Genomic DNA, 144,179 nt, shown 5'->3' with positions numbered 1-144,179 from the left:
TCAAATAGGTCTTCTACCCGTGAAACAAGAAACCTATTCTTGATAGTGATCCTATTTAGTGCTCTATAGTTGACACACATACGATATGTGCAGTCTTTCTTTTGCACTAATAGCACAGGTTTCTCTTTTCTTGCTCAAGAAGGGAGGTCCTTAAGCTAGCTATAAATGGTTGGTATTATTAATTGCCTGTGAGAAAGTAGAATAGGGATTTTTTAGCCTTGCATTGCGCCTGCCTTCGTGCAGTTAACGGGGCATCACCGTCGAGAGCTATGGTCTTAATAGTGGAGTCCTACAAGGCTTGCCTACGGCTTAACCACTATTGAGCTATTAGAAGCTTGACAGGAGCTGGTGCTGTTTTGGTGTTGAACGACCCTCTCTTCTATTCCTTGCAATTAATGGTATTCGAGCCACGGGTACAGTAGCTTGAGTGCTTTTTCTAAAAGGGTAAAGAGGAGTAGCAACTAGGGCTTGAAGTGCCAAAGTACAACTAAAAATTTTACACCTAAAAGTTGTTAGAATGGCTAACAATAGTAAAGAGAGTGAAATTAATGTTGATAACTTGGATTTTGCTAATGAGCAAGCTACTAATGATGCTCCGATGCTTGTTAACTATCTTGTTTCTAGGCTTCAACAAGCCATGGGCAATCCATCTCTCCAAAGTGAGGTGCAACGGCAGCTCCGTGCTCATGGGATTCTCCAAGCTCACCACCATGAGGAGAGAACACCTAGGAAGCCTCCTTGTGAGACTTCCAAAAGAGGTCTCTCTCCGATTCGGGAAGAAGAAGAGAATCCATACGAAGGGCTCAAGAATTTACTTCTTGATGATGCATCTCCTTCCCAAAGGAGAACTCAAGAGCCTCCACCGAAGGAACGAGAAAGAAGTGAGTCTCCCGCCACCTCGCTGGAGATGGCTCCACGAAGACGGCAGGCTAAACGCTCTCCATCACCACCAAAGCGGAGAAGACCATTGCACCCTTCTCCACACCATAATTCAAAGAGGGATGATAAAAGGCAAGAGAAGAAAAAGGCGAGAAAGAGGACACCCTCTTCTCCATCTTCTTCATCCTCTTCCTCTTATGAAAGTGATGGTGAAGACGACGAAGATCAAGACAAGAAAAAGGCGAGAAAGATGTCACCCTCTTGTCCACCTTCTTCAAACTCTTCACCTTCTGAAGAAAGTGATGGTGCAACCTTTGAACCATCAAAAAGAGGAGGCCATAGGAAATCCTATGCCGCATGGAAGAGGTCGTCCAAGCTGAAGAAGTTCAAAGAGGGAGGGAAGAGCATCTCTTTCCTTACCTATGATGTCACCTTTGGTGCTACGGACAAAGTCTTGGCCTTTATCCAACAATTTTATGCAGCATTTGGAGATGAGGGCTTCACGGAGTCCTCTGAGCTACGCCATGTAGCCATGCACTTTCAAAAGTCCGCCAGGCAATGGTGGTCTAGCCTACGAGCCAACGGTGAAGCTCCGCGAACATGGAAAGCTTTAAGAGCTTCCATTATGAAGCAGTTTTTTGCCACCGATGCCAAAGACAAAGTACTCACCGAATGGCGAAGCTTAAAGCTCTCTCCCTATGAATCCATCCACAAATATGTAGACAAGTTTTGGGACCTACAACTCAAAGCCACTGTCTTCAAAAAATTGGATTTTGGAGAGAAAAAGCAACAATTTTGTGCGGGCTTAACTGAAGAAATGGCGGAGTATGTCAACTCCCAAAGGCCACGTACCATATCGGTGGTAATACACCATACTATGGTGGCCTCTCAAATCAATTTCAAAACGGGGGCTAAAAGAAATAGTAAGCCCACGGAAAACAAGGGTTCCAACAAGCCTAAGGGGAAGGACAATGTCCAAAAGTCTCCTAAGGGCAACTCCAACAAAGCTAAAGAGAAGGGAGTTTACAAAGGTAAAAACAAACTCTCTCCTGAATAGCTTGAGCGTTATCGCAAGGATAACCGGTGTTTCAAGTGCGGCGAACAAGGGCATGCGTACCATGCTTGTCCCCAAAAGAACAACCGCCAAGATCCTAGAGCTATCTTGGTTGAAATACAAGAGGAGGAGACTCACCAAATTCACCACAAAGGATCTCCTCTATGCCATGCTTGGGGAAAGGTAAGAGAACATGATGCTTTTATTCTCTTTGACCTTGGTTCTACTCACAATTTTATATCTATAGAGTTGTTGGTGTAGGCCTCCCTTCTCACAAGCTTGAAGTAGGTGATAAGCTTTCCATTAAAGCTTGAGAAGGAGAGAGAGTCTTCTTTTCTTCACACATGAGATTGTGTGAGTGTGTGTGTGTGATAATGCCTTGCAAAAATTAGCCCCCTCTCTCTCTTGGTCGACCCCTCTTGCTATTTTCTCATGCTACCCTCTCATTGGACCTCCCTAGGGCTAGCCAATGACAATTAAGCAGCATAAGTGATAGCCTTCTGACATGTGTCCCCCTTTCCCCTTTTGTGAGAGCTTTAGGTAATTTAATAATTCAACTAAACTCTCATTGGACCCCTTTTCCTCCTGGCCAATAGAAATCAGGCAAGCCATTGGGTTGTTGAATGCTCATTGGACCCCTTGGGAGACTGTCCAATAGTCTTCTAGGACTTAATTCTCATTGGTTCTTTTATTAAGTGTTTTTAAATTAATTAAAGTAGATTTACTCTAGCCTAATTCTCATTGGTCCACCTCCAAGGCCATCCAATAGGAATTGGGTACACCTTGTGGGCATCTGGGCTAGGGAGCTGACATGTGTCCCTCATTCCCTTTGTGTAAAGGGAGCTGTGTGTGTGTGTGTGTGTGTGTGTGTGTGTGTGTGTGTGTGTGTGTGTGTGTGTGTGTGTGTGTGTGTGTGTGTGTGTGTGTGTGTGTGTGACTTTCTCTCTCATCCCCTACAAGCAAGGCTCGCCCACTCCTATGTAGGGATTTGTAAAGACTTTTGGGACACACACAAAGCATCCAATTCCCCCCATGGTTGACCTTTGGACACAACCTTTGAATTTTGGAACCTTAGCATTTTGGAAGTCTTAATGGGCTGAACCTTAGGGTCTTTTTACCCCATTGTTGCACATGGCTCTTTTGCAAATGGCCCTCCCTTTGGATCCCTATTTTCCCTCCTTTGGATCCCTACTGTGGCCGGTCTGCTAGCTTAACCAATATTCTAGCTTTTTCTCCCCTAGCACTTCCCCATATTAAATGATCAGTTTAACATGAGAACATCATTTAGGAGAATTAGATATTGATTATTATGACAGGGTAGGTAGATCTTACATAGAAAACTCCAAGTGAGGACTTCATAGACATATAGATTGAGGGCTTTAAGAAAGTCACTCAACCTTTGGATAAATTGAGCAGCACAAAGAAGAATAAAAAGCGAAAGAATGACGATATAGGTAAAGTAAGTCAAGGTAAGACTCTCAAGGAGATTGAGAATCCCTCACTTGGAGAAAACAGTACAGATGTGCCCCAAGAAGATCTTTCTATTATACCCTTAGAGACTCAACAATTAGAACATGCCAGTGTATCTATAGCCCCCACAATTGAAACGTGGACTCAACCTCCTTAGCTGTGTTGAACTCTATTGTCTAACCAAAAGAGAAAGATCTTGATAAAGAAGTTGCAAAAACTTCTAAGAGTGGGCTGGATGGAGGAAGTCACTCAATCTTTGGGTAAATTTAGCAGCACAAAGAAGAATAAAAAGCGAAAGAATGACGATATAGGTAAAGTAAGTCAAGGTAAGACTCTCAAGGAGAGTGAGAATCCCTCACTTGGAGAAAACAGTACAGATGTGCCCCAAGAAGATCTTTCTATTATACCCTTAGAGACTCAACAATTAGAACATGCCAGTGTATCTATAGCCCCCACAATTGAAACGTGGACTCAACCTCCTTAGCTGTGTTGAACTCTATTGTCCAACCAAAAGAGAAAGATCTTGATAAAGAAGTTGCAAAAACTTCTAAGAGTGGGCTGGATGGATATGTTCGAATTGCACACTATTTTAAATTTGGAGTGTAATTTAATCCCAGTTGACCAATGCAACCTTACACTAGAAGCCTACAAATGCAGACCCTTGTCATATATGTATATAAAATACCTTTTGAAGCAGTTTGTAGGGCACTCTAGACCAGTCTCCACTCCAACAAACCTGATGCCATATAATCCAATTACAAAAATGCCTCTCTAAACAGTTGAAGTGCATGGAGACAAGATAGCTACATACCACTATTGGATTCTCTTTGGCCAACATTACATTATAGCAGCTAGAGATTTTCTACACAACAAGAGCACTAATTATGCTTGAGGCAAGAGTTCTACAAGTTTAGAATTGCAAGGATAGTGGTAGAAGCTCCCAAAGAGGTTGTTGTTTGAATATCCAAAGTGGATAACATGGAGAGAATAATAGCATTGAAGAAGCAACCTTATGTGGATGTCTTAAAGCATGGTCGTAGTCAGTGGATTTCCTAGTATAAACCAACAATATCCAAGGCAGGAGTTCATGTCAGTCATGTGATGCGAGCACCTTGGGATGTAAGTTTCGCTTCTGTATGCTCATTTTCTTTACAGATACGTCATGAGATAAAGTTATTTTCTTTTTTGTTTATTTTGAAGGTCTTTGTAAATGTAGCAAACATCACGTTCAACCATCAATCATTTACCAATAGAGAAGGACACATGGTCATGTATGATGATGAAATCTACGACCAATGGGTAAACATCTTGGAGAAGTGTCAGGCATCAGCTGCTCGTGGGAAACAACCATGCATAACTATTTTCAGATGCCTAAAAGGTTTAGAAGATAGTGATAACAAGTAACTACAACAGGAGCTAATGAAAGAGGAGATATGCTTACTGAGGCAACCACATCAAGCAGACATGTTTGACCTCTCTGCACGTGCAATGAACTTAAAGCAGACCAAGATTTATTTGGCTCAAATGTTAGTGGTGTTTAAAGAGCTAGATCCGTCTGCAGCAGTTACCTCATGGGAAGAATGTAAGTCTCATTATAACATTACAAATGAGATCCACAATTCTCTCTTCACAAGTTGTACTCAATGGCTTAATATTGAGCTACAAAAAGCAAGGATAAATAGCCACTTCCAGAAATCACCAAGGGATATGTGCAATGGATCATTGCACAAAAGAATAGCACTTCTACTTTGCATTTCACTTTACCATGTACAATCAAGTGCATTGGAAGGAATTTGGAAGGCATTGAGTTTCTTCGTGGTGAGAATAGCTCTACAATTCGTGTTGGTGTCTATATCATAGATACCAATTTGCTAAAGTAATTGATAAAGATGTGTTATGGCACATCAACCATCAGAGTTTGTAATCGATGGCTCAAGTATCAGCATGCTGCCTCCCTAGAGAAGGCAATTTCTGAAAAAGCTAGATGGTATGAAATGCATCTTCTACCTTTGAGCTCCTTACTAGCATCAGAGACCGTCCAAACATGTGCTCTTCGTGAAGTACTTTTTGGGGTTTGGACATTCTTTAGCACCAAGTATCCTAGTGTTAAAGATTCATTGTTGGAGCCAAAGTGTTCTCTCTGCATCAAGGACGACGAGTATGATGTTGTGACCACAGCCAAAGCCTTTTTTGTGCGTCGTGCAATCAAATGCATCTGTGTCAAAATCAAATGCATCTGTGTCAAAGAAGATGATCAAGTAATAGAGATCTTCTCATTAGGCTATAAGACTAAAAAGGCACTACAACAACAGAGAAAGGTAATATTAGTTGCCTATACCGATGATCAAATGACGCGATTGGAAGCTCTTTGTCATTCCACAGTGGATGAAGACCCTGATCTACGAAGGTGGGCAAGTGTAGATACCACAGAGATGGTCAATTCTTAGGAGTCAGAGGAAGAAGAAATTGAAGAACCATTGGATGCAAGTGCTGATGCCGTTCTAGAAAGTCTATAAAAAACATGTTGAGCTAGCCACCCATGATATTACATCATTGATTCTTAGATTATTACATTTATCATTTTATCTTATTTTTTCCATTTCAAATCCACCCAACATTGATATTTAGTTTGTTCTTTTTTTTAATTTATTTGAAAAATGTCAACTTGTGAGTTTGAGTTTTTCCACAATAAATGTATTGAGGCAAATAGCACCCTACATATATATGGTCATAAGATATGTTATGTAATACTTTAAAGCTAAGTGAACATAAGATGTTTATTATAATCCATTTATAGTTTGTCGAATAAAGCTATGGGTTTGGTTAAAGCACCCTATGATTTGAGGATCCTAGAGTTCTTTGTAGACATGTCCCCTTATGGACTTAGGGCCATAGGATCCCCCAAAAGCATTTGAACTACCCTACAACCTTAAGGCCATAGGGTGATGACATAGAATCTCTAGAAGGGCACATGACCATTTGGGATATCCTACGACCTTAGGGCCATAGGGTGCAAATCACTTGGCTCTCTATGGAGACGTCTTATAACATATCACATGAAAAGGCCATAGGGTGGTTATTCTAGCTCACCTAAAAACTATTTCAGAGTCTCAAAAAATTATCATTTGGCCTAACTATCTTGTTAAAGATCTTAGGGTCATAGTCTGCATATTCTAAACCAAACTTATGGAAGAAGATATGTCAACTTATTGCCTTGGAATCATAGGGGTCATATACAATAGGGACATAGATTCCCTAGTTTGTGATCAAGGTTTTAATATTCTTGTGAGAATAAAATAAGCTAAAAAAGCCATAAAGATTTTTTGGCTGCAAAATTACAGAATGAGAGTGTGAATAGCTAATTTATAATAATTTTAAATCATATTTTAGGGTGAGTGTAAATTTTTTTATTGTGAATTCATGGTGTACGCATTACAAATAATTATCTTTGTATCACAAATAGCTAGATTAAATGTATATTCAACATTTGTTAGATATGTCAAATACTTACGTAGATAATGAACATCAAGTATCAAAGCGCACATGGTTTATAAACATTTGTTTGTTGGTTTATGTGAAGATCTAATTCTTCAATTGCAATAGGGTTTTATTCAAAGAAAGAAAGTGTGATTATCTTGGTCAGAACTATGGTTTTGTTTTTCTTCTGGATAATGTATAGAATTAAAATGGATATCTTGAATTTATTTTAATAGAGGAAAGCTAGGACTAGTATAGTTTTTTTTGCTTGTCTTACAAAGTTAGAACATTGTATCAAGGTGTATTACAAAGCAATGGTTGTATAATCTATGGGAATTGTTTAAGTTTGTAAACTGGATTGTATATTTAGTGATTAAATCCAAGACAAGCAAATGCATTGAAGTGCAAAGCTTAAACCTATCAATGAACTTTGTGGATGTGTTTGCAATTTTAAAAAGGCTCCTTTTTAATTTTGTGACCTTGATTAGTTTCTTGAAGATGCTTTTCTAACATATTAAAAATGTGTCATCCTTTCAATTCTTTTAAAACTTCTAGCATCCAATACTTTTGAGGATTTTGTGAGACAACCAAATTTACATAAGTGTTTATTGAGAACATTGAGAAAATTAAATGTGTTATCAAATTTAATAATATACAAAAGATTTTTTCGTGATCATGTGACTTTAAAGTCAAGAAAAACATGAAGATGAAGACTTGGCAATCTATCTATTGTTTAAAACAAGCACTTGCAATGCTATTGTTGATTCTCTTTTCAATGCTCCCCTTTGCACTTCAAAAACTATTGTTAGTATTATTTGTATTACATAGGTTATTGTTCAATTTCAAATTCCTTTATAGTATACACTTGCAAAGGACTGGTTTTCAAGCCATAAGGGAAGCATAGTTTAGCTCTTTTTGTAGTCTTCAAGATGTGTATTAATAGCATCACATGTTTTAGCTTCTTTGATGGTCCAAGTGACACTTAAGAAGCAAAGATAAATAGGATCTATGTAATGCTACAGGCTACTATGTTCAAAGACTACCATGTTATGGTCATAAACCATACAATGGGTACCCTATTGCCCTTAGCCACAGAGTCCCAATATAGATCATCTAAAAATATAGTTTGGTCACCAATGGCCTTGGGATTATTGAGTATTCTTCGCTTGTAGTACACTAGGATGTTAAAGGGCACCTTTGCCACCCTATGGCCATAAGTCCATAGGGTTGTCTAACTATGATCTATGTTATTATGAACCCTTATGGCCCTTGGTCCTTAGGGTTCTAGTATACCAATACATCAAAATAAAGCTACAATATGTTAGGCTCAAAACAAAGCATGTTATGGTCATAAAAATCATGTAGAGGGTACCCTCTATGGTTTCACAACCAAAGGGTGTCAACAAGGATTCTCTAGAAGGACACTTAGTCCACCATTATCCTTGACGCCATTGGATACTTTCATATGTATTATGTTATTCTCTTAATGGGCACCTTGGCCACCCTATGGTCTTAGGGCAATAAGGCTCCAACAAACATAGAAGGCACCCTTTTTCATTAGGATCTACATAATGCTAAGTAAATAGGCAAAGGAGTTGTTTCACTAAACTATATCATATGGTCCAAAGGCTATAGATTAGTTCTTTTCATGTATAAAAGTAATCCATAAATGCTATGTGGCCTTAGTGCCATACATCGGTACATACAAAAACCACCCTATGGCCCTAAGGTCATAGGGGGTGCTACATGCAAAAAGTACCCTACAATGTTGAGTTTATAGAGTTCTCTCTTTTTCATGCCTGCAAAAGTTATTCTACAATCCTAAGGTTTTACAGTACTCCATATATGTCCTATGGACTTAGGACCATAGGGTGACACATTTAAAAATTACCCTACTACAATCCCAAGGTTATAGAGTTCTCTCTATATTATATATTCAAAAAATCCTATCCCTATGGCCCTAAAGACAAAGATAGTTATTGTTGGAATTAGGGTTGCAGGAAAACACACACAGTTTGGAGAAGACGAAGGAAGCTCAAGGCACACAATTGAGAGTGTATTACTTAGTGTGCAATGGGAAGATAGATAGCCCTAGAGTGATAGGGCATATACAATGCACGGGGGGAAAAAACTTCTAAAGAGGGAAAAAATGCCCCGGCGGTCCTAGTGTGTTCACACACATCACTACCACATGTATATGGTAACAAATCCCCCCTGGAGTGATGCGGTGAACGAGAGCTGGCACATGAGTAAAGGGAAGTGCCATGCCCTGAGGACAGGATCAGTCCACAAAGGGGAGTAAGCCCAAAGCTTTGCGGAAAGCTTCAAGCTTCTCACGAGACAATGCCTTTGTGAAAAGATATGCAAGGTTGTCCTGTGTTGGCACATAAGCCAAGCTGATCTCTCCTGCTGAGAGCCTCTCCCTAACATAGTGATAATGCACCTCAATGTGCTTTGTGCGAGCATGAAAAACTGGGTTCCTTGCAACTGCCAATGCGCTCTGACTGTCATTGTTGACAGTGTCCTGTCCAATTCCCAAATCAACCATAAGGCATCCGAGCCATACACACTCAATCGTAGCTGTGAAGACTGCCATGTACTCAGCCTCACAACTAGAAGTGGGCACAGTAAGTTGCTTCCTGCTCAACCATGATATACAAGAACTGCCAAGCATGAAACAAAAACCACTTGTGGACACTCACGTGTCAAAACAACGAGCCCAACTTGAGTCGGAAAAAACATGTAAGTCTAGCGGCAATGATCCCCCCTTGGGATAAAACAAGCCAAGATGTAAAGTGCCACTATGGTAGCGTAAAATCCTCTTGACAGACTACCAATGCTTAGACCCCGGGCTATGCATAAATTTGCTAACCTGTGAGACTGCAAACTGAATATCTGGCCTAGTGTTGCATACATAAATGAGGCAGCCAACAGCAGTTTGGTAAAGAGTGACATCAGTAGGATCACCAACATCACGAAGACTCAATTTCAAACCTGTTTCCATGGGAGTGGCAATAGGTTTGCAATCCTCAAGCCCAAATTTACATAGCAATGTCTCTATGTAACTTTTCTCATACAAGGCAACACCACCATCACACTGCTTAAACGGTATGCCCAAGCAATGATGCAACATCCTTAAATCTTTCATCTTGAAAGTAGCATTCAAATCAGCCTTAGATTCAGCAATATGACTCTCATTTGGTCTAATGATCAACAAATCATCGTCAAGAACCACAATGAGAAGTACATCACCCTCACGCTTTACATACAATGTGCTTTCTGCTGGATTGTTATGAAAGCTTCGTTTGACCAAATGAGTGTCAACTTTCTCATACCAAGCATGAAGAGATTGCTTCAAACCATACAAAGACTTCTTACTTCTGCACACTTTATCTTCTTGTCCTTTCTTCACAAAACCACGAGGCTACATTATATAAACTTCCTCAAATATGTCACCATTCAAGAAAGTAGTAACGATGTCTGATTGATGTACATCCCAACCGAAATGAGCTGCCAATGCACATAGAAAATGCACAGTAGTCATATGACAAGTGGGAGCAAAAGTCTCTTCATAATCTATGCCTTTTTTATATGTATAACCCTTTGCAGCAAGTCGAGCCTTATGGCGATCGATTTCACCATCCGGCTTGTGTTTCAACTTGTAAACCCACTTTGTACCAATGGCCTTTTTGCCAGGAGGCAAATCACATAAATTCCGTGTGTCATTTTCTATGAGTGCATCATATTTTGATTGCATGGTAGCCATCCAATTTTCTAAATTATGTGCTTCATCAAAAGATAGAGGTTCCTCAACATCATGTAAGCTAGACACAGCCAAAGCATAACAATCTGATGCATAAGATGCATGGCCAAAGCCAGAACGAGTACGACTAGACAAAGGTGCATCCAATTTACTGTCACGCAATGTATGCACCAGCCATTTTGGCATACCTCTAGCCTGATCATTTTCAGCCCTTTCCTCATCAAGTACATCATGTACATTTGCATCAGTAATAGGCTGATCTATAACATTTTTGAAAACCCCCATAGACTGTACATTTGCCTCATTGGAATTTTCATTCAAACTTCCACGACTGAAAAGAGGCAACAAAGTGTCATAAATGTCCTGTGAGCTTATATTACTGTTTCTAGTACATGACAGCAAGGGCTGAACAAATTCTTCCACAAACACTACATCCCATGAAACCAAAATACGTTTTGTGTGCGAATGATACAACCTGTAACCTTTGCTTTCAGCACTATAACCAACAAAAATACATTTGACAGCCTTATCATCTAATTTTTTGCAATGTGTTTGGGGCACCAAAGCATATGCCAAATAGCCAAAAACAGACATGTGCTCAATAGAAGGCTTTCTATTATGCCATGCTTCATATGGAGTAATAGATTGCAAAGCTTTTGGAGGACACCTGTTAAGTACATAAGCGGCACACATGATGGCCTCAAGACAATAAGAATGCGGCAAAGCTTAGTCTTTTGACCATACATTGTGCCATTTTCGTAAGTGACCTTTTTTTCCTCTCAGCAACACCATTTTGTTGAGGCGTATAAGGCATTGTAGATTAATGTTTTATCACGTGACTAGCCAGAAATGCATTAAATTCATGAGACATAAACTCCCCCCCTCGATCGGAACGGAGGGTGCCCATAGTACATTTCGAGACATTTTTAGCCATAGCCAGAAATTGTTTGAAGCACATTAAAACTTCGGACTTTGCTTTAAGCGAAAATACCCATGCATGCCTTGAGTAATCATCAATGAAAGTCACAAAGCAAAGGTGATTGCCCAAGGACGGAGTTTGCATGGACCCACAAACATCACTATGCACAAGCTGCAACCTGTATGTGGCCCTAACTGAACCATCCTTCACAAACATGTTTGACAGGTGCTTCAAGAGGCAGCAAAGAAGCAACCATATCAGATTTCTGCAAACGCAGCAAATTGGCAAAATTCAGATGCCCAAAATGTTTTGCATCTGAAATAGCCCTTGAATCTGCAACTGCATTTGTAAAATTTTGTTCACACTTATCATACAAAGTGAGCTTATACAGCCCACGGCACAAAAGGCCAGATGCAACAATTTCATCACCAAAACTGAGATCATGAGCTTTACATCTGTCATCCATAAATTTGACTACAAGTCCAAGTCTAGCAAGTGCAGATACAGACAAAAGATCCCAGGTACATAAAGTGCATCAACAAGTGCGAAAGAACTGCCCTTTGCAATAGTAAGCACAAACTTTCCAACTCCTTGAATCGGATAAGAGGCATTGTTGGCACAAGTGACTAAATTCCCATAAGGGACAGTCTCGAGAGAGGTGAATAATTCACGATGTGAGGTAATGTGCTTTGTAGCACCACAGTTGAAATACCACACATGTGAATCTGTAGCAACTGAAAATCATGCATCATGGATAGCAAGATTGTAAGTGCACTCTGCACTAAAAGCTCATTCTACATCAATATCAACATCACACTCTCCTTTCATAGAAGACTCAACAATGGCTGCTTTTGGAAAGTGACTCTTGCAACAGTAATGTGAATAATGCATCAAACTTGACAACTTCAGGATTTCCTTGGGTCATAAGTCTCCAAGTACTAGCAAAAGTCTGGTAAGAATCTGGTAAGGCACCAAGAACAGTCTGCACAAGCGAACTGTTTGAAATGACTTCATCTGCAAAAATAAGTTGCTCATTGATAACCTTGACACCAGCAAGGAAAGTGTCCATATATCATCTTCCTCATGCATAATCTTCGATTCTAGCTCTTTATGCAGCAAAGCAATTTTAGCCTCATTGCGGCTTGCATAAAGACTTGCTAGAATATCCCAAGCCTGTTTTGCAAATTTCGTTGAGCGAATGTGAGGAGTAATGGTGTGCTTCACAGACAACACAATCAATGCATGAGCCTGTGCATCCTTTACATCCCAACGAGCTTGTTCAGTCGTAGGCAAAACAACTCTAATAGCAGCAATCCTTGCAGCAAGACCTACCACATCCTCAACATCATTTACATCCTCAGAACCAGGATGTACATCAACGCGTGAGCTTGCACATCCTAACGATCTTGTTCTGTCATAGGCAAAAAAACTCTAATAACAGCAATCCTTGCAGCAAACCTACCACATCCTTTACATCCCAACGAGCTTGTTTTGTCATAGGCAAAACAACTCTAATAACAGCAATCCTTGCAGCAAACCTACCACATCCTCAACATCATTTACATCCTCAGAACCAGGATGTACATCAACGCCCTGCACAATATTCCACGCCGTTTGACAAAAGAACATGTTGCATCATCTAAAGCCCACATAGGGTAATTGTGCCCATCCAATCTGTCATTAGCAGGCAAACATCTTAAACACGTCTGTGTTGTTGTCAACCATGGAAAATGCCTACACCTTATGTGAAAACTGTCCGAAATGAGGAGAAACTGAGTGAGACCTATTATGCAGTATTTGGTACTGACAAAAATTCTGCACAAAATGACAAAATTGCATGTGCAGACCTGGTTGTAGTGGAAATGGAGGCCGAAATGAGCCCAAATCAAAAATCTGAGGAGACTTCGCTCTTCCAGCTCGGTTGAAATTTGTGTCGACCTGCAAACACTCGCCAAAGCTCAAAAAAATTGGAGAAAGTGAGCAGGCGTGTGCTGGAGCTGCTGGTGACTAAGCCCAGGAGGACGCAACTTGCTCTAATACCAACTATTGGAATTAGGGTTGCAAGAAAACACACGCAGCTTGGAGAAGATGAAGGAAGCTCAAGGCACGCAACTGAGAGTGTATTACTTAGTGTGCAATGGAAAGATGGATAGCCCTAGAGTGATGGGCATATATACAATGCAGGGGGGGGGGGGGGGGGGGGGGGGGGGGGGAATTCCTAAAGAGGGAAAAAATGCCCCGTCGGTCCTAGTGTGTTCACACACATCACTACCACATGTATATGGTTACGTACATATTTTAGGCTCTTATAGATTCTTAAAGATACCAACACAAAGCCATAGGATGAAATATGGTTTTCTTAAAGAAACTTATTATCAACACTCTCTGCTCTAGAAATCTTATGGCCCTTGGGCCACATGGTGCAAATATAGAGGTGCATCCTACATGCCTAAGGCTATAAAGTTTTCTCCATTTTATACCTATAAAAAATCTTATCCATATAGCCCTAAGACCATGAAAATGTGTAGTCTCTAAGCTCTTGTAAAGTCTTCAAGACACATAAAGAGAGTACCTATGTAGTTTTCTTTTAGAAACATATGGTCAATGTCATGTGTCCCAAAAAAACATAGAGTGTCAATGTAAAATCTCTCCTAGAGTATTTAGGCCATTCAAGGGTACTTATATCGGCACCATGGTAGCCCTATGGTTCTAGGGCCATAAGAACTCTCAACCTATGGTGCTTGAGCTTATAGATTCATACAATTTGGCCCTAGGACCATACTCAGATCTCTCTTTTGATCAGAGGGCAACCTAAGGCTCTTGAGTCCTATGGCTCTTGGTCCATAGGATCTCTCATTACAATGGACCGAAATCAATGGTCCTTGGGCTTATGCATTAACACCCTATGGCCCTAGGGCCATATGATCTCTAATTAGAAAAGAGGAAAACGTACAGCCCTAGGACCAAAGAGAGGCCTAGGTGTCAATATAAAAGCTCTCAAAAAGAATTTAGGTCGTTCTAGGGCACCTACATGATCATCATAGTAGCCCTATGGACCTAGGGCCACATGATCTCTCATTAGATTAGAGGGAAACTTATGGCCCTTGAGCTTGTACATTGGCACCCTAAGGCCCTAGCGCCATATGATCTCTCATTAGAATAGAGAACAACCTACGGCCCTAGGGCCATAGAATCTCCCATTACAATAGAGGGTAAGCTATAGCCCTTGATATTATACATTGGCATCATGTGGCCCTACGGACATATGATCTCTCATTACAATAGAGGTCAACCTATGGCCTTAGGGCCAGAGAGTGACCTAGGTGAGAATGTAAAAGGTATAAAAGAGCATCTAGACCATTCAAGGGTACCTACACGGGCACCATGGCATCCCTATGGCACTAGATCCATAGGATGTCTTATTATAATAAAGGTAAACCCATGGCCCTTGAGATTATACATTCACACTCTATGGCCCTAGGGTTAGAGGTTGGCCTAATTGTCAATATAAAAGCTCTCAAATAGCATTTAGCCTGTTCAAGGGCACCTACATGGAAACCATGGTAGAGGTATGGCCCTCATTGGAAGAGAGGGCAACCTCTGGCCCTTAGGTTACACATTCACATTTTATGTCTCTAACTCCATAAGATCTCTCATTAGAATAGAGAGAAACCTATGGCTCTAGGGCCATAGGGTGGCCTAGGTATCAATGTAAAAGCTCTCAAAGAGCATTTAGGCCATTCAAGGGCATCTACATGAGTATCATGGTAGACCTATGGCCCTAATACCATATGATCCTTCATTACAATAGAGCACAACCTATGGCCCTTGAATTTCTACATTGGCACCCTATGGCCCTAGGGCCATTGGATCTCTCTCATAAGAATAGAAGGAAACCTAAGGCCCTAGGACCTGAGGGTGGCCTAGGTGTCAATGTATATAATCTCAAAAAGCATTTGAACATTCAAGGGCACCTAAATATGCATCATGGTAGTCCTATGGCCCTAGGGCCATAAGACCTATAATTGTAATAGAGGACAACCTTGGCTCTTGAGCTTATGGAGTGTCACCCTATGGCCCTAGGGCCATAAGACCTCTCATCAAAATAGAGGACAACCTATGGCCCTAGGACAATGTGGCCTATGTGTCAATGTAAAATCTCTCAAGAAGCATTTAGACCATTCAAGGGAACCTACATGGGCACCATGGTAGCCCTAGGGCCATAGGATCTCTTATTACAATATGGGACAACCTATGGCAATGGACCTTATACATTGGCACCCTATGAAATAGGCCCATATGATTGCTCATTATAATAGAGGGAAACATATGGCTCTAGGGCTAGAGGGTGACCCAGGTTCAATGTAAAATCTCTAAATGAGAATTTAGGCCGTTTAAAGGCACCTATATGGGCACCTTGCGAGCCCTATGGCCCTAGGACCATAGGATCTCTCATTGGAATAGAGGACAATATATGGCCCTTGAGCTTGTACATTGGTACCCTAGGATCTCTCATTAGAATATAGGAAAACTTATAACCTACCTATGATCAACATCACATGTGCTAGAAAACATAGTGAGAGCCCCTATGTCCGTAGGGACATAGAGTACCAATATAGAGGTGCAAAAACACAGTTCAAAACAAAGCACATTATGGTCATAGGATCGTATAGAAAACACCCTATAATTCTAAGTCTAAATTTTTCCAATGTAGAGGGTCTAATGGGTATAAAGTACCCTATGGTCCCAAGACTATAGATTTTTTCTATTTTTAATTACCTACAAAGAAAACGCCTTATGGACCTAAGACCATAGAAGACATATTTTAAGCTCCGAAGCAGTCTTCAAGATACTTACAAATTTCACTCTATGACCCTTATGCCATAGAGTAAAATGTGTTTTCCTTCAAGAAACCTATTATCAACACCTTGTAGTCAAAGTTGACCATGCAACCATAAGGCCCTTTAGGGTGGTCCTAAGTTTTCCACTAGCTATATTGCAATGACATCCTTGGTCTTATTAAATGTATTCTCAAATATCTATTAAGTTTATTTTGAGATGGAAAACTTGTCATTTGGATACTCTAATTTTCTTTCAAGAGAGTGACAAAGCTAACAATAGGTGTCTTTTAAAACTTGCAATCCTTCAACACAATATTGTGATTGACGAAGTTTCACATGATATTGTTGGTACAAAGGATTTTCAAGCTACTCAACCTTTTGAGATTGAGGTGGACAAAGTTTCACCTGAGATTGTTGGAACCAATGATTATCAAGAAATCAACACTTCTGAGAAAGAATCTATGGATTTCCATAGTAACCAGAGAGTTCTTGAAGAAGCAAGTTCCTAAAGGTCAACCATTGCAGCCATTGGAGAAGAATTTGAAGAGTGATGCTATGGAAGTAGAAGATTCTATGGATCTCTAAAGCAGCCACAGAGTTCTTGAAGAAGTTGACAAAAATCTACAGGTTCATGAAGGTCAACCATTGCAACCATTGGAGAAGAATTTGAAGAGTGATGCTATGGGAGTAGAAGGTGATGCAAATTTCAAAAATATACAAGGTCAGAAGAAGAATCCATCTATAACATTTTAGTAGCTCAAGATTTGGGAACTAGGGGGCATGGTGATTTGGACCTTTCATCAATGACATATGAATGCTACCTATAATAGTGAGCTTGGGTGGATTGCTTTGAGACGATGCTAGCACAAGTCCAAAAAAATGAAGAGCTTAAATTTTCAACATGAGTATATTGTTTTACGACCAGGATGCATTGAGTTTTTAAAGACTCTACTGAGTAATTTCAATGTTGGGATATGGTTAGCTGCTAAGGGTCAAGATTCTAGAGGAGGTTGGAGAAAAGTTTCCATTGTTTATGATTTGGGGACAAAGCCAATGTCAATCATGTGAATAATCAAGAATCACTCACCCAAATAATCCAAGAGTAGAAGCACTTTTCAAACCGTTGGCTATTGCATCAACAAAATTTGGGATTGATACAAAAAGAATGCTTCTAGTGCACCATTAAAGGGATGTGTTAATCCTACATTGAATTATATTTTTCCGCCATCATTCAATGTTGATGAGGAGGATAATATCCTCCTTAGGGATTGGCTGCCATATATTCATACTCGACATTCACACAATTACAAGATCTTATTTATATGGACAAGCACCCATAGTACAAGGACATGAACTTTATAATCATGTTCACAAGGTTGTTGCAGAGTGGCAAGAGAAAAAATTGGTTTGTCTAGGGAAAACCAACTCCACACGCAGACTATCATAAGATTTTTGTTCTCTCGACGATGAAAAAGGTGCAACATCTAGCAATAGTGGAATGTCCACTCGAAGTCATGACAAGAAAACCCTAATAATTGATCGAGAAAAAGTGAGGCATTTAAAGAGTATGAAACCTTTATCAGACTTAAAAGGTATTGAAGCAATTATGCTTGCTCAATAATTGGGATATAAGGAGCCTGCTATCAAAGTACATGAGGCCAAGAATTATATAAAACAGTTAAAGATTCATTATAATCTCAAATAGATCTCCATTGAGGAGATGATCGAGTAGATTTTTGTAATATCATGGAATCAAAAAGCTCTTCATGTATCTTTTAGAGTGCTTATGCAAATTTGTCTTTCAATGTTATAAGTAACTTTTGGCTTTGATGTTTTAAAGCATACAAGGATTTGTGTGCTCTATTTTAAGTAGAAAACGTGCCAATAAATCAGTGGAAAAAGCTAATGACCTCAAGAAAGCTTTAAAGACATGTTCTTTTGGAGCATGCACTCAAATAAAGGATATTTTGCATGGGGTTATCATGTTCAAGCAGAAGAATCATATGGATGGATACATCTCGAATTCCCATTTTAATGAGCTAGTGCTACAAAGTTTAGAGTCATGTTGTTCTTTCTCGATGGTACTTTACTATATGGGTCGATGTATGATAAGCCAAGGCTTATGGAAGTAGGCATATATGGCCCTTAATAGTATAAATGTTATAAGCTAGTTCATGGCGATGGGCAAAGGTTTTTATGTGGTAGAGTGTGCTTTCGAGCAAGTTGTTCACGATCTTGTTATCAGAGGAGGTGTTTGGGGGGCTTCCCATTTTGCATAGACCATGCCATGGATGCCAGTGATCTGCCCAAATGAAGTGCTATAGATGGGAGTGGAGAGGGCCTGCAAAATACACAAATAGCATGCTATAGACGATAAAATCAACAGATCTAGATATCTAATGAATTGTACTTGCACATAATCAAAGCTATACACGATCATATATATGTATAGAGAGAGAGAGAGAGAGAAGAAGAAGAAGATAATTTTAACGTCGTAGGAATTTATCCCAAGAGCCTTAGAGAGAGAGAGAGAGAGAGAGAGAGAGAGAGAGAGAGAGAGAGAGAGAGAGAGAGAGAGAGAGAGAGAGAACGTGAAAGTGCACCTCCTAGGGCGGAACCCTACACAGGCACAGAGAGAGGAGAGGTGAGAGAAGAGAAGGTGAACACAAGGCACTTGGTGCAACCTCCCCCAGTGTAAAAGTATGCATTTTTCTCTTGCACGTAATTACTTTATTGATTTCTTGAATGCTCAAAATGATTACAAACTGTGTGCTCAGACATAAAGTGATTGCAGCTCATAAAGAGCTTTTTAGTGATACAATATCAATAAACGTGCTATCCTTTTTCATTTTCCATTGATTGCTTATGCTTTTGACACCTATCAGCTCTAATAAATAAATATTTTTCCATTTTCATTGCATACCTGTAATGGAAATGGCCTATGTGAACGTTGAGAGTATTGGAATTAGGAAATTAGATGAAGCACTTTTGTGAGATTAATTTGTGATCAAAGCAACTGAACTTAATTGATGGTAGCAACATAACCATGGTACTTAGTGAACATGGCATGAACAATACTTTTGCAATAGAGGAGTTTAAGGAGCATGACAACAATTGAGGAGTGGATTCATACGGAGCCAGTCCCCCTCCAATAGGCATTTGTATTATAGTTTCTCCCATCAAGAGAGACTTGGTACAATAGAATCTTTGTGTTCCTTGTGACCTTGGTGATGTAATGAAGATGGAAAGCTTCATGCATCACAAGCATAACATAAACTTTGTAGAAAGCATTAACTATCCCAAGCCTCAGTCCCAAGGCCTCAAACACCTTCGAAGGTGGAGAGAGCTAGCGGGGAATGAGGATAGGGAAGAGGAAGAAGAAACATTCCATATGAGAAAGAAATAGTTCCTCACTTATCATCACTCTTCTTGCTAGCATACATAATAGCATAGTAATGAAGATGGAGAAGTTGTCAAGCTTAAGTGTTGAAGCATGGCTCTTGGTTAGATTTTCATTCTATAGCCAAGAGTGTTGGTGTAGGCTCTCACTTCTCACAAGTTTGGAGAAGGAGGTGGAGTTCCTCAACTTTCACCGAGTGAGAATGATCCACAAAATGAGTGTGTGTGTGTGGTGTATACCCCCCCAGCACCCCCCTTGATTGCTTGAGGCGAGTTCTAGCCTTTCCACATGCTTCAAGCTCATTGGACCCCTCTCCCCCTAGCCAATCACATGGAGCATGCCTTCAAGTACATGTGTAGGCTTTGGACAAGTGTCCTCCTTAACCCTTAGAGAGAGAGAGCTTGAAAATATCTAGATATTTGTTGGATGGAACTAGAAGCTCATTGGACCCCTCTTTAGCCCAACCAATAGCATTCAAGCACACCATGTGGCTGAGCATAGGGAGAATCTGACATGTGTCCCATGTGCCCCTTGAAAAAAGGGTGCCCTTTGCGTGAGTGGGAGGTTAAGTCAACGATTCCCTTAACTTTGGGACTGTCCCCCTCCTTTGTAGGGTCTCTTTTTGACTCAAGCACCTTACCCCCATGCATGGGAAGCTTCTCAAGCACCTTCCTCATTAAGTTTGTAGGTCTCTTTTTTACTCAAGCACCTTACCCCCCATGCATGGGAAGCTTCTCAAGCACCTTCCTCATTAAGTATGACAAGCCCCTCGATTACCTTAGTCATCAAGCATGACAAGCACCTCAAGCACCTTAGTCATCAAGCACGACAAGCACCTCAAGCTTAGGTCGGGTTTCCACCTCAAGCTCAACCCTAGCTTGCCTAAGGTCAAAGGATTTTTAACACTAACCATTGGAGTTCTTTAATGAAGCTAACCCTAAGGTCATTTAAGCTCCATTAGTTAACCTTGCACTTTGACAGACCATCTCTCATTTGGACCCCTTTACCATTGGCCCCGTGTTGAGATAGATCCGTAAGCACATGTCTATATTCTAACCCTTGTTCTCATTTATTATCCCACATTAAATGATTAGTTTAATATGAGAAAATTGTTTTGGGTTGGTTAGATATTAGATTTCAATGACATTACCTCTCGCTTGAAATCATAGTCGTCCTCGACTATGAGGTAAAAGAGATAAAGACATAGTCATTAGTCAATTTGTCTTAGCGGATAGAGGATCCCTTTTTACCCTACGACATCATTCCAAGATGGATGACTAATCCATCTTGGGAGACATAGCTGCTCCAAGCATGTCTGCTCTTTAGTCCATTTCATCTTCCCAAGTAGAGTGACAAATTCACATGGTGTTTGAGAGACTTCGTCATCACAAACATGATTCTTAGTATGCATACTACTTAAATTTGTGCACAATAAAGAGAGAATTAGTCTTATAAGAAAAAAACATTGATCATTTAAAAGAAACATGTACATTTGCTTACTCTAATGTAGCATAATAAGCATTGACAAGGTTCATACTGTTGTTAAGTTGGATTGCTTGCATCCATCTAGCATCTTCAAAAGGATAATTTTTGAAAATAAGATACCATCGGATAATCTTACCATGTCGTAGTACCTTGTCTTCATGCCAAAGGATAGCTTTGGGTTGTAGCACCTCTTCTTGGTCTTCGATTTCGGGAGGGTCTTCAATAATTGGTTCATTTGGAGGCTCTCCTTTGTAGGGCTTAAGTAGGCTCACATGAAAAGCATTGTGTATGAGCCAATGGTTAGGCAACTGGAGTTGATAAGCCACCTCATTGATTGGCTTCAAAATTTGAAAAGGACCATAGTACCTTTTTGTTAGTTTAGCATAATACTTTTGATGGCCCGTAGGATTTTTTGCCCGTCGTTTGCCTCAATCGAGCCTTAGGAAACTTAAGTAAGACCCAATCATTGTCTTTAAACGTTAAGGCCCTTCTGTGCTTGTCAGGAAAACAGCTATTTGCCTTAGTTGGGAGATAGATATAGCCTCCTTAATCTTTTGAAAAGATGCTTGCAGGTCATGGCTATACTCATCACTAGTGAAGATCTTCCCATGTACTTTAAGTAGCAAGGGACTTTTAGGTCTTCCCTCTATGATTGAAACGGTGCTTTTCCAATATAAGTATGGATAGTATTATTATACGCATACTCTACAAGAGGTAAGTACTTTTTCCATTGTGAGCGTTGATCTACGTCTGTAACATTGGTCTTTAGTAGATCAAGAATCGTAAGATCAAATATCTCACTTTGGCCATCCGTTTGTGGGTGATAGGTCAAAGAGAAATTCGATCTTGTACCTAGGATTTTGAAGAGACCTTTCCAGAAATTACTGGTCATTCTAGGATCTCTATCTGACACGATGGATGTTGGCAATCCAGGGTGTTTGAAAATATGGGATATGAAGAGCGCTGCCATTTGGTGTGCCTTAATAGTCTTCTTGATAGGGATAAAGTGGGCTTGCTTGCTAAACCTGTCGACTATTGTCCATATTCCCGTATTCCCATGGATAGACTTGGGTAATCCAAAGATAAATCCATGGATATACTCTCCCATGGTGAATTAGGGATTGGCAATGGCTGGAGTGATCCAGGTTGCTTCCATCTATCATACTTAGTCTTTTGGCATACCACACATTTTGAAACATACTCTTGTATGTCCACTTTCATGGTAGGCCAATAAAAGTACGTCTCTACTCCTCAAAGAGTAGGTTGAATGCCTCTATGCCCCGCATAGGGAGGAGCATGGGATTCATACATTACTTTCTCACGAAGGGAGTGGGTAACACATAGCCTATTGCCATGGAGAAGATAACCATCTTGCAAGGTGAATGGTTCCTCTTTCTTCCCCAAAGCAAGGGCTGACATTATGTCTTTAAATTCAAGGTCAGTAGCATACTCATCTATCATAGAAGATAGATCATTGTGAGTTGCTATTGACACAACATTAACTTTTGGTTGTCGTGAAAGTGCATCAGCCACTTGATTGTGCTTACCGGCAATGTGGAAATTAAATTGCGAAAAAAATTTGCCCACCTCATTTGTTTGTCGGAAAGCTTTGTTTGCGTCATGAAGTACTTGAGATTTTCATGATCTGTTCATAAATGAATGGAGTCCCCAATAGATAGTGCTTCCATATGTCTAGGGCATGTAGAATAGCTAACAGCTCTTTCTCATAAATGCCTAAGACCCGTCCATCCGTATTGAGCCTTTGGCTCTCATATGCTATGGCATGCCCTTCTTGAAGCAAGACTACTCCAAGGCAATCAACACAAGCATCACATTGGACCTCAAATGGCTTTGAGAGATCCGAAAGCATAAGAACTGGTTGGGACGTAAGCTTCTCTTTGAGCTTGTCAAAAGCACTTTGCTCCTTAGCAGTCCATGAATACTTAACTTTTTTCTTTGTTAAGTCATGTAATGGTCCTGCTATTTGAGAGAATTTTGCTATGAAGCGTCTATAGTATGCACACATACCAATAAATATTCTTAGCTCATGTAGATTCCTTGGATTAGGCCATGCTTTTATTACCTCCAACTTTGATGGATCCATACGGATACCATCTTGAGAGATAATATGACCTAAGTAGTGAATCTCTTGAAGAAAAAAATTGATTTTCTTTTGATTGAGAAAAAGCTTATTTTCCCTTAATGCTTGAAAAATCACTTGGAGATTTTGCTTGTGATCCTCCAAGGAATTGGAGTAGATGATGATATCATCAAAGAACATGCATACTTCAGTGAATTTGCGATAGGGTCTAAAAATTTTCTCCATTAATCAATTGAATGTAGCTGGTGCATTAGTCAAGCCAAAAGGCATGACTAGATATTCATATAGGCCAAACATTGTACAAAACGCGGTCTATAGGATATCTTCATTCACTATCCTTATTTGATGGTAGCCACTTTTAAGGTCAATCCTACTGAAATAGGTAGAGGCCTTGTAGCTTATCAAATAGATCTTCTACCCGAGGTACGGGAAATCTGTTTTTGGTAGTGATATGCTTTAGTGTGCGATAGTCCACACACAAGCGGTATGTACCATCTTTATTTTGCACTAAAAGGACTGGAGAACAAAAGGGAGAGGAGAAAGGCCTCATCATCCCTTTGTCTACCAATTCTTGTACTTGCCTCGTGATCTCCTCTTCTTGAGCTTGGGAAACTTGATTAAGGAGGTTTGTTAGGCGGTGAGCTTCCTGATAGGAGCTCAATTCGATGGTCATCATCCCCTCATTTTGCAGGTAAGTCCATAGGGATATCATCAATGAACACATCTTGGAATCCTTTTAGAAAGTAAGACAAGTCTAACTCTTCTTGATTCCAACCATTTACCTTTGATGAAACATTAGGACCTTTTAGGGACTCTTTGACAAAAATCATGTACGTAGAAACTGAGCTCTTCGTTGATTTATCAAGGGCAAGAGGATTTACAAGTGGTATAGTACGACCAGAATCATTAGCATCTATATACATATTCTTTCCCTTGTAGGTGAAGTAGATTCTCCTTTTAGGGAACTTCATGTTGGCAGCCATGCGGTTGAACCATGGTGCCCCTAAGATAGCATCCTCATGTTGGAGAGGAGAGATTAAAAAATCTTCCTTGTCGACATAGCTTTGGACATGAAGCATCAACTTCCCAATCAAGGGAGTAACGGAGGCTTGTTTCCCTTGAAAGCAGCATCGGCAGTTACAGCATCTTCCATCTCAAAAGCTTGAATGCCCAACTTGGTGGCCAACTCCATTGATATGGAGTTGTGAGTAGAACCAGGGTCAAACAAGATGAAGGCATCATGCTCCCTTACCTTTCCCCAAGCATAGGAGAGAGGTGATCCTTTGCAATGATCATCCTCTTTTGGAGCTTTGAAAGTGGAAGCTCTAGGAGTCTCATAGCGAGCATTTCTTTTGGGGCAAGAACGATAACCATGTCCTTGCTCCCCACACTTAAATCATTTGTGATCCTTGCGAAAAGTTTCAAGCTCTTCAGGAGAGAGTTTATTTTTACCTTTGTAAACTGCTTTCTCCTTGGACCTATTGTTGTTGTTGTTGTTGGAATGGCCTTGGGAAGAATTTTGGGCATTAATTTTTCCCTTTGCATCACTTTTGTTTCTATTTTCCATGGACTTGACATTCCGTCTAGTCCCTTGTTGGAAATTGATGCGTGAAGCAACCATGGTATGGTGAATTACTTTGCTGATAGAACGAGGCCGTTGAGAGTTGACATACTAGGCCATCTCTTCAAGTAATCCCACACAAAATTGTTGCTTTTGCTTAGCAAAGTCTATCTTCTAAAAGACAGTAGCCTTGAGATGTAAATCCCAAAACTTGTCCACATATTTGTGGATAGACTCATGAGAGAGAAGCCTCAAACTCCGCCATTCGGTGAGCACTTTGTCCTTTGCATTGCTTGCAAGGAATTGCTTTCATGATGGAAACTCGTAGAGTTTTCCATGTCTTTGGGGCTTCGCCATTGCCACGAAGGCTAGCCCACCATTGACGAGCCGATTTTGGAAGTGCATAGATACATGGCGTAGCTTGGAGCACTCTGTGAAGCCCTCATCTCCAAAGTCCGCATCAAATTATTGGATGAAGGCCATTACTTTGTCGGTAGCACCAATTGTGCCATCATAGGTGAGAAAAGAGATACTCTTTCCTCCCTCTTTGAACTTCTTTAGCTTTTGTGACCTTCACCATGCAGGGTAAGATTTGTGATGTCCTCCCCTCTAGTATTCTCCAGGAGAATAGCCATAGATTTCATCGGTAGAGGAGGAAGGTGAAGAAGAAGGAGAAGAGGGTGACCTCTTTCTTGTTCTTTTCTTCCTTTGTTTCCTCTCTTCCCTTTTGAGGTGACAAGGAGAAGGACTTTGGGTTAACCGTTTCCTCTTGGGAGGAGTTGGCGATCATTTAGTCCGCCTTCTTCGTGGATCCATATCTTCGGAGGAGTTTAGGGATTCATTTCTTTCTTGATCTTTGGATTCCTCCTCTCGTATGGGAGAGAGACTTCTTTTGGGGGTCTCATCAAGAGGCCTCCTAAGCTCTCTCTCCTCTTGGAGAGGAAAGGAAATCCCATAAGCACAAAGTTGTTGGGTAACTTCGGCTTGCAAAGCGGGGTTGCCCATAGCTTGCTGCAACCTAGTGACAAGATAATTAACAAACATGGGGGCATCATCATTAGCACCTTCATGTGCAAAATCAAAGTTATCAATTTTCATTCTACTCTCTTGGTTATTGTCAGCCATGTTAATTAAACTTATGTGCTTACTTAGTGTATGCTTTAGCAATTCAAAACCTTAGTTGCTACTCCTCTTAGCCTTTGAAAATAGGCATTTAAGTATCTACACTCACAGCTCGAATTGGTTAATTGTAGAGTAGTGGAGTAAGTCTAACATAGCGAAGTTGTCGAGGGATAGCTCCTTTCGGACTTCTTATGGCGCAATAATGATAAAGTCGTAGGCAAGTCTAAAAAGACTCCATTATTAAAACCAAAGCTCACGAGGTGTGCACCATATCCCACATAGTGGCCTCAACAAAACTGATAATAGATCACAATCCCACTTACCCTAATATAATTAACAAAATCAACCATTAATAGGCTACTTTAGGACCTCTCTTCTTAAGCAAGAAAAAAGAAACCAAATGCTCTGATACCAATGTAATGGAAATGGCCTATGAACGTTGAGAGTATCGGAATTAGGAAATTAAATGAAGCACTTTTGTGAGATTACATTGTGAGCATAGCGGGTGAACTTAATTGATGGTAACAACATAAACATGGTACTTAGTTAACTTGGCATGAACAATACTTTTGCAAGAGAGAGAGTTTAAGGAACATGACAACAGTTGAGGAGCGGATCCATACGGAGCCGGTCCCCCCTCCAATACGCATTTGTATTATAGTTTCTCCCATCAAGAGAGACTTGGTACAATAGAATCTTTGTGTTCCTTGTGACCTTGGTGATGTAATGAAGATGGAAAGCTTCATGCATCACAAGCATAACATAAACTTTGTAGAAAGCATTAACTATCCCAAGCCTCAGTCCCAAGGCCTCAAACACCTTCGAAGGTGGAGAGAGCTAGCGGGGAATGAGGATAGGGAAGAGGAAGAAGAAACATTCCATATGAGAAAGAAATAGTTCCTCACTTATCATCACTCTTCTTGCTAGCATACATAATAGCATAGTAATGAAGATGGAGAAGTTGTCAAGCTTAAGTGTTGAAGCATGGCTTTTGGTTAGATTTTCATGCTATAGCCAAGAGTGTTGGTGTAGGCTCTCACTTCTCACAAGTTTGGAGAAGGAGGTGGAGTTCCTCAACTTTCACCGAGTGAGAATGATCCACAAAATGAGTGTGTGTGTGGTGTATACCCCCCCAGCACCCCCCTTGATTGCTTGAGGCGAGTTCTAGCCTTTCCACATGCTTCAAGCTCATTGGACCCCTCTCCCCCTAGCCAATCACATGGAGCATGCCTTCAAGTACATGTGTAGGCTTTGGACAAGTGTCCTCCTTACCCCTTAGAGAGAGAGAGCTTGAAAATATCTAGATATTTGTTGGATGGAACTAGAAGCTCATTAGACCCCTCTTTAGCCCAACCAATAGCATTCAAGCACACCAAGTGTCTGAGCATAGGGAGAGTCTAACAATTGTCCCATGTGCCCCTTGAGAAAAGGGGTGGGAATCTTCTGAAGCACCTTCCTCATTAAGTTTGTAGGGTCTCTTTTTGACTCAAGCACCTTACCTCCCATGCATGGGAAGCTTCTGAAGCACCTTCCTCATTAAGTATGACAAGCCCCTTAAGTACCTTAGTCATCAAGCATGACAAGCACCTCAAGCACCTTAGTCATCAAGCACGACAAGCACGTTAAGCTTAGGTCGGGTTCCCACCTCAAGCTCAGCCCTAGCGTGCCTAAGGTCAAAGGACTTTTAACACTAACCATCGGAGGTCTTTAATGAAGCTAACCCTAAGGTCTTTTAAGCTCCATTAGTTAACCTTGCACTTTGACAAACCATCTCTCATTTGGACACCTTTACCATTTGCCGCGTGTTGAGATAGATCCATAAGCACATGTCTGTATTCTAACCCTTGTTCGCGTTTATTATCCCACATTAAATGATCAGTATAATATGAGAAAATCGTTTGGGTTGCTTAGATAGTAGATATTTAATGACAGGAGAAGATGGAGAAGAGGGTGACCTCTTTCTCGCCTTTTTCTTGCCTTGATCTTCGTTGTCTTGACCATCACTTTCATAAGAGGAAGAGGATGAAGAAGATGGAGAAGAGGGTGTCCTCTTTTTCACCTTTTTCTTCTCTTTCTTTTTGTCATCCCTCTTTGAAGTATGGTGTGGAGAAGTATGCGATGGTCTTCTCCGTTTTGGAGGTGATGGAGAGCATTTAGTCCGCCGTCTTCGTGGAGCCATTTCCGCCGAGGTGGCGGGAGACTCACTTCTTTCTCGTTCCTTCGGTGGAGGCTCTTGAATTCTCCTTTGAGAAGGAGATGCCTCATCAAGGAGAAAATGTTTTAGCCCTTCGTAGGGATCCGCTTCTTCTTCCCGAATCGGAGAGAGACCTCTTTTGGAAGTCTCACAAGGAGGCTTCCTAGGTGTTCTCTCATCATGGTGGGGAGCTTGGAGAATCCCATGAGCACAAAGCTGCCGTTGCACTTCACTTTGGAGGGATGGATTTCCCATGGCTTGTTGAAGCCTAGAAACAAGATAGTTAACAAGCATCGGAGCATCATTAGTAGCTTGCTCATTAGCAAAATCAAAGTTATCAACATTAATTTCACTCTCTTTACTATTGTCAGCCATTCTAACAACTTTTAGGTGTAAACTTTTTTAGGTGTATTGTGGCACTTCAAGCCCTAGTTGCTACTCCTCTTTACCCCTTTATAAAAAGCACTCAAGCTACTGTACCCATGGCTCGAATACCATTAATTGCAAGGAATAGAAGAGAGGGTCGTTCAACACCAAAATAGCACTGGCTCCTGTCAAGCTTCTAATAGCTCAATAGTGGTTAAGCTGTAGGCAAGCCCCGTAGGACTCCACTATTAAGACCATAGCTCTCGATGGTGATGCCCTGTTAACTGCACAAAGACAGGCGCACTGCAAGGCTGAAAAATCCCTATTCTACTTACTACATGCAATTAATAGTACCAACCATTTATAGCTAGCTTGAGGACCTCACTTCTTGAGCAAGAAAAGAGAACCCTTGTGCTCTGATACCAATGTAACATTTAATGGCCTAGTAACTTGTGTGTAGCGGAAAATAGCATGAACATAGTGAGCATTTCATTAGAATAGATTTCTAATTAGATTAACAAGAGTGCTTGGGTGGAGAAAGCAACAAAAAGCATAACACCTAGTTAGACAACATGAACAATACTTCAAAAGAGAGAGAAATTAAGCAATTGACAACAGTTGAGGACCGGATTTGCATGGAGCCGGTCCCCCCTCCAAAAGGCTTTGTATTATGGTTTCTCCCATCAAGAGAGACATTTTACAATACAAATTCTTGTGTTCCTTCAATACTAGCTAGTGCAATGAAGATGGAAACTTCATGCACTATGCAAAACACTTATCAAACACAACATCATTTCCCTCACGGTCTCAGACCCAAGACCTCACACACCTTCGAAGATGGTGAGAGCTAGCGGGGTTTGAGAGTAGATTGAGAGGAAGAAGGAGTATTCTTACAAGAAAGATTTACATCTCCTCACATAATCACTCATATTAGCATAGCTTAGCTTAGTAATTAGCATGGTAGAGGAGATGAGCATGCATTGAAGCTTGGCTCTTGGTTGGATTTGCATCACAAAGCCAAGAGTTGTTGGTGTAGGCCTCCCTTCTCACAAGCTTGGAGTAGGTGATAAGCTTTCCATTAAAGCTTGAGAAGGAGAGAGAGTCTTCTTTTCTTCACACATGAGATTGTGTGAGTGTGTAGGTGATAATGCCTTTGAAAAATCAGCCCCCTCTCTCTCTTGGTCGACCCCTCTTGCTAATTGCTCTTGCTAGCATCCTGTTGGACCTCCCTAGGCTTAGCCAATGGTAATTAAGCAGCATAAGTGATAGCCTTCTGACATGTGTCCCCCTTTTCCCCTTTTGTGAGGCTTTAGGTAACTATTTAATTCAACTAAACTCTCATTGGACCCCTTTGCCTGCTGGCCAATAGGAATCAGGCAAGCCATTGGCTGTTGAATGCTCATTGCCCCCCTTGGGAGACTGCCCAATAGTTTTCTAGAGAGCTTAATTCTTATTGGTAATTAAACTAGATTTACTCTAGCCTAATTCTCATTGGTCCACCTCTAAGGCCATCCAGTATGAATTGGGTACACCTTGTGGGCATCTGGGCTAGGGAGCTGACATGTGTCCCTCATTCCCTTTGTGTAAAGGGAGCTTGTGTGTGTGTGTGTGTGTGTGTGTGTGTGTGAGAGAGAGAGAGAGTTTCTCTCTCATCCCCTACTTGCAAGGCTCGCCCCCTCCTATGTAGGGATTGCCAAAGACTTTTGGGACACACACAAAGCATCCAATTCCCCCAATGTTTGACCTTTGGACACAACCTTTGAATTTTCGAACCTTAGCATTTTGGAAGTCTTAATGAGCTGAACCTTAGGGTCTTCTAAGCTCATTGTTGCACATGGCTCTTTTACAGATGCCCCCCCCTTTGGATCCCTATTTTCCCTCCTTTCAATCCCTACTATGGCCGGTCTGCTAGCTTAACCAATATTCTAGCTTTTTCTCCCCTGGCACTTCCCCATATTAAATGATCAGTTTAACATGAGAAAATCATTTAGGAGAATTAAATATTGATTATTATGACATACTAGTTGTGGGTGGACCTTCCTCACCCCTTGTCACTTTTTGGCATGGTCCTCTTCAAAGGGGATCAATGGCGACAAAATGTTGCAAGCCTGATCTTTTATCCAAGGTCATCAGAGTACCAACGACAATTTGTAAATTCAAAAAATTCATAAATTCAAGAAAATTGGTAATTTCAAGTGGTAACGACACTCATTAATGCATACAAAATAAATTTGGCAATGGGAATTAGAGTAGAGCAAGGATATGTAAAAGTAGCTCCAAAAGACAAGAAAAGAATATATCAATATTTATGACTACTTAAAGTGTTAAAGCCCTTAGAGACCACATGTCATGTGTCAATTTGTTGAGGGTACGATTTTAGTATATTCGAGCAATTTTGTAAATTCAAGGATATTGGTATATTTGAGTAGGGGATTTATGGTCATTTCTCAGGTTTTTCCTACCATTTTTTTAATACTTGATTGTCTTCTCACTATCTCTCTCCCCTTCTTAATACTTGATTGTCTTGCAACACCATGGAATGGTACGTTGAAAGTGAGGAAAACAATTACTATGAAGGAGAAGAGAGCTCCTCTAATATAGTGTTGGGAAGATTACATGAAGCCAAGAGTGATATCATAGCTTTGAAAACGCTCTAGATAGTGTGTAGAAACACAGAAGAGTATTTATTGTAGGAAACTCAAATAAATTTTGGCATGAAGAATCTCAAGAAGATTGCTTTTGGAAGGCTCTCTCTTTGCTAAAGATGCAAGAACAACAAGCTTCCTTATCTTAATAGTTTCAATCACAACTACGAGGAGCAACCTATTTTGAAGAAAAACGATGTAAGCAATTGAAGAAAAGAAACAAAGACAATTCATGCATCACTTACACTCTCAAGGAACATCAGAAAGTGTTGAAAACTCAATCTTAAAGTGTCTACAATCATCAAGAAAATAAGAAGACGCTGTCTCAACTGTTTCCATCCACCGTTTTGGATTGTTCAAAGGCTTTGCATATTCATAGAAGGTCTTCTTGAAATTTTTCTGGCTCGTTCAATATACATAGATATCATCTTATTCATTTTCTTATGATCTTTTTCTCTTTTATATTTTAACTCTTGTATATATTTTGGATTTACACCTACATCTTAGCTTTTCTTTTGCTTGAGTTAACCAATTATGACCACCAAAGATTCTCTTGTTATGGATCAAAAGATTGATGTTCTTTTTTGAAGAGCTTGAAAAGGAACGCGTTGCACATACTCTCCTTCAAGAAAAGATTGAGAAGTTACAAAAGCAGAGTTCCCACAAGCGCAATCACGAAGATGAAAACAAAGACAATTGCTTATCAACGTGATTAAGCATACTTTGGATGCTCAAACCAAGACAAAACAAAACAAGGTCTCTAAAAATGTATTTACTTTTGTAAAGTGTGATGGAAGAAAGGATGCTCTTGTGCTTCTCTCTTGGTTATCATCCTTGCATGACTACTTTCAAGGAGAAAAATTCAATGAGCGAGACAACATCAAGTGTGCAACAAACCAAATGACGAAAGATGCTTCTCTTTCGTGGAATGTGATTCACAATCGACACAAATGACCACAAAATTTGAAGAAATTTCAAAGAACGATAATGAAGTACTTTCTTCCTTCTCAATGCAAAGAGAAAGCTAGACATACATGGGACACTCTTCAATCTAGGACATGGAAAACTGTTACACAATACAAAGACAAATTTTGGCAGTGCAGAGGTCAATAAATTTCATCCTCATATATTGGAAAGAGCTATTTTGTAGCTTGTGATGCTGAAGCTGCAAAAGGTAAAGATAAAAAAGGGCATCCAATCAAAAGGAGTTATTCTAGGTTCTTTCACCACCACAACATACAAATCCCACTACACCTCAATCAAGGACCAACGGTACCAATGTACAATGATGGATGCAACATTACAATCAATATCGACTATAATCAAGCAATTCCAATCAAAATGGTTTTGGACAAAGGAAGGTAAATAACAATGGTTCAAGTAATGGTTTTAAACCTTCATTTTTTTTTCTTTCTTGAAGTCATAGAAAAAGAATCCACATAGTCACGACAACAACAATAAAGGCAACACAAATAATGGAAAAGTTGATATAAAGATTGTTGTTTGCTACACTTGCCACAAGATGGGACATACAACTAACAAGTGTCCTAAAATCAAGTCGGTACCTTCTCACATGTTATTGAGGGTGTTGCAAAAGATAGTGACCATCAAGTGCACAAGATGGAGATGGATGCCAACATTGCCAACACTTTTGAAGATAAAATTAAGAACCTCAAGGTAATTCAGACTATCAAGATCACACATGTACTCTTACTTCTAAACTACATAGTCTTTTACGTATGCAAGTTAATATTAGTGATGATGATTTTAAGTTATTACATGATGATGGGAGTACACATGATTTTATTTCTACACGTGTTGCACAAAAGTTAAATTTTCATATAACTCCCACAAATTATAAACTAAAATCAACTTTCCAAGGAACCAAAAATGGTGAAAGATTTGCAATACTAATTACAAAACTTCGTTGAACCACAAGATTTCTAAGTAGCACGATCGCAAAACAGACATTTAATTTTGGGTATGCCTTGGAGACATCATTTTAATCCAAAGATTGACTATGATAAGCATACACTCATTGTCATACATAATGAAAAATATTTCACATTACAAGCTAAATAAAAGTTAGAACTAGAACCCCTTCTTAGTCACACTCATGCTAAACAACTAGCTCAAAAAGATAACAAACAATTTTTGGTTCTAATTAATGAAATTGAAACACACAAAGACCAACTTCTCCTTTACAAAAGAACTTTTTGATGAAATATAAAGAATTTTTTGCTAAAGATCTACCTTCAGGACTACCTCCTTCTAGAGTGGAAAACCACACAATACAACTGATTCCACAGAGTGCACCACCTTGTCGAGCACCATATCGTCAAAATCAAATTGAAAAAAAAAATCAACATCAAATAAACAAATTATTAAATCGTGGTTTAATTAAGCCAAGTAGTTCACCTGTTGGTGTACTATTTCTCTTAGTAAAACATTATCGATTGTGCATTCACTATAGAGCACTTAATAAAATCATGACAAAGAATCATTTTTCCATTCCTCGTATTGATTACTTACTTGATAAATGGTGCATTTTCTTTTAGTAAGATAGATCTTAAATTTAGATATCATCAAGTGTGTACGATGGAAAGTGATGTTCATAAAATTGCATTTCGAACAAAATTTGGTCATTATGAAATCCTTGTAATACATTTTGGTTTGACAAATGCATCCGCTATATTTTCACGCATGATGAATCGCATCTTTTTGAAGCATTAAGATTGTATTGTGGTTTTCTTTGATGACATTTTGATTTTATTAAGAATGAAAAAGACCATTATGCACATTTGGATTTGGTTTTTAAATTGTTGCATGAAAGTCTACTTTATTTGAATCGTGAGAAAAGCTTATTCTTTAAAACTGAAATTGAATATTTAGGTCACATTGTCTCTTATGAAGGAATTCGTGTGGATCCTAAGAAGACTCAATGCATAAAGGAATGGGTAGACCTCAACTATTCACATGGGATTCGTTCTCTTCTTGCTTTGTGTAGTTATTATAGAAAAATCATTCGAAAATTTTCATACATGGCTTTACCACTCACAATTGAAAAAGAACGCATCTTTCACTTGGAATGACCAACATAAAAATCTTTTGCAACACTCAAATATGCACTCACACATGCCCTTGCCTTACAAAATTTTGAAAAGACGCTTATTTTTTTAACGACTAATGCTAGTGGACGTGGTACTAGTGCTGTATTAATGCAAGATAATCATTCCATTGCATACGAAAGTTGAAACCCAATGAGCTTAATTATAGTACTTATGACCAAGAATTGCTAGATGTTGTGCATGCTTTAAAATTATGGAAACATTACTAGATATGATTGGAATTCTTAATTAAAATTGATCAACAAAGCATTCGTCAATAAGGTTGCAGATGCATGAGAGATGCACTAAGTCACATGCCATTGATTAATAACATTTCTGTTGTGTTTGTTGCACTTTTTAAAAAATGATCAATATTTATTCTCATGACTGTGACTTTGCTGACATTTTTGCCTACTTTTCTAACCATACATACGTTTTTCATGCATAATACTCTTTTCATGATGGGTATTTTTTCTTCTTCAAAACGATTGTGTGTAACCCTTGCATTTTGTCAACTTGTCCTTAATGAGTGTCATGAACCACCTTATATAGGCCACCGTGGGATTGCCACAACTATTCACATAGTAGAATCTCAATTTTATTGGCTCTCTCTTCAAAAATATGTTGTTACATATGTTGCACAATGTTTTGTTTGTCAACAAATCAAGCGTCATCATGGTAAGCAATATGTGGTTTGTTGATGCCTTTACCTATTCCTGACTCTCCTTGGCAACACATTTCTATGGATTTTATTACTGGATTGTCACTCACTCGTGCACAAAACGATATGATTTGAACCATCATAGATAGATTTAGCAAGCAGGCTTATTTTCTACCTTGTAAGAATACTCTCTCATCTAACTTCAATGACTCTCTTGTTTCTTAAGCGAATATTTTTTATTGCATGGAATGCCTAAATCTATCATATGTGATCGAGATAGACTCTTTTGCAATGATTTTGGGGTGACACTTTTAAAAAATTGAGGCACTCAAATAGACTTCACTTTTGCATTTTTTTTGGAATCTAATGGACAAACAGAAGTGACCAATAGCACCATTATAGATCTTTTACGAACATATACTCATAAGAGGCCAATAACTTGGGACACATACATTCACTTGTTTCAATTTTCATACAACAACACTCCTCATTCATCCACACGACAATGACTATTTCAAATTGTATATGGGTACTCATTGTCTACTCCTTTGTCTTGCATTTCTCATAAAGTACCACATGCTAATGAAATTGCTCGACAACACACCCAAATCTAAGAGCAAGCAAAACAAGAAATTCACAAAGCACAAGATACATACCTTGTTGTTAAGCTAAAACCACAATATTATGGTCCTTTTAAAATCACTAATTGTATTAATGCTAATTCTTTTTTATTGGCTCTCCCTGAATCTCGAAAAATTCACAACACATTTCACATAAGTCTTGTTCGTCCTTTCAAAGGTTCTCTATTGTCACTTCCTATCATTGATGGTCCACCTTTTTTAGAAGAAGATTCATAAATCCTTGTACTTGAGACCACCATAGACCATCACGACACTTGGACACGTAGTGGTATGTTGCATCGCAAGTATTTGCTTAAGTATAATACTTATGGCCTTGAAAGCACCAAGTGGATGCAGGAGAGGTTTTTTCGCTCTCATCCTAGTATGTTGGAAGTATATAATCCTAGTATCTTGGAAGTATATCAAACTTCTAGAAGCTGAAAGTTTTTATTCTTTACCTGAGATTTGCCCTTTGACAGTTCATGCAGTGGTAATTTGATGTTGAGGTTCGCCCTTTGAGCATTAGTCTGTGGTATTTGATACATGAGGTTCATCCTTTGATAGATATTCAATGCATCATTTAGAGCGATACTTGACCGAGGTTTTCCCCTTTGAACAATGTAAAAGGTGATTCCATTTTACTGTTGTCATGCTCTTTTTCTCTTTGTTAGAGGGCCTGCTAGCAAAGATCTCTTTCAATTTTATAGATATTTGTATATGTGGATTGCACTTACCTTTTTTGGTTTCCTCTTTTCAAGATATTATAATGAGCAGTGGGAAGTTCCCTCTAAGTACTTTACTTGTTTCATCGTTTGGAAATGTGACTTGTCTCCACACAAATTTTGAAAATTCTTACTTTTTTCTATTTTTCACAATTGAGGGTAGTTTCTTCCCTATTAGAGAGAACTGTTATCACTATTACTACTTTTAGACATTTTATCAATTTTGCTCATGTTTTATTATCAAAAACCATTCAAAGGAAGCAATGTGATTAGAACTCTCCTTTACCTACTATTCTTAGAGTTCAAGTGAAAAGCAACCACTTCTATTTTTGGGTGCATGCATGAAGAGAGAAAGGGAATCTTGAAATTGCGTCTTCGTTTGCACCGCACCTTTTTAGCAGGAATCAACTTTTTGGCTCTTCATGAGAAAGACGAGCGCTCCGAGAGCATCTTGACTAGGTAGCCTGGTGGTCTACCCCCTCTTCAAAGCCAATGGAGCAACCAGAATCTCAATCAGAGCAAAGCTACAGAAGATGCACTTTCTCTTTTATGCTAATTTTCTCTGTTAATCATGACATACACTCTCTCAATTGAGTAGTTTTTGCTCTCTTAGCTTTCATATATTTATACTATTGTAATTCATGCTCCATGATATGAATAAAGAGGCGAAAGGAAAATACTTAATCATCTTGATTGAGGGAGATGGTTGGTACTCAGAACGGTGTATTGTGTTTTGATTCTTGTTTATGTTGCTTCTTTATGTGTTGTGATTATTCAATCAATCGTTTTACTGGATTTATTTTGATTTAATCAATCGTAGTTGTGTTAAAAGTGTTGGGGAGATTTCAAGAAGCCAACAATGTGAGCTAAAATGGATTATGGATTATCACGAGTTGTGAATGTGGAACTATGACTATATGATTATACTAAGCAGGGAGATAGATTTGAGGAAGGTTGCACTTTGGAAATCATTAGTGCTTCTAGCAGAGATTTTCCACTTTTGTTTCAAGGAAAAAAAACTTCTTCAACGGGGGGTAATGCTAGGACATAGGTCCTAATGTGGCTAAGAGTCGTTGGGAATAGTGGCTATTATAGGATATGCATGCATGGCAAAGGGCCCTAAATAGTGAGAAGGGCTTGTGTATTCAAGGATTGGTTGGGCCAAAAACATGGACATAAATTTGAGAACTTTGCTTCAAAATCATCAACCTGTGGATGGTAGTGACCCAACTAGGGCATGGAAGCATCACACATGGGTGAGTGTGTCAGAGTAATGAGTAAGCAACGAATGGGAAAACCATGAGAGTCCATTTGGATTAGAGAGGAGAGAACTAATGAAAGGGATTAGTGTTTCACACACGCTAAACCTTATGCTAATCACACATTGCTCTTCATTGCATTCCCTACCAATGCTTGTAAGCACATCCTAATCACGAGCTCACCCAAGCTCATAGGGTTACGATTAGGGCAATGCATGCACGAATTCTAATCCTCTTCTAATCTACACACTAATCTAATCATGCACACAAAACCATAATCAAACACACAATAGGCAATCAAGCAATTAGAGGACAATTAGTTCTTAATACACACAAATCAAGGCCCTAATACACAACTTGAAGAAAAAGAAAAGAGAGAAGCAATAGGACTCAACTTCATGGCATTCCAAGTTAAGTGACATTGTCCATCCTTACTGTGTGACATGTCGTGTTGCTTAGGTGTCCATAAGAAATGTCAAGTGTATAGACAAAAAACTAATAAGAATTAAGACATCAATATAGATTGACAACATTTTTTTGTATAAGAGGCAATGTTTGTTTGGGAACTGTGACATAGGCTAATGCATGTCACCTTAAAGTTAATTTTTGATTGTCAATTTTTTTTCACGAATTTTTTTTCACAACTAGCTCTAGGAAAATACACCAAGAATATCATGAAGGTATCCCTTTGGGGGTTTGGGGAATTGGGATTGGACCCACTCTAGAGGCCAAGAATTGGGAGACTGGTCCCTCTAAGAAGTATTGAGAACTTCAAAGGAAATTTGTTGCATGAAACACCAAAGAAACATGATCAAATCCGGTTTGGGGACTGGAAAATTGGTACTTGATAGGGTTGGGAGATGGTTCCTCCTCCCAACAATTAACCTTTGAAGGAGGCTTTGCATGTCAATACATGCTAAATTGTTGAGGATGCAATAACATGTATGTATTATGCGAGTGCTTCATGAGGAACCACAAATAAGAAACCCTTAAGGATAGAAAGTGGGAATCCCTCCTCACTATTTCACATAGGCATGGGTAGGAGGGGATCAATGGCATGTGTCTATCTCGAGGATCGGGTGTGTTGCACCGTCTGATCCGCTTTCTATAAATTTGGGAAAATAGGTAAGTTCGGGTGCACAAACATGAAAATTCGGGTGCCCCCCTCTCTCCCACCCCTCCCTTGGACTCAAACACGGGACCTCAACTTTGCAAGCTGTCCATCTTAACCGCCTCACCTACATGTGATACTTGAAAGCATTAGGAGACATGTTCCTTTTATCGCGAAACCGTCGAATTGTAAATTTGGGCTAGTTTAGTAAATTTGGGCAAATTGGTAAGCTCTGGTGGCATTGTAATATTGACGGTCCATGATGCCTCTGCTCCGCCAAATAAAGATGGGCCCTTGATCCCCTCCTATCAATGCCCGCGTGAGGTAGTGCTGAGGGTGGGAACCACTCTCCAAGCAAGTTAGGATGTGCGATTCAAACCCACAACTCGTTACTCCACCAGCCGGGCCTCGCTTTTGTGGCCTTGACTTTTGACGACTTGAAAACAGAGGCGAGTACAAGTACACTGAGCAGTGAACTTGGAAGCGAGCTGGGACGGCAGCGTCTTCGGCATTGCCCTCATGCTAACCTCTCCCTGTCTCGCTTGCCTTCTGCTTCTGCTGCTGCTGCGGCTGTCTTTCCCCTCTTCAGCAGAAGTCTTTTTTGAGGAGCGATTTGATGACGGTAGTACTCTGCTATTTGCACGAGAGAGAGAGAGAGAGAGAGAGAGAGAGAGAGAGAGAGAGAGAGAGAGATGCCCAAATGAAATGCAACCATTTTGTACTTTATGATTTCCTGTGAAATGAAATGCAACCATTTTGTACTTTATGATTTCCTGTGAGAGTATGGGGTGCCATTTTGAACTGAAAAGTCTATTGTTTTGTCAGCTGTGCCCGCGGTTCAAGCAGGAGAGTGAGGTTTTTTGCTGTTTTTAAATCGACTTTCAAATTGAATTTGCAGATAATTGGGAGAGTCGGTGGGTCAAATCAGACTACAAGATTGAAGAGGGACTTGCTGGAAATTGGAGACATACAGCTGGCACATGGTTTGGTGATCCAGATGATAGAGGTAGGTAGAAATCCAATGCTGTTGTATTAGAGATCTCATTCACATTTACAAAAGGCTATAGACAACTGTCTTATGAGACAAATTCATCTACAAGTGCGAAAGTCCTCTAAACGTCAGGAAAGTACTAGAAGTAGTGTTCTCGATGGAGTGCATCTGATGGGTACAAGAGGGGAAGTGATGATTAGCAGGGTGGGGGATAGAGCTATCTATCACAATGTGAAAAATTGCAAAACTGCATACCTGGGGAAGTACATTAGCCTTAATATACATATAATACACATAATAAGCTCCACTTTGTTATAATGGGGGGATGAAGTAATGTCCATCTGGGGAGTATCTCATGCATCTAGGTTCTGGAGATACATTTGTCGAAGAGGCCCTCGAGGCTCGACATCCATTACTGTCTGGCAGCCTCTCTTGTGATAGATGCTGGTGCAACATTCGGATCTTCTATAGTGTTTGCATGATGACTAATAAAGATCCATGATTTGGTTGAGCTCTAATGGGTTCTGCTTGCTGCTGAGTCATCCCCTGTAGTATGATCTTTTGTACATACAATTTGTCTACTAGCTGGAAGAAATATTGAAATGTCTTTTTGCTCTGTCTTCTTGTGGCCCTTGTCTTGTGTGCTTGCTCTCCATACTGATTCAGGTCCACTATGAATTGGTGTAATTGTTTGATTGTGAAGTTGTCATCTTTGGCTATAGTGACTTGTGCCCTTCACCAAATACCTGAGGTATCTCATATGTAATATACCGGAGTTGTCAAAGTCGACGATGCGGAAGCGTAGAGCATAGTCACAAGGGATGCATTCCGGGACGGGGAACGGGGGATGGGGCTCAAATGGAGTTTTAGTGTAAAAAAGAGGGCAGGACGGCAAGTGGGGATGGGAAGCCCGAAAAAGGGAGTCCCTTGTGACTAGGGCGTAGAGACCGAGGCTAATCTTCTGGAGCACAGAAATTTGTAAGTTGGGAGAACCCCAACAATGCATCTCCACATAAATAATCGCTCCTTTAGAGGTAGCTTAGCATGCCACATTTTCATAACTTTACTCCGCCACCATGTAGCACTCTTATTCATATTCCATACCTTATTTCAATGTTCTTGGATCGAGGAAGATGACTGCAAATGACAGTACACTTTCTTTGCAGATATCGAAGGGATCGAAGAACCAATGTAGAGCCAATCACAAACTCGATTCTACGCAACAAGCAGCGGAACAAGAGAGATGAGTCAATCAGATCCTTAATGGTGTCCCACATGCGCTTGTAGTGCGTCCCAAGCCCAAAGGTAAGAGTAGCCTGTCTAAATAATGAGAGCACCCGTCCATCAGCGTCTATCACATCTGTTATCCTATCAATACCTTTTTGGGAGAGAAAATAAGCCTGTATAGACACACACACACACACACACACACACACTCACACACACACACACACACACACACACTTTTTTTTGTAAATCTATTTGATTAATTTACCAGTGGGAAACCTCAAAGTGAAGAAAACCCACCAAAAGGGTAATGTACAATGCGAAGAACACAGAACTACTCAACTGTACAGAGTAGCTAGAAACAGTCATAGGAAAGGCGATGTATCTCTGCAGTGATATCACCAACTTCCAAAGCAAATCGTAACGATTGCCTCAGGGAAAGCTTGAAGAGTGGGAACGGGTCTACATGAGTATGACGAAACATGCAAGCATGATGCTAACTCCACAGGTCCAATAAGCCCAGTATTTGACCCACATAAAGAAGAGCACAAACCGCTGTAGTGTCGATGAGAAAATGCCATGGCAACCAATGCAAGAAAGCATCTCGATGTAGTCATTTTGACCACCGGAGAGAAGACTTCATCAAAGTCAATGCCTTGTTCTTGCTTAAAGCCCTTGGCAACAAGCCTTGCTTTGTACTTTGGCTGACTATCATGAGCAGTGATCTTATACCTGTAAACCCATTTACAAGGTAGAGCCTTTTTGCCCCGTGGTAATTTAACTAGCTTCCATTGTTGGGGTATAAAGCCCAATGTGGTCGCCCAGGTAAGTGGGTGGGCCGCCAGGTATGTACACATATTCTTTTGTTTGTTAAAACCTAATAAGAACTCACTATGCTCTACACATTACAGTAGAGTGATTTCACCATATCGTCGTGCCCTTCTTCTCGCACTCTCTCTCACGTCGCACTTCCGCTCGTACTCCTTCAACTGGTATCAGAGCTCAGATCGAGACTCGGGGCAGCACTGCAGGAGGCTAGAGTCACCAACTCAGATTGGAGTGAAATTCGACAGGCGAAGACACGGCCCCAAATCTCGTGGGCAAGCCCGAAGGGCTTGGTGTTGTCAGAATTTCATTCTGAGGTCATCTCGGCCACCGTTCGGCTTCTACAAAGGTCTGCGTAGGCCATTTTCGACTACGTGGTCTCGACGGGTGCAGATCTGACTCTGCAAATTTGGGGTTTTCGGCCTACGACTGCAGGTGCTGAGGATATCAACACTCCCAAAGTGTTGATTTGTGGCTGTCTACACATCGAAGGACGGCTCACAGCTCTTGGAGGCGTGTCACATACGACATGGGCGCATCTACACACAGACTGTAGGCGACATCCACTAGTTCATCAGGTAGCTTGTGTTTGCTGCTTGATATTCCAGATTTCATCCTGACATTGCAGGTACTTCCACATGGGATGTATTGTCAGAGATGATGTATGTTTGTTGAGGGTTTGCTGGCTGTGAGTCACGCAGCAAACAACCGCCGTAGCGGTTACAGCATATAGTGGGAAATTTGTGGATGTATGACTTTGTGGGAAGTTTATGTACTGTCAGATTTACTGCAGCCTTTGTTGAGGGTCGAGTGAGGTTTTATTGAGCTGGGGGATTCTCGAATGTTGAGATCCTTTCGGTGATACAGGTCTTGGAGCGATCCCTCGAGCACCCTTAGATAGGCAGCTAGGATGTATTGACTGTGAGTTAGACAGTTGGGATTGCATCTTTGCTTTATTGCCGTTGAGGCATTGTCACAGTCTATGCTTACAGGACAGTGAGAGACAGTACAAGTGCAGGACAGGTTTACCCGCAGCTTACAATGTCAGAGAGACAGTGTTTTTTGAGCTGTTTTTTGGTCTGTTTTTTGAGTACACCAGAGCCATTTTACAAAGGAGACTGCCGAAATTTATGCAGAATCTGAAGCTTTCTTGGTTCATTTGATAGGTTGATATTGGTTCAGAGGTCAGTTTACAGGGGAAACTCTACCGAATTTTTCCCAGGAAAGTAAACTACTGTGAAGCGTAGCTATGGCTGGATCACAGGACACTGCTCTTTACAATATCAAGAAGCTGGATGGAACCAATTTCCCATTGTGGAAGAAGCAGATTTGGCACGTGTTGGTACAAAAGAAGCAGATAAAACCTATAAAGCTCAAGGGGATAAAACCAGAAGATATGGACGAAGATGAATGGAGCGAAATGGATGAATTGGCACTTTCTACCATTATGCTGACTTTGGCAGAAAGCGTTTACTTCAATGTAGCAGATGAGATGTCGGCTTATCAAGCATGGTTAAAGCTGAGTGATCTTTATGAGAAGCAGAGTGCAGCTTCACAGGTATACTGGCTTAAGAAGCTTGTTGACTTGAAGATGAAAGAAGGGACACCTATGTCCAATCATCTGAATGAATTCAACACAATCTATAGTCAGTTGTCAGCTCAAGGTGTCAAGTTTGATGAACCTGTTAGAGCTATGTTCTTGTTGATCACATTGCCGGAAAGTTGGGACACTTTTCGCACAGCTTTGAGTAATTCTGCACCTCCAGATGGTTTGAACATAGCAGGTGTAGAAGGAAGTCTGCTTATTGAAGAAACCAATAGAAAGACAATGGACAAAGGCAAAGGAACAGCCTTAGTTGTCAGGGGAAGGACCAAAGAAAAGTACAAAGGTGGAAAGAGGAATCAGTCTCGTAGCAAGTCCCGCAGTGCTAAAGGCAAGAGTGACATAGAATGCTACCATTGTGGCAAGAAGGGTCACATGAAAAGAGACTGCAGAGAATGGAAAGCAGAAAAAGGCAAAGAGAAAGCTGAAGACCATGGTGAGAAGAACAAGTGCTCAGTGAAGATTCAAGAAATAAATGTGACAAACACTGTTGCAGAGGATGACAGTCTAGTGTCAGGAGACATCTACTTCTTGAATAATACAATGGACTCAGCTCTTCTTACAACATCTGATGGAAATGCACTGAGTGACTAGATTATAGATTCAGGGACATCACTTCATGTGTCTCCAAACAAGGAGTGGTTTACCTCTTATGTGACCACTAAAGATCATGTTCAGCTAGACAATGGGCAGACATGTGAGATCTTAGGTGTTGGAGATGTTCAATTGAAGTTTCAGAATGGCTCTTCTTTCACGCTGAAGAATGTGAGACATGTTCCCGCAATTACAAAGAGCTTGATCAGCACAGGTTTACTTGATGATGCTGGCTACGTCACCACTTTTGGACAGAACATGTGGAAGATATCCAAGGGTTCTATGACAGTAGCACATGGAGTAAAGTCTGGAGGACTTTACATGATTTATGTATCAAATGTCTCTAAAAATGTAATCAATGTAACCGAGCAGCCGAACGTTTCTTTGTGGCATAGCCGGTTAGGACATATGTCCAAGAAGGGAATGGAAATCTTGTCTCGTTCTGGTTATTTGCCTGGCTTTTCATTTAATAATTTTGAATTCTGTGAACATTGTCTGTATGGTAAGCAAACACAGCAGCCACATAAGCATAGAAGCAATAGAAGAGATACACAGTTGGCACTTGTTCATAGTGATTTGTGTGGACCTATGCCTAACCTATCTCTAGGGGGAGCTTCTTACTTTATGACATTTATAGATGATTACTCGAGGAAAGTATGGGTTTACTTTCTCAAGCACAAGGATGAAGCGTTTAGTGTTTTCAAAACGTTTGTGACACTTGTGGAGAATCAGAGTGGCAAGAAGCTTAAATGCTTACGCACTGACAATGGTGGAGAGTATGTTTCAAAGGCCTTTCAGGACTTTTGTGAGTCAAAAAGTATAAAACGTGTGAACTTACTGCTCCTTACAATCCTCCTCAAAATGGTGTTGCTGAGAGGATGAATAGGACCATACAAGAGAAGGTCAGAAGTATGTTGTCTAATGCACAACTGCCAAATGGGTTTTGGGCTGAAGCTGTATCAACAGCTGTTCATCTTGTAAATAGATCTCCTAGCAAGGTTTTACAGAAGGATTCAGTGCCAGAGATGGTATGGTCAGGCAAAATGCCCTCATACAAGCATCTCAGAGTCTTTGGCTGTGAGGCATATACTCACGTTCCAAAGGAATTTAGGAACAAACTTGAGCCAAAGAGTAGAAAGTGCATCTTTCTAGGCTATGGTAATTCTGGTGAGATGGGGTACAGACTTTGGGATCCCGAATCCAGAAAGGTTGTGCGCAGCAATGATGTTCACTTTAATGAATCCAAATATCATTCTTAACCAGAGAGGGTTGAGGAGATTAGAAGAGTTGTCTTCCAAGAAGATGGACCTGCACGTGCAAGACAAAATGTCAGGGCTCAAGAGGAGCAAGGACAGGATAGAGTGGAACCACAGGTTGTGGCTGAGCGTGAGCCACCTATTGTGCGTAGATCTGGACGTGTCACGCGACCTCCTGATAGGTTTGTTCCATCTATGAACTATTACATGTTGACTGATTGCAATGAGCCTTCATGTTACAAGGAAGCAGTGCAAATGAAGGACTCCGGGAATTGGCAATTGGCCATGCAGTCAGAGATGACAGCTCTGCATAAAAACCAGACATGGAAGCTAGTTAAATTACCACGGGGCAAAAAGGCTCTACCCTGTAAATGGGTTTACAGGTATAAGATCACCGCTCATGATAGTCAGCCAAAGTACAAAGCAAGGCTTGTTGCCAAGGGCTTTAAGCAAGAACAAGGCATTGACTTTGATGAAGTCTTCTCTCCGGTGGTCAAAATGACTACATTGAGATGCTTTCTTGCATTGGTTGCCATATTAGATTTGGTGTTGCACCAAATGGATGTCAAGACAACGTTCTTGCATGGTGATTTAGATGTGGAAATTTACATGCAGCAGCCAGAAGGGTTTGTTGAGAAAGGCAAGGAAGATTGGGTATGCCAGTTGTTAAAGAGTCTTTATGGCTTAAAACAATCACCGAGGGCATGATACCATAAATTCCACAAGTTTATGCTTTCTCAAGGCTACAAACGTAGTGAGTTCGATCACTGTCTATATACAAAGAAGGCTAAGGATGGCAGTTGGCTGATCCTTATTTTGTATGTGGATGACATGTTGATTGCTGGCAAGCACTTGGAAGAAATTTCAGCTTTGAAGTCAAAGATGGCAAAATCGTTTGACATGAAAGACATGGGTGAGGCAAGTCATATACTTGGTATGCGCATTGAGAGAGACAGATCAAAGAAGTTGATTTGGTTATCTCAAACAGAGTATATTGACAAGGTTTTGCAACGTTTCAATATGGAGAAGGGAAAGGCATTGAGTGTTCCATTGCCACCATATGTGAAACTTAGCAAACAAGATTGTCCCGTGTCTGAGGAAGAACAGGCTGAAATGGATAAGATTCCATATGCGTTTGCAGTGGGTAGTTTGATGTATGCAATGATTTCTACTCGCCCAGACATTGCATTTGCAGTGGGAGTAGTAAGTCGATACATGTCAAACCCACGCAAGAAACATTGGGAGGCAGTGAAAGGAATATTGAGATACCTGAAAGCTACAAAGAGTATGCGTATATGCTATGGGAGTTAGGAGCTAAGTGTAAAGGGTTTTACAGACTCAGATTATGCAGGTGACTTAGACAACCGAAGGTCTACGTCAGGGTATGTCTTTACATCGGCTGGTGGAGCAGTATCATGGCGTTCTAGATTACAAGATTGTGTTACTCAGTCTACTACAGAGGCTGAATATGTTGCAGCATCAGAGGCATGCAAAGAATCAATTTGGCTTAATCGACTAGTAACAGATTTGGGAATCAAAGAAGAGATGCCTGTGTTATATTGTGATAGTCAAAGCGCTATACAATTGGCTCGCAATCCAGTTTATCACTCAAAGACAAAGCATGTGGATGTGAAGTATCATTTCATCAGGGAAATGCTCGAGGATAAGCAACTTTAGCTTGTCAAAGTTCACACCACAGAAAATCCTGCTGATCTACTTACAAAAGGACTTTCCTCAGAGAGCTTTGCGCATTTTCGCAAGCAGTTAGGTGTAGGGTAGTACATCACTTCTCTACATCTCTTGTATATTAGCTTGTATAGTAGCTTCTCTCACACTTAAAGTACCACATTGGACTTTAAGTGGGAGGTTGTTGGGGTATAAAGCCCAATGTGGTCGCCCATGTAAGTGGGCGGGCCGCCAGGTATGTACACATATTCTTTTTTTTGTTAAAACCTAATAAGAACTCACTATGCTCTACACATTACAGTAGAGTGAGTTCACCGTATCGTCGTGCTCTTCTTCTCGCACTCTCTCTCGCGTCGCACTTCCGCTCGTACTCCTTCACCAAATACCCAGAACCGTTTGTGAAAAACAACCCCAGGAAAGCAGAGCCGCATACAGGCCGATACACGGCGAAGGAAATCTCTAGTAGTGCAGCAATCCCACAACAAGTGGCAAATATCCTCTTCTGCATTGGAGCAACGGACGCAAGAGGAAGGGCGAATATAATGCGCCCTAAGAAAAATGCCAACAGGAAGCACTCCAAGTAAACAGCGCCAAAGAAACAGTCGCTCTTTCAACGGCAAATGGCTTTTCCACAAGGCAGAGAGAAGCTTCCTCCAACAGAGATCAGATTTATGCATGTGCCAAAGATCATTGCAATGATCAGCAAGCCATGATTGTGCTAGAAAGAAGAGCATAAATGCGACCCGCAGAAATATCTCGAAAAGGCGTTTCACGAAGATCCCAATCAGAGATGCGATCACCATCAAGTAAGGGCGAAACTGGCAAAAAGTCGAGCAACATACATTGAAGTTCTCTCCAAAACTGACGGTAATGCGTACCCAATCCAAAACGGCAAGCGGCGAAGGGAAACTGTCACCAGCGTGTGACTACTATCTATCCTTTTTGTTGATTTCTTTCTTATTCTTTATTTACTTTCACTTTTTGGAAACACCCCTCGGGAAATCTAACTGCCCTGCATTGCATAGCTAGTGTGGAACTGTCCAGAGGGAGTCCAGGCCTGAGGGCAAGATAGCACTAAGGTTGGACAAAGACTATGGTTAGCCAAAGTGGGGTCATTGACTAGCCAAAGTGGAATCCTAGGCTACATTTCAGTTTTGGGTGTGGCTGCAGTGTACAAAGGGGGTCAGATGACCTAGAAAGATACAATGGCAGCATCTCCTAAAATTTAGGGAACTGCTATTTTGGGACCTAAAAATTTATTTGCGTCATTACCTCCGGTATGACTAGGGGAACATTTTATAACTCTGCCGCGAAGTCAACTGGGCAACCGGTCAGGAGATTTTTAGGCGGCAACCCCGAAACGGGAAACGGCTTGTAAATGTGCCAAGTGGCACAATTCTGTGCACTTTCCTCATGCAAGAGAAGGGGGTGCTGATTTTAGAGAGGAGAAGGGCTCATTTGCAGATTTGTCACAAGTTAAGAGCTATGGAGTGCTTGCTTTCCCTCTTATGTACAGTGCGGTGCCAGGAGTGATGCCCTGCACGCTACGCATTGCCCTCTCTCTCCCCTATGGCAGTATGTTATGCCCCCCTAGTGGGCTTTTCATTTGACCAATGTACAGTTGTGTGGGTTCATGCGCGATTGCCGAGGCAAGAGCCTCTTGCACAGGTACTGGATTAGCTAGCGCCTAATCCCCCGCAGGTACAGGTGAATTCGGAGAGGTTTCACGCTAGAAATCTCGTCTGATTCAAAGGGCAAGTAGCCCTACAGGTGCGGGAGCTGGAGGACTTGGTATGGATGCGACCGGCACGCGAAACGGAGCCCGAAACAGTAAATTACAGCCTACTGTGAATTTTTGCAGGTTTAGGGTTTTGGCCCTAAACGGTCCCTAATACACCAGGAGGTTCGGGGACGCGAGGGGACCGCTGTACAGGTGATCTGGCGCATTTTCGGGACTGAAAACAGAGAATTCAGCGTGCTGCAGATTCTCGCCAGGTTTTGCAAAGTGCCCGTATGCGTCGGGAAAGTCAGTCAATGCGTGGGAATACCGACTATGAAGTGTCCTAGTACAGTTATGTTGCCGAAATCGGGCTGGAACAATTGAAATTCAGCCAAGCTTGTGGGGGGCAGCTTGTAGGGAGCCACAACGTTTATTCCCTCTTTTAAACAATAAAGAAATACCGAAAGGGGCGCCTAAGTTAGGGGCCAATTTGGTGTCGGTCTTCTCATACAGGTGCAATCTAGCAGCCTGTATCCCTTTCCCCTTTGTTGTGTCTTGAAAGTAAGGTAAAGTGGGCAACAAATGAAATGGGTGAAAGCAAATAAGGTTTAAGTCTAAAGTCTACCGCCCTTTTTGAAAGTACAGGCCGGTTTCATGGTTCCATCGCCGAGATCAAATCACTTTTTCCCATAGAAGTGAGCCTTGGTCAGGTTGGGTTTGAAGACACAGGGGATCATAGACCAGACACAGGGAATTGCAATTATGGATGACAGCCCAGATGATGTGATTGAAGAGGTTTCCTCTTTGCAGGGTCAACAGACACATGAAGTGGGTGAGTCTTCAAGACCACCTCAGACAGATGATGATATATTCAGGACCCAGTTGGCTACTGTTGTGGCTATGTTGACACAAGTAATGCAGAACCCGAGGTTTTTAGCCTTTCTGCAACCTCCTCTTCCGTCTCAGCAAGTTGGGTCACTGGATCATATTCAAAAGCTTGTTAAGGCTCGAGCACAGGTGATTCATACTGCACAGTCAATGGAAACACCTGTACACTTGACGGAGAACATGCAATCTCCACAACCTGTGCCTAAGATGCAAGAACAGGTGGTTGAGATGCCAGTCTTTCAAGCTGTATCAGTTCAGCCAGCCACTTTTCAGTAGCCTATAGCTGGTTCTAATGGGCAGGGAAGCAACCTACAGGCTATGCAACAAGTCTTCCCACCACCTTCAGTACACCCTGGCTATTTTGGAGGTGGATCGGTATTCCAGAGCATGGCTGGTCATGCACCTGGAAATCAGTTTTTACACACCAGGAACAGTATTTGGGGGTGCTCAAACGATGATGCCTAACCCCATGTATGGTGTCACGGGCATGCTACCAGGGTTTCAAAGCACTCAGGGCCAATTTGGGATGCCACAGGCAAATTTTGGTATAGCTGGAATTACAAATCAGCTGCCAAATATGGTATTTCCAGGTCAACTTAATTGTTGTCAGGGAACCAATGAACCCTAACAGTGTTCCCATGTTTTAGTCACTTCCATATGATAATTTAGCTCTCTCATTCCTCCAGCAGTTTGACAAGGCCTATGCAGCGGGGAACTTTACAGAGGCTTCAAAGGTCCGTAAGGCAGCCACTTTCTTGACAGGGAATGCGGGACAATGGTGGACAACTTTATTGCTGCAAGGGCAAGCTCCGTCCACATGGATTTACTTCAAGCAGATTTTTGCAGCAGCATGGTTATTTGATGACTTTGAAGCAGATGTCATGACAGAATGGCACCAGCTTAATGTTGCCACTTGCAAGAATCTGGATGACTACAATTGGAAGTTTTGGAAAGCTCTACTTCCAGTAACTTTCTATAGGTTTGTGCCATTGACAGAACAGATTGAAAAATACTGTTGTGGCCTACCCAAAGGATTGAGAAAGTACTGCACGAAGACCAAAGTCACTACTTTGACGCAGCTCATCAAGGTAGCAAACACTAGCAATGGTTTGCTCAAGGGAGAAGATTGTGAATTTAATACTGGCGTCAAGGAAGGATCAGCCAAGAAAAATTCAGCGAAGAAGTATGTTCCAAAGGAGGTTCCTAAAGTGACTCAGGAGCCAGCCAACGCAGGGAAAGACAAAGCTACGGCTGAATCAGAAAAGGGACCAGCGAAGAAATGGAAAAGACGTTTTCCTCGCAAGTCGGAAGAGCAAAAGAAGGTCCTAAGGTTAGAGAACAAATGCTTCATCTGTGAGCAGCCTGGCCACGTTGCTTACAATTGTCCTACAAAGAAAAGGCCAGCTGATTCTGAAGACAAGGAGGACAAGAAAGGAAAGAAGCCCATGGCTGGTCTAGTGCCAGATATGGTGGGCGACAAGCCAAATTCAGATGCAAGTGAGCATTGCAGAGCATGGGGAAAGGTCAAGGATCAAACAGTTCTTATCTTCTTTGATCCAAGTGCCAAAGTTGGGAATTAGACCTGAAGAGATGAGGTATATTTCCCCAGAATTGGCTTCAAAGTTGGGAATTAGACCTGTAGAGATGGGGTATACAGCAGAGGCAGGTTTGGCATGTCCTAGCTATACAGAGGCTGTGACACCCATCATCGGAAAGTTGCGCCTACATATCCAGTCCTATGTAGATGTTGAAGAATTTTACATCATGCCACTGGACGGATGTGATGTGTTGTTAGGTATTCCTTGGTTATTTCGTGTACAGGGAATCATTGATACCTACAACAAAAAGATCACTGTACAGAGCAGGGGAAAGACTCACATTCTGGATGTAAAGCTTTAAGTGTATCAACTTCTGCTATTACTTCTGTAATGAAAAAGCATCTTTCTGCGTACTTGGTTTTTGCACGTCAAGTGTCAGATTGTGATGAATCAAATTTATTTGTGCTAGATAAAGAAAGGTCAATGTTTTTACAACAGTATAGTGACAGTTTTTCCGATTCATTACCGTCTCAATTACTGCCAGAGAGACCCGAGGACCATGCGATAGATTTGGTGGCAGGCAGTAGCCCACCAAATAAGCCTCCGTATAGGGTTAGTGCGGCTCAGCAGAAAGAGATAATGGGCCAAGTACAGGAGCTGGTAGAAAAGGGGCTGATTCAGCCCAGTTCATCTCCATTCTGTTCTCCAGTGTTGTTGGTGCAGAAAAAGGATGGCTCATGGCGTATGTGCATCGACTACCGTGCACTGAACAAGAATACCATCAAGAATAGGTTCCCTATACCTAGAATTGATGATATTCTCGACAAATTAGAAGCAGCAGCTATGTTTAGCAGGATAGATCTAAAGAGTGGGTACCATGAGAGCCGCATTAGATCAGAGGATGTGCACAAGACTGCATTTAGAACGACGTTTGGCCTTTACAAATTTTTAGTGATGCCCTTTGGTCTCACAAATGCTCCTGCTACGTTCAATAGGATGATGGACAAAATTTTCCGTCCACACCAGCAGTTTGTTGGTACTTTCTTTGTTGACATGATAGTCTACTCAAAGAATGAAGAGGAGCATAGGCATCACTTGGCCATTGTGTTCGAAGAGCTACGCAGTCATAGATTGCTCATCAATGCAAAGAAAAGTGAAATTTTTCTGGAAGAGATCCACTTTCTGGGACACATTGTCTCAAAGGATGGTGTCAGAATGGATCCTGCAAAAGTTGAAGCGATCAAGTCATGGCCAGATTTGAAGACGGTACACAATGTCCAAAGTTTCTTGGGACTATGCTCCTATTACAGAAGGTTTATCCGAAATTTCGCTGAGATTGCTTCACCTTTACATGCTCTTCAAAAGAAGGCAGTCACCTTTAGATGGACACAGAAAGAGATTTCAGCTTTTAATCTCTTAAAGGAAAAGATGACTTCAGATCCAGTCATTGTGTTACTAGATCTTAGGAAGTCATTTGTGGTCCAGTGTGACGCCTGTGGTAGTAGCATTGGTGCAGTGCTAATGTAAGATGGCAGGGTAGTAGCCTATGAGAGCATAATTTTGCAAGGGACAGAGATGACCATGCAGGCCTATGAGAAAGAGTTACTGGCTGTGATTCATGCGCTCTTAAGTTGGAAACACTACATGCTAGGTGCAGATTTCGTTGTCCAAACGGACCATCAGACCTTGCGATACTTCTTGACACAGCAGACAAAGTTATCTGAGAAGCATATGCGATGGGCAAATATCTTGTCCATGTTCCATTTTCAGATTGTGCATGTGGAAGGCAAGAAGAACGTTGTGGTTGATGCCTTGTCAAGGAAGCCACAAATTTCAGTTGTGTCAATTCCTTATCATCATGAACTTGATGATATGAGAGAACAGTATGCAAATGATGAAGATTTTGCAAGGGCTTCGAGTAGCTAATGGATGGACAACGTCATGAACACTATCTTCTCAAAGATGGGTTCATGATGATGCATGGCAGATCGTGTGTCACAAAGCCATTGCGACGCAAAGTTATGGAAGAGAGTCATGTCCCACCGTATGCAGGGCATCGTGGTATCGATGCTATAGTTAAAGCGGTTGAGACATTCTTCTACTGGCCTACATTGAGAAGAGATATGGATGCCTTTGTGCGAGAATGCCTAATTTGTCAGAAGGTCAAGTTTGACAGGCAAAAGGCACCAGGGTTATTGCAACCACTACCTATTCCAGATAAACCATGGGAAAGTATTGCTATGGATTTTATCTTTGATTTTCCGAGAACGCAGACAGGAAATGATGGTATTTGGACCATTATTTGTAGATTCAGCAAACAGGCTCATATTATTCCTGTCAGGAAGAAGATAAAACCAGATCAGATGGCACGCTTGTTTATGAGCAATATTTTCAAGTATCATGGCATGCCACAGTCGATTGTTAGCGACCGTGATCCACGCATGACAAGTTTGTTCTGGAGAAGGCTTGTTTGAGAATATGGGCACAACGCTCAAATTCTCTTCGTCATTTCATCCTCAAACAGATGGGCAGTCAGAAGAGGCAAATTCTACTGTCCTAGATCTGCTGAAGTGCTATGTGTCAGAGCATAAAGGAAAGTGGGAGCAATATTTGCCATTGGTGGAGTATGCATATAATAATACAATGCATTCATCAACTGGCAAGGCACCTTTTGAGATAGTTGAAGGTGGCAAGAAAGTTCCTCCCATACTGCATACAAAGGACAAGATATTTGAAGCAGATAAGTATGTTCAGGACATGGATGAAATGTACAAGAAGGTCAAAGTGGCTTTAGAAAAGACTCAGGCAAAGCAAAAGAAAGCAGTTGGTCGTCACCGTCGTGAAGTGGTATTTTCACTTGGTGATTGGGTGCTTTTACGCTTTGAAAAGGCAAGGTTAAAGAAGATGAAGGGCAAGGAAAGACTGTTTCCAAAGCTCAACATGCGTTACTATGGGCCTTTTCAAGTGTGCGACATAATCAGTGATGTTGCATATAGGCTGAAATTGCCTGACAGTTGGAAGATTCACAATGCGTTTCATGTGAGTCTTCTCAGACCCTATGTGGGTGATGTGCTAGAAGATATGCCACCTGAAGATCAGCCGGAAGTCAAGGAACTTGACGAGATCTTGGTCCTGGAACAGATTTTGGCACATAAAGAAAGAAAAGTGAAAGGCAAGGTTGCTAGGCGTTACTTGGTAAAGTTCAGAAACTATCCACCAATGAATGCTAAGGGGATGGAAGAAGGTGAACTTGCAGAGTCGCCAACTGTGTTATCACTTTACCTTGAAGCCTTCGATTTGCAACCTACCTTGACCCTTTGAGTTTCAAAGCTACATGGATTGTCATTGTGACAATGGATTTTGAAACAAATGATGTACATGGTATTTAAAGTGAGCTCAAATGAAATACCTATTACATGAATGTTAGAGCTGTACAGATTGTCAGTTTGGCAATTGCTCTTATGGAATGTCCAAAAGTTTGGTTAGTGCTATAGAAGTGAGTATTTCTTGTCAGTTTGTCAAGGATACAGTAATTGCTTCTATTGAAGGGTACATGTGTAACTGCATTCTTAAACTGTCGGTTTGGGTATGCTCGAAAGTGTTACTGGGCCCAACGTGTACTATAAGACAGTGGCAAAATGTGTGGCTACCATTTTGTCATTGGAAAGTTAGTGACTCAAAGCAATGGCAGAGTGCGAAGCTACTACTATGTCATTGGGACAGGGTTCACACGCAGGCAATACATGTGTCGACGAGGTGTTGAATACACCAGGGTTGACAATGAGCATGTATGTGTCGTACATGAGTCGACAGGTGTTGAATACATCAATGTTGACTGTGAGCATGTACGACATAGATGCAAACGAGGACGTTTGAGATTTCAAGAGGGGGGTATGTCACCAGCGTGTGACTACTATCTATCCTTTTTGTTGATTTCTTTCTTATTATTTATTTACTTTCACTTTTTGGAAATACCCCTCGGGAAATCTAACTGCCCTACATTGCATAGCTAGTGTGGAACTGTCCAGAGGGAGTCCAAGCCTGAGGGCAAGAGAGCACTAAGGTTGGACAAAGACTATGGTTAGCCAAAGTGGGGTCATTGACTAGCCAAAGTGGAATCCTTTGCTACAGAGGCTACATTTTAGTTTTGGGTGTGACTGCAGTGTACAAAGGGGGTCAGATGACCTAGAAAGATACAATGGCAGCATCTCCTAAAATTTAGGGAACTGCTATTTTGGGACCTAAAAATGTATTTGCGTCATTACGTCCGGTATGACTAGGGGAACATTTTATAACTCTGCCGCGAAGTCAACTGGGCAACCGGTCAGGAGATTTTTAGGCGGCAACCCCGAAACGGGAAATGGCTTGTAAATGTGCCAAGTGGCACAATTCTGTGCACTTTCCTCATGCAAGAGAAGGGGGCGCTGATTTTAGAGAGGAGAAGGGTTCATTTGTAGATTTGTCACAAGTTAAGAGCTATGGAGTGCTTGCTTTCCCTCCTATGTATAGTGCGGTGCAAGGAGTGATGCCCTGCACGCTACGCATTGCCCTCTCTCTCCCCTATGGCAGTATGTTATGCCCCTCTAGTGGGCTTTTCATTTGACCAATGTACACTTGTGTGGGTTCATGCGCGATTGCCGAGGCAAGAGCCTCTTGCACAGGTACTGGATTAGCTAGCGGCTAATCCCTCGCAGGTACAAGTGAATTCGGAGAGGTTTCACGCCAGAAACTCGTCCGATTCAAAGGGCAAGTAGCCCTACAGGTGCGGAAGCTCGAGGACTTGCTACGGATGCGACCGGCACGCGAAACAGAGCCCGAAACAGTAAATTACAGCCTGCTATGTATTTTTGCAGGTTTAGGGTTTTGGCCCTAAACGGTCCCTAATACCCCCAGGAGGTTCGGGGACGCGAGGGGACCGCTGTACAGGTGATCTGGCGCATTTTCGGGGCTGAAAACAGAGAATTCAGCGTGCTGCAGATTCTCGCCAGGTTTTGCAAAGTGCCCGTATGCGTCGGGAAAGTCAGTCAGTGCGTGGGAATACTGACTGTGAAGTGTCCTAGTACAGTTATGCTGCCGAAATCGGGCCGGAACAGTTGAAATTCAGCCAAGCTTTCGCGGGGTAGCTTGTAGGGAGCCACAACGTTTATTCCCTCTTTTAAACAATAAAGAAATACCGAAAGGGGCGCCTAAGTTCGGTCTTCTCATACAGGTGCAATCTAGTAGCCTGTATCCCTTTCCCCTTTGTTGTGTCTTGAAAGTAAGGTAAAGTGGGCAACAAATTAAATGGGTGAAAGCAAATAAGGTTTAAGTCTAAAGTCTACCGCCCTTTTTGAAAGTACAGGCCGGTTTCAGAAACTCAAAAGTATATCCAGCCTCATCGACTACATCCTAAAGTAAGCCTGGAGAGGGGAGTGATCGACCAAAGTAAGAGAAAATGCGCGGCTCCAATGGAGGCTCTCCAAACGAATTGAATCACCTTCCCGCCGAGGATTCCATGAAAGATGAATTGTAACCTCTTTCCAGGCAGACACTAAAGTGGAAGCAAGAGGACATCCAGGAATGTACCCATCCATCTTGCCGAAAACCACCTCCCAGATAGATGGTTGCCAATGGCCAAAAGAGGATGTACAACATGCTGACCAAGGTGAGCAAACATAAGAGTCCAAGGCTGAATTTGTTGCGCAAGTGTTAGCAACAACATAGCTTTCCGAGCAAGAACATGCCTGCGCAAATCCAAAATGTTAAGGCCACCCATGCATTTAGGAGTGCAAAGCTTCTCCATAGACATCAAACACAAGCCTTTCTTTTGAGCATGAGTCCGCCATAGATGGGACATGATGTCCGACATAAGAGAATCAAGACAATGACGAGGCCAATGCATCAACGGCAAAAAGAACTGAACATAAGCCAACAAAATGCTCTGAACAATTCGCAGACGAATATGTAATGGCCACGTGGATAACTTCTAGTATTGCAGCTTGACATTCAAATGGTGGATAACCCAATCTACTTTCTGAGAATGTGTGACATTCCATCCAATTGGATAACCCAAGTGCCCAGTAATCATATTCGGAGAAACAATCTCATGGCCACAGCAGTCTGTGCCAATCACAAGAACAAAGAGGCATAAGCTTCGATTTACAAAAGTTGACTTTAAGCCCAACCGCAATGCGAAAAAGTCCCAAAGCTTCCATAATCACTTCGACATCAGCCTTCTGATTACAAGGCATAAACAACGAATCATTTGTGTATGCCTGGCCAACAAAGGTACGACCTGAAGGTAACCGCAAACCATGAAGACGCTCAACAGAAGTCAAGTAATCAAGATAAATCAACAACAGGTGAGTGGCTATAGCATACAACAGAGCACTAAGGGGGCAACTCTGCCTGACCGAACAACCAAGAGGCCACGATTCTGTCAATTCGCCTTCCAAGATCCCCGAAGACGTGCTACATGCATACAAGAAATAAACCACATTTGCGAATTTAGGACCAAACCCTAGGCACCTCATCGTGGCAACAATGAAATCCCATTGTATAGTGTCAAAGGCCTTTTCAATGTCAATTTGCATAACCAGCACATCCTGATGAGTGTACTTAGCATACTCCATCCCTATCATAACATTAGCCAAATTGTTCATAATTTGGCGAGACGGAATGAAACCATAGTGAGCCTGATGGAGTCCTGCAAAAAGATGGTCCTTAATGCGGTGTACCAGCATCTTAGCCAATATCTTGTAAATCACCTGCATCAATGTAATCGGACGCCAATGAGAATTTCTCGCAAAGTGCTTGCTTAGGCAACAATTTAAGTAAACCTTCTTTCCAAGATAGTGGCAAATCTCGTTTCTGCCATGCTGCATTTATCATGAAAAGCAACAGGAGTTCAAGAGCTTCCCAAACGGAGAGGAAGAATTCCACAGTAAGCCCATCCCAACCAGGAGACTGCCAACGGCCCAAATCAAGCAAAGCACTATGCAATTCCGAGGTAGTAAATGGGTCCTCAAGGCGACATGCATCCTGTGGGGATATGATCGGATGAACAAAGGAAAGCATCAATTGACGCGCATGGCAAACATTCGAGGATGCTTGAGAATGAGCAGCAAACACTTGTCAATAATGCAAAACCATGGCATCAGCAAGTTCTTGCTTCGAAGAAGTTCTAACACATGGGGAAAGCATAACCCGCTTGATTGCTTGCGAGACCCTCGTATGATGCAAATGCTTAAAAAATTGCTTCGAAGCACAGCCTTTATCCATGAAAGCCTATTGACGGACATGCGTCTGCCATTTAGCAAGCTTACGCTTGTCATTATGCTGAATGCACACACAAGCTTCGCACAACTCTGACATCTCAGAGTTGTGCGAAGCCTTTATCCATGAAAGCCTGTTGACGGGCACACGTCTGCCATTTAGCAAGTTTACGCTTGTCATTATGTTGAATGCACACACAAGCTTCGCACAACTCTGACATCTCAGAGTCAGACAAAGGCCGCAAATCAGCCAACACTTGCAACTGTTGACAAGCTTGCTTTGCATCCTTAACATCCCCCCGAGTGCATTGCATATAATGCGTGCCATAGTCATGAATGACACTTTGCACCCTCATAACAAAGCGATACCAGGCAACATCAAGATCTAAATGCATGTGAGCAAGAAGCGGGGGAATAATATCAGATATCATGTTGCGAAACACATGACTGAGATAGGCATTGTTAATATGTAACAGACGTTTCCTAGAAAGAGGTCGATCACAAAGAGACTGCCCAAAACTCAGATTCAACAAAACAGGGTAATGATCAGATAATTGCAAGGTGTAATCGGTGCTGGCCTCACACACAAAATCCTGATATTGTTGCAGATTGAGCAAATACCATCGATCCAACTGCGCTTGATAAGAAGAGTGAGCAACATGTTGAAAAGTAAATTCAGAGACATCTGGGTGCAAATGCCGCCATAAATCAATCATTGAAGCAGTAGCAAACAGATTATCCCATTCTCGCCTTTCCGCAGACAACATGTGCAAATTACCTGTGGTACTATCATGCATCGCAGGGGTATTATTAAAATCACCACAAAAAAATGCATTTGAAGTCCACAAACGAGAAGAGATATCTCGCCATAAAGTAGCCCGTTGCCCGGATGCTGTATGTGCATAAACACCTCCAAATCCATAAACCTAACCGTTCAACAGACATTGAACCACCATCCAGCGGCCATGCGGATCATTGTACAAGAGAGTTGGCGGAAGCTCATGTCGAACCAGCATCAATAAACCTGAATAATCTTGCAAACCAGCATATGCGATCCAATAACCAGCAAAATAGGAACATTGGCCAACCAAGTCATGCTGGTTGTGTTCCTGCAAAACCACTATGTCTGCCCTACATGTATGTACATAGTGCCAGGTCAATCGCCATTTGTCAAGGTTACATAACCCACGCACATTGTATGTAATGCATTTAATGCGACTGTGCATTAGAAACCATATGTACAACGGCAAAAAAACACATGGATTAAGTCGAGATTCCCATATGGACATCTCCATCCACCACATCTATGCTAGAACCCGTCTGTTGAGTGAAAACAGGAGACTTGTCCATAGGAACTGCCTCTCACTGAAAAGCACATCCTTATAAGAATGCATCGCTTTTTCCCAGGCATCAATGTGCGATTGTCATTGCGAGGAAGCTGTTTAAACGACACATTCTTGTTGGCGTTAACCAGAGAAACATAATTACGGGAGGAAGGTGGAGTACGAATTTTCACTGTCTTTTTAGGCACCGCCCATGAGCCAACATCACCTTACCCAACATTTTTTCCTTTCCCTGCATTTACATTCCCTACATCAGCAGACTGCAGATTTTTGTTTTTCCCTTTGTCTACATTGGGAATCACCTTCACAGTAGAAACACCATTCAATTTAGCTTCACCAATAGATTTGCCTATAGGGACAGGGGTAGAAGCAGGAACATCCGAAAGAGGGGGCTGAGGGTTGGAGAACTGGTTCAGGACATTCAGATTGCATGTGACCAAATCTACCACAATGGAAGCAGGAGTTTGCAAATTTACCCCATTTGAGTTTAAAGGGACGCTTGCCAACCCATGGATCCCCTGAATCCACCATAATTCCATCGGGGGTATGCTTATCCGTATCCCAAAGAATGCAAAACCTATTGGTATTCGCGTCCAATGTCGGAGGGCAAATTACCTTGCCAAGGTGAGCAGCCAGCAACGGAAGGAAATGCCGCCACGTGCGAGGGAAATCAACAATTTCCACCCACACAGGACATTTGTGACGGATGAGGCTTTGATAGTCCTTCGTAAGTGCCCACGAAAGAACATGAATCATCTGCGTGCCAAAAAAGAGCGGAGACATCTCCAACAAAAGGTTTCTAGCTTCAGTGTCTGCCAATAAAACCTCATAGAAACCCCGAGCACCAAAATAAACTCCTTGGACAGCCTGGCGCTTGAGAAGAAAATCAACCCATTGTCCGACATCCTGCGCAATAGGCATTTTGCCCGAGAAAAACAAAATGACCGCATTCATGGCATATTGCGCGACTGGATCCATCAGGTCCTATACAGGAATTTGCACCTCAAGGGCAGGTGCCTGTCTATTCTATGCTTTCCTGGCCTCTTCGAAGTCTTCATACAGGCAGCTTTTGATTTCAGAAGCACTCTCGGAGACATTGTCCATGGCTTTACGACGCTTGAAAACACACTGACTTTCTGACATACAACAAGCTAACCATGAGCGAAGACCAAAACAAAAGAGTTTTTTTGTATTTTGATTTGCAGTATCTATTTACAAAGCCCTCAGAAATATGTACATCTCCCACAGAGGACATACATCTCGCAAAAAACCCTGGAAAACTGAATGCTGATATGAACTTTTAGGATTTAGGATCAAAGCTAAAAAACTATCTGGGAAACAGTGTCCTGTCACTGCCTGGAAAGTTCAAACTGTCACTGGCTGCAAAGTATGTGGCGCCATTGCTGTAGCAGGTTGCACTGGGCTGACAGTTGACGAGCAGGCTAAGAGCAGCAAAGGCAAGGCCCGGAGCTGTCACGCAGGGCAAGTGGGAGACCTCGCGGGCACTGCTGAGTCGCTGACGCTGGCGCAGAACCACAGCAGGAGCAGGGAGGCCTTCGTGACAGTGCAGAGACGCGCGCGCGCGCACACACACACACACACACACTCACACTCTCACGTTTTTTTGTAAATCTGATTTGATTAATTTACCAGTGGGAAACCTCAAAGCGAGGAAAACCCACCAAAAAGATCATATACAAGGGAGAGAACACAGTTGGAGAGAACACAACTGTGTTCTGCGATGTAAAATCGCTAAAAGCAAACATAGAAGAGTTGCAAGATTTCTAGGGATATGTCCCCATTGTCAAAGGCAAAATGTAACGATTGCCTCAATGAAATCTTGAAGGATGGAAAAGGATCCACCTCTCGACGGTGAAACATATGGAGATTGCGATGGGGCCACAGAGACCACAACGACCAAAATTTGACCCATGCGAAAAAGATGGCAAAACGTTGGAGGGAAGTAGGAAGAATGCCAAAAAGCCAGAAACGTTTGTGGAAAACCATCAAGGGAAATCGAAGATTCATACACGCAGAAACGCATCGAAGGAATGTCTTGGTGCAGCGACAATCCCAAAGCAGGTGTGTGACATTCTCATCAGCAAACGGAGCAACTGACACAATGAGAGGAGCTAATGTGACGCGCTGCAAGGAGAGTTCCAACCGGAAGAACTTCCAACAAACAACGCCAAAGAAACAGACGCTCCTTAAGAGGCAAGGGAGACTTCCAAATCACAGTGAGAGCTTGTCTCCACCATCGTTCAGATTTGTGCAAAGCCCAAAGCGTATTACAGTGATCAGCCAGCCAAGAGTCTTGCACAAGAGAAGCATAAATCTGTTGGGCAGAAATCGCATCTATAGGAGTGTCCCACAAAGTCCAATCCTACATACGACAACCACCTGCCAGCGGTGGAATAGGGAGGAAATCAGGCAGCATACGCTGAAGCAGGCTCCAAATCTGACGATAATGCATGTCCAACCCAAAGCGTGCTACTGCCTGAGAAAAAGTAAGCAAATTCCCAGATGAATCCACCACATCATTCACTGTGCATACTCCACGACCAGAGAGGAAGTAGGCCTGATGAGGCGATTGATCAACCAGGGTAATATAGAACACCTTACTCCAATGAATGCTTTCCAATCGCAAGGAATTCGCATCTGCTTGCTGCGTGCCATGCCAGTAGAGATGATCCGTAACATCTTTCCAAGCAGAAAGCAAGGCAGAGGTGAATAAGCAACCAAGAACATAACCATGCATCTTGCCAAACACTATCTCCCAAAGGGAAGTTTGCCAACGACCAAAAGCGGGAGTGGTAGCGTACCGACATAAATCAACAACCATAACTGTCCATGGCTGAGATTGCCGCACAAGAGTTGGTAATAACATTGCCTTCCTAGCCAATGCATGGCGACGAAGGTCCAAAATATTCAATCCCCCAAGACGCTTCGGAGTGCAAAGCTTCTGCATTGCTAACAAACGGAGGCCTTTCTTATGAGAACTAGTGCACCACAAGTGAGATACAATTTTAGACATCAGCAATGAGAGACGAGAGCGAGGCCAGTGCAACAATTGCAAGTAAAATTGAACATACGCCATCATGATACTTTGCACAATACGAAGTCGAACATGTAGCGGCCATGTAGACAGTTTCTAATAGTGCAACTTGACATTCAATCGTTGCATAACCCAATCAATTTGCTGTGTATTGGTTACATGCCAACCGATAGGGTATCCTAAGTGCCTGACCACCACATGCAGATCAAGAATCTCACCAGGCCATAGAAGATGATGCCAATCACAAACCCGCAGAGGCAAGAGTTTGGATTTGTGAAAGTTAACCTTAAGGCCTGCTGCCAGGCCAAATGTATCCATTGCCTGCATAATTTCATGCACATCACCCTGGTTATTACGAGGCATGAACAATGAATCGTCAGCATAGGCCTGCCCTGCAAAGTCTTTGCCATTCGGTAGCTGCAACCCATGAAGACGACCAAGTGAAATCAAATGATCCAAATACAGCAACAAGGGGTGGGTGGCAATGGCATACAACAAAGCGCTAAGCGGGCAACCCTGTCTCACAGAGCATCCAAGAGGCCAAGGTTCTGTCAACTCCCCATCAAGGAGACGTGAAGATGTACTGCGAGCATACAAGAAGTATACCACATTGACCATCTTGGGACCAAATCCAAGGGCTTGCATCGTGGCAGCAATGAAATCCCATTGATCCGTATCGAAAGCCTTTTCAATGTCTACTTACATCACAAGTACATCTTGTTGGGTATACTTTGCATATTCCATTCCAATCAGTACATTAGCCAAATTATCCATAATGTGGCGACGAGGAATAAAGCCATACTGTGCAGAATTGATACCAGCCATAAGAGGTTCCTTGATGCGGTTCACAATGATTTTAGCCAAGATTTTATAAATAACCGGCATAAGGGTTATCGGGCACCAGTGCGAGAACTTCTCACATAGCGCTTGTTTGGGCAGTAACTTCAGCAACCCCTCTTTCCAAGACATCGGCAAGCACCGTTTCGCCCATGCAATGTTCATCATATAAAGCAAAGGTTCTTTCAGAGGCTCCCAAAAGGAGATAAAAAATTCCACAGTGAGCCCATCTCAACCGGGGGAACGCCATCTACCAAGAGCAAGCAATGCCGAGTGCAATTCATTTTCTGTAAAATCTGCCTCCAAGGCCAAAGCATCATGAGGCAAGACAATGGCATGCACGGTAGAAAGCAAAAGATGGCGTGCATTAACAACTTCAGCAGATGCCGTGGGGGGGGCGGCGAAAACATTCCTAAAATGTGACACCATGGCATCCGCAAGCTCACGCTTTGAGGTTGTCCAGGCTCCAGGTCGGAACATGATCCGCTTAATAGTTTGAGAAGCCCTTGAGTGATGCAAGTGCTTAAAAAACTGTTTCGAAGCACATCCCTTGTCCACAAAAGCTCGATGGCAAGCACGACTCTCCCATTTAACCAATTATCGTTTATCATTATGCTGCAGACTCACTCTGGCCTGACAAAGGTCTGTCAATTCATTTTCTGACAACAGAGGTGCGTCAGCTATGAGTTGGAGCTGTTGATACATATGTTTCGCCTCCTCAACATCGCTGCGTAATTGAAACATGTAGTGCTTTCCATAGTCCTGAATTACACTTTGCACTGGTGCAACAAAGCGAACCCAAGCAACATCAGGATCAAGATACATTTGAGCAACCAAGGGGGGAATAACATCATAAATCATTCCGCGGAATGCCTCATGCGAAAGATAAGCATTGTTGATGTGCAACAGGCGTTTCTTGGAAAGAGGCTGATCAGAGTGAAGTTGCCCATAGCGCAACAGCATCACAACAGGAGCATGATCAGATAAAAGCAAAGAATGGTCTATTCGCATTTCGCATACAAACTCATCAAATTGTTGCATGCCGAGGACCTACCACCGGTCTAATCTTGCACGATTTGTAGAAAAGGCATTATGTTGAAATGTGTATCCCGAAACATTAGGATGCAAGAGAGTCCACAAGTCCAACATCTGTGTGCATGCAACAAGATTTTCCCATGCCTGCAATTCTATGCTAAGCATGTGGGAATGTCCTGTGGTATTATCCGAAAAAGCGGGTGCATTGTTAAAGTCACCACAAAGCAAGGCATTGGATAGCCACGGATAAGAAGATATCTCATGCCACAAAGTAGCTCGTTGTCTCGAGGCTGTATACGCATATACTCCACCAAATTCATAAATCTGACCATTGATCGTGCATTGGACCACCATCCAACGACCCTCTGGATCATTATACGCCAGAACTGGCTGTAGCTCATGCTTAACCATAATCAAAACACTAGAAAAATCCGACAAACCAGCATATGCTATCCAGTATCCTGCAAAGTAGGAGCATTGCACAGCATAATCATGCTGATTGTGTTCTTGCAAAATCACAATGTCTGCCTTATATGTATGTACATAGTGCCAGGTTAATCTCCATTTGTCAGGGTTACATAATCCACGCACATTATATGAAATGCATTCGACACAACTATGCATTCAAAACATATGTACAGAGGCAAGTAAAGGAAGGGACTAGGTTGACGTACCCATAAGCACCAACATCAATAGGCCGCTACTCAACCACAATACTCTGCAAGCCAGCCTCAGCAGCAACTTTAACTAAGTCAGACGTTGTAAATAATTAATTTATTTACGAGAAAAGAATTATCTAATTAGTTGTGTGCACATTAGAATAGATTTAGCAGTTATGGGGCCTCAGGTGCGCTCAAGTTTGGGTCAGTGTATCTCAGGGAGACCCTAGCAGAAAATACCCTGAAGCCCTAGCGATTGGGAAATCGGGTCTTCAATGAAGGGGTAGATAGTAGCCTGAGATTTCAAGCTCAGAAAATTACGCGCGCTAGTGCAAGCACAGGAATGAGATGGGGTCCTTAGACTATTAACCCTAAGGCTTGATTATTTTACGGCCTTAGGATAAGTTAGTTAAAAGTATTCTTAAATGATTTACGCTCGACCAAATGGCCGGACAAGTGCGAACAGGTAATGCCAGAGCATTGCTGGCACAGCAATGCGCTAGGGAGCAACTAACGTTTTCATTTGTTGCATCTATGTGTGCAGTTGTGCACTTAATTGCACATTTCATTAACTAGCATAGGATTTTTAAAGTCAAAAGTTGAATGGTTTTTAAATTTTAAAGTAAGTGTGCCACTTGGCACACTTTTCCATGCAATCTCTCTCTCTCTCTCTCTCTCTCTCTCTCTCTCTCTCTCTCTTCATGCTAGCGTCCCCTCTTTTGGGAGGCTATAAGAGAGCAGCCCCTCCCCCTCTTGCCAGGTTGGCAGTGCACTACCCCCCCCAAGTTGACCATCCTCTACGCAGTGAAGCTCTCCATTGAAGCTTGAGAGCAGCACCTTGTGGTGTATGTGGAGCCTCTGAGCACCCATCACCTAGAACAAGGCCTCTCATGGTTGCTTGCAGCTTTGGGAGAAGTTTCATCGCGTAAAGTAGTAGAAAACTCTCTTTCTCCCTTGTCTAGTTGCTGCAAATTCCTTGTTTTCAGCCCCTAATTACTTGTATTAGGGTGAATTTCAGCAAAGTCTTAATAGAATCTCATTCCCCACTACCTACTCTACACATACACCAAGTTTGGAGCATTTCCATCGCGAAAAGGACCTCCAATTTGGCATTGGAACACGCTCAAGTAATAATTTCTGGTTATGTGCAAAAAATTATAGCAAGCGTATGTGTGTGTTTTACATGTTTCTGTGGTTGGTTAATTGCAGGAATGATTACGTCCAAAGTGGCACAGTTAGCGGAAGATAGACCCTCATTCGTGAGAGCTTCCGATGAGTTTTGTGGAAGGTAGACTCTCCCCTACGAGAGCTTCTCAAAATCTCGCAGAAAAGGATAGATCCTCTCAGTAGTCAGAGAGCAGTTCTTCTGCTCTCTCAGTCAGAAGCAGAAAAAGGCCAAGAAAGATTAGAGGACGAGATTTTGCCCCGTTCCCGTGCTTGTAAAGATTCTCCCTTAGTAATAAAGATATTCTCTTTATGGGGGGGGGACCAACCCATCTTCTGGTCCCCAATGAAATGTCAAGCTTTCTCTCTCTCTCTAATTCTCTTGAGTATTTGAAGTGCAATTAAACGTCAGTTTACGCTTCCGTATTTTTGTGACAGCAACAGGGCCTGCAAGTGATTGAGAATTACCATGAACCACAACATCTCTGTAAGAGTGCACCACCTTATTCCATGCATCCGCAAGAGTGCGATTATCATGATAGGGAAGAGGTTTCTGCCCCGCAGATTTCACTTCAGGAGGTACATAATTACGAGAGGAAGGCTGTGAACGCAGCTTAACAGTTTTCTTTGGAGTCACCCAAGGAGATCCATCCGCCGAATCCACCTTTTTTCCCTTGTTTTTGGTTTCAAGAGTAGACACAGACTTTCCTTTACCCTGAGGATTGGAGGGAACAACAGGTTTGACCTTGCCTTTTTCCACATATAAAACATCAAGCAACACAGAAGCCGCAGCAGCGGCAGATCTGGAGTGAGGGACTTCCCTCTGAGTAGAAATCACAAGCCGAGGAACAGTTGAAGGAGGGGGTTGCAAAATAGGCTCAGAACATTCAGATTGCATGTGTCCAAATTTCCCACAACGAAAACATAAATTTGCAAATTTTTCCCATCTGAGCTGAAAAGGACGTTTTCCAATGATTGGGTCTCCCGAATTGACCGTAATACCTTCAGGAGTGGGAACATCCGTATCTCAAAGCACACAAAAGCGATTTGTATTAGCATCAAGCTTAGGAGGACAAATTACTTTCCCCAAACGTGAAGCAAGCATAGGAAGAAAGTGACGCCAAGTGCGTGGGAAATCGAGAATTTCCACCCATACCGGGCACTTGTGACTGATTAAACTTTGATAATCCTTGGTAAGGGCCCATGGCAATACATGCGTCATCTGAGCACCAAAGAACAACGGTGACAACTCAAGCAACGCATTACGTGCATCAGTGTCTGCCAACAAAACTTCATAAAATCCTCTTGCACCGAAATAAACACCTCGAACCGCCTGGCGCTTAAGAAGAAAGTCTACCCACTGACCCACATCTTGTGCGGTAGGCATCTTGCTCGGGAAGAACAAAATAACTGCATTTAAAGCATATTGCGCCACTGGGTCCATCAAAGCTTGAACAAGAATAAGCACTTCAGTAGTGGGTTCCTGCCCCTCCCAAGCGTTCCGAGCACCTTCAAAATCGTCCAAAAAACAAGCTCGGATTTCACCCATTTCCGAAGACTCAAGGTGCCATCTGTTTTCTGCGTTTGTATGAGCTAATAAAGGGCACAACTGAATCGGACATACACTGAGAGCTTAATGTTTGTACTGGTGACTACTGGAAACCAAACACAAAAGGTTTTGTACACTGTAGTATCTGAAACAGTTCTCTGTCTATGTTATGTATAACCTTACATCAAAGCATCAAACCTTGAACGACTGCTGAACAAACACCTAGACTGTACACCTGTGACGTGCGTAACCTTTACTGAGCACCACTGATGTAAAATAAAGCGACTGTACCTCCACACGCACCACACAGACTGCGCAGGCAGAGGACGCAGAGGTCCCAACAGTCTTGACGTGCACTCGCACTGTAGATTCCGCGAGCAGGAGTGTTCCACGCGTTGCAAAGATACGACGCGAGTAGGCTATTTTTCCCACAACCCACACACACACACACGCGCACACACACACTCACCCACACCCGTTGGCGCTGACACAGAAGGCTGGAGCAGCGCGTGCAGGAGTAATTCGCGCGCGCGCGCACACACACACCCCCGCTGGTGCAGGCTCAGAGAGCGCAGCAGCGTGTAGGAGTAGTTCGCGCACGCGTGCACACACACACACATATGCATAGTTTTTCCATACGTCAACCACATATCGAACGCACACGTGTACAAAAGTACGGAATAAGTATGGATTAGACTACCTGGAACTTCCACACGTCAGATAGCCTACCTTGTGGGCGTGTGAGAAGCTTGAAGGTGAGCAAGAGAGGGCGAGAGGATGGGCTGGCCGTTGATTCGCAGCCTGCAGCTCGCTGATGTGCCCACATTTCACGCTTCCTTGCAATGCCTGCATAACAGAGTCAACAACCCAACTCGCTTGGCCAGAAAACTACATGGCGAAATTTTTTTGCCCCAAAATTAATCGCGCTGGTTGGCCGTACGGATTTAGAATCTGTACTCGAATTTGTATGGAAGGACGACTGGCATCCGTACTCGTGTGAAAAAAATTATGTATATATGTATATATATGTGTGTGTGATATATATATATATATATATTTGTGTGTGTTTCACATGAGGTGTGAGATAGAAGGTTTTTCGAATTGTAAATATCTCGTGTAGAGTGATGCTCTCTGTCTCTTTTGTGAGAGACCCGTTTGATACATGCTCGGCAACATGTACAGCCTGTGGCCACCCCTTGGAGATGCAACACCACTGTTTGTGGAACTGCCCCCATGGCCGAGCAGGTTTGGCTTCGGATTGTTTGGCTGATGCCAGCACTTTCCACAGCCCAACAGTACACTTGGGGTGCTGCAGCTTGGTCCACACTCTCAGGCTCAGCGCTCCGTTTTGAGACGGCTTCCACCAGCAGGATGATAGTGATTCAGGGGGGTCGATCTACACATTAGCTTGCCATAGAGCGCATCCCCCAGGAGTGGTGGATGATAGAGCGTGGTGCTGGGAGCTCATCTGTTGCTTGACACTTTGGTTCATATGGCGGGCTTGGTACTTTTGCATCTTCGAGTCTCGCCCTGTCCCACTGCCAGAGATTGTTCGTGACATTTGGTTGGAGTTGATTCATACACTCAGGGGTCAGTTTGAGAGATTTCAGAGCAGCTCCGACCGCATGGGGGAGTGCCACGAGGCTTTTTTGCGACTTTTGGCTCCCAGGGCCTTTTTTCACCATGGTTCCGAGTGTGCCTAGATGGCATTAGTGGCCACTAGTGGCTGTTTCCTCCCATCTTGTGATCTAGCCCTCATTGTACATACTTTGTCTTTTCACTGGGAGAGTCTCCCATGTTTCTGATGTAGCCCTTTTTGGCAGAGGTTGTTTGTAGCTCTCTGGGTAGCTTTATTCACTAATGGAAGGATATTTTTCTTGCCAAAAAGAAAAATTGATGTAGCCATAACTTCACCCCAAAAAAGAGGGAGGGAGAGAGGCATGATGTAAGAGAGTGTGCAACATCTCCTTTATTGTCATGTGCTCCCTTTCGACAACACCATTCTACTAAAGGGTGTAAGGGAGAGAGGTTTGCCTTTGAATGCCCATAGAAGAGAGAAAAGAATCAAATGTTGTATATTCATGTCCATTGTCAATTCTCAAGATAGAGACCTTAGAATTAGATCGGTTTTCAACTTGACTTATGCAACTTTAAAAGTGAGAGAGAGCATTTGACTTCTTAGCGGGAAAAAATACCCCACCTTTTAGAGAAATCATCCACATGTATCAAAATAATACTTTGATCCAGCAAGTGAATCAACCTCCATAGGTCTTGCAAAATCAGCATGAACCAACTCTAAAATATTAGAGGCACGAAGAAAGGCCTCCTATGGAAATGAATCCTTTTTTCGTACATGAATAGTAGACATCATGAGTCTTGCAAAGCTGATAATTATATCTCTAGAAACAAGATGCAGAGAGAACAACTGATGTAAGGTGCAGCGGAAGTGAATGTTGAACTTTGCTCAAGATGAGTGCTCCGAATTGTGCTCCGAATTGTGCTCAAGGGTTCCTTTTACTTACGGAAGGGAGAGCCTTCCGTTCTTTGATGAGAGAGTGCAATGGACACAAACAAAGTGAATGGACTTTGTGCGTGGAAGTGCATGGACTGAGAGAAGAGAATACGACACCAGGGAGTTGTAAAACCCTCCTTTGAAGTCCCCACTCTCTATGGCGAGAGCGGTCTACTTATGATTGCACAAATCTCTACAGTGCTTGGACTTGCTGACGATGTCGATGACAATGAGGATGACGACGAGACGGGCTGAAATCTGAAAATGCTAAGGGCTGAAATCTGCAAATCTTTATCTGCTGAATTCTGACTCTATGTCAGTGACGATGTCAATGACGACGATGCGACGACGACGTGCTGAAAACGTAGATGCTGAAATTTGCGTTTTCTAGGTTGAAAGTACAAACTTCGCGGATCTGACCGTGCGGCGAGGATTTGCTGCGGGAAGGTGAGATCTGCGAGGTTCAGGACTTGTACGTATTGTGTGTGCTAACTGCTGAAAACTGAAAACGCTGGTCTTCTTGTGGCCTTGTCGCGACGGAACTGCAAAAACGCTGAGGTCCAGGCTGATCCAAAAACGCTAGGGGCTGAATTCTACTGCTTGGGGGAATCCACTAACGCTAGGGCTGATCTGTTGTCGTGAAGGGGTTCTATTGTGTCTGTTAATGCCGAAGCTGCTCTGCAATGCAAAAACGCCAAGGCTTTGTGCTTCTGTTCTGCTACATCCAAAAACGCTAGGTCTTGCAATCTGCAAAACGCTAGGCCGTCTGATGGGTTGTGCTGAGAAGTTGCTTATTGAGCAAGGTGCTCCTGCTGCCTCTTCTACCATAAAGTGCTAGCTTTGGTTTGCTTATATATTATCTTAGCAAAATTGCCCTACCTAATGAAAGCGCGAAGCAGAAGGTACCGGTAGGTGCGTGTCGCGATGTAGTGCAAGATTGGGGCAAGAAGCAGGAGGCAGAGTGCAGCAGAGAGGAAGCGCTAGGGATCGAAGCAGGGAGAGAGAGAGCTCACGTGTTTGGGGAAAACTCAATAAGTGAGTTTTGGGTTTTCCCACTTTTATTATAAGTGACTTTAAGTTTAGGTTCAATATGAACCTGGACAAAGTATACAAATGTACAAAAAAGGGGTTATTTAGGCCTTTAACCCAACAACCTCCCACTTAAAAGGCATAAATGATGCCTTTAAGTTAACCAACTCCCACCAGCTAGCTGTATGCAATGCTCATGTTGAACCTTAGCAAGACTCTTGGTGAGAACATCTGCAGGGTTATCCTGTGTATGGATCTTAGTCAAGGTGACTAGACCATCCTCCAATACTTGTCGTATGAAGTGGTACCGCACATCTATGTGTTTGGTACGCGCATGAAAGATGGCATTTTTGTCTAAATAGACAGCACTCTAGCTATCACAACCCAATACGGGTGTATGAGCAGGCATGCCAAGTTCTTTTGCAAGTCTGCCCAACCAAATGGCCTCTTTTGAAGCTTTTGTGGCTGAAATATATTCAGTCTCAATAGTACTCAATGCCAGAATTTTCTGTAACCTAGAACACCAAGAGACTGCACCACCAACAATGGCAAATACATATCCACTGGTAGATTTCCTAGTATCCATGTCACTTGCCATGTCTGCATTACAATATCCCTGCAACTTTTAAGTCACTTTTGCCATAACAGATACACTTTGACTGTGTACCTTTCAGATATCTCAGAATGCATTTGACAACTTGCCAATGCGCTTTGCCAAGATTCGACATGTATCGACTAACAACTCCCACTGCATAAGCAATGTCGGGACGAGTGGCAACCATAGCATACATAAGAGAACCACAAGCTGATGCATAAGGGATTCCCTTCATTGCTTTCAATGCCACCTCATCCTTTGGGAAATCTGCTTTGCTAAGCTTAGTGTATGGAGGTAAAGGTACCCCAAGAGACTTAGCATCAGCCATATTAAATCTGTCAAGTACTTTTGCAATGTATCTTTCTTGAGATAAAAATAGCAATTTCAGCTTTCTATCTCTTTTAATACGCATGCCCAAAATATGCTCTGCATCACCCAAATCCTTCATAGCAAATGCTGAATTTAGCTTACGTTTTAGAGCATCAAGACTAGTCTTATGTTTCCCGGCAAGGAGCATGTCATCAACATAGAGAACAAGTAGGATGGGACTACGATCTTCATCCCTTTTCGTATACAAACAATGATCTGCATGGCTGCGTTTAAAGCCTTGAGAGAGCATAAAAGTATCAAACTTCTTATACCGCTGTCGTGATGATTGTCTCAAACCATACAAAGCCCTTTTCAGTTTGCATACAAGTTCCTTGCGTGTAGGAACTACAAAACCTTTAGGCTGTTTCATGTATATGTCCTCTTCAATGTCACCGTGCAAAAACGCTGTCTTTACATCCATTCGATTCAATTCCAAATCAACCACCGCAACGAGAGCAAAAAGGACACGTAAAGTTGTAAGCTTTACAACAAGAGAAAAGATTTCTTGAAAATCAATTCCTTCTTTCTGTGCATATCCTTTTGCAACCAATCTTGCCTCGTACTTGGGTTTTTCATCTACTATCTTAATTTTGTATACCATTTGTTAGGAAGAGCCTTTCTCCCTTTAGGCAATGGCACAAGATCCCAAGTATCATTTGCATACAAGGATTTCATTTCCTCTTGCATCGCAAGCTCCCACTTACTGCTTGACTCACATGATTTGGCCTCTTTATATGTAAGAGGTTCACCCTCATCTGTCAACATTACATGATCCAAAGAGGGGTTAAATCTTTGCGGTTGTCTTCTCAAACGAGTTGACCTGCATACCCAATGATCTACATTCTCAGGCAACGGTTCTACATCATAAGGCAACTCATTTTCAGCTCTATCATGCTGCTGAAAATCATTTTCAGCCAATTCAGGTGGGTGTCCATCTTCATTAGGAGCATCAAAATCATGTCCTACCTCTTCTGGCTCAAGGTTAACCAGCTGATTATTAATTTCAGCTTGCGGTAATGCATCATGATGCTCTTTTCAACATCAATGGGTGGCACGGAAGGCTGAAATCCGACTGTTTCTTGTCAGCATCAGATTTTGTAGCATTCTTAAGCAATTTTGCTTCATTGAACACTACATCTCGGCTGCGTATTACCTTTCTAAACTGTGGTAACCACACTCTATAGCCCATTTCACCTTCTTCCCCATAACCTAGGAAGAATCCTTTAATGGACTTCATATCAAGCTTTGTTCTCAAGTCATTGCGTACATGAATAAAAGCTTCGCAACCAAATATTCTCAAATGATCATAACAGGCAGGTTTGCCAGACCAAACCTCCTCTGGAATGTCATTTTTCAGCGTACTATTAGGAGGGGGATTGCAAATATGAACTGCAGTTTTCAATGCCTCCCCCCAAAACTCTTGGGAAAGATTAGCGGTGGACAACATGTAACACACTCTCTTGTATAAAGTACGATTATACCTCTTAGCCACACCATTAGAAGACGGATTATAAGGGGCTGTCACTTCCCTTTTAATCCCATTTTCATCACAAAAACACTGAAATTCAGCAGATACATACTCTCCTCCATTATCGGATCTGAGACATTTAAGCTTAGTTCTCTTTTGCGTAGTGACAAAAGCATGCAACTTCTTAAAATCATTAAAAGGCTCACTCTTACTTTTCAACAAATGCACCCATCCTTTTCTAGTACAGTCATCAATGAATGTAACAAAATACAATGCACCACCAAAAGACTTAACAGACATAGTGTATACATCGGACTGAATAAGATCGAGAGGATTAGCTTTGCGAGAGACACCAAAGTGATAAGAAGATTTCTTTTTCTTTCCATAAAGACAATCGTTACAAAAATCCAAGTTTTTGCCTTTTACATCAACTCTCTTCAGAGAGGAAAGCACATCAATACCCTTTTGGCTCATATGGCCAAGTCTTTTATGCCACAATTTCGTGTGTGAAGCAACTTCAGCAACAGCAAGAAACTTGCCAGGCAAAGCTTTGCATCGAAGATAGTACAAAGTACCTCTTTTAGACCCTTTTGAAACAAGCATAGAGCCGTTAAGCAACTTCCATGAAACCCCAGCAAAGATGGTAGTATAACCATGTGCATCTAACTGGCCAACATATAGCAAACTTTTCTTCATGCTTGGTACAAACCTGACATCATTCAACACAAGCTCTTGACCATTGTTAAGAGCCAAACGCATAGTATCCATTCCCTCAATATTGCAAGCAAAATTATCACCAAGGTACACCTTGCCATAATTGCCTACAACATTGCAAAATATGTAGCAAAACACTTCAAAGATGGAGTCACATGGAATGAAGCACCAGAATCCACTATTCATGATTGGGATAGGCCATCATTAGCACTGAGCAATGCATCAATGACATCTTTCTTCGAGATAAGCATGTCTTCTGCATTAGCTATCACCAAATCTGAGGGGCATGAAGCCGCAACCAAGATTTCCTCAACGTCTGACAACTCCTTAATGACCACACTAGAGGATACATTTGCATTCTCAGCATCCCTGGAGGAATCACTTGTTGATTTTTCCCCTTTCTTCTCATCTTTCTTCTTCTTATCTTGCGTTTCCTTCTTCCTTTCCCGCTCCTTCTTGAAATACTGTAATCGGGTTTTTTGTGACCCTTTCTGCCACATTGATAACAAGTCACATCCTTATTCTTTGTCTTGCTCTTACTTCTATTTTGAGTCCTGTTGCCCGCATCACGCTTTTGATTTCTACCTCTTGCATTGTAGGCAGAACTGCCACCTTTCCCACTAGACTTACATCTAATCTCTTCATTGAGAATAGACCCTCTCACACCGTCATACGTGAGGGTGGGATTGTTGCTCAAGGAGACAACCAAGGTTTCCCAAGTATCTAGCAATATCATAAGCAAGAAAATAGCTTTCAGCTTATCGTCGAATTGCTGAAGCCCACTGTGTTGCAACTGACTCAACACATCTGTAAAAGTACTCAAATGCTCAGAAGCTGACTTCGAGTCATCAAGTTGCATATTCACCGACTTTCGCATCAAATGCACCTGGTTCATAGGCGTGGTGTTTTCATAATTGGACTTTAGCTTTTGCCATATTGCATAAGCAGAGTCCAAACGCTTGATGTCCGTCAAAATGTCATCATTGATAGCCATTTTGATGTAGTCCATAGCCTTCTTATTCAACCTGGCCCACTCTTCGTCAGACAAACCTTGCGGCTTATTCTCTTCCAGTGCATCTTCACAATCCTTTAAGAAAAGGATACCTTGCATGCGTTCTTGCCAGAGGTTGAAGCCTTGACCATCGAACCGTTTGATTTCCATCAAACTTTTAGTATCAGATGCGGAAGAGGAAGAAGCCATTTTAATTCAACCACAAGTGTGTATACAAGAGAGATGCAATAGGCTGAAAATTTAAGCAAATAGGAGCAACCACAAGACTTTGCATACGATAGACCACAATTTCTTTACATGAAACTATCCAAATCTGAAATTTCGGCTGAAAAGTGCAATTTCAAGCACCTGTACTCAGCTTTTCACTCATTTTGTCGCGACAATCATCAATACATGTGATCCCACAACTTTGTTACACCTGCGTATTGCTGTTTTGACCTGTTATAACTGTAAATCATCTGTTTTGATCTTAAAACTGCCTGTTTTGGTAATCTTTTCGACTCCGGAAGCAAGGGGCTTCGCGATGGAAGCGAAATTGATCGCGAGAGAGCAATTTTAACTCGCTGTCCAGCAGATTGCGCAGGGTTGTTTTGAAACCCTAGGGCTCTGATACCAGTTGAAAGCGCGAAGCAGAAGGTACCGGTAGGTGCGCGTCGCGATGTAGTGCAGGATTGGGGCAAGCAGCAGGAGGCAGAGTGCAGCAGAGAGGAAGCGCTAGGGATCGAAGCAGGGAGAGAGAGAGAGAGAGCTCACGTGTTTGGGGAAAACTCAATAAGTGAGTTTTGGGTTTTCCCACTTTTATTATAAGTGACTTTAAAAAAATGTGTCCAGGTTCAATATGAAGCTGGACAAAGTATAAAAAGGTACAAAAAGGGGTTATTTAGGCCTTTAACCCAACACCTAGTTTCCAACAAAGTTACTTAAAAATAATAAGTGAAAAATGTCAAAAATAGGGAAATTAGGTCTATGCACTGTAAAAATGCTCCTGATGGATTTCGATGGATTCTGATGGGAATGCTTATGATCATGCTGTGTGTAACCGGAGGGTATGTAAGTTTGGTCTGCGAACAAACTTACAAAAGTGCCAGATCACTTCCTAATCTAGACTGACTTGACTGAACTGAACCCTGGTCATGCTGTAGCTTGTCCATGGACACATAGGGTTGGATATGTCACGTGAAATCCCCTTCTTTGCAAAGTGAGGTACTGATACCGAACTGTATGGCGTCGAGGGAGATCCCCAATAGCATCCGGAATCCTGGAAGGGACTCTTCTCTGGCACACTCTGATGTGTGGATCGTGCGGTACTTGAACTTCATAAAGGTCTACAAAGCTTGCTTCTTTGGGCCGCGCCGAAAGAACCCAAAGTCTTCTGTAGCTCCTTTAATGCTTCAACTTTGTCGAGAGTCATGCATCTACCTTTTTCAAGAATCTCCGAGGCTGAAAATTCTTGAAACCACTTCCAACACAAAACCATGAACATACTCATTCCATGTAAAACGAGTGGAAAAATTCTATTCCTTTGAAAAAACTGTGCATGCAAAGGAGATGAACATATAGACGAAGTGCCAAACCATTCATCAAACACACGCAAACAATGGGGTTGAATCTTGACTTTCTGATCTAAATCAACCAATTGTGGCAAATCATAATGGAAATGCCGATGCTTGATGCTCAATCCTTCTTGTACTCTCTCAGATATTGTGTCATGCCAAGGAAGAAACATAGAATGTGAATTCCTTGAATGCAAACATTTTATCTTTTCATGAGAAGTCCGCATACATCCGTGCTCATTCATGAGTGAATCGTGTTCAGCGTACAATATGTCATGCCTAGGAAAAAGGATCACATAAAGACGCTGACTAAAATACAGGAAAGCATCACGAATGAAACACTCGAACAATGCGTACAGACTAATCATGCGAACCCATAGTACTTCCTGTGAGGGTTCTTTGGACCTAGGCTCGAGAGCCAAGATTGGTTCTTTGTGATCGATCGAATCTTCTTGTGGGGGTTTTGTGGACCTCGACTCGAAAGCCAAGATCGGTTCTTCGTGATTGATCGAATCTGCAATGAGGTTAGCTTCACTAGAAAAAGTATCAACTAACACATTATCCTTGTGAACAATCACATCATCTTCATGCAAATCATCATGCTCGTGAGAAATCACATCGTGATCATCATGCAAATCATCATGCTTGTGAGAAATCACATCTTGATCAAGCAAATCATTACGCTTGTCTTTGTCATCCAAATCATCATGCTTTTCATTGTCATGCAATTCTTCATGCTTATCATTATCATGCAAATCATTATCATGCAAATCATGTGTGTCTTGCTTTGGTGAAGTAGTGATCGAGAGAGTCTCCTTTTCCTGATTCTGTGCAAAGTGCACCTGCACTTGAGAAAAGAGTCGCAACATCTCTTGCATTCTTGCTCCGTTCTCGCGATCAAATGTTGCTTGTCTTTCTTTGTTCTCGCGCTCGTGCTCACGCTCTATGGCTTCCATTATTGCGTCGTATTCACGATCTATGGCTGCCCTTCTTTCTTCGTAGTCACGATCTATGGCTGCCTTTCTTTCTTCGTGTTCTAACTTTCTGTCCATAAACAACTGCGGCAACTCCTTCATAGGAGTTAGTGCAATCCTTGGCGTAGATGGAGAAGGGGGAGGATCAAAAAAACCTCCTGGTGGGGATGGGGAAAATTCTTCTTCATCTCTCTCATGCTCATCACCTCCAAGCGAAGTATCCATTCCGCTTCGAGTGATGACCATCCACTGAAGTCGAGGGTTTTGTGGGTTCTTGTGGTCTTGGGTTCTTAAGTTCACGAGGAACTTGGGTTCTTGGGGGTCTTGGTTCTTGGGGTTCGTGAGTTCTTGAGGTTCTTGTGGGTCTTGAGGTTCTTCTTTCGCTTGCAATCTGTGTTAGAGAAGGGTCTTCTCTTCACCCGAGTTCTGCTCTTTTCCACGGGCGCACCCCTTAGCGGCCTTGCGCTCACACTAAGGTTGTTTTTTCCCACCTCACGTCGATTGGCCGGCCGCTAAGTGCATGGTCCGCTCTCAATGAGCGAAAAGAGAAACAAGGGAGGTTGGACAAGCCCTTCTTTCTTGGGTTTCCTGTCACTCTTCAAAAACACGATTAGGAATCGATACGCCCAAGAGGTCTTGGGTTACGTGTGATCGCAACAAGCAAAAAAAATTCTGTGGTTCTTTCCTTGAGTGATACAGAACACTGCCAAAGCTCTGATACCAATGTAAGGTGCAGCGGAAGTGAATGTTGAACTTTGCTCAAGATGAGTGCTCCGAATTGTGCTCAAGGGTTCCTTTTACTTACGGAAGGGAGAGCCTTCCATTCTTTGATGAGAGAGTGCAATGGACACAAACAAAGTGAATGGACTCTGTGCGTGAAAGTGCATGAGATTGAGAGAAGAGAGAGAAGAGAATACGACACCAGGGAGTTGTAAAACCCTCCTCCGAAGGCTCCACTCTCTATGGTGAGAGTGGTCTACTTATGATTGCACAAATCTCTACAATGCTTGGACTTGCCGACGATGTTGATGACAATGAGGATGACGACGAGACGGGCTGAAATCTGAAAATGCTAAGGGCTGAAATCTGCAAATCTTTATCTGCTGAATTCTGACTCTATGTCAGTGACGATGTCAATGACGACGGTGCGACGACGACACGCTGAAAACGTAGATGCTGAAATTTGTGTTTTCTAGGCTGAAAGTACAAACTTCGCGGATCTGACCGTGCGGCGAGGATTTGCTGCGGGAAGGTGAGATCTGCGAGGTTCAGGACTTGTACTGCGGGTGCTAACTGCTGAAAACTGAAAATGCTGGTCTTCTTGTGGCCTTGTCGCGACGGAAATGCAAAAACGCTGAGGTCCAGGCTGATCCAAAAACGCTAGGGGCTGAATTCTACTGCTGGGGGGAATCCACTAACGCTAGGGCTGATCTGCTGTCGTGAAGGGGTTCTGCTGTGTCTGCTAATGCCGAAGCTGCTCTGCAATGCAAAAACGCCAAGGCTTTGTGCTGCTGTTCTGCTACATCCAAAAACGCTAGGTCTTGCAATCTTCAAAATGCTAGGTCTTCTAATGGGGTTGTGCTGAGAAGTTGCCTGTTGAGCAAGGTGCTCTTGCTGCCTCTTCTACCAGAAAGTGCTAGCTTTGGTTTGCTTACATATTATCTTAGCAAAATGGCCCTACCTAGTTTCCAACAAAAGTCACTTAAAATAATAAGTGAAAAATATAAAAAATAGGGAAATTAGGTATATGCACTGTAAAAATGCTCCTGATGGGAATGTTTATGATTACGTTGTGTGCAACCGGAGGATATGCATCTAATCTAAGTGACTGGTCATGCACGGTCTGCGAATAGACTCACAAAAGTGCCAGATCACTGCCTAATCATTGAACCCTGGTCATGCTGTAGCTTGTCCACGGACACATAGGGTTGGATGTGTCATGTGACAACTGATGCAAGTATGGTTTCTTTGGTTGCAAACCAGAAGAGAGAGATTGCATACGATACAAGCAATGTTCTTAACAATTATGAGCCACAATAGAGAGGTTCCTTCTATCAACAACTTCATAGACTCCAAGACCTTTAGATGTTGCTTCAGAGATTTAGAAGAGGTTAGTAGAGAGCTTAGGCACACGTTACACATTATTAAAAACAACAATTCCAAGGGAGATGTTTCCAACTCAAACCACAAGCGTAGTAGAATCATCGCCAAGAACGGTGAGCAACTTGCCATCATTTTTCAACACCAAAGATCAGTAGATAGCCACTCCATGTAGACACAACAATGACCATCCACAATGAAGATGTCTGTTGCGAAGCAACAATCTAGGGAACTCCAGCTGCCAAGAAATCTCCAAGTAGATGTTGTCGCGAGTAGTGTGTGGAACTTTTGTGCTTTGCTGCTGCTATAAGTGTGTGTCGCTCCAAGAAATAACTCCTATCGTAGACTCAACAGTCAGAGGAGTGCCGAAACGCCTACAAATGTTCATTGCTGCTGAAGAAAATTTGTGGTCACTCATTTGAAGAAAAGAGGAAGCAGCCATGGCAGCTAGGCAATTGATCCACAAAAAACTCCAAGAAGGTCAAACCGAGAAGTCTGCATCACAGAACTCTTCTGTGTGTTGCTGATAGATTGCACAGACCACCAGCGAACAATGTCTTGCCTATTAGTAGCGTGTCTTCTAAGCTGAGGGAGAGCCAAACTAAGTAGTCAACTCGTAATCATCCACCAAGCGAGAGTGAGCAGTCTTTGCTATGCCCCTCCTCTAAGAAGAAGGATTGTGAGACCAAGATGTCTACGCCGTACTCGTCCTTTGAGAGGAGAAGTAGCTAGACTAAGCAGTCTATGTTGTCAAGATCCTTTGAGAAGAGGGGTGCCCAAACCAACATGTTCAAGCCGACATGCCTCTATCTCTTGCCTCCAATCCTCTGTTGTCAACCAAAGCACAATTCATGCCGACAAGCCACGAGACCGCAAGTCTGAGTGACTAATCCTTATGTTGAGCGGGGAGATCACATCTACCTAGTTCGAGGGATGGGTATGTTGTAAGGTTATCGAGGGTGAGTATAGACAACTTTGAAGGTAAGAATTCAATGATGTGGAGATAAGGAGAGCTATGAAAGTGCCAATCAAGGAGTCAAGTCTTGTATGATCCTCGACAACTTGCGGAATTGAAGCTCCACTCCAACCTGTTGATCAAGTTTGAAACCCATGACCAAGAAAAGATTTAGGATCCTTCATAAGGCCAAGAAAATGCTCCCCCAAGGCAATGTGCCTGTCTTACCAAGGTCCAATGAAGTCTTTCCCAACAAGCAGATGGCGGTGCCTTCTCTGAGAAGTCAAAAGTTCCCATATGCTGTGAGAACAACCATATCTCTTGTAAATTCCACTCATATAGTATGTACCGATCAAACCACAAGTCGTACCCCTCTAGAGTCGCAAACGTTGATGTCGAACTGGAATGAAAGGTCCCCCGTAGATCTTATGCCCAAAAGAAATGATCAAGCGGATGTGGAGGATACCGCAAGTTGCAACAGTCACCGATAGATTGCACGGACCACCACCGGATGGTGTCTAGTCAGTGGGTAACCATAGGAGAGGCAAAGTGGCAAAGTTTGAGCCTGTTATCCACCCTAAAACACGCTTGTGAGGGGCTGAAAATGCCGTTGTTCAGCAAAAATCAGCATTCTCGTCCGCTATGGAACGTACTAAAGCGTTGCATACGTCCAAATAGGGTATTTTTTCTTGTACACAGCCGTTGGAAGGCAGAAAAACAGCGTATAGCTTGAAAGCGATCATCGATATGATGTCGTCGTCATCGTCATCGTCGAATTGATCGTACGGATGACCAAAAGCTAGATCCCAATTGCCATCAATGCCAATGTGGCTGAAAAATACAGCCCATCGATTGGGTAGAGGGAGGCATCCGAAGAGGTTGCAACGGGCACAAGCGGGCTGCCCATGCATTGGGTAGAGCATAGCGCCGTGGGTCCTTAGCAAGAGCAAAAAATACTCTAGGCAAAACTGGCAGCCACCAGCGTTTTGAAAAACGCAACCATGGAGTGGACTCTGTAGATCCAAGTGCTTGAAGTCTAATACCATGTGAGAGTGACTGTTCTCGTGATGAAATCAACTGCCTGCCAAGCACAAATCTGGTTGTGTTACACCCTTGTACTTGAGCTTGAAGAAAAAGATCTGATCTCCTGCCCTTGCTTGTTTTTGATGGTGCAATCCACTTCTTCCTCTTTGTTTGTTGAAAATAGGAAGAAGGAGAAATTCTTGCGCTCCTCCCAAGCCTCTTCCTCTTGCTCTCCCAAAACTCCTCCTTCTGCTCCGTCTTCACCTCTGAGCCCTTCCTGCATTTTGTGAGTATGAGAGAGAGAGAGAGAGAGAGAGAGAGAGAGAGAGAGAGAGTTACGTGCGCACTGAACTTGCGCAAGCTTCTGCTACAGTCTAGCATCAGTCGTAGTCTAGCTTAGGACCTAGCCTGGCACCCTTGTGAGCCTCTAGCAGGACGTGCATGTTTAGGCAGGTCATAGTCGTAGTTGCATACCCTCTCTTGCACAATATAATTTATTTAAGCATTCAAGCATATGAACAGTCCCATAAGTCATTTTGACTTTTTAGCCATTTTTCATCAAGGTCGTGGGGCTGATTTTATGATTGCTGAATCTATCCTTTATTGAGTATATATGTAACTTGGGGGTCTCTCCTTAGAAGGCAAGAAGCAAAGTACCCGCAGCACCGCAGTACAAGGACCAGTAGTACCAGCGTTTTCAAGCCTTCATCCTCAACGTTTTTCAGCCAGCAGTCCAGCGTTTTTCAGCCCAGCATCAGTAGCGTTTTTAGCATTCAGCCCTTAGCCTCGCAGTACCCCGTATCTCTAGTAAGTACCCATCAGCATCCTAGCAATACCAAGCATCTACATCTAGTTCCCGTCATCATCTCAACATTAGGATCATTGTATTAGCATTGTGCAAGAAATAAAGCAAGTACTTGCTTTGGCAATAGAGCAAGGGGGTCCTTGAGGGTGGTTGGGACCCAACATGCCGTGTCGTCTCTCTTTGCTCTCTCTCTCTCTCTCTCTCTCTCTCTCTGCCTCTCTCTCCTTCATTGTGCTCAGTTCAGTTTCTCTTTTCAAGCAAAGTAAAGTAACCTTGTGTTTGTGCGGAGTACTAGATCCGAGCTAAATCCTTAAACACTTCAGCTGCACATGAGAGAGAGAGAGAGAGAGAGAGAGAGAGAGAGAGAGAGAGAGAGAGAGATAGATAGATAGATAGATTTTATTATCGTCCTCGAAGGTCAAATATGACCTATGGGACCAAAGTTACATGTGATGTAGTATGTGTATGGCTGATGAGTGACTCTCGATGCTCCAAAATTGTAGTGATGAGAGTCGCAATGGAGAGCCCACACTTTGGCTGGGAGAGGAAAGTGTGTAGGTCTAAGTTATGGCTGAAAATGTGAGAGAAGCAAGTTCGAATGTGATCAAAAGCTGAGCACTCTAGTAGTGTGTGGTACTCAGACTCTCGAACTTGCAGTGAGCATAATGTGCACAATCGATTTGACTCTTCTCCATTGCCCCAACGCCCTATCTCGCATCGAAGGAAATGGGAGCTAAGCCGAATTGCTGCGATAGTGCGTATCGCGGACAAGGGAATAGGCTCAAGCATGTAAGTGTGAGTACGGTTTCCTCTCTCAGCGAAGAACATGGTTTTGTAGTTGGGGGCAATATAGGTTGTGTAATGTATGAAGCGTGACCCACCGGATTTCTCCCAAGCCGTAATACATTGGCGTTGTAGAAAAGCTTCATTCACTTGAGAGTCAATTGAAGCATCATGTAGCAAGTGTAATGCATCCCATCTCCCAAACCACTTCTTTATGTCTTGCATCCATCCCGTGCTCAAGATCTTGCTTTTATGCGTCTTTTGAACTTTTTTGCTTGCTTCCCATGCAATTGTAGGAAGTCGATGTGAGGGGTTTTGACGCATCTTTATCATGTACTCCACAACCCTTTCCATGCCCATAACCTCAATTGGAAGAGATCCCGACTCAAGAAGTAAGAGCATATATGGTGTTTGTGTCTTAACTTGGAGAAAGTTTGTAAGAAAACGCTTTTGGACATTCTCAAACTCTTTCCAAGTAGACTTTGAGATGCTCCCGCCCCACACTTCAACTCCATAAAGAAGAACCGATGTCACCAATGCATCAAAAAGATACTTCTTGAGAACCCAACACTTGATGTTTCCTGCATTACACATGTTCTCAAATGCATAATATGCTCTCTTTCCCGCTTCCAAACGACGCATAGCACATTCATGCCACTTGTGATTGGATGGAACCTCAAGGCCAAGGTACTTAAAGCTCTCAACAACTTCAAGTGTCTCGTTGTTGTACACAATGCATGGCTTCTCCTTATGGTTGGTTTTCACAAGCATAACCTTTGTTTTGGATTCATTTACAATCAGCCCACTATGCAAGCAAAAGTTCTCAAGGACAACCATAAGCTTTTGTGCATCTTCTAAAGTGTGTGCTAGAAGCACTACATCATCCGCATACAACAAAAGCATGATTACCGCATTGCAAATAGTGACCTCTTCAATGCCTTCTTCTTGCATAAAGTCAAGTACCATTTGTTCCAATTGATCGATGCATAGACCAAAGAGAGTTGGTGACAATGGACATCCTTGTTTAACCCCAATAGTGCTTACAAAAATTTCAGAGAGAGAGAGAGAGAGAGAGAGAGAGAGAGAGAGAGAGAGAGAGAGAGAGAGGGTTGCCCCCCCCCCCTGGTCGCAAAAATTCCCTTCCTCCTCCTCTTTGTCTGCTCGGGTCTCCCCTTTTCTCCCTTCTCCAAAGGATCTCCCCAAAAATTGCCAAAATTTGGTGTCTTTCTATTTTTACTTTTTTTGAACTCGGATTCTAAATATTCAAGTGTCCATTGCCCATGCACAACTCCCACACTGCATGCCATCCTTATCTGATGCTCTTGAGATGTAAGGGTTCACACCCCTCAATAGAAGGGGATGGGCCATTTTTGGCCTGCCGGGTGTGAAGCCACTCCAAGCAAAGCACCGCCACCAACTTGCTCTGCTGACGAGAAACAGAGCACCTGGCCAGTGATGGCAAAGAACGGTGACGCCGCCCGTGTAGACCCTGTTGACGGACAGCCATAGCCGCAGCTCGTGGAACTCCTTCAAGGGGAGTCTCCACTTTGAGTTGACAATGAGGGAAGCCATCTTTAAGTTATGTACCCCACCTCTGATGCTTGCACCCATGCATGTGGGTTTTCTTCCTGCCCACGTGGCAGCTCGAAAAGGGCTCCATGCGTTTGGCGCCCAATTTGCCTTCATATCCCACTCCCAAGGTCATATAAAATCCCTTGCTTGGCCTTTCAAACTTCTCTCGGCAAGCCTGATTTCAATGCCGTAAAACCTGACCACATCCAGATATCATCATCCACAACTTGAGCATCAATCTAATTGCAAATCCTCAACCCACACCCATCGCATTATTTTTTTCCTGAATAATAAAATCTGAAAACTGCAGATCTTTTCCATATTCTCTCAAACGAGCATATCTTACCCAAACGGAACCTTATTTGAGCGCTGCAAAGCACACCGTATAGCTTAAGTTAGAGACTATCAATCAAAACCGAGTAGCACTGAAACCGATTACTCTTCACTCATCCCAAAGCTGGTCCAAAAATAGCAAACCCGGCTCCTAGAAAATATTAACTGCTCATAACTTCCCCGTCCAGACTCCGATTGTCAAGTTGTAAAGATAGGCTTGGAGAGCACGTCGAGAGTACATTTTCAACCCATAAACTTGCATATTGGCGACTTCCATACATCCTGGCTCACAATCATCAAAACCACACGTAAAGGCCCCAAAATACACATTCAGCATACATTCCAACGTTTTGATGTCATAGCAAAATCACTAACTCTAGATGAATCACTAGAGTGGTGTAATTCTAACAACCATAAGACTTCTATTCACAATGCTGTTGATATGTTTCCAAGAGAGTGGAGTAGCTCTCCCTCTGGAGCAGGCACTGCACCATACTCGATTACGGAGCACCTGATCTAAGATTCTACTAAGAAAACTCCTCTAATCAAAGTTCTCAAAGGCAAGATCTTTGCACTGAGGGCTATTTGCAAACTCATCACTGTCCATCCAAACTATGTGGAATCCATGTGGCTCACCACACCCAAAAGTCTAGAAGATACATGCCACCAATCCCACTTCAGTGAAATCCATCAGGGTATCCCTAAATGCAACATACTGTGCTATACATCCCTTCCATAAAGCCAAGCATCCCTGCTCCATATATGATATGGCTAAGCCACCTACTCCAAGGATCGAATCCCCTTTGAGGCACACAAAACGGACTCTTAGCCGCCATATCTGAAATAGTTGGAGTCTTGTGGAGGTAACTATATCCATGCATCTGATGCACATCATTTGCTGTTGCTGCTGCCAATTGGATTCATTCTTGTTTCATAGAAAACTTAGTCGACTTCACCTTTGGCTTGGCTTTAACATGAGGTTTCGCCATTGCTTCCCACTGCCGATTCAATGCGTTTATTGGTTTAATTTTCATGTGCTTCGGATAACCTGGATCCTTGGAATAGGCAAGCATGTAGTCCATGAGGATGTTCGCTTCCTTTATTTGAGCTTGTTCCACATCTTCTGGATTGGTGTGCTGAGTCTTAGACTGATCCTCTTGATGCCCGCCGCCCCATTCCACACCGAATTTTCTGGGCTGCTCCACGTGCACTAATTGGTCTTTTTCTTCTGCTGTATGTTGTCTAGTACTGTGAGCGACTTTCCATGCCATCATTTTGTAACAAACCGTATTTGAAGACCCTTTGTAAGAGAATTTGTCAGGGAGGAGAGATGACCTGCCCCTACAAATAAGTGAAATTTGTTATTTTTTTCTTTAGGCTCTCTAGAAACATGCCATTGAGAGCCTACTAGGATAGGAATGGGCACTGTATACAGACAGACAACAATAGATCTAAAACAAAATCAAACAAACAACATAGCATGCACCACACCCAAGCGACAAGGGAAGCATCACATTGACAAGAGGATAGGGTGGGCCCCTTGTGGGGGGGGGAGTTTGGGAGACTGAATCCCACTCTAGCGCCCCCCCCCCCCCCCCCCCCCCCCCCCCCCCCCCGCCCCCTCCCAACCTCCCAAAAAAAAAAAGGTTGGGGAGATTGAGGAGGCCGAGGATGAGATGTGCTCCCACCGTTCGATGAGGTTGCAGTAGAGGATCAAATCTATATTGGTGAGACATGGGAGACCCTCTGTGCAAACTCTCCCCATGGAGGACATCGACACGATCATGCACCGACTGATACACACATATTCACCATTTTGTATTTGTTCTTTGAGATACGCACCCACCTTTTGTATATGTACCTCTCACGCTCTTGATACCCACCTTTTACAGCTCTAGTAGTGTTTCTGTTTAGTTTGTATGCGATTCACCTCATTTTGGCCTCTAGAAGACATTAATATAACATTTCATCTCTCTCTCTCTCTCTCTCTCTCTCTCTCTCTCTCTCTCTACATTCAGTTCAGTTTTGTATCAGTTCTGTTTCATTTGTCTTTCCGATAGACGGATGACATACACACCATGTACATCTGTTTTGTCTCATAGGCCGATTTCGGCCTGACATAGACGTTAAAAATCTTTCTTTCTTTCTTTCTTTCTCTCTCTCTCCTCCCCCCCCCCTCGGGCGGCCCCCTCCCCCTTTTTTGCTACCCCATGCGTAGAGAGAGAAAGCTAAGAATATTAAAGCGTAGAGAGAGAGAAATGAAAAGCGTAGAGAGAAAACACAGAGAGAGAAAGCGTAGAGAGAGAAAACCTGGGAGTGTAGAGAGAGAAAGCGTAGAGAGAGAAAACTTGGGCGTGTAGAGAGAGAAAACCTGCACGCGTAGAGAGAGAAAAAAACACCCCGATTTTTCCTCTCTTCAATTATGTGAGTGCGGGTGGATATCCACGTAGGTGATTTCCCCCCCCCCCCCCCCTTCCCCTTCCCCACTTTATCCTCTTCTTCACTTCATTCTATCTCTCTTCCTCTCCCTCTCCTTTTGCGGCCTTCAATCATGAGGAAACAAAATGGCAAGGATGACCCTATGCAGGATGCCAATCATAAATGCAAAGAAGAAATGAGCAAGTCCATCAACAAGATTAATCGCCACCTCCTAGGTACTATTAAGGCACTAGACGAGCGTGTGTCGGCACAGGAAAGCATGATACATACACTTGAGGATTGTGTGAAGGCCCAGGATGAGGAAATTGCACTTCTCAAGAAAGAGCTTGCAGAGGTGCGATTGCAAATGTCCTCGAAGAGGGAGAGCTTCAACCCTCAGTAATTGAAGAGCCTAACATGATTAAAGAACAAGTGCAGGCCATTAAAGAAGGTGAGTAGCAACAAAAAGAAATGACGACCTCGTGGGTAGATGTCATCACAAAGACCCAACAAAAAGCAGAAGAGGTCGAGAAATGGATCGAGATTGTCAAGAAAGGAAAGGGCAAGGAAATAACCCCCACCCCACACCAACCATCATTAACCTGACGCTAGAAGAGGAGAAAAGGAGACGTGTGCGGGCCTTACATGTAAGGATATGTGGCCTCAGAGACCAAGATAATGTGGATGAAGAGGTGAAAGAACTCATGACTCTAGTGGGGGTTAACGAGCAGATGAATACAAGGGCTTGAGCCTTGAAGAGTGGGCAGTAAGAAAAGTGGGAGCATTGGGGAACCCTCGAACGAAAGGGCACTCATCCTCTGTTTCCCCTCCATGGAAGCGAAGGACTTCTTGAAGAAGAGACCGACTCTAAAGAAGATAGGCACCTTTCTTGGAGAGGACCTCACTCTCTTGCAGATTGCTCATATGCAAGAGGTACTGCCTGAAACTAGAGCAGCAAGGGAGAAAGGGAAGATTTCTTTTTACAGGGATGGAAGGGTTGTGATATTGGAGCGACGCTCCGCATGACGGTGCGAGACCTATGGGACCACACTGAAGATGGTAGTCTGGAATTGTAATGGGTCACTCCGACTTGATGTAGGTGCCTTTGAAGATAGTTTCACTGGGAGAGACATCATTTTCTATTCTGAGACGCATCAAGCCCTTGGGCAATCCATGCGACAGGTGAGCGAATATAGATGGGAGATAGCCTGCAGACAGGAGATTAGATCGGAGCATCGAGGATAGGGCTTAGGGGGAGTGGCAGTTTTATTCAGGGAGGAGTTGTAGCCATTGATATATATAGCGCATAAGGATGAGCAGGCTTGGTACATGTGGGTGAGGCTAAGGGCAGAGACAGACAGATACCTCTACATTGCTATTTGTTACTTTCCTCCTAATACGTCAGTATATGCATCACCTAGAGGAGAGTCCCCCTTTGCTATTTTGGATAATGACATATGGGAGTTTTCCAAGGATGGTGACATTATCATACTAGAGGACTTCAATGCTAGGATTGCCCATCACCAGACAATATTTTATGATACTTCCGAGGAGATGCTTAGGGAGCTGGACGTTACAGAGATGGGCCTATCCAGACTATCACAAGATGAGGAGTACATTGAGTAGGGGAGATACTTGATAGATATGGGAACTGCACATAGATTAGCCATTTTGAATGGCCTACAAAGATTTTCGACAGCTGGAGGTTTTACATGCTTTCCACATCGACATGGTGCTAGTACAGTGGATTATGTTATGGCCCAGCCAGGTCTCATTCCATTCTTTCAGGATTTCATGGTGGGCACTAGGCCAATTGGAGGAGTTGATCATGCTATCTTGTCTTTCACTCTTACGTTTCAATTCAACACAGCTCCATTAGGAGAGGTCCCCCACGCACACCCGGTATACCTTCGTGAGCGAGACAGATTTTGTGTATATGGATGAGATATACAGGCAGCTATGCTGGGACGGCCACTAGATGAACTCACTCAAATGTTGACAGAGACGCTCCATGATGCAGCATCATAGGCATACCCCCACAGCCAGCCTACACGGAGACGAGCTGGGAGCACGCCCCAGAACAGTTGGTATGATGAGGAGTATAGAGAGACAAGGATCAAATTACAGAGGGAAGTGCTGACGGGTATTACCACACATAGACAATCACGGATTATCTTTCGCCGCCTAGTGCGGCGAAAGAAAAGGGCTTATCTATCTCAGCTAGAGTGGGATCTGTAGCAGCTATTTATGAGTCAAGACTCAGGTGAAGCATGGAGTCTATTCCACGAGCATTCACCACCACCAACGATCACCTCCACAGAGACATGGGGGGAATATGCCACGTCTCTCTACACAGCATCAGGGCAACCACCTTTGCCAGACCCACTAGAGACATGCCCTGAGACATGTACTTTCTTTACTGTCGAGAGGGTAAGGAAAGCCATTGACAAGATGAAGACAAGGAGAGCACATGATCATGATGGTCTGGTAGCAAAGCACTACATCCATGCCCGAGATATGCTTGCAGAGCTTCTTGCTATGATGTTTAATTGAGCCATGTATGAAGGCTTTCTAGAGACTTGGAGTATGTCTACGATTGTGCCTATTTTCAAGTCAGGAGATCCCATGGTTCCCGGGAATTATCGCACCATCATGGTTGGTCACACATTGGCTAGGCTGTATGCATCCGTTCTTGAGCAGGAGCTGAGTAGATGGGCAGAGCGAGAGGACATACGAGCACCAAGGCAATCAGGATTCAGGAGAGGTTTCTCCACTCTTGATCAAATTCTGACACTCAGAGCTATTATTGAGGAGGGTAGACACCATGGCAAGAGGATCTATTGTAGCTTTGTGGATTTCCGCAAAGCTTTTGATACAGTGCCGAGAGCCAGACTTATACGCAGACTACAGGACATGGGTGTGCCTATAGAGTTGATATGGGGTATTCTGGCTTTATACAGGATAGTGATGGGGCGGGTATGCACTACTGAGGGAATGTCTGACATGGTCCACTCCACTATTGGAGTGAAGCAGGGGTGCCCCCTATCTCCGACTCTTTTTGGGATGCATGTAGATGAGTTATCAGACTATGCAGAACGTCAGGGAGACAGAGGGGCTCATCTAGCAGGGACATGGATTCCGTTGTTACTATATGCTGATGATATTGTGTTGATTTCTGACTCTATAGAGGGGATGCAGCGCCATTTAGATGCTTTGCATACATTTGCTCGTGATAGTGGATTGTTTGTCAACCTTGGGAAAACCAAGGTTATGGTGTTCAACACCACACCACAATGGGTCAGGAGGTCAGCACCCACATTTATGTATGGCCAGGAGACTGTGGAGTACAAAGATGCAGATACCTATCTTGGGGTAGTTTTGGGTGGACTGATGTTTTCACTGAGGAGAGTATCAGAAACTAGACTGACGAGAGCATATGTAGCCTTGGGAGGACTAGAGAGGATGTGTTCGCAGGTTCAGTTTCAGGAACCGCGAACAAAGCTCTGGCTTTTTGATACTCTAGTGACTCAGCTATGCTCTATGGAGTTCAGGTATGAAGACCCTCAGTAGACCATCATGGGAGATCTGGCAACACAGATGGATGGAGATATATGGAGAGGCCTTTGGTCTCTATGATCGCTCGGATGATTCGGGCTAAGGCCTCAGTGCTCCGGAGATTATCCGAGCCAAGCTAGCGCCCCCCCCCCCCCGGTTGAGGCATTGACTAGATCAGTATCCTTTATACACAGTTTATGGGATCTCCCCAGGGACAGATATGCTCCGCTTGCCCTGAAATCATCTCGACAACTAGCACTACAAGGCGATACAACATGTTGGTATGGACAGATGACATCATGGTTTCAGCATGGAATCTGGATAGATTGCCCTTGTTCCTATACTCCTTGGATGCACCCTGCCTGTCGCTCACACGGATAGAGATCACCAGACTCATACGCCAGGATCTGATTCAGCTAGATACCAGGAGCACATGGATACAGCCGACACAGGAGTTAGGCACGAAGATGGCCTTCTACAGAGAGCATCTTCTCCAACTCACAGAGGATGTTTTGTGACTAGGCCTGCATACATGGATACGCACTTATCTCATGGGATACGATGCGCTATTGGCAGATACGCACATCCTCACATCAGCTCCATATCAAGATTGGCCGATTTCGACGGGTACCAGCAGCCCAGGATATGTCACCCATGTCAGTTAGAGCCAGAGACAGAGCTGCACTACACATGTCATTGCCCGGTGTACTATGAGATACGCTCGTCATGGCCACTTCCACTGTAAGTTCAGAGAGGGTTTCGGACCATTTTCTAGAGTCATGAGATACGAGGATCAGAGATGTCTCGGATTGTTTCTGCTAGAGCTGCGCAAACTTAGGGAGAGCTTGCTGAGGACATGAGGGGAGAGACAATCTCAGAGACGAATCACAGATTTCTTTACGCCAGCCAAGGGAGAGCCAGAGGAGCAGTCATCATAGCAGATCTCAGAGCCCACCCACACTAGAGGTACGTTGATTGACCGAGCCATTGAGCTAGGCAGATCCAGATGCCGACGACCTCAAGGGGTCTCCCACCATCGACGAAGGCTGCAGTAGAAGATACAGATCACTCTAGCTCGACATGCAGGACGCCCAACCAGAGTACTGACCTTGATGAGATTCAACAGCGACCAATGAGAGATTGCATTTGAACCCATCAAACCCCCCCCCCCCCCCCCCCCCCCCCCCCCCCCCCCCCCCTCTTCCTATCTCGTTTCAATTCCGAATCAGCTTCAGATTCATTCCCTTAGTGTTTTAGTGTTAGTTCTTTGTACTTTCCGTACTCAGACATGGTATCAGATTTACCAATTGTAACTTTTTGGTCTCATAGGTCATTTTGGCCTTTCGAAGACGTTAATATAACATTTCATTTATAACATTTCTCGTTCTTCATTTTGAAGACGTTAATATAACATTTCAATTCATTTCATCTCTCTCTCTCTCTCTCTCTCTCTCTCTCTCTCTCTCTCTCCAATTTAGTAAACAGCACAAGCTTTGTCTCATTTAGCTTCCAGAAGGAAGCTGCCATTGAGCTCTCTAAGAGATAACACAGAGATGATTTTTCTTTTCTTGCAATTTGATAAATAACAGAAGTTTTGTCTCATTTAGCTTCTAGAAGGAAGCTGCCATTGAGCTATCTAAGGGATAACACAGAGGGAAGTTAATCCTTTAAGAAGGTTAAGGTGATGAAGGGTGTATTTATTACAAGGATACTTAAAGCCTTAAAATGAGGATTTTCATCAGCATTTTTTCTGCTTTGCAGGCATTCGAACCTACCCAGATGCTCGATTCTTTGCAATCTCTGCCAAGTTTCCACCAATCAACAATAAGAACAGGACTTTGGTTCTTCAATACAGTGTAAAAAATGAACAAAAGATTGAATGTGGAGGTGCTTATGTTAAGCTCATGAGTGGGTATGTGAATCAAAAGAGGTTTAGTCGAGATACACCTTACAGGTAATCAAGGTTGCTAATAATTCTGTAGGACGGAAGTGTTTTACATAGCTTGCATATTATTTAGAAAAGAATTATAAGTCAAAAATTTTAAGCTGAATATAAAATGCTCCTCTTAATGCTTTGTATGTGGTCTCTATGTGCGAGCTACAATGCGCCACACAGAAACATATGCAAACTAAGCTTTTTAAAACACTGATTTGCGTGGATGCCAAATCTACTACGCTCATTCAACTGCCCAAGGCTGATGTTTAAAGTGTTTTAGTTGATTGAGAAAGTTAGAACGTCGAGTAGAGGGCTCAGCGGGGTCGGGCGTCACCCTCAGATGACGAAAAGGCCTAGTCTTTCATCCTTGTCTGCACTGCAAATGTGTGTGTATGCTGGGTGGGTGTGTAGGAGAAAATGTCTGTGTGTGAAGCTCAAGCAAGCCTCCTGCTTCTCGGACAAGGTCGTCCCTTGCTTCTAGCCCCGAGCATCTCTATGAACAACTGATTATTACTAAGTGAAAGCTAAGTTCTAATGGCCGTTTGATGCTTCTTTAAGCAGAAGAGACGACGTATCTTATTCAAAAGGTAGTTTGCACGATTAGCCAGTGCAAACGAAGAGTTAGTATCAGCTAGTATAAGCACCCACCACCCTAATCTATGCATTGGCCATTTGCTTGCTTCATTTATAGAAACAGTCTGCACCCAGCACCTATTTTGATATGCAAGGGGAAAAGCTTGCAAGGACCCACTATTGGCCACATGCAAGTCGTAAAGCAGAATTGATAGTATCTAAGCGTGTAGTCTTTGAAACTTGGCGTAGAACTACCGCCTATCCTATTGATGCTGAGCAGAAGTCCATATGTGGGTGATTGCGTTTTTCCTGCGCATCTACCTGCAGTTTACACCGCTCACAACCACAATTTGTTGTTAATCAATACCTTAAAAAAAAAATGGAATGGAAAGTTGTCAAGTCTCTTGTCATCATAAGTTTTACAATTTTCATGGGCACAGTATAAGTTCTCATAGGTGAACAGCTCTTCTGTTTTTATACAGCATCATGTTTGGACCAGATCTGTGTGGTACAGATACAAAGAAGCTGCACGCTATTCTTTCTTATAATGGTCAGACTTATCCTAATAAAAAAGACCCAAAATGTGAAACCGACCACCTCACTCATGTGTACACATTCATAATTAGACCGGATGCCAGCTACACTATATTAGTTGATAACAAAGAAAGAGAGGCGGGAAGTTTATACACTGATTGGGATATGCTACCACCCCGCAAAATCAAGAATGTTCATGCCAAGAAGGTATTGCTTTGGCTAGTGCCCCCTAAATTGCGTAGAGAAACACTGCCTCTTTATTACTATAGGTCTAAAGAAGAGTCAAATTTGCAGCCTGCTGATTGGGATGATGAGAAGGAGTACATTTTTGATCCAAATGCTGGAAAACCAGAGGTAACATTTTTCTGTAAAAATGAACAGACAAATGGTATATTCATTAAGTCACCCATGTGTGAATCATCAGAGATAGTAGATTCTGTTCATTTGTTGTCAATGTGAAATTTTTTCTTCGGATTCCGCTTTTGAAGGATTTAAACAAAATCCCTTCCATGGGTTATTGTGCATTGCCTTATGGCATATGGAGCTAATAATCTGCTTTGCTTTCTCGGCATTAGGGTTATGATTTAATCCTGCGAGAGATTCCTGATCCAAATGCCAAAAAGGTGCACAATTATATAAGTATTTTCATTTATTGCTTCTGAGAGTTTGAATTTGCTTTTAACACTTTTCTGGCTCAATCAAGCTTATTGACACGTTTTTTATCATACTGATTTTACTTTTGCTGTAGCCTGTTGACTGGGATGATGAGATAGATGGAGAATGGAAAGGGCCTAAGATCAGGAATCCAGAGTACAAGGGTCCTTGGAAAGGCAAGGTAGAATTCGCATATCTGCATGATATGTTTTAGCTTATGGTGATTGCTTTAAAATTGTTACTGGATTGATGAACTGTGAATGCAGAGAGTTAAGAACCCAAAATACAAAGGGAAATGGAGAATTCCATGGATAGATAATCCAGGTAGCTCAATTTCTCATATCAAGTGATTTAAACGATAAAGGTTATGTGAAACATGGGACTGTGAGACTCTCAAAGTTGATTTTTTTTTTTTGAGAAAAAGATCCTTCTATTAGTTAATGAAACTGCCCATAGGACGACAACCACCTCTACTACAGAGGGCTGACTCTCCCAGTGAAAAAACAGCACATGTACAATGAGGCTAGATCAGGAGATGGGAGGAGGAAAAAAACCACACAAGTGGACGGTAGTGCCAGCTGAGCTCCCCCCGGACCATGGTGAAGAAAGGCTCGGGGCGCTAGAGTCGAAGGAACTCCTCTCTGTGCTCCCGAATGCGGTCGGAGCTGCCCTGAAGTCTCTCGAACTGTCCCCTACGAGTATGGATTAGCTCCAGCCAAAAATCCCGAACAGTCTCCGCTGGTGGCACAAGGCGAGCCTCGAAGATGCGGAAGCAACGGGCCCGCCAGATGAACCAGAGTGTCAGGCCACATACGAGCTCTCAACACACCTCTCTCTCATTGCACCACTCTTGTGGGGTAAGCTCTGTAACAGGGTGGAGTGTAGGTCGACCCCCTTGTATCACTATTATCCTGCTGGTGGAAGATAGCTCAAACTGTAATGCAGGGTGGACGAAAGCAGCTGCCCCCAAGTGTACTGCTGTGCAGTGGAAAGAACTGGCATCGGCCGAAGGACCCGAAGCCAAACCTGCTGTGCCATAGGGCAATCCCAAAGACAGTGGTGCTGACTCTCCAAGGGATGGTCACAAGTTGCACATGTTGCCGAGAGACCACTGTGTACAAGCCAACTTCCCACTGCTGTAGCTCTATGTGCAACCAGCCAACTGGAACAATGTGACTCGCTGTGGCTGTCTGGCGTCACACAACCTCGCCCAGAAAGCTGACAAGAACTCAGCTGTGAGACCCTCCTCCTGCCAATGAGGTGCTGCAGCAAGACGAGTGTCTCTCCGTGCTGCCAATATGTGACGTCCCAGTCGAACAGTGTACTGAAAGAATGGGACGCCTGGATGGTCGGCTGAGGACAAAGGGTCCCTCCAAAATCACTCTCTCGTATCCCATTGCACTCGTGCCAGTGGACAACTCTCCCAAGCCCACGGCCTCCAATGGCGAGTCTCAAGTGCTGTTGGGTCAGGATCTATGACACTCTGCAACCTGTGGGGCCTCTACTGCAACTCGGTGTAAACGACCCTCGCCTTGTAGCTCGAAAAACAGGGAGGGTAGAGTCTCTGAGCAAGCCCAAACTGCAATAAAGACCTCCAGTCGCGTGAAGGACCCCATCCATCTGGGCGCTGCTGACTCGAGAGGTGTACGCCACTCAGTTGGTACTGCCTCTGTGATGTCCTGACACATGCTTTTCACCCCTCTCATGCCCTGTATAGCTGGATGCTCTGAAGCTCCTCTGACAAGCCTAAGAACTGTAGCCAGTCACCTAAAGTGCGTGCTGGACCCTCTGCCATGGGACCCCAAGAAACATGAGGCCTACTACCAACCAAGTGGCCTCTTTGAGTGCTAACTATGGGGTTTCAAACAAGGGGCTGTCTCAGGCGCTCCTCCGTGCAAGTAGGCTGGTGCTGCCTCGGGCCTCTCCTCAGCTGCTCCTAGGAGTGGAGCAGACTCACAACAAAACGGTCCTCCAGTCTCCTGCTCAGGCCAACTCTGTGCATCTCTGTGAAAATCCATCTGATCGAAGGTCTCCAAGGGCCTCCAGCCTAAGACACTCTAGCTCTAAGCCACTGAAGCAAAAAATCCTTCCAGAGCTCCTCCCCTGCAAGCAATCCTCTGACAACAAACTTCCCATGAAGGGCTCTGCTCTGCTGTGCTAGGTCTATGATCCCCAACCCCCCCCCCCCCCGAGAACAAGGTGGAGAGATGACCTTCCATGCCACTTTGGCGCGGGCTATCTGCATGTCGCGCCTTGACCAAAGGAATTTCCCGATCAGCCTCTCTACCCGGCTGATGCAGGAACTCGAAAAGATCTAACAAGATGTAATGTACCACATAGTAGCCAACAACACTTGGTTGGCCACTATAACTCTGCCTGTCAGAGAAAGTCGTGGTGAGCTCCAATGTAACAGCTTCCTCTGGATGGACAGGACGAGGGGAGCAATCTGCTACTCAGGAGATAAGTCCAAGCCAACCTGAGAGCCAAAGTATCGAACTGCAGTCCGTGGGGGGATCCATTTGAAACCCTCACCTGGCTGCCAATCAGGTGTAGGAGCATTGCCAACCGACAAAGCCACTGTCTTTCTCAGTTGATCAGTGCGCCTGATGCACAACAAAAGGTCTCAAGAGCTTGCTCACACCTGTGTAGGTTGGCCTCCTGGCCCTCCCAAGTACAAAACTGAGTCGTCTGCAAACTCAACATCCATTAGCTCGTCGCCCGAATAGGGAGCGCTAAGCCACGTAAACCAACCTGCTGTGAAACCAAAATTCTGCTCATCGCCTCAGCATAGAACAGAAAGAGGAAGGGGGCAAGAGGGCAGCTCCGTCTGACCGAACGTGTGAGCATGAAACGATCTCCTCTACCACCTTCCAAAAGCACCTGATTGTGTGCACGTCTGTAAAGAGCTGACAAACTCTGATCCAGGCATCTGAGAAGCCCATCCTGTGTAGAGTGCCCTCCAAAAAGCCCCAGTCAACTCTATCGTAGGCCTTCTCAAAATCGAGAAGGAGAATCACCAGATCCTCACCACGGAGGCATGCAAGGGCAGATGCCTCCCAAAAAGTAAAGATGTTGTCAAGGATACTGCGCTCCTTGACAAAACCTGTCTGCGTCCCATGTATAATACTCTCTAGAAGTGGCTGAATCCTCAATTTCAGAGCCTTGGTAAGAATTTTGTAGGCTGAGTTGAGGATGGTGATGGGCTGCCACTGCCAAATCTCATCCAAGGAGCCACCCTCCTTGGGAATAAGGTAAATCAAGCCCTCACTCAAGCTGTCAGGTATCTCTCCTGTGTGTAGGATGTATTGAAAAGCGCTGGAGAGATATGAGGCAAGCAAGTTCCAATACTCTAAGAAAAAATTGGGAGTCAAACCATCCTCACCTGGACAACTACCACGGGGAAGTGCTCTGAGGGCCGCGTGGAGCTCCTCTAACTGAGGGGGCAGCTCAAGCCTCTGGCACATCTTTTCAGTCACAAGACAAGGCTCTGTGCCCAAACCTGCTCTCTGCATGCATTCTGATGCTTTGATTGAGGCTCTGTTGACAATAGGTCACGATAAAAGTCAGTAGCAACCGCACGCATGTCCTCTGGCTCTGAAGCAATTGACCCGTTAGGCCTCCTCAATTGGCTGACACTGGCGTGCGCATGCCGGGGTCCCATTGTCTCAAAGAAAGCCCCTGTCACTCTATCACCTACCTCGGTCCACTGAGATGCCTCCCGATGGAAAGCAAACTCATGGTGCTTCTCCTCTGTGCTAGCAAGCTCCTGGCGAGCCTACTGCAACTGCTCCTCCAACCAGGGATTGTTTGGATGCTGCTCCTGCATCCTTTGCAAGGAAGCATCGCCCCGTCGGAGGTGGTGCTCCTCCTCTCTCGCTGCACAACTAGGCTGCTCCTGCATCCTTTGCAAGGAAGCATCGCCCCGTCGGAGGTGGTGCTCCTCCTCTCTCGCTGCACAACTAGGCGGGCAGCAGGAGAGCCCTGCATGTCTAAGCCGTTTGTTCAAAGAGAAACTACTCGCTCATTGAGCGCAGAGTCTTGCAAGACCCTCTCAGGGATGTGTAGAATCGTGCTCCCCCTCTGTCTATCTGTCCCTGTAAGGATCATTGGTGCATGGTGCAAAAAAGATATCCCAGCCAGATGCCAACTGTCCCACCCAAGTCACAGAAGTAGTCACTAGTGTAGAAGCGATCTATTTGAGATAGATTCACTCCTCCCACTCTGCGGTTTGAACGAGAGAAGGCCAGGCTGTTTGGGGGCCTCACAAAGCCAGAGTGTTGCCACACATCTGAAACCCGCAGAGTCATACATAGCCTCTCCCAAGCTGCCAACTCAACTCCATGCACAATAGTATGGCTGCCGCCAATCCTGTCAGAGGGGTCCTTCAACATGTTGAAGTCACCCCCAATGCACCATTGCTCTGCCTGCGGCAGAGACTCTACAATGTGAGACCAAAACTCTGCACATGCACTCACCACATTGGGTGCATAGATGTTCAGGAAGCCCAAGAGGAAACCCTGAACCTGCATAGTAATCCACTGAGCCCTGCCCGGGCACAATAATACCTCTGTCCACAATGGCGTCTTGCCAAGAGTCCGCAATAGTCATACATATCCCTCCTCGGATGCCACCAGATCCAAATGCAGCTGATCAGAATGTCTCAATCTGCCCACGCAAAAGCTGACCACATTGTCTGATGCAGCTCTCGCACAGATGATGCTCCTGTAGCATAAGAAGGTCAACCTCTCCTCCCACAAGGTATCGCTGAAGCTCTTGACGCAGTCAGCCCCTCTGGTAGTGAAACTGGGGCCCACCTAATCCCTGTACGTTCCATGAGACGATCCTCATGGGGAGCGAGAGAGAACTGATGTTGCAGCAGCAACTAACCGTGCTATCTTCAAGGCAGGATTGGATGGGAAGTAATCCGCATCCGAGCATCCCTGAGATAGGCGTGACTGCAAAGAGTGTCTAGCCCAAGCCCAAGAAGAACGAGCCGTGCGCAAGGCAACCTCCTCTGTTTAAGAGTCCACATGGATGTGTACATAGCATGGCGGGCTCTGCGTGCCCGCAAAGAAGTGAACCACAATGTGTCTACATCCTGCTGAGTCTGGAGGTGTCATTAAAAACTTGGCCAACGGCCACAGAGTGTGAACCAAGTCTGTAACCCCTAGGTCTCCCATGTGATGAGAGAACTCGAGGGCCTGTACCTGCAGCCACTCCAACACTGAGTCTAAAGTCCACTCAGGCTGGTCCTTTCCGCATAGGGGACAAGAGAAGCCAACCGTTGAGTCCAGGGCCTCTATCTCTCTAGTTGCAAGGAACAATACATGAACTCTTAAGCAAGCTGCCTCAAAGTCTGGTGAGGGGTCGTCGAGGAACCGTGTAAAGTCGTAGGCAAATAAATCCCAACGACGTGTCGAAACTTGTCAGTCCACGAGGAACTGCTGCAAAGGGGGACGTCTGCACCAGAAGGGGGGTTCACAAGAAAGGTTGTCCCTCTCTCGCCAAGCGACTTGTGGCAAAAGCGCTGCCAAGAGCCGTCCTAGCAGTCGAGGACGGTCCTGCCCCTTGGGTCGGCTGGCGGGAAGGAGCGGGAGGAGATGTGGAAGCAAGGGGGCTAGCGGGAGGGGGGGGGCCGGGAGCGGCAGAGGAAGGAGGGTGAGGTGGAGAGGCAGAGGGAGGAGGGGGGGGAGGGGAGGGACGGAGGGGAATTCAGAGGGGGGAGGGGATGTCGGAGGTGAGGCTGAGGTGGAGGGTGGAGCAGGGACCTTGTCCTACTGAAGAGGGTTGAAACTGTTCCTTGGGGGAACTCATTGCTGCTGAACTGGGTCTTGGGGACCACTCTGAGTGCCAGGCTGGCGAGGTGGCCCCTGTCGACGTTGACCACGAACCTGCTGCTAGTCCTACTCCGCTTGAGTCCCATGCTCGGAGGGTGGCTCTGCGTGCGTACCCTGTGACTCTTTCTGCTGATGTTGGCCAACCCTTGAAGGTTGGGGCTGAGCCTGAGGTATAGGTTGGTGTCTTCTCCGTGGATAGGCCTTCGCAAGATGGCCCATCTAACGACAAATAAAACACTGTTTCGGGAGGCCCGAATACTCCACACTCTGACGGAACCAACCTCCACTCACCCGAGGTAGTAGGATGGCCTTCGAGAGAGTGTGGGTATCCGAACCAGAACACGTACTGTGGGGATGCTGGCCGCCTTGGCAGCTAGAGAGGCTGTCGTGTGAGGTGTCTCCAGGACAGTTCCAATCTTTGAGCCTATCTTGGAAAGGAGCGGAAGATACTCCCTCTGCAAGCCGGGGAAGCAGACTGAGATGGGTAGGTCTGCCTCCTCGACAAGAACGTCGGTAGCTGGGTCGAAACCATGGCCCCAATGTCGAAAGTGTGCGCGAATTGCTCGGATGGCCAGGGGGCTCATTGCAATGACCTTGGATGCCATCTCGGAAGTCTCAAACATAGTTACTGGGGAACGCCCCCTAGCCTCCGTTCCGGCGTTCCTTGGGGGCAGTTCCCTTCCCGAACGTTCCGAAACGTCCCGAAACGTTTGAGGTTCCGGGTGGCCAGTGCAAACCGGAACGGCCGTTCCGGAACGTTCCGAACGCCCCCAAAACGTTCCGGAATGCCCCTGGAACGGCCAACGGCTACAAACAAATTTGGCAAAAATTGAAAAAATTGAAGTAAATGTTTGGGCTTCTTTTTGAAGTGTGCAAGGCCTCAAGGACTCATAAAATGCACCCCCCTCCCCCTTTCTCTCCACAAGCTAATCCTCAAGGCTCAAGCTCTCTCCCTCTCACACTCTCAAGATCTCTCCCTCTCAAGATCTCTCCCTCTCAAGACTCACTCTCTCAAGGCTCAAGGCTTTAAGCCTTCAAGCTCTCTTCCTCTCCCTCCCACTCTCTCAAATCTCTCCCTCTCCCTCTCACTCTCTCGAGTCTCTCTCTCTCTCTCTCTCTCTCTCTCTCTCATCATCTAGTCATAGCAAGATTGAATGGTCTTCAAAACGAGTTTTTTGTGAGTATTAGAGTCAAAGCACTCTAATACTCCTTGTATTTAAACACAAGAAGCTAAAAAATGCACTATTTGGGTGTTTTTTATACCTCCTGTTCCGCGCCGTTCCCGTTCCAAACCCCTAGCCGTTCCCCCGTTCCGCGGGGATCCCGTCGCCGTTCCCGTTCCGCGTTCCGGGTAACTATGGTCTCAAACTCTATCTTGTAGTAGCCACGCCCGAGAAACTGAACATCAAGAATCTTGCCCACCTCGGCTAGGAGGCGGGCTTTGAGATCACGCACCTCTCCTCTGCTAGGTCAGGTGCCGATGATCTTGCAGATGATGGAAGTGGCTTGGAGGCGCTCCACCTCTACGGCTAGGCTCGCTTGCTCTGTCGGCGAAAGAGCAAGTCGGATAGTGGGCTCTGCAGGGTGGGCGATGGGGCTTTTGGAGAGTCCCTCTGGGGCGGAGCATGAGCCTCCATCTGTGTCTGCTGCTAATAGGAATGCTGGAAGGAGTGATGGCGAGGCCAAGCCTTGCTAAAGAGAGCACATCAAAGCACGAGTGAGTAGTAGGGTGAGTCCTTCAAGCAAAATCGGGGACGGGGGGATGGGTTCTCGGCTGCAGGCAAAGAGGCAGGCAGCGAGGGGGGGGGGGGGGGGGGGGGGGGGGGGTGCGCGGGGGCTGAAGGGAGCGAACGAAAAGGGGGGACGGAGGGGATGGTGAGCAGCTGGGGAGCGGGCTGAGCAGGACGCTGGCTGGGCGCAGGCACAGCAGCACACAGCTGCAGCACGCAGGCAGTGGGCAGGCGGGGGGGCAGCGTGCAGCACGAGGGCGGGGGAGGGAGAGCTAGCGATGGCGAGAGGGGGGCGATAGGTGCATGCGAGGGGGGCGTGCGGGAGCAGCAGCAGCAGCGAGCTTGCTGTTGAAACCTTTTCTTGTATCTCTAATAACAAATCCTCAAAGTCGAATTTACGTACAGTTTTGCAAGGAATTTTATTATATGCTTTCAATTCATCTGCTTTGTTGAAGCTGGAGACAGTTATATGGGATTGGGTAGTTTTGAGATGAGTTATTTTTAAATGATATTCTAAATGAACCAAGTTTTTGGCTCAATTTGCAAGACCATGGACAGGCGGCAGGAGGAATGTGTGTTTGGATTACCTTGTAAAGGTGGTATTGCAGTTAGGCATGTTACATATAAAATTCTATCTAATACAAGAGGTGGAAAATTCTCCTCATATTATGTCCACTTTGGACATCATGCCATGTAGGCATATGATTTGAAAAACAAGAACGCTCGCTAAACTCCAAAGTGCTCTTATGACTCAAGAGAGTTATCATTACAATGAGAATTATTACCAGGTATACTGTGTGTGTAAAAGATGTATCTGATTTGTCCTTTAGGGCAGCTTTTGCCTCTAGTGGGCTTTAAGAGAATCTTTTGTTCTTCTTCTTCTCTTCTCTCTCCCTTCCTCTAGGAGGAGATCAAAGATGAGCACATATATGAGAAGGTACAGGTGATGATAAAGACTGAGTTGAACCTCATTAGGAGTGAAGTTGAAAGAGAAGTATCTGCTGCCATGCAAGCCTACAGAACTGAACTATATAATGCACTCAAAGAGGAAATGCGAAATGCTATGAAAGCCAAGGTGATGTCTATTGAGACATTGTTGCAAAAGAATTAGATGAGACAACTGTCACTTTTGAAGCATGGAAATCCAAAGTGGAAAACTTGATAAGTGAAAAGGATGCTGTGATTGAAGGTATAAGGTGAACTTGCAGAATAAAAAGGCAAGCGGAGAAGGATTGGGAAACTTAGCCCTCATTGACAGAGGAGCTTAATAACAGTAAGGAGCAAATGAAGGCACTCCAGTAATAAGAGCAACAGAAAACACGGCAAGCCTCCTCATGGGCGGATATCCTCTTCAAAACGCAAAAGAAGATTGACGAAGCAGAGAAGTGGATCGAGGTGGCAAAGAATGGAAAAACTCTATGCATCTATCTTGGAACGAGTCGAACAGGTGGGCAGAAAGAGGGGGTATGTGCCCCAGGATAATTAGGGTTTCGGAGGAGATTTTCCACTGGATCATATATTCACTCTCAGAGCTAGGAGGGCAGAGCACATGCAAGAAGGATATATTGCAGCTTTGTGGATTTCCGCAAAGCCTTGGATAGGATACTGAGAACCAGACTTATGCATAGACTGTAGGCTTTAGGAGTATCTCGTGAGCTGAGCTAAGGTATTATGGCACTCTTATGAGAGAGTGGTTGGACGAGTAAGGACCTCAAAAGGTTTATCGCAGCCAATTCACTGCAATATAGGGGTGAAACAGGGATGCCCACTCTCACTGACCCTCTTTGGATTAAATATTGATGAGATCACAGACCACATTGAGATCTGAGGAGGTAGTGGAGGCCAGCTGGCTAGCACTTGGATATCACTATTGTGATGGGAGGGCACCACGTGCCAATCGAAAAGAACAGATTGGAACAGACTTTTAGCACTTCAAAATAACTAAACAAAAAGAGAGAGAGAGAGAGAGAGAGAGAGAGAGAGAGAGAGAGAGAGAGAGAGAGAGAGAGAGAGAGAGAGAGAGAGAGAGAGAGAGAGAAAGAAAGAAAGAAAGAAAGAAAGAAAGATTTTTAACGTCTATGTCAGGCCGAAATCGGCCTATGAGACAAATCAAATGTACATTGTGTGTATGTCATCCGTCTATCGGAAAGACAAATGAAACAAAATTGATACAAAACTGAGCTGAAAGTAGGTAGTGGAGTATCTGAGGAGGGATGGAGCTCTATCTCTAGGGGTATATGCATGTCTGTATGCTCAAGGTAGTACAATCATGAGAATGCATCAAGCTATCTAGCTCCATCCTGTACTAATGGGGGGGTGTAAGATGTGGTACATGGGTGGGTCTGGTGCCAAGGCTACCCGGATGAAAGCGGTCGGGTCAGCCCTCATCTGAGCCACTCGCTCCTCAGTGGCACGGCGCTCCCGGGCTCGGATCTCCTCGATCTGTCGGTGGTGGGAGCTCGCGCCCCTGTAGCCTGTGACTCGTGGTCGTCGTCTGGCTCGGTTCACCTCCGCCTATGGGAGTGTCACTCCCCTCTGAGTGTCTGGTGAGGGGGGGGCGGAAATCCTCTGAAAGAAGTCTGTGAGCTGCGATTGTCTCCCCTCTGTCTGTGTAGCTGTGTGTGGCTGTAGTAGTGTGTCCCGATGGCTCTGTATCTCTAGTAAGAAACGTCCAAGCTGTCTCTGATCTCGAGATTCCATGATCTCTCGGAGAGTGGGCTGTCCTCTAAATAGGGCCTCATACCTGCCTCTGATCTCAGTGTATGCTCTGCATCTACATACAAAGTGCTCCTCACTCTCCACCTCCTCTGTGCAGGCTCTGCAGATTCGCTCCCCCCTCGGAACACCAGTATGTCTCCCGATCTCAATCTCTAACCTGTGTGAAGCCACTCTCAGCTGACCAATCGCCACCCGTGAGCTATGTGGCATATATGTGTCCATGTAGCGTGGTCTCTGTATGAACCCCCCAGATAATATGGTGAGAAACTGGTCTCTGTAATCTGACATCCTCGTCCCCAAGCTAGGTGCCGCCCAGACTCTCCTAGTGTATAGCTGCCACAGATCCTGTCTCAATACCAAGTTCCTCTCACTGCGAGAGAGGTGAACATATGGTGAGTGGGGGTCGTACTGGAATGGTGGTAGGCTCTCCATGTCAAGACCGTGTCCCTCAAACCATGCTCTGACCTGTGAGTACCATGCTCTCTCATGTCCACTCTCTGATAGCTGTATAGCTGCCTCAAATGCTCTACGGGTAAGTCTGTCAGGAGGTAGCTCTCTCATCCTCTGGATGAAGCAAACTGTCTGGAATAGTGCCTCTACAACCATAGGTGGTGTGGCGAGCTCGGCTCTAATAATGTCGTGTGGCACTGTCTTCTTGCTGCGGAGCAAGCGTGAGATCATATATACCTGTGGTCTCTCAAGTTGTGTCCACTGGTCAGCTGTCAATCCTGGTGCCCATACTGCCGCCGAGTACATCAAGGCCGGGGTGACTAAGGTGTCGAAAAGCCACCCCTTCGTGCGGGGCTCCTGAAAGTGTGCCTGGTGGCACCTCCGCTCTAGCATGGCCAGAGCTGCATATCCTCGGGTGAGCCTGTCAACAGCAGCCTGCCTCATAGTGAAGGGTCCTGGTAGGCTGGTGAATGTGATGCCAAGGTAGACATAGGAGGTGACTACATCAACCTGTCCTCCTGCTGCTGTGAAGGTGGCGGCGCTCCTCACTGCACTGGATGTGTGAAAGATCATAACCTTGGTTTTGCCAAGGTTCACAGTCAACCCCCTGTTTGTGCTGAATTCGTCCAAGGCCTCAAGATGGCGTTGCAAGCCCTCGGGTGACTCTGAAATCAACACAATATCATCAGCATATAACATGATGTGGACCGGAGTACCTGCTAAGTCGCTCCCCTCTCCCCCTGCTCGTAGTATGTAGTCGGAGATCTCGTCGATGTATAGCCCCAAGAGTGTCGGGGAGAGTGGGCATCCTTGCTTAACACCAATGGTGCTAGCAATGGTCTCTGAAAAACCGCCTGGGCAACGAACCCGACCCACCACCCTCTCATATAGAGCATATATGGCCCAAATCATCTCTGTTGGTACCCCAATGCTGTGAAGGCGCTGGAAGAGTCTCTCGCGTGGGACTGTGTCAAAGGCCTTGCGGAAGTCCACAAAGCAGCAGTAAAGCCTCTTCTTCCGCGCCTTTGCCCCATCAATGAGGCAGCGCAGAACGAAGATGTGGTCAATGGTGGAGAAAGCTCGTCTGAAACCTGCTTGGCCTGGAGCTCGTAAACCCTCGATCTCTGCGTAGCAGCTGAGCTGTGCCTCAAGTACTGCTCCATAGAGCTTGGCCATCGTGTGGCCAATCATGATAGTCCTGTAGTTCCCTGGGTCCAGGGTGTCGCCAGATTTGTGGATAGGCACTATGGTGTGCTGTGTCCACTCCTCTGGGAAGCCCTCCCCTATAGCCCGGTTGAAGACATGTGCAATCAACGGGGCTATAGTGGAGGCCGCATAAATGATGTGCTCACTCTGTAATCCAGTATGGTCAGCTGATCGTCTGTGCTGCATGCGGCGTATGGCCCTCTCTACCATCTCTGCCGTAAAGAAGGAGGAGCACGTGGGGCGAGGCTCGTGTGGTTGTGGAATAGGAGGCTGCCCTGGCACTTCATAAAGTCGCTCTGCATAATCATGCCATATCTGTGGATCCTCAATAGCTGTAGTCGGACGTGGCTCGCGTAGGGTGCGCCATGCCGTCGCGCTATCCATGCTCATGAATAGGCGGTATAGCTCAAGCTCCTGTGCCTCTTCGAATGCTCGCCGCTTTTGGCGTGTCAGCGTCTTCATATGCCGTCTGGCCTCTCTCTCTGTGATCTCTCCTAAGGCTTGTCGTGCCTGGAGGCGTCGGTATAGCTCTCTGCACTCATCATCATACCAGCGGTTCTGAGGCATAGCCCCGGGGGGGGGAGTGCGTCCTGTGTGAGTGGTGTGTGGAAAAGAGCTAATAGCTGAAGTGTGGAGAACGGAAGAGATATGTGATGTGAGAACTGAGAGTGGTGTGGATGGGTGGAGGAGACATAGGCCATGTTCGACCTTGGCCGAGTAAATAGAGGCTAACTCATGTGTGAAATGGATGGTGGTGTGTGGAGTGCGTGTTGTGGAGCTGTGTGTGATGGTATCTCCGGTGATAGAGAAAGAGAGGTATGTGTGGTCGGCTCCGATGGGTATGGGTGGAATGGTGAAGGATGTGATAAGGTGTGTAGCCTCCCTGGGTCCCAGAATATAGTCGACTGTACTCCCCCCTCCTTCTGCAACTCCATGTGGCATACAAGTCAGGCCCCCTGAGGTGGGCCACTGGACCATCCCGTTATAAATAACGAGACGGTGCTGGGAGCCAAGTCGAAGTAGATGTCGTCCATAAGCTGTGACTGGAGCTCTGTCTGCTGTGTCTCTCCTAGTAGCCTCCTCATCTAGAGTGTGTAGTGTCTCTGGGTCCTCATGGTCATATGTCTCACACTGCTCACTGCGTGTACGAGCATTGAAGTCTCCCATAAGGAAGACTTCGCCCAGTGTGGAGTACTCCATAATCTCCTCCGTGAGGCATGCGTACGGTGACTCCTGCTCAATAGGGGCGAATCTGGAGCCTGTGGGAGCAAAATAGCAAAGGGCAATGTAGACGATCCTGTCTCGTGAGAGCTCGAGGCGAATCCACATGTAGCGGGCCTGTGGGTCCCGGGCAACAATCTGTAGTCTGCTGTGAAGCCCCTGTCTAAAGAGTATGGCCACTCCTCCTGAGCCGCGAGTGGTGTGCTGGCGCATACATCCTCGATGTAGAGACTCCCACTGAAATCCATGTATCCGTGGTAACCCTCTCTCCGGGCTCTCGTGTGTCTCTGTAAGTAGAATGATGTCTCGACCTCTCATCACCTCCTCAAGTCTCTCTGGGTGTGTCCATAAGTCTCCATTGCAATTCCAAACCGTGACATGAATCTCCTCGTGTGTCCCACAGGCCGCGAGTCCCTATGCGATGGTCTTGCCATCAATGATAACCCTACCATCCCGATATACTGCCTTCTTCCCTTCTTTGCGGGCTTGGTGGACTCGAGGCATGCACGCGCGACGGTGATCTTGTTGCATCTTTGTGAGGTCATCATCTAGATAAATCGGTGGGCCGTCGATCCCTCTCAGGATGACCCTCTTTCGGAGGAAGGAAGTTCGAGACTCCTCGGAGGCGAATTGGAGGATGAGAGCTCTTTTCTTTGGATCTTTGCCGGCTCTCCAAACTTTGGAGAAAGGGATCTCTTCTTCCTTGTATCCCACTTTCTTGCATAAAGCTTTCCCATCGCTTTCGGGTGTAGACCCTTCTTCTTCTTTGATGCCGGTCACTCGCACATTGAGACGGCGAGCTTGTCGCATCTTCTCCTCTTCGATGGTTGTGTGTACGATGAGTACTTCATCTTTTTGGGCTTCCTCTCTTGCTACCTTCTTGATGTTCTTTTTGACTACTTCGACCCATCCTTCTTTGGTGGCCTCTAATTTGTCCTCAATGCTTGCGGTGAGGGCTTTGGTGATCTCCTCCTTGAGGGCTTCCTTAGCCTCCCCTTTAATCTCTCCTTCCTCGGGGGTGAGGGATGTGAGGGAAGCATGAAGGAGATCGATTTGTGCCTTCATCTCTTCTTGCTCTTTCCTCCATCTCTCCCTCTCCTTCTCGTTCTCCCGTTCCCTTCTCTCCATCTCCTCTTTGAGATTTTGGATTTCCGCTCTCATGTCCTCCTTCTCTTCGTTCCATAGCTTGATGAAGTTGGCTTTCTCCTCCTTCCATATTTCTCTCTCCATCCGCCATTCCTTCATGTCCTTCTCCAATTGTGCAAGCCTCTTATTCGTGAGCATGAAGGACGTTGTCTTCTTTGTCGGTGTCGGCGTCTTGATGATGGGGGAAGACATGGTTGGCTTCGTAGCTACCCTCTCTTCATATTGTGAAGAAGAGGGGAAGAGAGAGAGAGAGAGAGAGAGAGAGAGAGAGAGAGAGAGAGAGAGAGAGAGAGAGAGAGAGACTCCACGCGAGACATGTAGTGGTGGGGTTCCACTCCTAGACAGCACTAGCCCCAAACCTTGGGTGCCACTTCCGGTATTTTTTTATATGGCTTCAACAAGGTTACAAGACCCGGGACTCTACTCTGCTCCTCTGCAATTGGGATGCCAGAGAGAAATGAAATGATACATTAACGTCTATAGAAGGCCAAAGTGACCTATGAGACCAAAAAAGTTACAAGTGGTGAATCTAGTACAATGTTTGAGTACAACTAAAAAAGGAGGGGAGGGGGAGCGGGATGAGAGCGGATACAATGGTACAATAGGTGGGCTGATACAATGACTGATATACAGGTGGTACAAAGCTAGTAGAGGTAGGTGGATCAGGGTATTTTGGGGGTGGGGGGGGGGGTGGTGTGGTCATATCTCATCGGTCGGTGGCGAATCTTGTCAATATCCTCCATAGTCAGTACTTTGACTGGGCGCCTCGCATGTTGGGCTAGGGTGATCAGGATCCTCTATTGCAACCTCCTCCGATACTGTGAAGCCCCCCATGGTTGTGGGCGTCTGGATCTCAATCGCGTGATCGATCAACGTACCTCTGGTGTGGGTGTGATCTGAAGCCGAGCTCTGCTGTGGTGAGCACTCCTCTGGCTGCTCACTGTCTGGTGTAAAGGATTCTGTGATATGCCTCTGAGATTTGCTCTCCCCTAATGTCCTCAGCAAGCTCTCTCTGTGTCTGCATAGCTCGAGTAAAAACAAGCCTAGGCATCTCTGATCTAGGTATCTCATGACTCTAGAAAGTGGTCCGAAACCCTCTCTGAACAAGCAGTGAAAGCGACCACGGATCTCATAGTACACCGGGCAGGGACATATGTAGTGCAGCTCTGTCTCTTACTCAGAATGACATAAATGACATATCCTGGCCTCTGCTGGTACTCCTTGAAATCTACCAGTCCGGATCTGAAGTCGATGCGAGGATGTGCGTATCTGGCCAATAGCACACCCTATCCCATGAGATAAGTGTGTATCCATGTATCCATAGTCACAAATCCCTCCTCCGTGAGTTGGAGAAGATGCTCTCTATAGAAAACCATCTTCGTACCCAACTCTTGTATCGGCTGTATCCATGTGCTCCTGGTATCTAGCTGAATGAGATCGTAACGTATGAGTCTACCGCTCTCTGTCTGTGTGATAGATAGGGAGGGTGCATCCAAGGAGTACTGGAATGGAGGCAATCTGTCCATGTTGAACCCATGTAACTGAAACCATGATGTCATCTGCCCATACCAACATGCTGTATCACCCTTCAGCGCTAGCTGTCTAGAGGACTCAAGGGCTGGCCGAGCATATTTGTCTCTAGGGAGGTCCCATAAATTGTGCATAAAGGATCTTGATCTAGTAAGTGCCTTGACCACGAGGGGAGGAGCAGCTAGCTCGGCTCGAATAATGTCATGTGGCATTGAGGCCTTAGCCCGAATCATCCGAGAAATCATAGAGACTAGAGGCCTCTCCATACATCTCTATCCATCAACGCTACGATATCTGCCATGGTGATCCACCGAGGGTTCCCATATATGAACTCCATAAAGCATAGTTGGAGCCATTAGAGTGTCAAAAAGTCAGAGCTTTGTTCAAGGTTCCTGAAACTGAACCTGCGAACACATCTTCTCTTGTCTCCCTAATGCTGCATAAGCTCTGGTCAGTCTCGTCTCTGCTGCTCTCCTCTAGGAGAATACAGGGCCATTGAAGAACACCCAAGATAGGTATATGCATCTGTATACTCCACAATCTCTCGACCATATATGAAGGTGGTGGTTGACCTCCTAACCCACTGTGTCGTGGTGTTAAACACCATTACCTTGGTCTTACCAATGTTCAGCGACATTCCACTATCCTGGGCAAACACATGTAATGAATCCAAATGACGCTGCATCCCCTCTGGAGAATCTGAAATCAGCACTGTATCATCAGCATATAACAACAACAGAATCCATGTCCTACTAGCTGAGCCCCTCTATCTCCCTCTCGCTCTACATAGTCCGAAACTCATCCACATACACCCCAAATAGAGTTGGAGATAGGGGGCATCCAACTCAGCAGTAAAAAAAGTGGAGTGGACCATGTAAGCACTAGTGCACCCCAATAGTGGAGTGGACCATGTAAGCACTAGTGCACCCCAATAGTGGAGTGGACCATGTCAAACATCCCCTCAGTAGTGCGTACCCGCCCCACCACTGTCCTATATAAAGACAAGATCCCCCAATTTAACTTCGTTGGCACACCCATGTCGTGTAGTCTATGTATAAGTCTGGCTCTCGACACTGTGTCAAAAGCTTTGCGAAAATCCCCAAAGCTACAATAGATCCTCCTACCATGGTGTCTACCCTCAATAATAGCTCTAAGTGTTAGAATCTAGTCCAGAGTAGAGAAACTTCCTTGAATCTTGCCTGCCTTGGTGCTCGTATGTCCTCTCCCTCTGCCCATCTACTCGGCTCTTGCTCAAGAATAGATGCATACAACCTAGCCAATGTGTGACCCAACCGTGATTGTGCGATAATTTTCAGGAATCATGGGATCTCTTGACTTGAAAATAGGCACAATCATGGATATACTCTTAAGTCTCAGGAAAACCCTCATACATGGCTCGATTAAACATCATAGCAAGAAGCCCTTCAAGCATATCTTTGGCATGGATGAAGTGCTCTGCTACCAGACCATCATGATCATGTGCTCTCCATGTCTTCATCCTGTCAATGGATTTCCTTACCCTCTCAGCAGTAAAGAAAGTACATGTCTCTGGTGGGTCCGGCAAAGGTGGTTTCCTTGATGCCGTGTAGAGAGATGTGGCATATTCCCCCCATGTCTGTGGAGGTGATGGCTGGTTATGGCGAATGCTCCTAGAATAGCCTCCATGCCTCGCTTGAGTCCTGACTCATAAATAGCTGATACAGATCCCGCTCTTACTAAGCCCTCTTCTTTTGTCGCACTAGGCGGCAAGAGAGAATCCGTGACTGTCTATATGTGGTAATACCGATGAGCACCTCCCTGTGAAGTCTAATCCTCGTCTCTCTACACTCCTCATCATGCCAACTGTTCTGGGGCTTGCTCCCAGATGGTCTCCGTGTAGGCAGACTGTGGGGATATGCCTCTGATGCTGCATCATGGAGCGTCTCTGTCAGTATTTGAGTGAGCTCATGTAGTGGCCGTCCTGGCTCCTGAGTGCATAGCTATACACGGAATCCGTCTCCCTCATGCAGGTATACCGAGTGTGTGTGGAGACCTCTCCTATCGAGCTGTGTTGAACTGAAACAGGAGAGTGAAAGACAAGATAGCATGATCAACTGCTACTCCAATTGGCCTAGTGCCCACCATTAAATCTTGAAAAAGTGTAATGAGACATGGGTGAGCCATAATATAATCCATTGTACTAGGCCCATGTCGATGTGGAAAACATGAAAACCCCCTGTAGGAAATCTTTGTAGGCCATTTAAATGGCCAATCCATTTGCAGTCCCCATGTCTATCAAGTATCGGCAATACTCAATGTGCTCCTCATCTTGTGATAGTCTGGATAGGCCCATCTCTACAACATCAAGCTCCCTAAGCATCTCCTCTGAAGTATCAGAGAATACTGTCTGGTGATGGGCAGTCCTAGCATTGAAGTCTCCTAGGATGATAATGTCACCATCCCTAGAAAACTCCCATATGTCATCATCCATAATAGAGAAGGAGACTGGTGATGCATACATTAACGTTCTAGGAGGGAAATAACAATTAGCAATGTAGAGGTATCTGTGTGTCTCTGTCCTTAGTCTCACCCACATGTACCTAGCATGCTCATCCCTACGGGCTATATGTATCAATGGCTGTAGCTCCTCCCTAAATAAAACTGCCACTCCTATGCCTCGTCCTCTATGCTCCGATCGAGTCTCCTGCCTGCAAGTAGTCTCCCATCTCTATCCGCTCACATGTGGCATGGACTGCCTAGAGGCGTGATGTGTCTCTAAGTAGAAGATGACGTCCCTCCCAGTGAAACTGTCCTCAAAGGCACCTTCATCAGGCCTAGAGATTCATTAAAATTCTAGGTAGCAACTTTGAGTGTGGTCCCATTAGTCTCGCGTCGTCATGCGGAGCGTCTCTCCATAATAACCACTCGTCCATCCTTGTAGGGGCAACTTTCCCTTTCTCTTGTGTTGTTGGCATAACTTCTTTCATGTGAGAGTGTGAGGTCATCCCCAAGAATATCCCTGTTTTCTTTAGTACAGGATGCCTCTTCAATGTCACGTGCACATCTAACCCTATGTGCATGTGGACAAGCCATCTCAAGTCTAGGGTTCAGGCTAGCCTAGGAAGCGTTCTGGCACCTTTGTGAGCCTGTGCGCAGGTGGTGCATGTCTAGGCACTTAGATTATTTGCATATCCTTTGATTGCACACAACATGATCATTAGCATGACATTCAGTACCCATCATGAGCATTTTACAGAGCATAGAACCCTTTTTCCCAAAATACACATTTTTCACTTATTTATTAATAAGTGACTTTTGTTGGAGAAGTAAGTAGTGCAAATTGCTAAGGAAATCAATAGAAGCAGTAGAACGAGCTCACGCAACTTGCAGTGCATCTTCTCAACAAGACCGGCAGGAAACCATCAGCGTTTTCAGCCTTCAGTACCCAGCGTTTTTGCACCAGTAGATCAGCCATGGCGGTTTCCAATTGCAGATCAGCCTGGCGTTTTTGCAATTCAGCAGGTCAGCCCTAGCGTTTCCTAACTTGCAGAAGTAGACCAGCGTTTTCAGTTTTTAGCATTCCACAGCAGTAGAGCAGATCAGCGTTTTCAGTTTTCAGCCCTCTGCATCAGCGGATCAGCCCCTTAGCCTCGCAGATCTCTACCTCGGTAGCAGATCCTCATTGCGTGGCCGAATTTAGCCAGGGTTTTCCGAATCAGCCAGTGTTTCAGAATTCAGCAGATCAGTCCTTTCATTTCCAGATTTCAGCCCGTCCTTGTCGTCGTCATCATAGTCGTCGACATCGTCGGCAAGTCCATTGCATCTAGACTATTGTACCATATTTGTGTAATCTATAGCATAGACCTCTCTCGCCATAGAGAGGGGGGCCCTTGGAGGAGGGTTTGAGAACCGTCTGGTGTCGTATTCTTCTCTCTCTTTCTCTCAGTCCCAGCACTTTCATTCACAGTAGCATTCACTTTGTTTGTGATCATTGCACTCTCTCTCTAAAGGAGTGGAAGGCTTTCCCTTCCGTATGTAAAAGGAACCCTTGAGCACAGTTCGGAGCACTCATCTTGAGCAATATCAACATTCACTTCCGTTGCACCTTACTTTGGTATCAAAGCTTTTGGCAATGTTCTGTATCACTCAAGGAAAGAACCACAAGAAATTTTTTGCTTGTTGCGGTCACACGTAACCCAAGTCCACTTGGACGTGTCGATTCCTAATTGTGTTTTGAAGAGTGACAGGTAACCCAAGAAAGAAGGGCTTCCAGCCTCCCCTTGTTCCTCTTTTCACTCATTGAGAGCGGACCGTGCACTTAGAGGCCGGTCAATCCACGTGAGGTGGGAAAAAGCAACTTTGGTGTGAGCGCAAGGCCGCCAAGGGGTACGCCCGCGGGGAAGAGTCGAGCTTGGGTAAGAGAAAAGCCTTCTCAAACACCAATTGCAAGCTAAAGAACTCAAGAACCTCAAGAACCTAAGAACCTTAAGAACCCAAAAACCTCAAGAACCCAAGTTCCTCGAGCTTAAGTACCCAAGATCTCAGTGTATGGTCATCACTTGAAGCGGAATGGATACTTTGCGTGAAGGTGATGAGAGTGGAGTTGGTGACAAAGAAGTTTCTTCACCAGGAGGATTTTTTTTCCGATCCTTTCCCATCCCCATCTATGCCACGGGTTACACCAAATCCTAAGGAGGCTTTGGTAAAAACAATGAAGGACATGACGCTATAACAAGAGACGCAACGCGCCGCCTTGGATCGCGACCGCGAAGAAAGAAAGGCAGTTTGGAGCGTGAGTGTGAGCAAGTGTGTTTGGCGACCGAAGAAAGAAAGGCAGCCTTGGAGCGTGAGCGTGAGCAAGCGCGCTTGGCGGCCGAGCAAGCACGCAAAGCTTTACGTATCGCAGCCGAAGAAAAGTGAGCGGCTATGGAATTAGAACATGAGGCGTAGAGAGACCAACGCATGCAAGAGTTGGTCCTACAGGTACTCACCTCGAAATCCGAGCCACTTAAGGATGTGGGCGATTCATCAAGTAGCACAAGTCAAGAAGCGGATTCCAACAACCTCGTCATTGAGAAGTTGGCGTTCAGTAAGTATGACGGTAAGATGGAGGCTAATGTTATTCATTCTTGGTTGCATCAATTTCGTGCGTGCTTGGCGACAACTAAGAAAACAGGGAATAGCAAAGTTTTGACGGAAGCCATGTATCTTGCCGATGATGCCATTGATTGGTTTTAAGCATGGCAAGAGGCACAGTTGGCCGTGCACCTAGAGGAAGCCGAGGAAGGCGTGCCCCTTTCTTTTATTTTGGCCGACTTCCAAGACAAGGTCAAGGCGCGGTTCATGCCACCTCAGTACCTAGTGCGGTTAAAGGAAGATTGACGCAATCTCAAGCAAAATGGTGCCCCAGTCATGTCCTTTTCTAACCGTGTTTTACAGCTTGGCACCCAATTACGAAAATCGGATGCTAAGTGTAAAGAGGCTTTTATTTTCGAAATGCACGAGTATATAAGGTTCGATGTTGAAGTCCTTGACCCCGTAGATCTCAACAAGGCGGTAGCGATTGCTCTCGCACAAGAGATGAAGCACAACAAAGGAAAGCCGAAGGAGAACAAGTCTTCTCATAGTACCTTTCAGACTCCTTAGAACCCACAGAACGGTAAGAATGGTAACTCTTTTAGCTTATCTTCCTTTAATCCTTTGGAAAAGAACTCTCAAAATGAATCCAAGGGTAAAGCTAAAATACTTGCTAAACCTAAGCTAACCCCATATGAAAAAGCTGCACAAGGAATTATAGGAGGATACATAACGCCAGACGAACAAGTTGTTTATGCTAAGGAAGGTCGATGTTATCAATGTCACGTTAAGGGTCATATAAAGAAGGCTTGTCCTAAGACAACACCACCTACAAAACCCAAAGTACCCACAGCTACCACAAGCACTTTAGTAAACCAATCTGATTCTCCTCAGTCTCTGACACACACATTGATGAGTCTCTCTTTAAATGTTATAGTCATGTGAAGGATCACCGTTTTGTCATATTGTTTGATTCAGGCAGTATGCATGATGTGATTGGGGACTCTCTTGTAGAAAGAGCCCGCTTGGAGGTTAGCGAGACAACTCCTCTCGAGGTGTCGGGCTTCGCTTCCGGTATGGACTCTTCCATTACGCAAGAGTGCCTTAATGTGTTATTCATTGTTCAACAAGCTTCCCTTCGTAGAAAATTTGTCATGTCTCCTCTCTTAGGAGGTGATATGATTTTGGGCATTGGATGGTTTCGTAAGCATAACTCTCTCATTGATTGGACAGACAATACACTCTAAATGCCAAAAGTGACTCTCCCATTATCGTTCGTGGTGAGGAGGGTATTCAGTCTTTACCTCTCATTTCAAATGTGCAGGCGAACCTTGAAAAGAAAAATGAGAAGAAGACTCTCGCAGTCCTTTCTTCTCCAAAGCACGACACACATGTTTTGCATGATAAAGATGTGATTGTTCGCAAGGATGATGGTTTGAATGATGATGTTTCTAGTGAAGCTAATCTCATTGTTGATACGATCAGTCATGCAGGACCGATCTTGGCTCCCGAGTCGAGGTCCAACGATCCCATTCAGGAAGTATGTGTTTGCATGATTAATCAACATGCATTGTTCGAGTTTCTCATTTGTGATGGTTTCTTGTATTTTCGTCACCGTCTTCATGTTTGCCTTTCCACAGTCATGCCGTATCGTACGAATGCACACGATTCACTCATGGATGAACACGGATGTATGCAGATCACTCTTGCAAAGAAAAAGAATTTGCATTCTAGGAATTCACACTGTTTCCCGATTGTCCGTTTTGTCAATCGCTTTTACATGTTTCTTCCTTGGCATGACAGAGTCTCAGAAAGAAGCAAGATTGCCCATCAAGCATTGGCATTTCGGTTGTGATTTGCCACAGTTGATAGGTTGAGGTCGAAAAGTCAAGTTTGATTCCACTTTTTGCGTTTGTTTGGTGAATGATTTGACACTCCGTAACTTTGTTCATTTGCATTGCATGCACAGTCTTTTTTTAAGAATAGTATTTTTCCAGTTACTATACAAGGAATGGGTATGATTATGATTTTGTGTTAGAAATGGTTTCAGAAATTCTGCTCCTCGGAGATTCTTGATGAAGGTGGACCCATGACCATAGACGCATTGGAGCATTGAAGCCACCACATATTACTTTGTGTCGCTTTCGGCACGGCCCAAAGAAGCAAGCATTGCAGACCTTCATGAAGTTCAAGTATCGCAAGACCCACGCATCAGAGTGGGCCGACGAAGAGGTCTTCGCAGATTATCCAAAGTTGTTGGCAGGCTACAAGGAAACCATACAGCTCGGGACGAGTACCTCACTTTAAAAAGGAGGGGATGTCACGTGCACATCTAACCCTATGTGCATGTGGACAAGCTTCTCAAGTCTAGGGTTCAGGTTAGCCTAGGAAGTGTTCTGGCACCTTTGTGAGCCTTCGCGTAGGCCGTGCATGTCCAGGCACTTAAATTAGCGGCATATCCTTTGATTGCACACAGCATGATCATTAGCATGACATTCAATACCCATCACGAGTATTTTACAGAGCATAGAACCCTTTTTGCCAAAATACACATTCACTTATTTATTAATAAGTGACTTTTGTTGGAAAAGTAAGTAGGGCAAATTGCTAAGGAAATATAAAAGAAACCCAGTGGTCACTTAGTAGAGCTCACGCAACTTGCAGTGCATTCTCAGCAAGACCGGCAGGAAACCATCAGCGTTTTCAGCCTTCAGTACCCAGCGTTTTTGCACCAGCATATCAGCCTGGCGTTTTCCAATTGCAGATCAACTTGGCGTTGTTGCAATTCAGCAGATCAGCCTTGCGTTTGCTAACTTGCAGAATTAGACCAGCGTTTTCAGTTTTCAGCTTCCGCAGCAGTAGAACAGATCAGCGTTTTCAGTTTTCAGCCCTCTGCATCAGCGAATCAGCCCCTTAGCCTCGCAGATCTCCACCTCGGTAGCAGATCCTCGCCGCGTCGCCGAATTTAGCCAGCATTTTCCAAATCAGCCAACGTTTCAGAATTCAGCAGATCAGTCCTTTCATTTCCAGATTTCAGCCCATCCTCGTCGTCGTCGTCGTCATCATAGTCGTCAACATCGTCGGCAAGTCCATTGCATCTAGACCATTGTACCAAATTTGTGCAATCTATAGCATAGACCTCTCTCGCCATAGAGAGGGGGGCCCTTGGAGGAGGGTTTGAGAACCATCTGGTGTCATATAATATAATCTCTTAGAACTGCAAAACATTTTGTAAGCCTGATGAAGAAAATGATTGACTAGATGAAGAAGGATGACCAAAATCCTTTTCTTTGGCATTGATATTTCTTCCATCCCAAGGATTGATAACTCCAACAAAATTGAAACGAGGAAGAGACGTGTCATTGTTTCTAGAGTGATCCGGTAATATATAACTTGAAGTAGAAGGTGTGCGACCTTGAACAACAGGTAAGCGCTCCTGACACTACACGATTACCTTGTGAAGTTGCACGATGACGACCATAAGTGATTGGATATGATTGCATATGCTCACGAGCACTTCGCCCTGATGTTTGCTCTATTTGGTTTCTTTTATGTCCCATCACAGTGGTCTCAGAAGTGTCTTCATGGACATTTTCCTTGCCTTTATCATTTTATACTTGGATTTCTTTGTTCGAAACCAAAGGACTCTCGGTTGGAGCAGGTTCTTTACAATTCTTTGAGATACCTTGAGTACAATGCATCATATCTCCATGAGAATCCATTTGAGTGTCTCTCCCTGTGATTGCCTGTTCTTTATTACCTTCACACTCAACCATGAAATGACCCAGTTTTCCACATTGAAAGCAATGACTTGCAAAACTCCCATCTATGTTTGAAATGCATGTCTCATGCCTAATGGTTTGAGCTGCAACCATGAAGGTGGAGGACAAGCAGTATCCCATAACATAAATAGCCGATTTCTGTCAGCAAAAGGCGTAGGAGGCAGAACCAGCAGTTTTTACAAGGATTCCATAGTAGCATGCAACAGAGGCCAGATCATAGTAGGGAAATCTACAACCTGTACCCAAATTGGACACTCCTGATTAAGAATTTCTGTCTGTTCATGTAAAGGCCGCCATGGGACTACATGCACCAGCTGACCCTCCAAAAACAGTGGGACTTTTTCCGTCACAGTTTGACCTACCTCGGAGCTTATTGAACATAACTCATAAAATCCCCTTGGACCATCAAATATTTCATCAACCACATCGGATTGCCATGGGACTACATGCACCAGCTGACCCTTCAAAAACAGTGGGACTTTCTTCGTCACAGTTTGACCTACCTCGGAGCTTATTGCACATAACTCATAAAATCCCCTTGGGCACTCCTGATTAAGAATTTCTGTCTGCTCATGTAAAGGCCGCCATGAGACTACATGCACCAGCTGACCCTCCAAAAACAGTGGGACTTTCTCCGTCGCAGTTTGACCTACCTCGGAGCTTACTGAACATAACTGGTAAAATCGCCTTGGACCATCAAAGATTTCATCAACCACATCGGATTGCAATAAGGAAGTCAACCATTGACATATCAAACTCCATTTGGGGCACCATACCTATAAAAAAGAAGATAGCACCTTTCTTGTGAAATGCTGTCAAAACTTGTAGAGAAGATTGTGCATCGGTTGAAGCCTCAGCAACCTCCTCTGTTTAATATCACATGCATGTGCTTTGTTCTGTTCCATGTCTTCTTCAGGTACATCAGTCCAAGAACATTTGGGTTTTTTAAGCATGGCTTCCTCTTTGTCCAACACTTATACATCTACATCAGAGCCCAAGGCAGCCACACCGTATCCTCTATGAAGGATGTATATAGTGTTGACATGCTGAGTTTGCTGAATTTGTTCACTGTGAAAGCGTGTGTGTGTAGACAATTCTGTAGGTTGCTTTGCAATTGAAAGATTTCTGTTTAATACTGCCTTGCTGGCTGCTAGCAGATTTTGTAGATGATCCAGACCTCTATGTGTTTCAGCCCATTAAGTACTTTGGAATTGAAGTCTGGCAGGTCAGCACAACTTCTCCTCCAGGGCTTTCTTTCTCTTGACTAGTATGGGTGTTTATGCTTGAAACCGTTCGCTTTTTTCTGAATCCCTTGACCTGATTGATCTTCACTCATTCAGGTCAAAGCAGGGTCTGTGTTTGATAACGTCTTGATTTGTGATGATCCTGAATATGCTAGACAAGTTGCGCAGGAGACATGGGGCCAAAACAAAGAGGTGTGCATGGTGTTTAATAAGTTACTTTAATTTTTATTTTCATGGAGCTCAAAGTTATCTTGATAATTGGCTCTGATGGAGGCTCTGTAAATGTGGTTGGGTGTAGGTTGAGAAAGAGTCTTATGCTGAAGCTCAGAAGATTATCCAAGCTAAAGAACAGGAGGTGTGTTCTGAATTCCTGCTTACAAATTGTCTATTGCATTGCTTGTCTAATCTTTTAAAAGCTTTTTGAGAAGTGTTGTAACTTGTCTCCCTTTGTCTGGGTTGTGGTAGCGTGGAAATACACAAACTACGTATAATAATAAGATTTAATGTCTGCGAACTTTAAAACGTCAACAATAATAGAAAGCATTAAGCACCAAACGTAAAGGGTGACCATAGATGAAACTACAATGGAATCACAAGATGTCAATCAAGGTGTCACCATCGGTTGCAGTTTGGAGTACACCAATGGAATTACAAGATATCATCGATCAAATCACAAGATATCAATCAAGGTGTCACCATTTGTTGCAGTTTGGAGTACACCCCAAGCTTCACAACCGAGATGTAGAGTGCACTGAAGCTCCAATTCGCTTGAAATTTTACAACAAAGAAAAGAGGGAATTTGGGAGGGAAGGGGGATATTATACATGTTTCAGAAACCAAAACACTTCTCTAGACTTTCAAGTTTTTGGGGGACCGCTTAAGCACGGTTCAATTGCAGAAGAACCCTTTGCACAGGATGTGGAACAAGCTGGAGTAAAGGAAGTAAACATCCTTATGGACTACGTGCTTGCCTATTCCGAGGATCCTCGTTATGCGGAGTACATGCAGATTCAACCAATAAACACAGTCGTCTGGCAGTGGAAAGCAATGGCGAAACCTCGTGTTAAAGTCAAGCCAAAAGTGAAGTTGGCTAATTTTTCTATCAACAAGAAGGAATCCAATCCTTTTGCTAATTGGCGGCAGCAACAGCAGATGATGCATTGATGCAGGGATACATGCTTCCTTATCCAGGTCACCTCGGTAGGAATCCATCTTTTTTAGATATGGTGGCTAAGAGTCCATTTGGTATGCCTCCAAGGGGATTTTGTCCCTGTGGAGCAGGGATGCTTGCCTCTTGGGAAGGATGTATGGGACCGTGCCTTGCATGCAGGGATACCGTGCTGGATTCCACGGAGGTGGGATTGGTGGCATGTATGGAAGAGGGATGCTTCCAACCTTCAACACAACTATCGGCACCAAGGACAACACACTCCTACGGCCTAATACATATGATTAGTCGAGTCCGGTGGAGGGTCAAAAGGATTAAATAGGAGGCTGAAATGTCAAGTTCGACACTTTTTCGGTGCCTTGAGACGACAAGAAAGCACTTTGCTTTTATTCAGCAGTTTGACACAGTTTTGCCTGGAGACAACTTCAACGAAGCCTCCAAAATTAGAAAAGCATCTCCCTTTTCAAAGGGAATGCTGTACAGTGGTGGCCACATTTTGCAGCATGAACACGTCACAGACATTGGCGGGATTCAAACAGCTCTTTGCTTCCCTATGGTTGTCCCAAGCATATGAGGCAGATATTTTGACTATTTGGAACCACCTCAGGTTCAAAAAGACAGATACTCTTCAGAGTCACAACCAAAAGTATTGGAATTTGGGATCCTAGAAGTAGCTTTCTTCCGGATACTTAATTTTGGATGAGTAGATGTAGAGTTGTTGTTGTGGGTTACCCCTTGAAGAGGTATTGCCCAAATCAGAAAGCCTTCAACATACAAAGGAATGATGGCTCATGCTTAGGATGGCTACACATTACTCAATGTTAAACTCAACTATGGGGGGTGAAGAATCTGATGAAGAGTTGTAGAACAATCCATAGAAGAAAAAGAAAGGGTTTAGCAAGAGGAAAGCCGAATCACCTAAATCCAAGTGGACTCCGAAAAAGAGAATTGAATGGCTCAAGCAAGGGAAGTGTTTCACTTGTGAAGAGCCACAGCATATTTTTGCATGGTGTCCTTTAGTTTGCACTTCCATATCTATTTGTGAGGTACCTTCCCACCAACAGATGGGCTTGTGCAAAGCTATCATTCATTGCCCTTCTCTACCATACAAGGTGGAGAATGATAACCAATATGTGCCGAAGGTTTAGCCTTTTATGCATATAATTTTGCTAAAAAGGAAAGCATCTTTTGGTGAGTTGTTATTGCTGATTGTTTGTCCGCGTACCATCAGACATTTTTATAGGTGTAGTGCTTGCATTTGTTTGAAAGCATGGCAGCTCTTACAAGAGGATTTAGATGAACTACCCGGGCGCAAATGACCAATTTATTGAGCTTGTGTGAGTCTTTAATAGTAATACATGATTTAATATCCATAAAACTTCATGTTCCTCGTATCTCAATGCTTTAAGATGATTAACTTCAGTGTAACTTTGCACCAAATTCTTGGTGACTTCCATCCTTTGTCCTAGACGCCCAATGCTTGATGGATTACTTTCATTGTGTATGGTCATTAATGTGATGACATGGCATGTCCCACTAAAGAAGAGTAGTATTAGCTCCCAAAACTGAGGATGTGGCATGTTGTACGGATTTTTGTGATTTGCGGCATGAAATTCAGGAAGTTGATGCGGCTGTCTACATGCAAGCAAAAGTGCTTTTCAAGCGCTAGCGTCTGTATCTGATGCTTTTTAGGGCATGGGGCCTTTAAATATGTGCCTTGGGATACCTCTCTGGCATTTTGGCAGGTGCAAATTGCAAAGCAGGCTCTCCCCTTCAATTATATCTTTGTCAAGAACAATATAAAAGAAATAATGAAAGGGGCGCTAGGGTTTTGGGGGCCAATGTATCTGGGAGTGGACATAGTGGGTTGACTTGGCAGAAGTGCAGTTGTATTTTTGATGGAGGTCATGACTGCTTCGCCGGTATGTAAGCCACACCCGAAGGCAACCTTTGTGCTTACAAACAAGCGGATTACACAAATGGAGAGGGAGATGAAAGACTGGAAAGCAGATATGGAGGGATGGTGGAAAGAAAAGGCCAACCTTCTTCAAATGTTTCTCAACGAAGGCGCGCAGTGGAAGAAAGAGAAAGAGGACCTGCACGCAGAGCTACAAGCACTTAAGGCGGACTCCAAAGCGCTTAAAGAAGAGGTCTCAGCTCTCAGGCGAGAACTTGCTGATAGAGCGAGCAATGGACTAGAGGAGGGGGAATTCCAGCCTTCGGTAGTAGAGGAAATCAAGGTTATCAAAGAGCAGGTACGGATGATCAAAGAGGAGGAGAAACAAAAGATGGTAAAGACGTCTTCGTGGATGGATGTGATCACGAAGACGCAAAAGAAGGCGGATGAGGCCAAGAAGTGGATAGAAGTCGCTAAGAAAGGCAAAGGGAAAGAAACCACATCTGTCCCCACTCCTACAATCATCAACATGACTCTAGAAGAAGAACAACGAAGGAAAACTAGAGCTTTGCATATAAGAGTAACCGGTCTAAAAGACCGAGATGAGGTGGAAGGGGAAGTTGAAGAACTTCTCCGCATGATGGGTAGTGAGGCTACTCATACAAAGGCATGGAGGGTGGGGAAGAAGACACAAGGCAATGGGGAGACTTCAAAAGGGAGAGCTCTAATCATCCGTTTCCCATCCATGGAGGCAAAGGACTTCTTGAAGAAGCGTCCTACACTAAAGAAAACGGGCATATTCCTTGGAGATGACCTCACTCTCACACAGCTTGCGCATATGAGAGAGGTAATGCAAGAGATTCAAGCGGCAAGGGAGAAGGGAAAGATGGCCTTCTACAGAGATGGCCGGGTTGTGATTGTAGAACGGCGCTCCACATGACGGTGCGAGACCCATGGGACCACCCTCAAAGTTGCCACGTGGAATTGTAATGGATCTATGCGACTTGATGTGGACGCCTTTGAGGATAGTTTCAGGGGAAGGGACATCGTCTTCTACTCTGAGACACATCAGGCCCCTGGGCAGTCTATGCCTCACATTAGTGGATATAGATGGGAGATTGCCTATAGACAGAAGACACGATCAGAGCGCAGAGGGCGAGGATCAGGAGGAGTGGCAGTGTTATTTAGGAAGGAGTTGCAGCCATTGATACATATAGCCCGCACAGATGAGCAAGCTAGGTACATGTGGGTGAGACTGAGAGCAGAGACAGACATATATCTTTACATTGCTATTTGCTACTTTCCCTCAAGCACGTCAGTGTATGCACCACCCAGAGGACAATCCCCTTTCTCTATTTTGGATGATGACATATGGGAGTTCTCTAGAGATGGTGACATCATGATTCTAGGGGATTTCAATGCTAGGACTGCCCATCATCAGACGGTATTTTATGATACTTCAGAGGAGATGCTGAGAGAGCTGGATGTTGCAGAGACAGGCCTATCCAGACTATCACAAGATGGAGAACACATTGAGTATGGACGACACTTGATAGACATGGGGAGTGCACATGGATTGGCCATCTTGAATGGCCTACAGAGATTTCCCGCTTCAGGGGGTTTTACATGCTTTCCACACAGACATGGAGCCAGCACAATGGATTATGTCATGGCACAGCAGAGCCTCATCTCTAGTATCCAGGATCTCACTGTTGGACCCAGACTTGTTGGTGTGGCAGTGGATCATGCTCTTGTGTCAATGACCATCTCTTTTCAGTTTAGTGTAGCACACAGGCTACGGACAGCAGCCCCTACCCGCTACACCTTCACGCGGGAGACAGACTCTGTATACATAGATGGGATCTACAGACGCCTATGCACAGAGGAGCCAGGGCGACCTCTGGAGGAGCTTACTACTATATTGACACAGACACTACATGATGCAGCAGCAGGGGCATACCCACATACCCAGCCTGAGCAGAGACGCCGTTCGGAGAGCATGACCCAGAACAGTTGGTATGATGAGGAATGCCGGGACACTAGAGCTAGACTTCAGAGGGAGGTGCTTTTGGGGGACATCACTCACAGATAGTCACAGATTGACTTCCGACGCCTCGTGAGGCGGAAGAAGAGGGCATTTTTGGCTCGGCTACAGCAGGATCTATATCAGCTGCTCTTGAGTCAGGACTCACGTGAGGCATGGCGGCTCTTTCAGGAACACTCTCCCCCCCCCCCCGCCATCACTTCTACAGAGGACTGGGGCCAGTACGCATCATCTCTGTACACCGTTCCTGAGCAGCCCCCACTTCCCGCCCCTCCCGATCCATGCCCACACACATGTGCTTTTTTCACCACGGAGATGGTGAGGAAGGCCATTGAAAGGATGAGGACTGGGAGAGCATACTATGATGATGGTTTAGTGGCTGAGCATTTCACGCATGCCAGAGATCTACTAGCAGAGCTTCTAGGAGTTATGTTTAACCGTGCCATGTGTGAGGGCTTGCTTGATAGTTGGAGCCTATCTACTATTGTACCTATCTTCAAGTCGGGAGACCCTATGGAGCCTGGGAATTATCGCACTATCATGATTGGACACACATTGGCACGGTTGTACGCATCTATTCTTGAGCAACAGCTGAGTAGATGGGCAGAGAGGGAGGGGATATGCGCAGCCGGGCAGGCAGGGTTCAAGAGGGGTTTTTCTACTCATATCTTGACACTCAGAGCCATCATTGAGGAGGGTAGATCACGTGGGAGACGGATCTATTGTAGCTTTGTGGATTTCCGCAAAGCATTTGACACAGTGCCTAGAGCTAGATTGATACGCAGATTACAGCAGATGGGAGTACCCACAGAGCTCATTTGGGGGGTCATGGCATTATACAGGTCAGTAGTGGGGCATTTACGCACCTCAGAGTCTATCCACACCGATTCACTCCACTATTGGGGTGAAGCAGGGCTGCCCGCTCTCTCCTACTCTATTTGGTATGTATGTGGATGAGGTTTCTGACTACATTGAGAGAGATGGTGATAGAGGTGCACAGCTGGCAGGGACATGGATTCCATTATTGTTATATGCTGATGATATTGTGTTGAATAGGTTTGCTCAGGAAAGTGGTTTGTCCGTCAACCTTGGTAAAACCAAGGTCATGGTATTTAATACCACCCCACAGTGGATCAGGAGGTCAGCGCCAGCATTCACATACGGCCAGGAGATTGTGGAATATACAGAGGCGTACACTTACCTCGGAGTGGTTTTTAGTGGGCCAACATTTTCATTGAGGAGGGCAGCAAAGACTAGACTGACCAGAGCCCATGCAGCATTGGGTAGATTGGAAAGGATGTGTTCACAGGTTCAGTTTCAGGAGCCTCGGACGAAGCTCTGGCTCTTTGACACTCTGGTGGCTTCTGCATTGCTTTATGGAGCTGAGATTTGGGGACCTTCATTAGATCATCACGGGAGGACAGGCCGCAGTGATGGATGGGGGGACATGGAGAAGCCTCTGGTCTCTATGATCTCGCGGCTCATTAGAGCCAAGGCCTCAGTACCACGTGCTATTGTTCGAGCAGAGCTAGCTGCCCCCCCACTAGTGGTTGAGGCACTCACCAGATCGGTCTTCTCATACACCGCATGTGGGAACTTCCCAGAGACAGATATGCCCGCCTTGCACTTGAGTCCTCTCGATAGTTAGCCATGCAGGGAGATACAGCATGCTGGTATGGGGAGATGACATCATGGTTTCAGGCACATGGGTTCAGCATAGACAGATTGCCTCCCTTCCAGTACTCACTGGATGCACCCTCTCTGACTCTTACACAGTCCGAGATCACCAGGCTCATCCGCCAGGACTTGACTCAGCTAGACACTAGGAGGACATGGATACAGCCAGCACAGAAGCTCGGCACGAAGATGGCTTTCTACAGAGAGCATGTCCTCCAGCTTGCGGTTGATGGTTTTGTGACGAGGCCCATATACATGGACACCCACTTGTCTCATGGGATACGATGTGCTATCGGCCAGATACGTACATCTTCACACCAGCTGCGGATCGAGACTGGGAGATACGGCGGAGTACCAACAGAGGCTAGGACATGCCCCCTGTGTGACATCGAGATTGAGACAGAGTTGCACTACACATGCCACTGCCCCGTCTACTACGAGATACGAGGTGGCTTCCATTGCTTGTTCAGAGAGCGCTTTGGACCATTCTCCAAAGTCATGCAGTACGAGGATTAGAGATGCTTGGGTTTGTTTTTGCTCGAGCTATGCAGACACAGAGAGAGCCTGATGAGAGGAGAGGCTAGCCAGTCCCAGAGACAGATCACAGATTTCTTTAGGGCTGCCACTGGACACCCGGAGGAGTTACTACTACAGCAGATCTCGTCGTCTCACACCAGAGGCACACTGATCGACCGAGCGACTGAGCTGGGAAGATCCAGACGCCCACGACTGCGGAGGACTACACAGCATCGGCGGAGTCTGCATCAGAGGATTCGGATCACTTTGACTCTACATGCATGACGCCCGGTCAGACTACTGACCATGGAGGAGATTGATGAGATCCGCCAGCGACCGATGCTGGATCTCTTGTGATCTAGCTATCCCAGCTAGCTGCTTAGTTCACACCTAGTAGTTTAGGATTCCATAGTATTTTATTGTGACATTTGTCATTTCATTTTTGTCATTGTTGTCATCTTGTTACTCTGACTCTGACTTTGTATCAGATCCACCACATTGTAACTTTCTGGTCTCATAGGTCACTTTGGCCTTTTGAAGACGTTAATATAACATTTCATTTCATTTTCTCTCTGTTCCTTGTGTTTGTAGTACTAAAGTCTTTTCCAATTCTGTTATAACTTCATACGAGCAAGAAAGGGGGACTGAGAAAAATCCTCTACATTTGCAAGAGCAAGGCTCGACAACTGAATGCACAGTAGCAACAAAAGGTTGATGCTGAAGATAATTATTGTTTATGAGGTAATGGCGGATCGCGAGTGGATATGCCAAAAGACAAAGACAGCTATAGAGGGGCATGATTGGATTGGTATAGCAAATGATCAATCCACAGTGACACTGGACATGTGTAGGCATCATACTGATGTGCATTTAGCGTACACCATCGATCAGATGGAGACAAATAATCTAGCTGTGCAGTATAATGAAAGGATTAGAGAAAGATGCAAGTAAAATCTTATGCAAATAGTTTCATTCTATGCCTTTTTTTGTCACTATGTGCAAGCAATGTGAGGAATTATCCATAGGAGCAAAGGAGTTTTCAAAATGGCCAACTAGACAAGCATTGTTCATGAGCTATGCTGCCCAAAAAAAGACACAATTGAGCTCGATGATGCGAGGACTGAAAGGCATGTACACTCTTAACCTTACATATATTTCCATCCATGAGGCAGTGAAATGGCCAACTAGAGAAGCATTGGTCATGAGGTATGTTCCCCCAAAAAATGCACAATGGAGCTTTGATGCAAGGACTGAGTGGGATATACACTAGCAAACTTACATATATCTCTATCCATGAGGCAGTGCACCACCATCTAGTGCACAGATGATCATGTTAAGAAACGCATGCTTGCATCTCATGCTGTATCATGACAAAACTCTGATCAAAAGGAGCTCCGCCAGCATAAAAGATCTATTACAGATCTGATACCTTGCAAACATACAACCATAGTTGGTTTCAAACACATTTGAAAGTTTTCCAGACATTCTGAAATATTTGGAGTTTGAAACGACATTTCAAGCCCCGTCATACCTGGGTTTAAATAAAAGGAATTTTCTTTTGTAATGGTCATCATCTTATGATTTATCATAAGGTTGGATGTCATAGTTAATGAAGATGGTTGTAAGTACTCTATATCATCAATGGTCGTTTTGGAGCTAAATGCTAAAAAATAAGGGCCACGTTTGTTTTGCTCTAGGGCTCCAAATCTGCATTTGAAAAAACTATGCGTATTACTTTGTTCAACTTTTGATGGTTGCATCTTATTTACACTACTAATCATCTGCTTTTGAAAAAACTATGCGTATTACTTTGTTCAACATTTGATGGTTGCATCTTATTTACACTAGCAGTGCCACTTCCTATGGTCATATTAAGCTCCTAAAGGCACACTATATAAGGTTGCATTTTATTTACACTAGCCCAAAACAGGTGCCACAGCCCACTTCCTACGGTCATATAAACCAAGAATATTAAGACGAATGCAAGAAAACTAGGATTTCATGTGCATAGGAACTTGGTTCCTTTTATCACCATGAATCTGGTTCCCAGATGAATTAACAGTGGATTGAAGGATATCACCACCACCACCACCACCACCACAACCCACCCACCCAGCCCAATAAGGAGAAAAACAACCCACCCAGCACACGGCACTGATGTACATGCAAGTATTTATAACCATTCATTTGCATGGATTGGTGAACAGGAAAAGAGAAAAGAAGATTCAGCTTCAAAATATAGCAAGCATCGTGATCGAATAAAACACGATTATGTCAAGGATCGGTGGCGAAAGGAGGAGCACAAACATAGATCTCGGGTATGTTTGTGCTTCTTGTTTTCAAGGTTTAGCTGTGGTAATGCTAAGTTGAGAGAGATGGTCATAATGTGAGATTTTTTTGTGCAGGTTCATGACTACGATTACCATGTAAGTTTATAGGTGTTTGTACTGGGAAAAACTGCTTGTCATTTTGTGGCTTATATGTTTCTTAAATGGCTATTTTGTAGTTGGTTGTTATGTAAATATTGTATGGGAGGCATGTAATATTGTTTTTCTTTTCCCTTTTTTTTTTTTGGGGGGGGGGGGGGGGGGGGGTGTGAACAGATTCTGAGTGTAGTTGCGTATTACTTTGCATTAGTTCTCAATACACAGGGATCCACTCTTTAAATTGCATGGGGTAAAAAAAAACCCATGTGGGGAGTGTTTGATAAATTCTTTGTAGAGTGTAGTTTTTGGACTTTTCAGCTTTCTGTTCTGTCTTGACATACACAGCTCATCTCTGACAAATTTTGTTGTAACCTTTCCTTTTGAAGACAATTCATATAATTCTGTCTTTCATTTTATATTTGAAAAGCATTCTTGAAATCTTTTCCCTCCGGGATGTTACATGACTAGGTGCACTTGCGGTTTTGTTCTTTGTGCACATTTTCTGTGAAACCTTGATTGGATGGTTAATAAATTTTTAACTGCTGGATTGCAGGATGAATTTTAGTGGAAAGGAAACCGTGTAGGTTCTAAGATCATCAAGAAATTTACCCTACCTAAGTAATCCATTGTGTGATTGAATACCTTCCAGCTTTAGCCTCTAACAAAATACAGCTACTTGAAGAAGAAGGTTTGGCTTACGTCCGGTTGAACAACTTTTCATGATACAAAATCTGTCTGCAAATTTGCTCCCCAAAGTGGACAAATATGGGATTGATTACATTGAATTTCTCTGTGGAGGTCATGAAGAATAGTGTGGCTGTACAAACGGTAGAGCTGTGTCAAAGCTTCTGTGTATTTTGTGAACAATTACTTATATTGCAGCTCATGTAACAGTCTATACATACTGAGGTTGATCTTATGTAACTTGGTACTTATCTGAGTGAGATGGTCTCTTGATGAACAACCTGAAGTGATGATGCTTTGATACGTAAAAACAACTCATTATGTCAACCTCTGTTGATAAGGGTGTGATCTGCCAGCTCCGACCCTCTTTAAAGGTCATCTGGTCTACTCATTGTTGTTATAAGTGAGATGCCATCAATGCTTATGCATGATGAGTACATGACCATATGGATGACTCTTTATATCTTGCAGATTCCTTGAGTGGTGACTTCGGACTTATCCTGAGCATCAGATTTTAGCACTAAGTTCCACTACGATCGTGAGAGAAGATAGCTTCCTCCAATTCAAATACCGAGCAAATGCGAGTGTTGACTGGGAAGTTTAGAAGCAGAACAGTAGCTATGTGTAATGCTTTTATCCCGTCATACCACCTTTCGGTTGTAGGGAGCCTATGCCGAGACTCAAAAGGTAGAAAGAAGAAAAGAAAGGAATATTTGATTAATGTCCTCTAGAGGCCAAACATGACCTTTGAGATAGACCAATGTACAACTGTGGTATCTCCTCTGTCAACCCAATACAAGAAGGAAAAATCTAGTGACAAAAACCAGGACTAATGCTAGTAGTGACTCTGGAATGAGAAGGGTTGACCGGTACAGTAGCGGGGGGTGTGTGATGGACCATTCACATTTCACATTTTCCACTTGAGTGCAGAACGTGGGGTGACCTTACACATTTAGTACACTTTCCAAGAACAATGGTATGACAATCAAATGGTTGTAAACTGTAGATCACATGATCATTTTGGCATTTTGCTGATGGTAATAATACTCCCCCTCCGCCCCCCCTCTCTCTCTCTAGATACAAGACTAGTTAGCTAGATACAAAATTAGATCTGTTTAATGGAACATGGGTCGCTCGAGTTAGTTGTGCTTCTGAGCTTCTCGGTTCAACAATGGCAGGCCATTGATCTTTCATCTGATTAGCAAAAATCTTCTAAAATGTCCTGTGAATCACTTCTCCAGCAAGAGCGAGTGCACCTCCAGTGATGGCACTCTGAAGAGTGCACTCAAGGTGAGGTTTTTCGTCCATGGCAAGGTTTGTCAAGGCGCCTGCTAGAGCTCCTGCAAGAGCTGTATGTCCCTACAATAGTCATCAACACGAGTTTTAATTTACCTCTGGATTTTTCTTGAGGCATCCCCTATAAATTACATGCTTCTCCTTGTGACAATAAGTTAAGTATGCCATAGGCACATGGATCCTCATGAGGTCCTTGGCATAGCTTCAGACTATTTTGAGGTCCTTTTTACTGTCATGGATAAATTGGTTGGTTAGAGCACCGACACTCGGGCTTACCCATTCTTGTGTAGAGACCTGAGTTCTTACCATCTTGTGTTCTCCTTGAGCTTCTTGCAAGCCAATAGACACTCCAGTAAACATCCCTGCTGCTAATCCTGCACACCCATATCCATATGCCATAAGATGGAAACTTTTGGAGCTCTAATCTGCCTTCATTGTAGCTTATCTTAGCTCACCCCATTGAAGTGACTCTTTTGCTGTGTTTTCAACCTGTAACCATTGATGGAAGATAGCATGTCAAATCACAAAAGACAACCACTGTCTTGAAGCACTTCTTTAGATCCAGGGCAGCCTTTAAGTAGGGTCTTACCAAGTTCTTTAAGCATTGTTTGTTCGTTTGTCCTGCAGATTCCATTCAAATTTACATGTATTGATCATCAGAAAACTTTCTAGACATGCTCATTTTTCATGCTACCAAATTCTTTTTACAATGTTCGGCAAGTCCTCTTGAAGCACTACTGTCGTTCTAGTTAAGTGTAGAGACCACATTTGCAAACCATGTTACCCACAGTCCTTTTTTATTTAAGCAATGTTGTAGAGCATCCCATCCCTCCCTGTTCGAAGGTGACTTTGAATCAGTGTTGTGCCTGTGGCATAACTTGAATGGTCTCTCCATTTTGAGGTATTTGCATAAAATATTCCAGCCTCCTCAACTTGATTGTGTGCCCACAAAACTAGGATCTAGCATTGCCGAGCAGGAAGGTCTACTCATGTATGCGAAGAATTGAAGATGTAATTATACAACTTGTATATTCCTGTTCATTGTCATGCACTTTGTTTTTTGGTGAATTTTCTCTTACTCCAGCAATCATTTAGCCCAAAAGACAACTCCAGTCTGGTTGGAAAGAATGTCTAGTGGTAAGGTACCTTATCGCTTGACGATGTCTCATGGGAGATTTTGAAGTGAAAGCTTATGGGCAATCTATGATTCACATGCTACGATTTTTTGTAGTTTAACAACATACAAAATTGGAGTAGGATTGCTATGGAAAGGATTTGTACCGTGTAATTTAGAAGCAGATGATGTGGCCTTGTCATGAAGGCTTCTCCCATTGGCACCATGTACTCCTGCAATCACAAAGTTCACTCTGTGTGCGCTCTATTTTGATTAAGTATCACCATTCTTCATCTTAGAACTATCAAAGATATAGGTAGGTAGCATACCTTCAAAAGTGCAATGGACAAATTGTCTTGAAATACCTGTCAATGCCCCAACCTGATAATTTATCAACTCTTTAGAATACCTCTTAGGCAACACTAAATGTGCATGTTTGCTGTGTGTATGCATGTGAACACAGTAGAGAGCTTTCCTACATTTTCAGAATTGTGTCCCAAAATGCATGAGTATTTTGTACTCCACAATGAAGACCATCTACCTCAAGTATGAAACAAAATTGTCACCTAAAGCTTAAGGAATTCCCCTTAATCTTTATAGTATGTATAGGTGTTCCAAAAACAAATTGTTGCCTCCAGCTCCGAAAGTATACATTTTGACATGGTTGCTTGTTTTGCTAGATAACGATTTTATCGTCGACAATTTTACTGAGCTTTAATGTACAGAAATGTGGGAATTATTCAAATACAACAATTTGGCATATAGAGAATCTGTCTTCTTGTTATCCCCTTCATTGTCTCTAGTCTAAGACATTTCAACAATGTTCATGGACAATGAGCATATCAAGTACACGATAATGGCGTATCAAGTAAATTATATATTATTTAGAGCTTATATGTTCATATGTACCCATAATTGCACACCATGGATTGTAGCATGGCTCACGTATTGCCTCGAATTGTCCATTAGTTTTAAGTGAAAGCATTCTGAAAAGATTTCAGGTTAACCGCCTTTGAAGCTAGATAATGTGTATGGTGATACTAGTTTGATTGTCATCAACAAAGGTTGATTTTCAGTCACTCTCTCCTTCTTCCCTTGGCAATGTGTCTCAAAGCTGGAAATTTAGTTTCTAGTCAATGTGCCATGATATGAGACTTACAAAGAGATTGTAGGAAGGTAGGTGATGTTGCATAGGGATATAAAGAAGTTTTTACAAAAGGTTGATGCTAGAGAATGTGAACCTCTTTTGTAAGTGATGCTTGTTGCTTAATGAGCAAAGTGTTTCTAGTGTTGTTGTATTTTTGAAGCTTTTGCCATATGTTGCATGCTTGGAACGTCCACAAACTTGGAGACCCTGAATGCAAGTAAAAGCTTCACATTTTGAAGTGCTAATGTTCTCGTTCATGCCATGGCTTGCAAATATAACTTTGCTGTTTGTGGCATATTTTACAACTACGCCTTGTCTATGAGCAAGGACAAGGGTTAGTTATCGAAAAAGTGATTGATAACCAAGCTTCTTGCACAAAGAAAAACTTTGTGCTTCCCAAGTAATACTAAAAAATTGTGTTGTGGACTTATATTTGGCTACCAAAGTAGATAATAAATAAACAACCTAAGATGTAATGATAAATCCAACCAATTATTAGCAAGAGAACAATAACGAAAAACGCCCATAGTTAAATATTTATAGTACTATGTATGCAGGGTGGTGCCAGAACCCAGATGCCATAGATTTTACCATTGATTAATTGGGCAAATACCCTTTTTAAACTAGACGAAGTGGGATTAAAAACCCCTTTCACAAGTTTTCCTCATGTGTTTGGCCCAATATTTGTCTCAAGAGTACAAGGGCTTGAATGTACACAAGAAGTTTTGGACAAATTCTCACAATAATTCCCGCATTGTGACTTACCTCAACATCATGAGCTTTTGTGAGGGAGACACCACATACCTAGCTAGGTAAGATTGGGGGCAGGGGACCGCTAGCCCGGTGGGGGGGCCGACGGTCCCACAATAATTCCCACATTGTGACTTATCTCAACATCATGAGCTTCTGCGAGGGAGGCATCGCATACCTAGCTAGATACAATCGGCGGTCCCACAATAATTCCCACATTGTGACTTATCTCAACATCATGAGCTTCTGCGAGGGAGGCACCGCATACCTAGCTAGGTACGATCATCGGGCCGGCCCTGCCCCCAATCGTACCTACCTAGGTATGCGGCGCCTCCCGAGCAGAAGCTCATGATGTTATTCATTGTATGAAAAACACTCAAAAAGACTCCATTTTCCTACATGAGAAAATTTCTAAATCTTCTTGTGACGTACATGCGTTGCAGAGACCTATTTGGTCTCTTGGGTTGTTCCAACCATAGTAAAAATTTTCTTCTCTCTTCTTCTTCTTCTTCTCATGGAGAGCAAATTTCTTTCAGATACAATGTTTTATTCTTCCCTTTTTTTTATAAATTTGCTACTTATGGCTTCTCGAAGTGGAAAATATTGACAATCCTGTATCTGATTTTTTCACCAAGTTGATTTTATTAAAGTTATGCATCTTATGTGAATGTGCGTAGCTTATAGCGTGTTTATTAAAGCTAGATAAAATTTGTAATTTTGTCTTTGACAAAATTATGATTTGGGCTAGCCAATTATACATGGGGAATATGTAAGAGCCCTTGTAGCTGTCAGAAGATTGTGTGTGTGTGTGTGTGTGTGTGTGTGTGTGTGTGAGAGAGAGAGAGAGAGAGAGAGAGAGGAGAGAGAGAGAGAGAACCCCAGCAGCTCGAGCAAAGCTGTGAATAACCCTGTTGAAGAGAGGGTAGGTGGAGTTGAGCAAGAGGTTGTCGTGGCTCTGCTGCTTGCTCAACTTGTGCTGCGCCTCATGCTTGCAATTTCTGAGTAACGGTTTGATACCCTGCAGGTGATTTTCCATTGCACCCGTTTCTGCGCTCATACAGACGTGCCATTATTAACCTCACATCTCGTGTGTGTGTGTGTGTGTGTGTGTGTGTGTGTGTGAGAGAGAGAGAGAGAGAGAGAGAGAGAGACCTGAGTGGTGGGCTGGGTTGTGCTTCATGAGACGGTTCTTGGTCCAGCCTGCAGACGCCATTGAGTTATATTTTACAATACAGCACGAAGGTTGCGACGTTTTACAGAGTACGATTTTAAAGACGAGGGCTAACAGCCGGTCGTAACTTTAAAGGCCTTTTTTTTCCATAAAGGGCGAATTTTATATTAAGTAGAGAACAAAAATACATTGAACAGCTTCACGTAGTCATGTTTCCTTTGCACCGATTTACATACTGAACTTTTACAAAATTGGCTTTTGAGAGTTTCATACACCTCCACAATTTGGTAACAACATAGATACTACATCCATTTCTTTAAGGACTACCACCCAAGTTGCTTCCCCCGAGAAAAGCGCTTATTACTTCTTGCAAATGGGTGAGTAGCCTTATCCCATTGTCGAGCTGTCTCTTCAGCTTCTCTCCCTCAGCTTTGCATTCGTCAATCATCTTCTGCAGATGTGAGTACGATCCATCCAGCAGCACCTCTTGTTGTTTGTTGATATTCACGTTATTGTAATATCTCATGCAGCCCATGAGGACCTTGTAGTTTGCTTGGTAAATTCTGCACTACTCTAGTTTCAGATGATTGACTTGCACAGAGAAATGGGAGAACAATACTCTCAGACTTTTAGTCCGATAAGCCTCGTAAAAAAAACAATTGTCGTTCTTTCCAAATGATCCAAAAAAACTCTCCTGTGATCCTATTTCAAACTACAGAGAAGAGAGCAACAGAGTCTCCTATTAGGAGTTGTTTCCAGTGGGGGTGAACCCTAAGCCACTTATCATTGGGGCCAGAATATCTCTGTTAGCTGGAAAGTTAATGAACAGGTGAGGAATGTCTTCTTCACTGCGGTTGCATCTCTTGCAGCTCCCTGCTCCCATGCCTACAGACCTCATTCTGTAGCCCGTCCAAACTGCTTTGTGCATGATTAACCATAGCAGTAAAGAATGCTTCGGTTGGGAAGGTTAGAAAGAGCACACCCTCCTGCCTAGTACAATGCCTTAGATGACGGGTTAGGTTGTTTTGATAGTGTCCACTCCATCTCTTGTGAGAACATGGCTATTCTTGAATGGATAACAATAAGCTCCCAAGGTTGCAGCCGGTATCTGCCAAGAAGCTCAACCTCGTTCTTCCACCTATGCTCTGTAGTGTGCCACACATCTCTCCAGGTGATAATGCCCTTCTTGTGAAGTCTTTTGACTGACCTTAATTGCCTCTGGTTGAGCCGGGGGATAGGGGGGAGAGACCACCACATTGACTCGGCTGCTTTGAGAGTTAGGTCATGAAGCGAGCTCACTGGAGCGAGCTTTTTTTTTTTTTTTTTTGCCGCCCTTCTTAGCTCTACTTCCTCCTCTTGCTGCCCATGTGCCTCCTCCCCTCCACTTGCTTCTCCTCCTCAGCCTCCTCCTCCAACATCCTCCCTCACCTCCACCTTCTTCCTCCATCACCTCCTCTAGCCACCATCCTCTTCCTCCTTACTTATCCATCTCTTCTAGGTCATTCCTCCCTCTCTCTCTCTCTCTCTCTCTCTCTCTCTCTCTCTCTCTCTCTCTCTCTATATATATATATATATATATATATATATATATATATATTTCGATTCCCAGTTTATTCTTAGTAAATTTATGTGTCTATTCCAGGCATTTCACAGTGATTTAAGTAGGTCTGACCCCTTTGCTACGACATCAAAGGGTCCAAAGAACAATGTGAACCAGGGTAGGTTTATGGTTCCCTACAACCCTCGGATATGGAACCTATGTAATTCCCGAAATAGCAGTGAGGCCCACTCTTCATGTGGTTTCTCCAAGGCTCTGAGAATGAGTTTTACATCAAGCTTTATGTTGTTGAGAGGCCGAGTCCCCCTTGCTCTTTAGGAAGACAGCAGAATTTCCCAGTTAACTTTTGCTAGGCATTTTTTAAGAGGGTCATCCGACCAGAGAAAGTTCCTGCATATTCTGGTTATATCTTTTAGCTGAGCATCCGGGGGTCTCCAGCATGAGAGGAAGAAAAGAACTTAACAAGAAATGTAGTGTTTGATTACTACAACGTGAATAGCCAAGTTAGCCTTGAAAACCTAGCCATCTATTCAGTTTGGTGTGGAATTTGTCCATAACCTATTGCCACCTTTGTGCCATTGTGATTTTGAAGCCAAAAGGGATCCTTAATAATCTGAATATGATTCCATCCTGAATGATGGAGCATCCCTGCTCATCCACCCACCTAGGCAGAGGGGACTGAGAGGCTCTGATCCCTATTTTGGAGTGGTTGATCCTGGAGCCCGAGGCTGTACAGAAGTTATTAAGACATTCCCAAAAGGCTTTAGAGAGCTATCATCATTTTACATTAACCCATTAGTGTCATCAACGAATTGAGCGAGACACTACTGTCTCCCATCTGACAACTTGATACCTCAGAGGCTCCCTTGCTGAATTTTTTCTTTGACCAACCAATTCAAGGAATCAATTGAGGTGGCAAAGAGGAGGGGAGCCAGTGGGCATCCCTATCTAACCGAACTGTTGAGTGGGAATGTATCTGACAGCCCATTTTTGATAGCCACTCTAGCTTGGGCATTTCCCAACCAAGTTTGAACATACCTTACAATTCTGGGGCCAAAACCCATCATTACTAGACAATCAAGTATGAAGGACCATTCTAGCCTGTCATAGGCTTTGTCAAAGTCAACCTTGACGAAGACGTAGTCTTGGTTAGATTCTTCAGCATATTCTATTCCTTCCCACATTGCGATTACTGCTTCCATTATCTTTCGCCCTTTGATGAATCCTTTTTGTTTGGAGCACAGCCACTCGGCAAAGGCTGGGGCTATTCAGAGAGCTATGGCCTTGGAAAAAAATTTGTAGGCAGAGTTTAGCATTGTTAGTGGTCTCCAGTTGGATAGCATTTCCTTCGGGCCTTTTTTATGTAGTAGTTTAATGATGCCTCTGTTGAGTTGAATCGGGAGGGCTCCATGTTTAATAGATTCTTCCCATACAATGAGCAGGATTGGTGCAATAGAATCTCTAAACGTTTGATAGAACTCAACAGGGAGACCATCTATGCATGGAGTCTTATTAGGCTTAAGAGCATCAATGGCTCTTTAGATTTCTCCTATCGAGAGCTCCGAGTCAAGTTGGACGCTTAGATGGGGAGAGACTACTCTTTTCTTGCAATTCCGAATGATTCCTCTAGCTAGAGTGACAGCCTCATCCTGAACTTCTGGTGGGCTGAACAATGTAGCGAAATGCTCCCTGACTGTTTCTAGATTCTCCTCTTCCGATGTGGCTTTTCCATTATTACCTACCAGCATTGGGACCAGTTCTCTTTGATGTTTCTTCCTAATGCTTCTGAACGTACCCTTGGAAGGTTTGTCCACCTTTCCTTCCCACCATTCCCAAAAGAAAACTGTTGGGGTTAAGGCCTATGTGCCTTGACCGGTTGCCTAGGTCATGGGCGCCCGCCCACTGTTACCCTATACTTATAGTGAGCATACTGTATAGGGGGAGCTACCACTCTTCGAGTCTCCCCACCCATATCTGTGTGTCGTGTGTCTCCTTCTCTCTCTCACTCTCTGTCTGTGGTGCTCCCCGATCCTGGGGTAAGCCCAACTTGTGGTGACAAAGTGGTGTCTATCTATGAGGCTTGCATAATTCGGTTAGACCGGAGGTCCCTCACACCTTAAGGTTTTGGGGTTTGGATGGCTAAACCAATTTGTGAAACATCACAGTTAAGCGTATATGCACGGGAATAGTACTGGGATGGGTGACCTCCTGGGAAGTTGTTGCCCCCAGCACATTACAGCTGGTATCAGAGCTATGGTGACCGCGGAGAGCACGACGGCTTTGAGAGCTTCGAGGCAATAGCTCGCTCGCTCTCGAAGGTAGAGAGATTAAGAAATCTTGGAATCTTTGTGAGAATGCAATGGGAGCTTGTGAGCTCAGTTGAGAGTGATGTATGCTCTTGTGGAAGCTCAGAAAGGAGTGTGGAAGATTGTGTGTAAGTGAAGGTGCTGCCCTAAAAACTATGCGCGCAGCAGCACTGTTTTCAGATTTGTTTTTCTCCTTGTAAAATGCAGATCTGAGAATTTTGTTAGAGGAGCCCATCCGTTTCGACGTGGTCTACAACTTTGCAGAAGAAACTTTTTGCAAATTCCTCACCGTTTTGCTGATATTCAGCTCAGACTGACTGTATACAAAAATTCCAAATTTTCTGTTGTCGCATTGTGTGCGAGTTTGATGCACTTTTGGAAGCACGGGAGATGCTTGAAATTGAGTGCATAAATTCTGAGCCGAAGATGCAATTGCAGCTTGTGTTAAGCTTGTGGTTTGAGGGTTTTTTGGTAGACTTGGGCAACGAAGTACGGAGGCGTTTACACACCACCGAAGCGGTCTCTTGAGAGAGACATTTTTTTGGAGCACACAGGTGGAGCTTCTTTCACTGGTTTTCATAGGATACTTTGGCAGTGATTTTGTGCTTGGATTCATGGTCTTTGCGGATGGTTTGCATATGGTTATGGCGCATGGTTGATGCCCATTATACATGCATTTTGGCGAGCACTTTCAAGTGCCGGTGAGCTCTCTTGAGAGCATTGTTTTCGTATTGATCAAGTTTCCGGATTGCAAATCTTTTGGCGCTTGCTTACGCGCGGTCACTCCATTGATGTACGTTGAGTGCGGATTGCCATTGTATGTGAAAATGTGGAGCCATTTTGGCATTTCTACTCATTGGCATTGAGTAGTGTTATGGTTTATGGTAGGGATTGTACTTGAGTTTTTTGCTCAGTTTTCAGGGGAAATTCTGTCGGATTTTTCCCAGATTCTCGCCGTAGTTTATGATCGAGTGTTTACTCTCACTTTGACAGGTTTTGTCAGTTTGGACACACTTTTGTGTTTTTGTATCCACTCTTGCAAGAGTGAGAAGTTGTGTATCTTTCTTTGCTTGAGACAGTGGTTTGCTCTCGGGTGGGAGAGTCTTGTGATCTCGAGCATTGTTTGCCATAGTTTTGCAGAGCTTATGCATGTATGTTGAGTGTAGTTTGATGCGCATTTATTGCTCATTGTATTGAGCTTGCAATGATTTGTGTTGATAGCCATTGTGCGTCGAAACTCTAGCGAAATTTTCCCAGGAGTTTTATGCGATCTAGGTAGCGATTGCGGGTTGCACTCAGCATTTGTGTGCGGTGTTCTCTGCAGGTGGGAGACTTGTGCGTGTGTATGCATTGATACCGCATAGTGTGGGCTTGGTGATTAGCTCACAGATTGCAGTGTGATACTAGAGCAGGCGAGGCTTGTATTGATATTGCGGGAGCTCTATTTTGGAGTGTGTCTCACAGGTTTTACATTGTGTTTCTGGCCATATTTGTAGACAATTTCCAGGTGTTGTTGGTGAGGTGGTTTTGCTTTCTAGTTTGCTACATTGTGCTCATGGCAGAGACAAGTGATCGCTCATATTATGATCTCTCCGAAATGTGCATGTTTGATGAGTCAGACTTTGCAGCATGGAGAGAGTGTATGCTTGATGCATTGACACAGCGAGGGTTGCATTGACCATTGAGTGGTGATGCAGGTAGACCTTCAAACATTTCTGACGATCAGTGGCAAGAGCTAGAGGAGATGGCACTATCTACACTCTCTTTGCACCTTGCAGAATCTGTATATGCTCTTGTTATGTATGAGACTACTTCGAGAGCACTTTGGCGCAAGATTACATGATATGTATGATAGATCTGAGTCATCACGGACTCGTGTGAGACATGTACACTCACGAGCACGCCGACAGGTGATGTTGGTATTGTGGTCATTCTGGACACGTTAGACGGCGCTGTTTTCGTCGTATGCAACATTGTAGGAGACATGGCAGTCTCAGAGATGTATGTAGTGATTCCATGGACTCAGTTGCTTTGACAGTTGAGGCAGATGTAGTGTCAGAGTATACTAGTGACGGGGATGTCACTTTTACCTCGAGTTATGCACGAGATGCTATACATGTGGATAGTGCACTCCCTTCGCAGTGGTTGCTAGACGCAGATGCTATGTTCCATGTCACGCCGCATCGTGAATGGTTTTGTAGCTATTCTAGCGGGATGCTTGGCAGTGTACGTTTGACCGATGGATCGGTGCATGCGATAGCAGGTGCAGGAGATGTGAGACTGTCATTACCGAGTGGTGCATCTTACTTGTTACAACATGTGCGCTATGTACCAGATTTGACAGTGAGTTTGTTCTCGATTGGTCAGCTTAGAGATTGTGGATGTTAGATTTCGCTACGAGAGTGAGATTTTGTGATGCATTTGGGTTCGCTAGTGATTGCGAGAGGTGCCAGGAGTGGTATAGGTTACCCATTGCATGTGGATCACGGGAGAGACAGTGTTGTCTCTGTGATCATGCAGCCAGGTAGAGAGCGAGAGAGCATGCGAGTCTCTTTTTCTTGTGGGTTGCAGGATGCTTTGCATGGAGTGCAGAGCAGTGACCTTGTTGTGCAGGTTGCGTCTACGGATGCACAGGTAGAGCGGGACAGCTCTAGTGAGTCACAGCAGGATGAGTCATCAGAGGTGATGATAGAGATGACTCACATGGATGCTGAGATGTCGGCTATTGTGGAGTCATTTCTTGATATGCTTATGCCAGAGCTTGATGCAGATTCAGGACAGATGGATACTCTTGGTACACATGTGATATGCGAGGAGTCACTCTAGAGCTCGGAGTCAGAGTGCCATGGTCTCTATGATAGGGGACAGGATTGCCATGAGTTGAGTTCTGATTTGGAGGTGGCAGAGGTTGCCAAGGTTGCATCAACGCTCGGTGTCCTCATGTACGAGATGCTGATCTCGAGGCCTGACATAGCAGCTACAGTGGGAGCATTTGTAGCAGGGTTGATTAGTTGTTCGATGACTGATCTCGGCATAGAGCATAGGGGAGGTTTGCAGGT

The 144,179-nt window shown here is 43.9% G+C and overlaps 2 protein-coding genes across 3 annotated transcripts; one reads left to right on the top strand and one right to left on the bottom strand.

The window, feature by feature from the left end:
• Nucleotides 1–39,143: 39,143 nt before the first annotated feature.
• On the top strand, nt 39,144–132,058 carry LOC147456035 (calreticulin-like). Of its 2 annotated transcripts, XM_086514609.1 has the most exons (14): nt 39,145–39,379; nt 39,656–39,763; nt 93,512–93,704; nt 94,742–95,000; nt 95,088–95,147; nt 95,369–95,416; nt 95,542–95,628; nt 95,714–95,771; nt 121,280–121,347; nt 121,463–121,558; nt 121,665–121,721; nt 130,876–130,986; nt 131,074–131,094; nt 131,648–132,058. In XM_086514609.1, the coding sequence occupies exons 1-14, from the start codon at nt 39,277–39,279 to the stop codon at nt 131,657–131,659; spliced, it is 1,281 nt and encodes a 426-aa protein (XP_086370735.1). In that variant the 5' UTR covers nt 39,145–39,276; the 3' UTR covers nt 131,660–132,058. The 2 variants fall into 2 exon arrangements, with proteins under 2 accessions (XP_086370736.1, XP_086370735.1); XM_086514610.1 differs by lacking the exon at nt 131,074–131,094 and having other exon boundaries at nt 39,144–39,379.
• Nucleotides 132,059–132,864: 806 nt separating this feature from the next.
• LOC147456034 (uncharacterized) lies at nt 132,865–137,334 on the bottom strand. The gene is made up of 8 exons (XM_086515383.1): nt 137,238–137,334; nt 136,963–137,132; nt 134,518–134,569; nt 134,356–134,421; nt 133,664–133,695; nt 133,530–133,563; nt 133,381–133,448; nt 132,865–133,137 (listed from the first exon to the last, which is right to left on the bottom strand). Exons 1-8 carry the CDS (start codon nt 137,296–137,298, stop codon nt 132,991–132,993), a joined length of 630 nt encoding a protein of 209 aa, XP_086371509.1. The 5' UTR covers nt 137,299–137,334; the 3' UTR covers nt 132,865–132,990.
• Nucleotides 137,335–144,179: the final 6,845 nt, after the last annotated feature.

Source organism: Adiantum capillus-veneris, chromosome 6 (genome assembly GCF_014529385.1).
Source record: "Adiantum capillus-veneris isolate H3 chromosome 6, ASM1452938v2, whole genome shotgun sequence".
In the NCBI taxonomy this organism is placed as follows: Eukaryota; Viridiplantae; Streptophyta; class Polypodiopsida; order Polypodiales; family Pteridaceae; genus Adiantum; species Adiantum capillus-veneris.
The sequence above is the reverse complement of the archived record's forward strand: the minus strand, read 5'-3'. Positions and strand labels throughout refer to the sequence as shown.

Bases quoted from the DNA above. Each gene is read 5' to 3' on its own strand.
- LOC147456034 (XM_086515383.1), bottom strand. From the start codon at position 137,298: ATGGCGTCTGCAGGCTGGACCAAGAACCGTCTCATGAAGCACAACCCA. The intron at 133,696-134,355 runs GTACAAATCCTT...TGGAATCTGCAG, and splicing joins ATCTGCTTCTAAATTACACG to GACAAACGAACAAACAATGC. The intron at 133,449-133,529 runs GTGAGCTAAGAT...ATGGGTGTGCAG, and splicing joins AAAAGAGTCACTTCAATGGG to GATTAGCAGCAGGGATGTTT.
- LOC147456035 (XM_086514609.1), top strand. From the start codon at position 39,277: ATGCTAACCTCTCCCTGTCTCGCTTGCCTTCTGCTTCTGCTGCTGCTG. The intron at 39,764-93,511 runs GTAGGTAGAAAT...TCTGCTTTGCAG, and splicing joins TGGTGATCCAGATGATAGAG to GCATTCGAACCTACCCAGAT. The intron at 121,348-121,462 runs GTCAGCACAACT...TCACTCATTCAG, and splicing joins TTGGAATTGAAGTCTGGCAG to GTCAAAGCAGGGTCTGTGTT.